The following is a 113036-nucleotide window of genomic DNA, read 5'->3' on the forward strand; positions in this document are numbered from 1 at the left end:
TGAGGCCTTGACTTCTAGTTCATCTCAGAATATTGTTCTCAATTGACTGCCCCAGGAATGAGTGAGCATATTTGCACTCATGGTCCCCTTGTCTTGAAATCAATGGGGGTTTTGAATGGGTTTTTTTGGTTAGACGCCTGAAATAAGATCTGTTGTTAACACAAGCTTAAGAAATTTACACCTTTCCTTCTATGACATAAAACATGTCGGTAAATAAACCACTCATGAACTTTGAAGCTTTGATATGTCTTAAAAAAGAACAGGGGCTTACAGTCTTGTTATGGTTGTGACGTTAGGCCATGCGACCATGGTGTAGTTTGTTTATAGCCTAAGATTAGCTTTTTACTTCTGGCGATTGCATTTAGACTTCAGTAATCATGAAAGTGGTATTAATTTGTGAAGATTATCTTGCTGAACAAAACTTGTATCATACTTGTTTCTTTGCCACAGAACTTATTTTCGGCACTAATCCAAAATCTGATGGAAAAATCCCATTGGCTTTTTGACGAGGGAGCCAGTGTGATGCTAATTTTCTTGTCAGCCTACAGAAAAATGTCCTCCCTGGTGCACTCTTTGGTTTTGAACAAAATCACATTAGCAATTCACCATACAGATAAACATACACCAACGACACTAAGAGCCTACAACTATGCTAGCAGCTCTGTGAGGCCAAACTTAAGCCTGGTAATGCCAATACAAGTACGCTCACATACTCACACTTTAGAGTGTTGGCATGCTAACATTTGCTAATTAGCTCTAAAAACAAAGTACAGCTGAGGCTGATGAGAATGTCAAGAAACCAAATTATTGGACAGTATGATTATTGACCTGATGATGGCTCTAGAGGTTAAATCTAGGAATCACCAAAATCAATAGGTTTTAACCTATGAGAGTGTCATAGGATAAATAAATTCATAACAATCAATCCAGTGGTTTTTGAGATATTTTAGTCTGGACCAAACATACTGCTAATGTGGCTAAAATTAAAAAAAAAAAAAAAAATCAGTGTCTTCAAATTGATATTTGATATCTAGCTGACTACGACTTTGGTATTTGGTTGTGTCAATTTGACTGATAACAAAGTGTCATGAAGTCACTCTGAAAGTCTGCAGGAAGTGAGGCTTCTTGCAGACTTGCAGATGAAATGTGGATTTAAACATCCCTCAGCACAGAGTCTTCATGGGCAGATACCCGCAAGGTCTGTAAGTCTGAAAGTGTGTGTGGAAAATACAGACATTTGGATTCAGCCTGTGTTTCATGGCCACGCATGTTATGTAATTAGGTCTTCAAACCAAATGTCATAATTGATGGCCAGTACAAAGAACATGCTATTCCTTTGCCAACTTTAACTTGACTTTGCATGCCTTCACTGTATTGTCCCATCAAATAATATTCACCTTGGCCGCAGCAATAAAACATACAAGAGGCATGGCACATATATGCAGATGCTAAAGCCAGCAAACAAGCCAAACAGCTGGAGGTGGGAGACCAGACAGGAACAACTGTGCAAATAAACTGTGCTGTTCCTGGAAAGACACTTTACCTGATCTGTGTTGCTGTTAATAATACACTGTTTACTTGTGACTGGCACATTTCCCTGTCAATGGACCACCAGTGTCCTGCAGCTGCTTGTGATGTAAATATCCACAGCAGGAAAGCCTTGGAGTGAGGTACAGGTAGTGGTCGAATGAGTGTGTGTATGCATGTTTGTGTGTGTGTGCAATGTGAGGGGGTCTGTGTGGGGTTGTGAGTGTGTGTGTTTGCATGAATGTGCATTAGAAAGAGGGAGAAAGAAACAAAGGCGAAGAGAGGAGCAGAACTGTCACATCAGGCCAGGTCAGAGTTCACTGAGCAGCATGCTCACTACAACCTCTGATGATGTTTGAAAGTGTTTGTTTGCTCAGCCTGAAAGATTATGGATGGGTTTGTTTGTTGTTTGACAGATGTCCTTCAAATAAGTGATCATTCATTCAACATGTAACTGTGGCATGTTTAAAATACTGTGGTATTCAGTTTGATTACCAGGTAATCTTATAATTTACCAAATCCACGATATTCCTATATCTAACATAATTTGCTGCCAATATTTAAAAAATTTATGTTGATATGATTTTAGCCGCACTAGCAGCAGGGTCCTATACAGTGGTGCAGTGGTAGGTGTACTGGGTAGGTTACTGAGGAAATGGGTATGCTCTCTTATATAATCCAATGGCTTTTTGACTGATAGTTGGTTATACTGTAAAAAGCCAGAAAAAGAGGTGGGTAGACCTTGTAAAGCTGAATATACCCTTCACTACACCGCTGGTTCTAGAGGATAATGTCAGCCACAACTTTGGTCCAGACTGAAATAACTTATTAGATGGGTTGGAGAATAAAAATAATTTCTGATGATCCCAAGAATCTTACTCTAGATCCACCATGAGGTGAACATTTTTAGTTTTGTGCGTACAGTGTCATCAATTATTGGATAGAGTGCAATGGAATTTGCAAAACTGTAAAACATCATAGAGTATTTAGTTGAATAAAGTCCAAAAATAAATACAAGCTCACGTTGTGTCATTCATGTTTACAGGTTTGATTTTCTGCATTTTTTAAAATTTAAAGAGTTGTTTGATCACAGAGCAGTGAAGAAAATGTGGCAGCAGGACACATCTGCAACAGTGGGTCACATAGTATAATAACTAATACTAATATAATTCATAACTCAGATGGCCTACTTTTAACAGGTCAGATAGTGATATTCAGGTGGATGATAAGAGTAAAAGTGTGGAGATAGAGAGGGAGGTAAGCAAGGGAGCAACCGTGTCTTTACATTTTGTCTCCTACTGTGAATTTTTGTAACGAACATAACAGTGAATTAGGGTTTGGTGTGGATAACGATTTTTTCTGATGATGGCCAAAAAATAAATAAAACAGACTCAGTCTGCCAAGGCCTTAAAGGGAAATTTTGGTTTATTTCAACCCGTCTCCTATCGTCCTAAATTTGCTTCAAGTGACTAGTGACATAAAAATAATAGTTAGCATGTTAGCCGTTAGCCTAGATACAGCCGGAGCGCATAGTAGCGTCAGACCTGTTAAAACGTAAGTGAACAGGCATACTTCAAGTTTAAAGTTAGTCCACTAACAAGCTTTTTTCCACAAAGACTGCCTCATATCGTTAGGATAAATGTCAGAGAACATATAGAAAACAACATGTAAACGTGTTGTCTTACCTTACCGGTGTGCTGCCATGTTTGTTTACCATTTAGCTCTGCTTTCCAAAGCGCAGCCGAAATATATCTCGCGAGCTCTAGATAAAGCCCAGCTGGATACTAACGTTACTCCAGGTGGAGGTGTCTCGTCCTCGGTCACATCCAAACCTTGAAAATAAGGCTGCAACCGGTCCCATTCCTTGCAACAGAGGCATTCCTCTTCTGTGGGCATTGGGGCACAGCATTCACAGGTACACCACCAATCTCCAGAGCTACGCAGCCTTGCAGCAGCCATTCCTCCTCTGTCATCCTCTACCTGTTGCGCCTCTCTCTCTCTCCTCCTCCGTTCTTCAATTTCACGAAGCTCTTCGTCAGTGTATTCTGGCTCAAATAAATAAGGGCAGCCATCAAACTCTAAAAATAAATGAATGAACTTTTCAGGCTACTGTCCGGTTCTGCCTTCCAGCTGTTGCTGCTTGTTCTCGCGAGATTTCGGGCACGGTATGAGATCGCTGCTTTGGAAAGCAGAGCTAAATGGTAAACAAACATGGCAGCACACCGGTAAGGTAAGACAACACGTTTACATGTCGTTTTCTATATGTTCTCTGACATATCTAACAATATGAGGCAGTCTTTGTGGAAAAAAAGCTTGTTTAGTGGACTAACTTTGCACTTGAAGGTAACCCGTTCACTTACGTTTTAACAGGTCTGACGCTACTATGTGCCCCGGCTGTATCTAGGCTAACGGCTAACATGCTAACTATTATTTTTATGTCACTAGTCACTTGAAACAAATTTAGGACGATAGGAGACAGGTTGAAATAAACCGAAATTTCCCTTTAACTTTGGTCCAAACTGTCTCCAATAGGAGCAACAACAGATCTTTGTGTCAAGATGATGAAGAGTGAAAAGTACATCTGGGGGTGCCATTTAGCTCACCTGCTAGAGTGGGCACCCTCATGTACAAAGGTCGATTCCAACCCTGGTCCTTTGCTGCATGTCATCTCATCTCTCCCCCTTTATTAGATAGGAAAGGTGTAGTGTAAAAGGGGGAGAGATGAGATGACATGCAACCCTGGTCCTTTGCTGTATGTCATCTCATCTCTCCCCCTTTCACACTACACCTTTCCTATCTAATAAAGGGGCCGAGCAAAGCATTCCAGACCACAATGCTTTCCAGCTCCTCATGGGGGACCCCAGGGCGTTCCCAGGCCAGACAAGCTATGTAATCCCTCCAGCTAGTCTGGGTCTGCCCTGAGGTCTCCTACCAGTAGGACATGCCTGGAACACCTCTAACGGGAGGCGCGCAAGAGGCATCCTGATCAGATGCCCAAACCACCTCAAATGACCCCTTTCGACATGAAGGAGCAGCGGCTCTACTCCGAGCTCCCTCTGGATGTCCGAGCTCCTTACCCTATCCGTGCTCTCTCTTCACCATGACTGTCCATTCTTTTTTTTTTTTTTTTTTGCTAACACTAGCATTACAAAGCACAGCAATGCCTCAGTCCAGAATCTCAGAGATGCTTGTATGGTTGTAGACTCTTAGTTTTGTATTAGTCTATGCATTCATAAGCTAATAAATGATCATACCCAGTTTATTGAAATATATGGACTATTATAGGTTTCAGTTGGCTATACCAAATACAGTAATTTAATTGGAGTTTTTTTCATGTTAAAACCAGTAAGATTTAGTTTGAACATGCTGACTGACACACTAATCACGCACTGATACCAACTGTGCAGTTATTTCTAAATAAAAATAAAAACACAAAGTGATGTAGTCTTGCCAAAATACATCCATCTCTTCCACCTATTTTGTTGAGAGACATTAATCTTCTCAACGTCTATCTCTCTTCTCTCATCGCTGAGCTGTGTGTCAGTATCCAGACCTCCATCAGAGAGGTGCTTGCTAATACTTGAGTGCACTGGCTGCGGGCTGCATGCTGGGATAGGGGGATTATCTGATCACCTGTTCCACGCTGCATTCCCTCACTCTCTCTCTGGGAGAGCTGTAGGTTTTAGTTACAGGTGGTGTTTTTCTCTTCAGCCCTCCCTCTGTTATATATTCCCTCATTACCTTTTCTCACCTGCTAAGTAGCGACAGTCCTACAATTACTCACCATTTAAGGGTCACTTTTGACACCATAAATTTGCATGCATCCCTGCAGGTATTTCTCACGAGAAAACTCCTGATGCCAAGGTAAGGAGTCCCTCCATGGCCAGAATTGTTACCTCAGAGCCCAACAAAAGATCCTTTCATCCTTTCTTATTCATGAGGGAAATTGTCTGTGTGCCCTGGAGTTGTTTGCAAACACGTTCCTGTAGTGGGTCATTTCCTACTTGAGTACTTCCAATAAAGACGAGCTATTGGTATTGACATTTAAGCCAGATGGCAAACTGTTACACTGGAGCAATAACAATAGCACTGTCCTCTATTTCTGAGTCAAATATCTCAAAGTGATGATGCAGTCCAAGCTGGGACAGATCTTTTAAACACGCACCCCAAGACATGCAAACAGTGATCCCCCCCTTCAATGACAACCAGGCCAACATGCTTAACCATTGGCTCCAGTCTGTGCTGTTGTGAGCTGCTCATCAATCATGTAACAATTTAAACACAGGATCAGGATGGTTTCTGCGCACAGCGGATTCATTTTTTCCTTTTTTGTTTTGCTTTTAATGGAGCCTATGCCTATGAAGAGAGCTTTGCTTGTCATCAGGATCGCCTGCAGAGAACTAACAGCAACAGATCCACCCTTGGAAATAAGGAGTGTTTTTGAGTGTGTTCCATCTGTGGCCTGTTTTAATGACCTGGCACTGGCCCGACTGGGTGACACGCTTACATTGTCCCTGAACTCCCCTCACACTATATACCATAATTAGACATAAACTCCTGAGGCAGTTGCACAAATATGTTTTCCTTATGCATAACCAAAGAGGCTGCTTTGAAGTAAAATATTTTCAAACTGCGGGTGAAAGGGTGTTTTCCGAATGTGAGTCATACTTAAAGTCTTTGTGTCTTTTGTGCATCGGGCTAATGTTTGATGCCAGGGAGCAGATCCGTGCTGGAACACCCTCTCGAGGTGACACTGCCAATAGGTCGTATAAGGAGAGCACAAAGGGTTTCAGGTAGGGACAGAAATCTAGCCAAGCCTAGAAACCAAAACAGTTTGCGGTTCAAAAGGTTCATGCAGAGTGCTGTTTGATGAAGTCTCCTGCTCTTGTTTTGAAAGAAATGAAAGCCAGTGTCATTTCAAACAGCATGTTACTGCCAGGATTGCTGTGTTATTGCTAAATTGAAAACTATTAAAGGACATGACAGATGGTGTTTAGGAGAGTACGGGGGGCCTTTTTAGCACAGGCCTACACGTATCCTCCTCATATATCATCCTAGCAGAGGATGATCCACTGTGGCACTCATCACCATCAATAATTAGAAGTGCATAATGACTTTGTCACCTGGAGCCCTGGGTAAAACATCTGTAGCATATGAGCATGGGAGGACATCTGATCTTGATGCCTTTTCCAGATGTCTGCTTAGTTGTCCACTCACATCTGAACTAACCTTCAGTGACTCATATTATTGTTGTAATGGAAAACAGTAATTTAACCAAATTAGAAACAAAAAGAAAAAACATTTTTTTCAACTGTAGTGGTGTCTGTCCATGTAGTTGGTTTTATTTGAAGAGGTATTAATATTTCTGTTTCCACAGCAATACAATAGAGGTGAAGTGTATTTTGTCTGTGGGGCAGACCTTGAAAAATGACATTAAAAAGATTTAACAACAGAATCAGTGTCCACAGAGCATACTGTCAACAGCTGAGGACTGTTTTTTGGGGGGTAGAAAGCAGAGGTTTGGACTCGAGTCACATGACTTGAACTCGCATCTGACTCCAGTCACAAGTTTGATGACTTCAGACTCGACTTGACAGCATTTTAAAAAAGACTTGCAACTTGACTTGGACTTTAAAGTGATAGTTCAGGTTCACTATTTTCTGGCCAGTATCACTCCGCCGTGCAGGCCCGCAAGACAGCACGGCAAAAGAAATCAATAAGACAGTTCATCAGCACGCCGTGCAGGTGCGCAGGATAGCAACGGCTAACGAGAACTTCATTGGCTGTTTCCAACAGAGAACCAGTAGGCTATTACTAGTGAGGAAAAGATGTACTAGCCCTATATATACCTACTACTACAGCACAAACACCGGCTCAGGCTCACGACACACCCTCGTCAGCTGCTGTAGGTAAACAGAGGAATACCAAAATGGTGCGAATAGCTGTGGGAATAAAAACATCGACGGCTCCCAATTCCATCGGTTTCCTGTTACAGATGTAACCCGTAGGCAACTTTGGCTTGTGTCAATTGGGATGAACATCGCTACCAAGCCAGCGAGGGTGAAGCAACTGCACGTATGCCAGGCTCACTTCAGCTGCCCACAGATCCCGACGGACAGAGAAAACGCAATTTCCGCACTGCTGTGCCCAAAGAGAGATATATTACCTAATACCAGTCTATATAACGATGTCTGTAACTGATTGTCTGTAAAACAAAATGTTTGATTGAACTAATAGCCTGTTGTGTTGTGGAGAGCACGGCCTCGTTTTACCATCAGCATTTAGTTTATTATATTAGGCTAACTGCTAAATCCATGACATGAGTAATCAATCACATAGAAATGTGAATTCATATGTGATTATGACCAGTCTCAGCAGCTGACGAGGGTGTGTCGTGAGCCTGAGCCGGTGTTTGCGCTGTAGTAGTAGGTATATATAGGGCTAGTACATCTTTTTCCTCACTAATAATAGCCTACTGGTTCTCTGTTGGAAACAGCCGATGAAGTTTTCGTTAGCTGTTGCTATCCTGCGCACCTGCACGGTGTGGTGATGAACTGTCTTATTGATTTCTTTTGCCGTGCTGTCTTGCGGGCCTGCACGGCGGAGTGATACTGGCCAGAAAATAGTCCCAATTGATAGCAAGGTCTGACGTAATGCGGGGATGTTTTAAAATTATTGTCTAACAAAACACATGCATAATTTTTTGTAGCTTAAAACCTTTTGGTTACGTGTCCCCCTTATATCTTCAGAACTACTTTTTCTCCGGTAAGCTACGGGCCATTTCTCAGAGCAGGAGGCTCGTTGAGAGTAGTGACACCATCACATCAGAGCTAAAGATGGTCAGCGTTTCACACAACTTCATGTCCAAAAACCTGAACTATCACTTTAAGAGCAATGACTTGTGACTTGACTTGGACTTGAGCCTTTTGACTTGAAAATACTTGATGCATTGTCCCCAAAGCCAAAAATTAAAATTTATGTTATTTAAAAAGTGTGCCAGAGTGATCTGGGAGAGGGAACTGGGGGTTGTGATAACTGAGGAGATGTGGGAGGACATCTGGGATAATGAAAGGAAAATAACAGTTTGTAACCAGACAAGAGCGATGCAACTTAAGATACTGCATAGAGCACATGTTGCTCCAAACCATCTCTCCAAATACAGAAAGGATGTCTGTCCATTTTGTCTTAAATGTAAGGCACGAACTGGTGATCTTGTTCACTGTTTCTGGTCTTGTGTAAAAATGCAAAAATATTGGAATGATGTGTTATTTGAAATACGAAAGGTTCTGAAGAAAGAACATGAACTCGACCCGGTCTCCCTTCTTCTGGGTCTTCCCAGTGGCCGTGTAACTGATATACATCAGAAAAAAACTGTATAATGTCATGACATTTTGTGCCAGGAAAAATATTCTTCAGCACTGGACTTCAGATAAAGCCCCCTCAGTCGTGGGATGGCATAGGACTATAATGGAATATATACCTCTGGACTTTCTGACCTGTCTCCTGCACTACAAAACTGATGCCTGAACGGAAAGAATGTGGAAACCGTTTCTTGATTATATCAATGTAAATATTTCTGCTATAATGACAAAGGCCTTTGTATAAAGAACTGTATTAATTTTCTTTATTTAGCTCCCATTATATTTCACCCTATACTGTATAATGTAGGCCTACACGTCACATTTACTTGGAACTGATCTTTCTGTTTGCGGTTTTGGTTTTTATGTTGTTACTCCCAGCTTGTTTTTAGTTTTGTTTGGTCCTGTCTTGTGTATGTTTGTTTATTGACGAAAATTTATAAACGCATATTAAAAAAAAGGAAAAAAAAGTGTGCCAGAGATCAAGTTAATTCCCTTTTTCTCCTGATTCATCCAACATTAACACTATTCATTCCCTGCAAGTCAAAACTTAATTCTTCAGATCCAGTTTGTTTTTAATCAATCCAACAGCATAAAATCAAGTTGCAGGAAAGAAACATAAAGAACTACGGTTACGTTACTGGACACTAGTTGAAAAAAAAAAAATTTATACCAAATACAAATTTCCTTAGTGTACAAAAACTAATCTGTGGCCAAGAAAAAAAAAATTGCATTATGCAAAATGTGCAGGTCAAAAATTACAGGCGGAGATGCAACAACTTCCAACTTTGTTAAACATTTAAAGCACAAGGAACTGTAAGTCAAGGCCAACAGTAATGTGGTTAATAAGCTAATTCTTGGCTAGCATTGGTGAAGACTGCATGATACCTTGTTTGGCAATTGTAACTCAAAGTTTAAGACAAAGGGCTCTAGTTTCCTGGCGCAGCGCAGGGTGACGCAGGATGGCGAACCCCGTGCAGAGCTAGTTTCGAGCAGCGCAACCCGAGGCGCGCTCAGTTTGGTAGTTTGGCAGACCGAGGTGCGCTGAGATGGGTGTGGCAGCGCAGCAGGGGGAGGTGTCGACAGATCCAGCTTGGCGCAGTGACAGTTTCGTGCCAAAAGGCTTCGTCGAAGGTGCGCTAAAAGCTCGCCAGCTGAAACCAGGTCTACTGTCAGCGCAGGGGGAGCGCAGCCGGTGTAAGTGGAAGTTTGGCTGACCGGCGGACAGTGCGCACACGTCACCAAAACCTCACAGGCAGGTTTCCAGAATGTCAGGCACATTAACAATGCAATAAATACCCAAAAAAACACTATTCAATGCAACTATCTGCAATCAGCACATAAATGTATCTCTGTATCGACTGTCCCATCACATCTGATGTCAGATCAAAGGGGATTGGCACCGTTTGGCACGCGTAATGGAAACCCAACCTGATTCGATTAACACAGCTGCAAACTAATAAGTTCACATCCCTCTCAGCCAACCACAAACAGCCACAGCATCAGATAGGGAGTATATATTCAGCATCTGTCATGAAACAGAGTGAGACTGTGAGAGAGAAAGAGAAAGCACGCGCGCACGAAAGAAACGCAACATTGATTTACAATTGTGGTGACCTCTTCCCAGGCTACCTTTGCATCATCAGCCCGAGGTCTGCTCGCAGTTCTGTATATTCGGACACTGCGAGCAGACCTTTTGTCCGTGACGCTGCTGCTCTCTTCTGCCATGGCGAATTGAGTAAACTCTCATTACGCCTTCGTGCGGCGCATTTAAGGGCGAGGAGAGGGGCTCATTTGATTGGTGTAATGTGTGTAAAACCCCCTCCACGCCTTCTCTCCTCCCTCTTTCTGACTTGCGCAGGTAGGAGGGACTGAGGTGGGATAGAGGAGTAGCTGCACCAGGCGCACGGTGTGCCAAACTTACAAAATCCACCTGGCCCTCGCCTCGCTCGGTCTGTGAAACTAGAGCCCTAAGGACTTAACTTGGGACAAGTAAGTCTTGACTTGACTCTGGACTTATCCATCTTGATTTTCCAGCTGGCCATCAACATTGTTAGATGCTGATATTTACTGGAATTTAGGTTGTGATGTCAGGTGACCACAATTCAATGTCAGGACAATGTCTAATGCTAAGATAATTTTCATGTATAGAACTGACGACAGATGACACTGATATTTAGTTGGTTTTAAGTTGTGTTGTGAAATATCCAAAATCCAATGTTTTACAAATGTCTCATGCGAATATCATCTTGATGTAGAATAATGATATTCAGTAATAAGGTATGAAGAACGAAACCCAATGTCTGCAAAATGTCATGATGTAAACATCCACACAACGTGAAATTCTAAAGTCTTTAGACATTTCAAATATCACCAATGCGATTTTCATTCCAACCAAAATTTAGTTTTACTGATGTAAGAGTCCAACATCTTCCTGACGTCATATTGACAGCTGGTGCCAGCTGTGATGGGACTTGAATGCAAAGACTTAATTGTGACTTGCGAAACAATGACTTGGTCCCACCTCTGGCAGAACATGGTTCTAATGAAAACTGCTCCCAGTCAGCACAGTGTAGTGTCCAGAACTTTTTTACTGGGTTGAACCCAATGGGTCACTGACTTATGCAGGGGTACCTGTGTGATTATATGATTATAATATTTCAGAGTCTTGCCTCTACCTGAAGCAACACACCCACACCAACACAGCCTGTTAGGTTTTTTTTTAACATGGTGCTATTTTTGGTCTGAATGCTTGACAATTTCTTGGCACCTGTCACTTATCTTTTGTTTTGTTTAGAATAGCAAGGAAAGGTTACTGAAGACATCCAGAAGCACAAAATGTTCAGCCCATCAGTCACTCCCATGACATCATTCAACCCTAGCAGGTTTAGTTCACACCCAAACACAATTAAGCATTAATGCATTAAAAAGGATTGATCATGTTTGTGTTAAGTCCACAAAAGTAGTATTGCAGTGATTAAGGATAAATCCAAACTTGAAACTGTTAAAGTATATGTATCGTTTAGTGATGTTGACAGTGTTAGTCAGTTCCCAAAGAAACTAATTCAATCCAGGCTTTGGCCTTTAGTGCTGCTGGCGCTGTGTAGTCTACAAACTGAGAAGCAGAGCGGCCCAGACATGCAGCGCCCACAGCCCCTCCAGCAGTTTTCACTGTACTTAAAACACAATGTTACTAAGTCTCCCATCACCCTCAGAACTCCCGTGCAGGCATGCTGTCCTGTACACTTTTGACAATGTGGGATTAATGTACTCAGACTGAAGGACATCCAATTGTACGGACACCATGCGGACACTACGGTCAGAGATGGTTGAGATCATTTCAAAGATAGCTATACAAATCCTTCCTCCTGCCAGTCTTCATTAGAGTCTTGCTGAGAGATTTATGGTTGATACTGAAGTGCTAGTATGTGTTTTTATTTCCTCAGGCTCACACCTACTTTATCTCAGTCACAGTAGCACAGCAACAGAGAGATAACATGAGTCAGCATACTTGGATTTGGCAGAGGACAGAACAATTGGTTTCAGGATGCCATGTCGTAACAGCTTATCCTCCTGTAACAAGAAGTGAGTTTCTATCACTACTGGGCGGTGTACATGCAAGTCACCCACTGATGTGTGTAAGACACACCCTTGAATATTAGAACTGTAACCATGGTACTGGTATCCTGTGAGCTGGTAAAGAGGAAAGAGGCCAACGTCAGCAGGGAAGGGGAAACAAGGAGGGTACTTCAGCATCTTTCCTTTATGGGTTCACTGAGTACGATTACTTGATTCATCAAAACTTGGCAAAGTCCTATAATTCATCCAGCAGAATCTTCTTCTATATGCCAATCCGACAAAGCAGAGGACTCTGGTGAGAAAACGGAAGGAGGTGTGTGCTCTATGGTGAATAAGAACCTGTGGGACAATGGGAATGTGAGGTACTATCCCACTCCTGCTCACCCTACACCACAAAGGGAATAAACACCCTGGACCACTGCTTCACGCCAGTCAGGGGCAGCTGCAGGGCTGTGCTGCCCATGTTTGGGAGGAGTGACCATGTAGCCATTTTGTTGAGGTCAAGAAATGTAAACAGTCTATGACGCATCCCTCCAATGACATGAGAGATGGAGCCAATCAGAGTGTAGAGCACGTTCCAGGACACCACCATCAACGTCACTGGTGACATTAATGAACTGACTGAGTCTATGGTGGCTTTAATTTGTAAAAAGAAAACAGTGGCAACTGTACCCAAAACTAACAGCCTGTCAACTGATCCATCTGAAATCATGGACAATTATAAAGCAGCAGCCTACAATGTAAGAAGAGGAAAAAAAATAAAAAATAATAAAAATAGAAAAAAATAAAAGATGAAATTGCAGTGTACAAACTGAAGGAGCTGACAGCATTATATTTCACTGGAGTTGTACCTGGTATGATATAATGTGACAAATAAATGACTGCTTGATTGATATTTGGTGAAGAGCGCATTATGACTTGTTTAGGACTTGAAACTAAATGTTTAGGACTTGGTACTTGACTTGGGACTTGGGTGCGAAGACTTGAGCCTTACCTGTGATTTGAAAAACATTGACTTGGTCCCACCTCTGAGAATCACACTGTATTGCTCAGAGATGCTTATAAATATCCAGCTTGCTGTCTACATTAAGGGTTGGGTCAGATTACTTATAAATTTCAGTTACTAAATACAAATTACATCGTAACTTTTGTTACCCACAGTTGCCAGCCAGTTGCCAGTTAGAGTTAAATTTCTGCCATCACCTTGAGGCGTCCTGTTCTACATATCGACTATCGACGAAGTTCAGTAAAAATCGATATGGCGGTTAGGCCTAGATAAGAAATTAGCTCTCTAGCGCCCCCATTTTGTTTGATCGGGTCAATAATGGAGGGGTCCCCTCAGATTATGTGTGGTCATATGCCTACAAAGTTGCGTGGTGATTGGTGAAACCCTTGAGATGTTATACACCTTTATGTGATGAGCCACGCCCTCCACAATATTCATTGCCTTATAGAAGCTCAGTTTTAGTAAGTTTTCCAACTTTTGCCAAGAGGGAACTTTAGATAGTGGTCCCTAGATTATGTTCACCGAGTTTCATGTAGATCGGTCAAACTTCCTAGGAAGAGATCGATTTTAAATGTTTTTCAAAAAATTCAAAATGGCGGAAAATCTTTAAACCAGAACTTATGGGTTCTTGAGGCAAATTTGTTCCTCATGAGGAGAGGCATCTCTGTGCAAAGTTTTATGTCTCTACGACATACGAGGCATGAGATATGCCCATTCAAAGTTTGCAATTTCAGTCGGTTGCTATAGCGCCCCCCTTTGACCGATTTATGTAATATTGCTTCATTTGCATCCTCCCATGATCCTCTACCACTGTGCCAAATTTCACATGGATTGACCAAGTCAGTGAGGAGAAAAACGTGGAACAGACACACAGACAGAGTTTTTGCCATTATATAGTAAGATATAGTAAGATTGATGCAGCAACAAAAATTGGATTTCTACAAATATTCTCTTTTCTTTTTAAACATTTGCACTGACAAAATCAGATAATAATAATAATAATAATAATAATAATAATAATAATGATACATTTTATTTGAAGTTGCCTTTCTTGTCACTCAAGGACACCGTACAGATACACAAATGACATTAAAAAGACATTAAAAAGAAACAACAATTTAAAAACAAAACTACAACAACAACAACAACAAAAAAAAAATAGAAAGTGACAGAGCAATTGGCATCAGACGGAATAGGCAGTTTTAAACAGATGTGTTTTGAGTTGTGATTTGAAATGCGGGAGTGAATCGACGTTTACCCTTACAAAACAGCACTGGCACAAACTACAGGTGTACTGTGTGTATTTCCTGACATGTTGGTACTGTTTCTTTTGTATAAGTTTTTGTTGCTGCTGTTTTGTAATCAAAGGCCACATGGGGGAATTTACTTTTATAACACAACAGGAGTACTGACTCAGAATGTTTATCTTCCATTTTTAATGTGAATAAAAAGGAATAAAAACTCCATTATTCATAAATCACCATAAAACCCCCCAAAAATACTCCATGTAAAAAAAAAAAAAAGTGCGAGTGCACAGCAATGAGCAGAGATTTGCCTGATCAGCCCTTTGTTTGAGGAATTCTGGTTTATTGTGCTTGATGTATAGAAGTAAAGAAGGGAGTAACTCTGCCCTTTTGATGATTATCTATCAGATTTATTTATTCATTCATTTTGCATAATGTTGGCTGCAGTAAAAAGATGTCCAAAAGTAAACTCAAAAATGTTTATAATAATAATAAAAGTGATTTTTTTTTTGAGTTACAGTTACATGACTTGGGCTCGTCTACTGGGCTCAAATCAAGTCAATTTAATTAGTTTGAGATTCTGGGGGGGATTGTGACTTCATGTTGGGTTGGGTGAGGGTGTGGGAGAGGAAGGGAGTATCCTGTCTCTGCAGAAACAATAGTTGTACAGGCCAGTATGGAGAGTTTGCAGGATTAGTTCCCATAGAGAGTTTAAGATAACCTTTCAGCTCAGGCAGTGGCAACTCCCAACACTTCAACCAGGCTGTACATGGTTGGCATGGAAACAGAGAAAACAAAAGTGGCACCACAGTTGTGGTTTTGCGGGTTGGGTTCATGCCACCGTTTTACCTTCACTTCCTTGAGGAAAGTGCTGATAGACATTAACCTGAAGCGCAGAAACTTAGATGATGTAAAGATGTTTCAATGTTATATTTAATTACACATTTAATTAATGTCAATGGTTTACTGAATGCTGAGTAATGTCAAAGAACAAAAAATTGGAGCTGGAATTAATGGGGAAAATGTCAAAATTCAGAGCTGAAATATGAGCAACATTCAGGTTTATGTCTTCCCTCTCCAGTCAGACACTGCAATTATGCATGCCTAATCAGGCGTTTTAACAGTAAACCGTTATTTGCTATGCAAAGACATACTGCAGAAATGGAATACTGAGTAGTGAATGAAGTCACACCCCCTTTATAGGTGTGTTGTAATCTGAGTTTCTCTGTTCTCTGTTTTGGTAGCTAGGCCGGCCATGCATGCCTGTTAATGCATGTTAGTCCCTCCTTTCATGTTCCACTGGCTAGCTAATTGCCACTGCTCTGCACTGTGTTTATTTGGCAGTTATCACTGAGCACTGAGTCACTGTTGTGGGACACCCACCCTCCGGTTCCTGCCTCGGGTTAACATTGTCAGCTCTGTCAGCATTGTTGCTGTTGTTAGCAATGTTAGTGGCCCAGACTCTGAATGTTGTAAAAAGCTCCTTTAACATTAAAGTGTTAAAAGATTTCAAAGGTTGTACTGTGCTAACCATGCTGACATTCGTTTGAGCTCACCTGTTTTTGCTAATAATGTGTACAATCAAATCACGACATAAGAACTAGCCAAGCAGCTTACACTGTATTTAACTGTAATGCAATGCAGGAGCTCAGTCAGATTAGCATAACCAGAATTTGGGTTCACTTGAAGGGGTCGTGACCTCAGAGTCCTATCGAAAGGCAGGAAGTGAAAGAGAGCCTAGAGGAAGTATTGCACTCTTACCCACTAGAAATTCCATGACATCCTCAGGAAGCATCCATGGAGCTGAGCAGTGCCAAGTCAACAGCACAATAGATAACAAGCCAACTGGAGAGCGTGCACAGATTGTTCTTCATTTCCCCGGTCTCCACCTCTGTGAGGCTGCTTTCACACTCCACTTTCTTTCCAAACTAGCTGGAAAGCCACTCTGCTTGTCAACCTATAGGTAGAGCACAGGGAAGCTGAACTTTGTAGAGGGGAGTTTGCGACGTGGACTCACTGCTTTTCTGTGAGTCAGACTGTCAACCTGAAGAGGACGCACAGTACATGGCTGCTGACAGGGGCAGAATGACTGGTGGTGGTTATTAGTGTGGTGGTTGTGTAATGGGTTTCTGGTTAATGTTTGAGAATTATAGTAGCAGCTACTACAGCAGCTGCGGGCACAAAGTGGGTATCAATGTGGCCAGATATATAATATGAACACAAGATGAAGGAGCTTCATCTCAGCAACACGGAGTAAAACAATCATGTTCTGAATCTGCCAATTAAACAACCTAAACAAGATTATTAGAAATAAATATGAAAGATCCATGTATAAATCGTAGCCTACAAAACTATTCATTTCAATTAGTCTAATAATTTTTGTCATTTATGTCTGTATTTGGAATATGAAGCTGGAACCAACAGACAGTTATCTTAGCATAACGACTTGAAACAGAGGGAGACAGCTAGCCTGGCTGTGTCCAGAGGGAACAAATCAGCCTACCAACAACTCTTAAGTTCAGTTTCCAGTTGGAAATTTGAACTGGAATGCCCCTGAAGTCACATTTCCAACTCGAAAAGTTGGAGGAACCTCACCAAACCCGGCCTCAAATTCCAAGATGGCTGCTCCATACATCGACAGCAGTAAAAGCTGTAGGAACATACTGTTTATTGGCACCTCTGTTTTATTTGTGTCACGTTAAAACAGTCATACACACAGTACTGTCCAACCTCTATCTTTGAACAAAGTTTGTGTGTGCAAAATACAGTGTAATGCATTGTTATCAATTGGTTAATAATAATGGCTAACCTGGCTAGAACTGGTAGGCTATTGCTAACAACATCTTGGTTTTCTGACTTGTACTGGAATATGGTCTACTAGGGTGGGACGTCATTCATTAGCTCTGACTTTGACCTCCCAGGTAAATGGGAAGCAGCATTAATTAGTGTGTCAGAGTTTCTGGCAGGGCCTTCAGACAGAGCCAGGCTAACGAACTCCCTGTTTCCAGTTCTTATGTTATTGTACAGATATGAGAGTGGTATCGACCTTCTCATCTAACTGTCATTATTAAAGTGAATAAATGTACAGTATATCCCAAAGTGCCAAACTATTTATTTTAACAAACAACATTTAGTAATTTGATAGCTGAACAATTGATTTATTTAAAGAGTTAACAAATAATTGAATGACTTGATCTTGAGCCACATTCAAAGTTGAAATTGTCGACATCAGATAGAACAGAGAAACTCTGTGGGCAGAAACAGTGCTGTTGGTGAAATACTCCTACAGTCTGACAAAGTATAGAGTCATGCAGCATCAGGTATTATTTAGCAGCTAATCGGTTTGGGAAAATAGCTCTTGTCACAGCCCTTCCCATTTTTCTGTGAATTTTATGGTTATATTGTCCTGGGATGGTAGCAGGACCTCCCAGATAACTAGTTTTACAGATTCTGATACATAATCATTGTACGTGTGAAAAATGATTTCTCCTACATGCAGATCTAAACACTTCAGTGGCTCAGTGATGTAATCCAGTTTTTACCTCTCCCAGGACTCCTAGCAGCACAACATAAACTCTGTCCCAGTTCAGTACCTCCCAGAAAGTTGGTGCGAAAAGGAAGTATGACGCATACTAAGTATGAATCATATATGACCCACCTAGAGGACTTGGTTGTGTTTCTTTTTTTATATATAATCAGACCCAGTCCTCTGCTGAATGAAATCACCATTCAAACTTGGGTAGATGGATTATTTGTTCAAATTTTGCCACTCAACTTTACAGTGACAGCCAAAAAAAAAGACCCCAGACAGACGGCCTCGGAAAACAGAGGTGTATTGAGAATCTCAAAGTGGGCTGGCTATTTCTCCCCAGGCCGATGTCTCGGTTTGTGATTTTATTCAATTACACAGTATTTACCTTTCACATAATGTCAACACTGATGCAGAGCAGCGGTGGGTAGAAATTAACTCACCTGTTCCTCAACACACACATTATATTGTGTCCAACATTACACAATTTAAACGACACAGAAATACATTTGCGCACAAACACACATACACACACACACACACACACACACACACACACACACACAGACTGTGGCATGAGTTTGTTTATCCAGCTCGGTCAAGACCAGCGTACGGTCCTTGTTCCCTTCCCCATTTGATGTGTGAAAAGTGGAAGGAAATCAAAGCCATTTCCTTCATTCTGGCCGCTGTGGCTTGTGGTTCCCTGGGGCAGGGGGGCGAGACTGGCAGTAAAGTATCGTTGAGCCTGAGTCTGGGAAGTGTATGGAGCACCACGTGTTGCCAAAAACAACACAGGAGAAACTGTTGCTCAAAGGCACCAACCGCAGGTAGAGGAAAAGAAAGGTGGTCCAAGCACTGAATTGTAATCTCAGAGTTGCATACTTTCATTCAGTGTGATCAGAGAGCCTGCAATCCCCCTCGTCCCTCCTCTCCTACCTAATTTGTTCATTTGCTTCTTTGACTGAGTCACTAACTCACTCACATTCTCCTCAGGAGATGAGAAAAGTTTGTTCCAAACACTCGAGTTGTCAAACAAGTTTTATATTGTTGAGAGTTTCCCTGCGATTTCTAGATATGATGCTTTTCTTTTCTCATTTAAATGCTAATAACTTTGAGGACATCATCACAGAAAGTGCTGGGAGCAAAGCTTTTCTCCTATCTGGTGGCAGCACAAGGTGAGCACCTGCCTGCTGAATTTGAAATATCCCTAAGTCTTGTTGATGGCGCAACAAGGCAGTTTTTAGCTTTGTTTGAAGGCTTTGTACATATGTGTGTTTGTGCATGAGAGTGAGTGTATTAGCCACAGACATAATACTTTCAAGAATAAGAATTATGATCAGATGCCTGGCAATGAGGTTGTTCCAGCCAATGTGAAACAAAGAACACATTGTGATGTAAATTCACGTCTTTTGAAAGAGGGCCAAAGTCTGTGCTTTAAACAGCACCTCAGGTTGTGATCAGAAAAGCATTATTTACACCTTGTTTCCTTCTTTCGACTTGACTCCACTCAACTGTTTTTAAGACTTTACTTGAATTTGTTTCATAGTGACAATACCCTGTCAGCACGTGAGATTCTTAGCTGATCATCATAGCGACACTGCATAAAAGTGCTGTAACTTCATCTTCAACGCATCTGCAACAAAACGTTGCAACCTTAGCACTTCGTCCATTGATCATGGTCTGGTTTGTGGCGTGCAATTTTTGTAGCTTAACTTACTTAACGAAACGTAGCTTAGTGCATCACTGATGATAGTCAATGACTGAAACATTTGCTGCTGTTTTCATTCACTGTTATTATTTTTTGCACTTTGAGCACTCTTTTTGTGCATGGATGTTCTAAATAAATCTACTTTTTTTGCATTGATCTCAGCCTGTGAACCGTTTTTGTGGCTCTCCAGCACAGTTGCATTGGTGTGCAGGTATCTCCTCTGCCGTCCTTTCTTGGTTGTCCATTGTACCGACGCACCCAAGATAAACTTCTTTGTTGCCCTAAGTAGGTGCAGTTTCACAGCAGCCCTAAGACTTTGCAGCTCAGCCATTTAAAAATGGCAGGCTTATGTAGGATGTACAGTGTCGCAAAAGTGACAATTCTAGTGACAGTTCTGGCCAATCAATGGTCTGCAGTGTTTTAACTCCACCACCTAGTATCAACTCAGCTTGCAATGGATCTCAACTAAGGTGGTACCACAAAAAGTACCAGGTACTATTCACAACTTTTGTCACGGTTACAAGCCAAGCCCACAAGAACAGCACCCGGCTTTGAAACCAATTTTACATAGTGGCCAAAACATGGAATTAAAACTTTCGGGTCTGTCACACCATTGCGCCCAAAAATACTTTTCCCCTCACACTTAGGTTGAGAAAGAGACATCTGTAAATCACTGGATACATTTTTTTGATAATTCCATCCCCATTCAAGGTAAGTGCAAAACTGGAAGTTAGCTTGTCAGTAGGCAGAAGTCCGTAGATCCAGGTATTTTCATACCACGGAGCTCAAAATGTTCTGACTTTATGAGCTACAAGAGCAGCTTTCATAGGACTGAATGAGGCCCAGCGTCCAACGCTGTGTCTAGTTCTCTTTATACATGCATGCTCGAAGCAAGTTGAGCCATGCCGTACCATGCAGTGGTGATGAGGCATTAGTAACGCAGCAAATTGCGACTGCCTTTTTTCTAGTTTCTAGTTGCTTTGCTCAGATTTTTCATCCAAAACATATGATTTATTCAATCCATTTATTCAATTAATTTCTGCATAATGAGTACTTTAACATCTTAAACCTTAGGTAGACCACACTTACCTGCTAATACTTTTACTGAAGTTTACTTGGAATAGAGTATTGTTACATAATTGTATTGCTACTTTTAAAAAAAGTAAAAGACCTGAATACTTCTTCCACCACTGCTTTTTTATTTTTGTTTTACATACAGCAGATGTGACATGTGAAGGCTTTGGAATTGTTGATGGAGTTAAGGTTAAAAACAAAATAACAAGTAATGTAACTACTTACTTTTCCTATGAGTAATGTATTGAGTAATTGATTGATTTTTAACTAACTTTCCCAACACTGGTTATTGAGCAACAGAGTAACAGCAATAGAAAAATCTCGTCACCACATTTTCGCCCCGCCTGCCAAGGATAGAAGGTGAAACCTTACATGGTTCAGCACAACACAAACACACAAGATGGTGTCTACAGAGCATGAAACAGAGTGTCACGTCTCTCCACACACACTGAAACTGAGATTGAGATAAGGATGATCTTTTGAACTGTGTAAGAATCACAAATGCTGATATAACACCTGGCATCCGTTGATGCCCTGCAGGCAGCGCCCCACAGAAAGCACTGTCACACCTCAGCTGGAATGCAGGCTCTTCTACAGAACATTAAAACAACTTCATACACCACTTAGATAGATGTCAACGGCAGCTTGGAATCATGCACTGCCAAGATTTTATCACAAATATTACAGTTAAAGCCTACTCAGGAGCAAGAAGTCCTTCTGAGTAATGTACATAACTCACCTTGGATTCCCATCGAGCAGAAAAGATCCGCTATAGGCAATCAGGGCCGACAGCTGATGCTTTTTTGTTTCTTTCAGAAAACCCGACTGGATGAGGAATGTGTAACGATGTTGCTTTGAAGAAGCTGAAGTCCCTGCTTCTCACAGAATCTGCCGTGTCCTCACTGAATAGATAAGTTGTCATGAGGAGGAAGAAGTCTACTTGGACTCATCAAACAGATCCTTTTCTATTTGACCTCTGCCAAGTCACTTTAAAAAAGAACCTTTATGTTGGACCAGACTGCAGAGTGAAAGCTACAGTACAGAGCCAACGCCATGGCTTCATATGGAAGAAAAGTTGAGCAGGACAGGTCCTTTTGACCCCATTGAGCCGAAACCTGAACACCTTACAAACTTTCTCTCCAACTCCCAGATGGGCTTCATGGTGAATCGAGTACATGCAATTTCAAGCTGCAGATTGAATGAGGGCCAGATAATGCAGGTGTGAAAGGACACTGAATGGAATATGATTAAAAATGGGAAAATGTTTAATTTTCTCAATGAGCTTTAGAAAACCTTCACAGGCGGTAACTCAGTGGCTTTGAAGCGTCCAATCAGTGTTTGAATAGAGGAGCAAATTAAGCATTTTAATCGACTTTTGAGTGTACCATCAAATGAATTACATTGCTCGCCCTATTTTTTCAAATCAATGGGTACATAACCAAGATAAGACTTTTAATTTCTGATAAGTTGGACCTGGCAATCATTACATTGTCTGTCCTATAAGTATCTAAAATGGGCAAGGGAGGTCAAATATTCAATGGAATAAAATGAATGTAACGCTGTAATAAACTTGTATAATGAAACTTTTACCCAGGGAATGGTAAAGTTAATATAAGTTATTTTATCTTTATAATAATACAGACTTTTTAAAGTATAACTCAGGTAAGTAGAAGTGAACTTGTGAGTATGTAAAGAGGGATTTATTTTAAAGCCACTCACTTGTTGATTGAGAGAAAAGAACACATGTAGGCATCCTTTAAGCCAAATCCTGTTGAACAGTTTCCTTCCACACCTCGTGTGTGGGTGGCAGATGGTAGCTCGCTGGTTGTCACAGCGATAGAAGATGGAAATACAGGCGACTGATTTCAAAGCAAGCAAGCAAACACCCCCTTTTGTGAAAGACACTGCCTACTATAGCAGCTGTAGAAGGAAGAGGAGACCTACCTATACATTCAGACAGGAGCTGATTTCTCTCATTACTTTAAATCAAAGGACAGGTTGCTCATGTCCTGATAATTCATATACATAATAATAACAATAGCAGTGGCATAAAAACTATGTTACTTCATGCTGCATACTAATAGCATAGTGATAACTATGTATTCCCCTTTGTGATACTCCTACTAAACATTTCTGTCCTCAGGTCTCAGCCATATGAGCTGTATTTCTTTAGCCGTCAACAGATCCAAAATGCTGGATTCATAATAAAGCTTCTCTTCTTCTTCCACTCAACAGTTTACTGGTATTGTTATGTGACATATGGATTGTGATAATATATTTATGCTCTTACAAGTTTGCATATCAGTGCTCATTGTTTTTGTAGCTTAACACTATTCAGCCATTAAAGGGATAGTGCACAACCCAAACCAGTTATCATAGTCCATTTTTAAATTTACTTTTAGGAGGGGAGTTATGTAAAGTATACCTCAGTTACTCTGTTTTAGCACAAATTAGATAAGCCCAAACTACGGTTTTAATAAGGCAAAAATGATTTCTGCCAAGTGTTTTGGAACACTTAAAATGATATGTGGCCAGAAAAACTCCAGATGAAGGTGTTTATAGCTCAATGTTTTGTGGCCCAAAAATAATTTAATGCAGTATTCAATGTTATATTCACAACTACTGCATCAGCTCAGTAAATCCCATATACACCTGCATCTGAACAAAGGATTTTAATATGTGCTCATATAGATAGTATTTAGGCAAATTGTAATTTGTTATTTGTATGTTTTAATTACCTCTCTCATAATGGTTATTAAATGATTTACTAATGCTTTATAGATCATAAAACAACTTTTTGGCTGCCAGGTTGTGAAAACTCACTTTTACTGGTTCATAAAGGTTTGAACAATTATTTCAAGATATGAACTGCAGCCTGTCATTAACTACAGACTTGATGATTAAAGCCTTTATTAATTAACAATAAGATTTATAACTTTAGGGTTGGAAGCTTATCATGTGACAAACCCATGACCATTATGATTACCAACATTTATAACTGCATTATTACCAATTAGAAAGGACCAAGTCATTGTTTTGCAGGTCACAAGTAAGTCTGCCCTCAAGTCCCAAGTTAAGATGGGCAAGTCCTCAGTCAAGTCCCAAGTCAAGGCAGGAAAGTCCACAGTAAAATCCCACGTTAAGACAGGCAAGTCTCAAGTCAAGTCCTAAGACGAGACAGGAAAGTCTTCAGTCACGTCCCAAGTCAAGACAGGCAAGTCCCAAGTCAAGCAAGGCAAGTCTTGAATCAAGTCTCAAGTCAGTACAGCCAAGTCCCAAGTCAAGACTTGGGACTTCATCTTGAGTCAGGTCCCAAGTCAAGGCAGGCAAATCCTGAGACAAGTCCCAAGTCACGACAGGAAAGACCAGACTCAAGCAAGGCAAGCCCCGAATCAAATCTCAAGTCACGACAGGCAAGTCCCAAGTCAAGTCTCAAGTCAAGACAGGCAAGTCCCAAGTCAAGACAGGAAAGTCCAGAGTCAAGTCCCTAGTCAAGCAAGTCAAATCCTATGTCTAGTCCTAAGTTAAGACAGGCACATTGGGTCAAGTTCCAAGTTAAGACAGGCAAGTCTCAAGTCAAGTCTCAAGTCAAGACAGGCAAGTCCTGACTCGAGTCCCAATTCCAGACTGAAAAGTCTCAAGTCAAGTCCCAAATCCTTAACGTTGAGTTTTGTGTCCTAAACAAGTCATAATGTATTCCCTACCAAATTTAATGCCATTTTAACATCAGAATAATAATATCTTGAATTTACAAAAATCCCGATTGCTTTTCAAACATTTTTGTTGTTGTTGTTGTTGTTACAAACAAGTTTGTTAATAATGACTGAACTTAATCAGAAAAAAAGTAGTGCTGATATTGCACTTTCATATAGCGCTGTGAACCAGCATCACAACAGAATTAAATGTGAATGACTGCATCCTGACTTCTTGTGTAACTCATCACATATTAATAAAAAATGTCTTCAACTTTATCTTTCCAAAATGGCTCGCACGGTATCAAGTATTTTCAAGTCAAAAGATTCCAAGTCATTGTGAAGTCACAGGTCATTGGTATTTAAGTCTAGGTCGAGGTGCAAGTCCTTTTTGTGAAGTGGAGTCTGAAGTCATCAAACTTGTGACTGGAGTCTGACTCAGTCCAAGTCATATGACAAAAGTCCTCACCTCTGATAATTACAAAGCAATGGATTGTTATTAACAACGTGGCAACCTGTCCTTATCAGTGTTTTATAACCGATATATAAAACAAATGAATTATTAACCATTAATTAAGTTACACCTTATAACCCTGTAAAGGGCGCCTTACCACTTTTTGCACGTGTCACAATAAAGTCAAAGTACTACTAATAAAGATTATTTAGTGTATAAAAAATAATGACAGTAATAAAACCTAAGTATATGGAAGAGCAGCGTCCATTCTTCCCCTCTCTTTCTTCTCTGACAGTAGACAGTGGTACGGCAGTAAATCACGTCTCCCCCCGGCCGGCCGGCTGATGGGCGGCTCGGCTCAGCGCTGCCCGCCCTGTGGGTGTGTTTAAGGCAAATGGGCCTCTGCATCCACCTGCTCGCGCCCTGCCTCCCTACAGTCAGGAGCGCCCAACTTTCCTGAGGAGCACACGCTGCGTGCCTGGACCTCTCTACACCACAGGGACTTTGTTTCCAACTGCTTTTTTTCCCACGAGATGTCGATTGTGGTCTTGCGCCGACAGTATCTCCTCGCCTCGCGGTCTCGCACAAGATTGAATTAGAGAAACATTTCTCTCCCTTTATTAAAAAAAAGGACTGTCATTTTCTTATTGTGCGCTGACAACTCCGGGGCCAATAACCACGCAGTGTGCACACAGGTACAGACTGCCCTCCTGAGCAGGGACCGTCCAGCAGCAGCAGCAGCAGCAGCAGCACGGGGATTTTCTATTGTTATTGATTTCAACTTGGAGACGAAAGTGACCGATCTGTTGGAATTGATTTGTTCAATGACTTGGAAGGTTGGATCTGAAGTTATATTCGGAGAGCTGCAACAATAAGGTGAGCCTTTTCGTGCTGTTGCTTTTTGCTTATTATTTTCTATTTAACCTGCTTTACTATTGATGGTAACAAATAAATTAAAAAGCTTACCTGTCCGCAGATGCGCGCTTTTTTTAATTTCTAAATGTGTTATTTGCTCCAATGACTGTTTTCTCCTATAAACATAAATAATCAGAAATAATGATTTAAAATCCCGATAGATCCCAACCTTAATTCTGACATGAATCATTATTACTATTTATTGAACTGCTCTTCAGTTTACCGTGCGCTCTAATACCACACCAGACTGTTTACAGTTCTGTCGTCCATGTGTAGCCAAGGCTGCCAGTCTGTTACACACAGATTTCAGTCTATATCATTCAGCAACACTGAACATTTTTTTGGCATACATTTTGTATTCTTCATTATTGAAGAAAATTGTGATTTTTTTTCTTTTAAATAAAGTTTGATATTGTTTTTATTGCCACATTTTTAGCATCCATATTGTTTATTACTGTTTATTGTCCACTGAATACAGCAGCAGGATTCAGGAGGAGGGGTGTGTTGCCACTGACCTGACTTGTGGTTAATAGCTTTTGTCTTTTACTGTCTTTATAAGTTGTAATGGTTGCAGTACATTTGTCCAACATGTGGCATTTAATAGCTTGTAGACACAGTGAAAAGAGAATCAGTGCATGGGATATTTTCTGTAGGTCTGAAGCACTTTGGATGATTGATGGTTTTAAAATGATTATATGTTTCCACAAACGGTCCATTTGTAAACGTATGTATTCATTTTACGACTGAAAATGACTGCAGGAGAGTAGATGTATTTATCTTTATGGTATATGAGTGGACTCTCAGTCTCCATAGTGTCATTTGTGAGCAGTGCCTTGTTTGATTTCAACTGCTTGTGTGAAGGACTTGGCCTGTGTCTCAGAATAAACAGCTGTATGGTTAACAAATTGTCAGTAAACAGCCGAGGTTTAAACAGCTGGGTTATACTCATAAATCCACTTTAGCCAACCGGTCTGAGGACTCTTTGGCTCTGCTCGCGTCTCCGAAGGTGTGTTTGATATGGAGCCCATTTCCAAATGTTCAGTTGGGGAAAAGCGCTTTGTGTCCAACCAGTGAGGTCAGGTTGCTGTTTTAGGAACAGAGCGTGGTGAAAAAAAGTTTCATCCAACCTCATGAAAAGGCAAGTGGCAACATGGTAGAGATGATTAAATGGACCAAGAGTGGATTTGATGGAGAATGGCCAAGGGCAAGAGGTAGCCTGTTCTACGAGTCTTTCTGGTGATTTGTGACAGATGTGTGGAACATTGTGTTTGCTCCCTGGTGTCTATCAGTCATTAACCGGAGACTTAATTGTAGATCACCACTGCATTGTTTGGAAGACTTGTTAAATTGTTGCAGTTAGTGTTTGAGCCTGTCATCATTTGTAACCCCTTCAGCAAGCCTTTTAGCAGGAAGTTAAAGGAAAACTTAAGTATTTTTCAACCTGCACCCTATTTTCTTGCGTTTTTGTGTCTGATTTTTGAAATTGGTCCAGTATTGTGTGGCCACTCCAGCCACAGCAGCTAAACAAGCTGCAATGTAATTCCTGCAGGCAATTGTGCACCGTCAATTTATGTCCATTAAAGAGCTTGTTTTTGCTACTGACAGGCTCAGCTTGTTGTAAGTGTCTGACAACATTATGGAAAGGATCCCTACCAGAGTTGCAGCAGTGTACCAGTTTTAAGGTGCTATGAAAATTGATGGTTATCATACAGTGTAAATTTGCTTATCTGTGGTACTGAAAAAAGTGCAACTGTATACGGAGACTCATCTTTATTATAGTTATGTTAAGGAGGGAGACTGCTTACACATGCTTCCATCAAAATAATTGTTTTGAAGTTTCAATTATAGTAATAAAATGTTTGTTCAATCAAACAAAAAACCTACTTTGATTGCTTTAGGGGTCATTGTAACTGATGATAATTATAATTCTGAAATACTGTTTACTGTGAAACTGCTATATTTTCTGATATGGTTAGTGTACTGTAAAAATCTCATACTGTTGAAACTCTAATCCCTACAGAGAAATGAAATGTTTTTCTTTATCTTTTACTAATCTGATACTGTTTACTGATCTGATACTGTTTGTTATTGTGACCAAGTTTTGATCTGTTGTGAGAGATAACTTTTTGCAGGACAAACAATGCTGGAAATGTGAGTTTTATCAGAGGTGGTGTATTGAGGTTATGTGTCTGTAGTGCACATCATGTGCCAGCAGAGGTCAGTCTCTACTGGTGGAACAGGTAGCTGCGTTGAAAAACATAGCGAGTGGTGGGGATAACAACACAGGACTGCAAACAGCAAGCCTGTAACATCAGAGAGAGGGTATGGGGAAAACAGCACATTTGTGAATCTACCTTGGTAATTTAAGGACTTACTTCAAACAAACCAGTGTTGGTGATTGTTTTAACAGTATACTACGTAACTAAATGACTAACGAGACTAACTAAGACGATATCGGTGAGATTTATTTTGTTACTGTGGAGTTTCAATGAAGTGTGTTTAATGATGAGTTAACAGGGCAATTAAGCTAGTCTTGGTTTGAGAAAGAAACTTGGTTTCAGAATGTGTACAGTTGTGTTTCTCTGTTTAATAAGAAAAATAGGTGGAGTAGGTTAGAACAATATCTTTCTTGACATTTTATGAGTTTATGTTGTTTATTCATTAGAAATGAAAAGCTACAAAAGCTCCTGGAAGATAACAAACTCGTTGATTAAGGTGTAGGTGGTAAATAGCGCAAAATACCATCATATAGCGTATACCCGGGTGAAATTTCAGGAAGGTATGAAAAAATTGATACCACCCAAGCTTAACAGAAAGTGTGTCTTACTCTTAAGTAACTAAAAAATTTCATTGTCATGGCTGAATATTTAGGTGATTTTGACGATGTAGATCAGTCAGTGAGATTTCAGAATGACACTTCTCCTTAAGTAAGACTTGGTTACACACTTACAAACAGGCTGAGTAGAGCAGTGTTAGGTAAGGAAAAACATTTAATTTCTTTGCAAGGTTTTTTTCTGAAATATTTCCTTACAACAACCTGAGCCTATCAGTGGCAAAAACAAGTATTATGTTGCAGCCTGTTCCGCAGTGGCTAGAATGGTCTCTCTCAGCACTGGACCAATTTCAAAAATTGTCTTGACACAAAGACATGGGAAAATAGGGTCCAGGTTCAAAATTCCCCTTTAAGTATTTTATTTTAGATTGCACCAATCACAACTTTGTTTTGCGTCTTTCTTCAGTAAGCGTGGGGACGTGGTATAACCTGGCATTAGGTGAAGCTGTAATTACAGACCAGCGTGCACGTGTGGTGTCATGACGTAGGAATGTGTTTTGGGTGCGTGGAGAGGAGCAGAAGAAAAGCTTCTCTCACTAGAGTCAGCAGGATCTTTCCATCAGTTTGTCACACAGACACACACACTCTGAAAAACAAACATAATTCTTCCCAAATGGAAGTGTGTACACATCTCTAAAAGCTCTGGCTCCTCTCCATCAGGACTAATCAGTTCTGTGAAGCTCCCAGAGATCTGGGTGTAATCCCCACACCTCAGTGCTGCATCGCCAAAACTCGCAGGGATCATGGGGCCCTTGGGAGCAATTGACTTGACATGTCACATAAATTAATAAAGCAGACTTATTGTGGCAAACCTTCTTTTGCAGCGTAGAGTTGAGAAAGCAGCTTCTCTTCTCACGTGTTTGTTTTTTGTCCCTGCAGAGATTTTTTTGGAAAACACTCTGTGTGTGCTGCAGGAGGTTGGTCCACCATGCAGCTGGACGGTCTGTGGACGGTCCACGCGCTCCTGGCACTGTCCGGCTTCGCTCTCGGGAACCTGGTGAGCAATGACCCAATGGCCGCACCCCGCGTCTTTATCTCCTTCAAAGGTAGGACCCTGAACTCATCCTCAACTCTTACTCCCACCTGCCTCTCAAATGCCCTGGTTTGCAACGACTCTTCTAATTCCATGTTGGTTTCTTTAAGTCTGTCCATGTGTTTGCTCATCGTATGACTGATGACTTGACAGTTGTGTAATCGGGGCGATTGTGGCTTTGATAAGTGCTGAGGGTTTTAGCAGAGGAAGAACTTACAGCATCACCAGACTCTCATGTTGCACCGCAAAGCACACCGCAAACAAATCATGCAGTTTGAATTTGCTGCCCCCTCCTCAGACCTCCAGGCGTTGTAATAACCACCAGATGCTTCCACCGGCTTGCTGTGTACAAACAATTAAAAATGCAAACAACGGCTGAGCAGATGCACGTACTGAAGATATTGTGTTTGTACTCATTTTGAAACAATATACATGATTATTGTTTTAGATAATCAAACTCAGCGTCTTTATCTTCAATCATTTTTATTGTGGAATCCCTAAAGTGGAGGCACAAAGAGAGATGGGATAATAAGGAGCATGTAATAACTCTACGGCCATTATGTGATTATTCCCTGGTGAGGCAGACTTTAGGGGGGGGTGTTTGTGCGTTCCAGCGGCCGTACAGATTAGGTGAGATGGGGTTGCCAGGTTGTGAGGGGTGCAGAGTGAGAGAGAGGGTATTATCAAGAGCAAATTGCCAGGATCAGCCGAGCAGAGCGACGTCCCTGAGGCCTGTCCTGCCCGGAGATCAAGCCTTTGATTAGCATCCAGAAAGAAGCCGAGGGAGCGAGCAGCGCCCCTGTTTGCTTTGCTTTCCATTTCCCAGCGCTCCCCCTTGTACAAGTTGACTTAATTAAGTGGACTGGCACAGTTCATTGTCGAAGGCGTTTTTCCTGCTTTAATCAAGTAGGATTTACCACATCAGTGCACGCACATCCATAGCTCAGCAGTTTTTTTCATTTTCCAAATATCATTTAAGTCACTTCTTTGCACAAACGCTGTGTTGTCCTTCAGAGAGCTGTGTAAATTGTGTTTTGCTCTATAGGATTTTCTGTGAGCAGACTCGTCGGCTGCTTTTGTATAGATGCATCTTTGGATGGCTGAACTCACCAGAAAATATATCTGAAAGCAGCGGACTATTCTTTGGCTGACAAGCAAAGTGGAAAAAGCTCGGCTCTCCTGCTTACCTGCGTGTGTTTGCCTCTCCAGTCAATACGAATTTCACAGTCTACTGCTGCTGCCTCTCTCGGAGGAATGCACCCCCCACTCTATTCAATATTATGACTCTCTCTTCCTTAATTGCTTTTTGAGAGGCCCATGTAGTCCTTACCTTGGCAAGCTGGCTGCACTTCCCCTGATGCATCATGATGTGTTAAGTTTTTTGTCGAGCTGTTTGCCTCTGAGCAGCAACTTTAATGGAACGCAGCATGATGACAAGTGTGGACGATATGCAGGTTTTTTTAATGTGAGACTGAGGGAAAGAATGTGTTAATTATCAGTCCCCCTGTTTATAATTATTGATCATTATGGCAGCGTGTCACACTGTGAAGAAAAACTTAAATTGCACCCATAAAGCTGAGTGTTTCTCTCAGCATGGAGCTAACCACATGTTTCAAACTGATTAACTCGGTAGCTAAGGAGTGAGGTTCAGAACCATAACCTCCATCTGGGAGGCCCTAACTTCCCCATTAAAGCAGGTAGAGTAAATCATGGCACCTAATTGCTTTGCTGTGGCTTCATGTAGTGTGCACAGCTTTTATGACACGGAGAACACCCTCTGTGGTATTGAGTCCTAAAGTATTCGGAAGATATAAGGTGAAAAATGCATCTACTGATACACATTTCAATGAGATTGTTTGTAGAGTCTTTGAGGGATAAACCTTGGAAGTAGACTTTGTTCAGGCTTATCATGTTTTCTGCGCTGGTAGTCTGAGTGAGCAAAAAGAAAGAAGTCTGCGTCAGTTCAGACAGCAAATGAATGTAATCAATGTCAGATGAGAACTGAGTGTTGCGTTAGAATGGGAAGAGGGAGCAAAGCAAATCCGCCGTGCATAATCAGTTGAGATTTTAAGGTTAGCTGAGACAAGACTGCTGTCGCCAGAAACCCCCAAGAGACGAATCATGTCAAATGGTCGACCTAGAACTGCTGAGAATCTGCTAGTTGGAGTTAAGGATATATAAAGATATATTGGAGGGTATAAGCAGGTATACCTACCTGTTAGCCAAAAGCCATTAGAATATATGAATATATCGTAGCATTTACCAGCTTCCTCCTAAATAACCTACTCATCTACCTTGAAGTACACTCACCTCATGAACCACCACTACACCACTGGTTAACACACATCCAAAGGGACTCCTGGCATGAAGTTTAAGAATACTTTGGGCTAGTTGGAAAGTGAGGGGTGATCTTAAGGTGTTTGGATGTATAGTCCAGTGTTTGGGGACACAGTCATAACTTTTTTCATAAATGTACTTCATTTATGGCTGGAACTAAGGATTTTTAGACTTTTTATGCCTTTTTTTTTAATAACTGGTTAGTTAGCTAGTCCAACAGCTCAAGGTGATATATTCAGACTGCATTTTTGCCTTTAACCATTAGGTCAAAATCTAAATATATTCAATTTACTGTAATGTATTACAAACAAAGCATAAAATTCTTGTTTGGCAAGTTTGCTTGAAAAATTACTAAGATGACTAATCCATTATCAAAAAACTTTTCTGACGCTGACTAAACGACTAATTGATTAATCGATTAGTCGTTGTAGTAGCATTTTTTTGCCAACCGGCAACATTTAATACAAAAATGTGATTTTTTTTGGGCGGAAATGATCACAATCTGACATATGAAATTTTACTCAGTTATGAGAGTTCTCTGGAGGTGTTGAAATATGTGTGCTTTATTGTTCTTTGCGTGCAGGAGTGGAGTGGTAGTATAGTAAAGTAAAGCCATCCCGGATTTAATTCTGTTCAAAATTAGTGCCGCCAAATCAGCCCATGTTTTCAAGCTGTCCATCACTGAGGTGAAATACTGAATTAACATGTGAAAGGACTGAGTGAGAGCATCGCCTCTCTGTGACACTCCTAAGTCATGCAAGTGCCTTTGTAGTGTAAGTCCATTAAGAGGTTGACTGATTTATACGTGCAGTTTTTTATAGATTCTTGCTTTTGTATCACACTGTGAGGTACAGAAAAGACAGCAGTTTGTGAATGGACAGAGCTCTCCTGAGGGAAGTTTTGCTATGCCATGTTTTGCAAAGAGTGTTACATTACTGCTGTTGGCCCACATTCCCCCAATGACATATTTGAGTTCATGCATTAAGAAGATCCCAATCTAAATCCATGCTTATGGCTGCGCTATTTCAGGCCTTATACCACACTTAACCTCTGCCTCTCTGGGCTGCCACAACTTCACTCACTCACAAAACATTATTTACTACAGTCCATAGAACTGGATCAGGGTGCTGTCCCTGCTTTATATGCAGTTGTTTACATGAAAGATGTAACTGGCAACTAAAAGCCTTTAGTGACATTTTAGAGATCTCTAAACAAGGCTTTTTTTCAGTGTGCTTAGATAAACAGACAGCAGGTAAACATTGGTTCAGAATAAACAGAGACACATGGTCAAGTATCCCTGCGATTGTAAATTTTTCCTTTGAAAAGCCACGCAGACGTAATCTACAGCTGAGGGCGGAGCCATGTCTTGCAACACAAAGACCATGTGAGAATTAACATCTCTCACATTTTCTCAGTTGGTGTTAATGAAATTTGAAACGGCTGCTTTGACAACTATAGCAATGGAATTATGGTCTGTCAGTACAAAGGACCTTTAATACCATAACATCATAAGGATTACAGCCCACACACTCCCCCTCCTCTTCCAACTGAAGGCCAAATCAACACGGACGACACCAGAATGTGGGTCAACTTTGCCACAACCGCTGCCGGGCCAGGTGGCAGTAAAAGGAAGCCGCTCTGGCTCGTCATTATTCCAGATATTTCTCATCTGCACGCCCTCCTGCGAAGGGCTAACACCAGGCTCCTATTTTTACTCCTCAGCAGAGTCTTTAGACTATATTGGGTGCGAGTGTGTGTGAGTGCATTTGTGTGAGTGGGTGGCAGCATAGAGGGTTAGAAACCTCCACTTGGGGTTAAACGCCAAGCATTCTGGTATGTGTCAGCCCTTGTTATGCAGGACCTACGACTTTTTGCCTTTTAATGCCCAGGAATAACAACAGATGAGGATTAAATCTGAAAGTGTGAGCTAAAAAGCAGCTTAAGAGTATATTCATACAGTGAGGTAGTTGTTTTGATAAGTCAACTGTTTGCTATCAGTTCATCTCTGGGCTTGCCCCATTACTGCCGCCCTGTCACTTCTACTAGTAAATGTTTAAACTGTTATTACTGCTGTTCACATACTTCATTCCAGTGGTCACTTTCTTCTCTGCGCTCCAGAGGTACACATTAGTGGTCAGAATTCTATGACCCTGTTATCAGTGCTGACCTGATTGGCTCTGACAGGATGCAGTTTTGAGTGTTTGCTCAATATTGAGTGTTTGAATGAAAACTACAATGTGGTGTCTTTGGCATATTTGCATCCAGATCCAGGCCCCCTGTTTGCTAAAGTAAATGCAACATGACTTGTATATTTGCTCAAGGTGATCGTCACTCATAGCTTCCTGTTTAGCCACCGTCCAATTTGCAGGATACCTCAAGCACGTTGGCAAGCCTTCACCCTAACTGTAATATTGCAGTATTGTTGAACCACATGCAGAAGCCACGAAACCACTGCCCCAGTAGTCTGGCACCACTGCTGATGTTCGGCTGTGATCTCTAATTACTGTTTGCGAGGCCTGAGTCCATATATCCCCACGGCAGTGTAGTAATGACTGACAAAGCATTGAAAACCACTATTACTCTGGCCATGTCCCAGACCTCAGCTTCTCTCAGCAGCAGCTAAGCCAGGTTATATTTAGTGTAAAACTCTCTTCTCCCTCAGCAGGCACACAGCAGTCATTTGTAGCACCGTGGTTAACCATTGAACACAGTCGGCAGGGTGGTGACGGCGGTTTAAGTGCAAACGCAGCTTGCTCCGGCACAACTTGCACTCTGCTGCGATCCAGCTGTCAAGAGTGTCACTTTATTGTTAGGTGGTTGGCTAGAAGCCATCCTTAACTGTGTGAAACATTTGAAATTTGATAAAGTTGTTGCAGAGAAGACAGTGCATGTTGAAGCAAAAGGAGGCTATGGCGTGAGGTCTTGTCTGAGCCCAGCGTTCCAGAAGCAGTGTTAATCCTTCACTGTGGTGCACATGACTTAAGACTTGCTATCCCTTCTTCCTAATGTGTGTAGAGGTGTGTGTGTTTGTATCTGGGAGAACCCAACAGCAGCCCCACAAACTTTATGGAATTTGTGTCACATTTAATCCATGCATCACTGTGGAACAATTTCACACGACCTTTACTTGTTTATTAGTTTCTTAGTCCAGAAAATCCAATTTCAGGGGATTTGTTTTCAAAGAATAAGATGCTGAAGTCATGTCAGGACTGAAGCCTTGAAATGCATTTATCTCCTTGACAAAGCTAACTGCTGAGCACATGGTTGTAGAACTCAAGCTGTCTATTCTTCATTGCATTTTAAGGAAAATCATGCAACAGTCATGATAAAATGAAATGTCATTGCTGACCAGCTGCTGGTCCTATCACGATAATTGTGGAGGTACGACATATGACCTTGATCATTTTGCTGACCTCCATATTAACGGTTGTGTTTATGTGTCTGTTTACATAAACAAGTTAACAACTGTTTAGCCGACATTACGCCAGAATATACACCTACTTGCGCCAGTCTGAAGAAAAACAACAACTCCCAAGATAACACTGGTAGCCTGCAGCTGCACTTTTGGAATGGAGGAAGCACAGTCCTGGTAGTTGTTAGCTTGCTAACCCCTGGCGACGAGCCAAAAATTGCATCGTTTGTAGTTTCACCCTCCACTAACTTCATCCTCCACTCCGTAAATCCACCAGCAAACCGTCCAGCTCCCAAGCCGACTGCAGCACACTGACCGGATTGTGGAGGTAATGGCGGTGCTCCAGGTGCTTTGCTAAGCATGTCCATTTGTCACAGGAGGCATCTCACAAATTTTGTATAAAGTCTCAAACTGAGTAACTTTGGGCTACTATTGTATATATTAAAATATGTTTATGACTTTAAAAAAAAAAATTGGGTTATGTAAATTTTCTTTTCATATTCCAATTCCAATGTCTGAATATTCTTCCTGTGTCTGTTATGGTATTATATTATCATTATATCAGCAGCATCAAATGGTTTCAAAATGACAATAGTATTCTTTAGCAAAATTATTTCTGGTACAATAAATTGTCAAACATAAGTAGTCATTGTGACAGGCCTACTGACTGCAGTCTTTGTCCAAGCTCAAGGCATGGATGATTATCTAGTCAGAGGTAATCGTTAAACACGTATATGTCCAATAGTCTCAGGTTGACAGGTATGGATTAGCTATCTGCGTGTGAGCCTGTGACATAAACTATGTCCCCTATTTTGTGGATGAATGATGGGACCATGATTGCATTTTATTTCCAGACCAATCGGTACATTGTTTGCATTGGAATGCAATGAAGATGAGAGTGACAGCGGTGCACTTTGGTGTGTGGTCACATTTAAAGCAAGACACCATTGGAATTCAATACATTTGTTTGGATGGTGTTTCAATGTGAGTTTCAGACAGTTCTGACACAAATTCTGCACGGATTGCTTTTGAAAGCAAACCTCCACTCTGCTTTTTGGTACAGAGAATAATCAACATACATTTTTTTGCAGTTCATATGAGCGTGCTTTATACACAACAATGATTAAAAGCAATGTTATGTGTGAAGTGCATGAATGTAATTGAATGTGGTACAAATTCGTCTCCATAAAGCTTTGCAATTTACCTAAACTGTAAAATCTGTCAGCCGTGTGCCTCATTATTATAGACGGCAGCACTGCTCCTATTCTCACCCCTCTCCTTGTCAGGTGTATGTGTGGGATAGACGTGTGATATTCCTCAAAAAAAGGATGAGTATGTTGGCACCTTTCAGCACATTGCCCCTGAATCCAGCAGTAATCTCGTGTCTGTCTCTGATGGTGCCAGCTTCCCTCTGCAAATGAAATCGCGGTCACAGTGTCATCTCATAGCTGTGTCAGCCAACCATTAACACTGTCTGCGCCTCCCACCCAGCACTGATGGAATATCTGTTTTATTCTCTCCTTCCCATGGTTGTTAAACACACACAACTCTTTCTTTATGATGGCCGATGAATCAAGTCATTGTGTTTGAGTGTTATAGAATATAGGCACTTGACACCTTGCTCTACTTGATTCTCATTCCATATGGCCACAAGGTTGTAAAGTGTATCACAGGCAGTTTGGGTGGTCCTAATGTCTGATAAAAGAGAAACTAGCATCTGTGCTTTTCTCCTAATTCTCCAACATCTGGCCAATAGCTGCTGGATGGATTGCATGTGTGCAGGTGCAGAAGTGTTTGCAGGTAACAAGGCTCTTCTGCATCTCCAGGGGATTGTTGTGGGCAGGGGAAACTGAAGGTGACAGAGTGGCGTCTAAATATAGTCTAACTCATCTTTGAATGCTCGGTTTCCTGCTGCAGTTCTGTCTGTCTTCCCTCTCCCACTCATTCCTCTTCCCCTGGCATGGGAAAGGCAGTAAATGCAGGGGCCTGGGGTGTTTGGGATTCCTGGCATGAAAGACCTGCTCTCTTTTAGCATCTGCAGAAAGAGGGATATGTTTTGTTGAGAGCGTGGTGTTCCCTCTTTGGTCAGGGTTTCACCTGTGGAACAACCTCCTGAGTCAGGTTACGGGCTCTGTCAGTGCCTCGCCTCCGATGAAACCAAGATCGTCTCTCGAAAAGACTGAGGACCCAGTGTTGTCTGTCCGTCTTGACTTTCACAGGCATGTTGTTGCATCTGTTACCCCCGCCCCCCCACCTTCTCCTCACCAGACTGGAAAATGCCAGCCAAATTGTCCAGATTCTGTGAATCACCTTCTCCGCACCGCTGCAACATCTCCTCCCATGTGTTTTTATTTCTAGACCTACAATTGCCCTTTTTTCCCTAACTTGACATTATGGCCAACATTACAGAAATACAGCAACAGTTACAAACAAAGTGGAGCTGGTGCAGTTATTATGTTTTTAATGTTATGACTTGAAATACCATCTGCATATATGCAGCAGTGTACGTTAAATTTGAGCCGTTCACATAGTTCCCAACTGTACATGCTCCGGTGCACCTGATTGGGTACAGTTACCGATTGTCATGGGTGCAGATCTGATGACAAGTTTGGGGGGGGACACAATCAGTTGTGATTTTTTTTAATTGCACGCGTGCAAATCATGCCCACAGAGCGCTTGAGATTGCCAGCATATTTCACGATTTCATAGAGGCTCATCACCATCACCAAGTCATTCAAAAAGCACTACAAAGAGAATCATATGCTTACCTTTACTGTTTATTTCTCTTAAACAGCCAGTAGTACATGGAACCAGCCATCACCCTCCTTTTCACTGCTTCGCTGTTAGTTAATGCTACTTCTAGTTTCAGGGTCTCAGGCATGTTATGTCCACTCACGTTCTCATCTCTCGCCTCTCACGGATTCCCATTTCTCCTCATCATCTTCCCTTTCTCCCAGTATATAGGAATACTGTATACATTTGTTCAATTTCAATCATTTAAGCTATTTAGAATTGGGGGGACAATTTGTGTTTTTCAGAATTTGGGGGGGACATGTCCCCCCCATCCCCCCCGGGATCTGCACCCATGCCGACTGTCACACATTGAATGTAGGATTCACGCAACTGACAGTTTTCATAAGCTCTGAGGCTACACGTCTGTTTTATAGACAGTCATCCTTCAGTAAAAAACAGATTTATAATTGATAATGTCTCAGTGTAAAAAAGATACTGACAGGACAGAGCAGCACAGTGCCACTGTGAAGTTAGTTTTAAGGTAGATATTCAACCGACACTCCAATGGCATCTTCTTACACAGTTTCACACAGTGTTGGCAGTAGGAGGACGATTAGCTCATCTTGTCCTGCATGGGTCTGATTTTCAAGACCCAAAACTGCACCGCGACATGCAATACTGCACCCACCTGGCCACCGGCACATATGATCAATTAGTTCCACAACAAGACCGGACCCATTGACTAAGGATCCACGGCCAAACCTGAAACTCAAAAATCCTGTAATAACCATGCAGTTTTTTAAATAATTCGGTTGGGCAGCACAACTAAGTGATAATTTTGAGCCACCGAATACATGTGGAAATAATATATTTTAAACCAAAGGTAACTCAGGTAATACAATTCAAGTGAATATTTTTTTGCTTATTCTTGTAATACTGAGCAGCACATATCCACAGTTAATGTGCCTGTTAGTAACACACCTGATTGAAGAGGCTCTCATATTATATGTGGCGCAGAGGACAGAGCCAACACATAAAGTCAGCAGTCAGAGCATTTAATGGTAAAACATTAAATTATTATTATTATTATTATTTACATTTATTTATCATCCAACACCTGTGATCTGACCTGCATGTTAGCTGTTTGACTCAAACAACCAAATCAAAAAAAAAAAACACCAAAGGAGTCCTAATGTGATTAAAAAAATAGTTTCCATACCACATTTGCTGAGAAGCTGCTCTCAAAATGCTCCTATGACAATATAAAAAGCTTTGGCCAAGGCAAAGGACAAATACACAAAAAACAAAGTGTAAAAAAAATTGATGCAGGTGTATGCACCAGAGTATGTACACAGAAAAAAGTATTTTGAACTTTGTATGTCCGTACAGAATATAGGCAAACATATTGAAGCTGTGATTGATTCCACATGAGGCTATAAGACAGTACTTGGTTATTTCCAACACATTCTCACTCTGACCTTGTCACATATCAACGTTTGGTCATGGACTTTCCACGTCAAGATACGACATGCAAGGTACCCTGGATGTGTTGGTCATTGATGTCCTGGGGCACCGTGTCAAGTTCTGCCTGTTACATGCACTGCCTGTTTTTAAAGTACACTTCAGTTTCACAGGAAATGTACAGTTTGCATACAGTCTCTTTCAAAATAAATGCACTACGTTGATACAACACTATCAATTGATGTTTTTTTCCTTCAACAACAAACGCATATGGTTAAGTTTAGCCAACACATGCATGTGCTCAAGTTGAGGAAAAAAGGACAGAGTTTGGCTTCATATGGGAAAGTCGTGGTTGTTGGACCCATCCATCAACCCTCCCGCCTACTCCATTTGGACTTTCAGCCCCTTAACTTACGATGATGTGTGGCTATGTTTCAACCTGATGCTGCCGGGTGCCGTTATAGAATATCAGCGATAGGCCGTATCATGCTGACGTGAAAGGATGGCTTTTTTTTTGTTGGTGTCTGACGCCGGAAGTCACTGCCCAAGCACCAGTATTTGACGACTTCAGAGTGAGACCGATTCGATATTTCCTGTAATCACAAAAACTGCCAGGGCAAAGTTTGACTGTCACTGTAGTAGCTGGAAAGCATGGCAGTCACCATGGGAGCCCTGTCAGGTGGGATTAAACTTAATGAAACTTTTCAGCCATGTAGAGAAAACTGTCACTCACCATCTTTTGTTATTATACTACCCCTTTGTTTAGGAAACTGGTAACAGATACTGATGTAGCATTCTCAGGCTTGACATATTGCTCCATCTGAGCCTGTGACTTGGTATCTGGCACACCTGCCAAGCTTCAAGGTTGGTCCTTTTTCTAGGTGGCATAATTAAGACTTCCTGTGGGATTTTGTGTCTTTTCCCACCTGTGAAAACAGGGCATTAGTGGAGACTGGATAAACAGGTTGAGGACTCAGACTGGCTTTGTCTCTGTATCGCCGCTGGGGCTGAACACTGTATATTCTTAGCACTAGTGTTTCTCTTGTGGCAGATTAAGGTGTCAGGTAGAATAATGGTCCAGGCGGATTAGACACGTTTGTGGATCCAGCTCAAACCTGCGCTCAAGTTTCATAAAAGGTTTACGCTCTAGAATGTGATCTACTGTGATATCTTCTCTAACGGTGTTGGAAAAAAACGCAGCAGAAAAGAAGGGAAGGAGCCAGTGGAGGGAAGAATACTATGAAGTCTTGTCTTGACCCCCATTGTCATTGAACTGCTCATAGACAACGTGTGTTACCTTAGATCAACAGACAAGCAAATGCACTTAATATTTGGTGTATGAAAATGTATGATATTCAAGTTTTAGTCATTTTCTGTCTGGGCTTCAGCCACTCTGTCAAAGTATTCCCTTCAGCCCCTGTCGACTCATTCAGACCAGACCAAAATGCCTGGCTGTCTGTAGCCTGCTCATATCATATTCAAAGCCCAGAGCTGGCATACCAGCTTTTGAAGGGATCTGCACCCCCGTACTTCCAGGCCTGTTGCTCCAGCCCTTCACAACACACCACCCCCACCCTGCTCTGCATTAAAGTACAAGCTTTGCTACAAAAAGCCAAGTCATCACTTGTTCGCTCTTGTTCCTTCCTTCCAGCTCCCAAATGGTTACAGCGCTCTGATCCGAACAGCAGAGTCACTCCCTTTCTGTGGTTGTAAGCTTTTAAATCATCTCCTCAAGAAGCACCTCATATCACCCTCATATATCTAAATCATATCTTTTGCTCACACTAGTTGCTCTGGAAAGACTTTCTTACTTTTAGATCTGATTTTATTCTTTTGTTATCATGCATCACATTTTTTACATGGACATCCTATGGTCATTTGTCAATCCCGGAATAAAACTGAAAACACACTGCTGCAGAAAACCATGCACATAACCTCACTGCATGGATTAAACACTTTTCAAGTTACTAATCAAAAATAGACAATGATGATAGGTTACTCCCCCATGACATTACATTGTCTTTTGACTGTTAGTAATACAGTTAAGGAAAAAAAACAACATTTTGTTGTCCTGCATTGTGTGGGGTCTTCTGTTGTACTTTTATTTAAGTGTCAGAGAAGAAGAGCTGCCATGGGTGGTGGGATGTACAACAGGTAGCCAGTGGGGAAAAAAGTTTATTTTTCCAGGGGCAGCAAGGCTGGAAATCAGACAGTGGCATTAAGTGATGTGGGGGTTGTACATAGAAAATAATGCAGGCAGATATTCTGATGCACCATTCAGAATGTGTTTTGGCCTTAAAATTATGATTGTACTGTTGCACATAATGTATGTCTCTCTGATAAGCATGTTAACAGATCATTAAAGACTGATGTTGATCTACAGTGGCTTGGACTGCACTTGGATGTTTGTGGCTGTGTCATTATTACATAGGCCTATCATATACGGAAGGTGTACTTCCTGGCCAATAGGAGTGGAGGTGGAGCTTTGCTTAAAGCCTGTATCCATGCATGTGTAGATCCCTGAAGATGTTAAGTATATAGGAGTTTTTCCCAAAGGTCAAGTGGGAGGGCATGACCCTGACTGAGGAGGTCAAGGCCACTGCCCCCCCTCTGATCTACAACCTCAACATAATTTCTCACCCTCTGTCAGTGGGGGATTAAGTTTCAGATGTGTCTCGCTGCCTCAGTGACTCGGACCTACTAATGTGACCTCTCTACTTTGAGGTCTACAGTAAGTACACCATGACTGAGACGGTGCACTGCAGTGTGACCTGAATGAGGCAGAAAAGCCATTGCATTTTGCAAGTGTCGGTAAATGTTGTGCGGGAAAATCTTTTTTTCTCTCATTTTTTTCCACCTGTGGCAGAAATATTGCACATATTCATGAATGGTGCATTAGTTCCTGCAAAAATGGAGTATTCACAATGTGTTTGTGTTGTGTGAGTGTGTAAATCAGATAAATATAGAATTTAATAGGTTGCTTTTATACATGAGGTAGGTGGATATGACAGTATATACAGTGTATACAACTTGCTTGAATTATGTTTGGCAGATATTTACATGCTTACATTGCATATTTAAACTGTAAAAATATATAATTTGCTGGTCAAGTGGATACTTTGTGTTACAGGGTTATGCCACAGAGATTGTTGCGAACACTATGAACTGGTGAAGGGTTCATCATAGTGATGGCCTGTGGAAAGAAGCTGTTCCCGTTTTTGGCGTACAGTGTTCCGTAGCACCTACCATAGGCGAGAGGTTGGAAAGATTTAGTCCAGGGCATGAAGGGTCTGCAGTGATGTTGCCTGTCCGTTTCCTGTCTCTTGAGGTGTATGAGTCCTGGATGAAGTGCAGGTTGGCCCCAGTGATTCTTGCTGTAGCCCCGACTGTGCCCTGTGGTCAGTTCCTGGCCTGTTTGGTGGCTGATCCAAACTTGTAATATGTACACTGTGGCACTCTGTAACATATAAATACATCATATCAGAGGTAGATGGAGGGCCTGAAAAGAAAGAAGCATGTTTGGATATGCTGCAGTGTTAGGGAACCAAAGTTAGTCACTGAATAAATAGCTAATGAGTTATTTACAGTTCACTGGCGCCAAATCTTTGTTTCATAAAAGTTACATAAACATGAGGTCATGCCAATGATAGTGAAGTCATTTGCTGATGTGTCGATCAAGTAACTTTTAAAACAGCTCAGCATGTTCAAAAGACAGCTATAAATGATTAGTATGCAAGAAAAGAAGCCATGCATCTGCAACATGTTCTGTGCGTGTCTGGTTGATCAGTAGTTCATCTGTGCAGTTTGCTGAACAGATGAAGTTTATGTTAAAACATCAAGACATGAGACTTATGACATCATTTGAAACTGAGATTGACTGAAGCCAGACCTGGTGTAGTTTGGGTTTACGTGACATATTAAGAAAATTTTAACCTACATGATAAAATACAGACTCAGTGCAGCATTTTACCTTTTCTAATCAGTATTTTAGACTGACATGTACTCAGTATTAAGCCATACTCTCATGGTTTTGTTAGAAAGTCAGAGGAGAAGTAGTTTTCTGTTACAGTTTAGGCCTCATTTCGACTAAGCAGTCTGGTTCAGTCCTGTTCGTTACACATTAGAAAAGTATTTTTGTGTCGACATGTTTAAAGGTAGTGGATGGTATCAATAGAACTGATCCTTTCCGTACCATTTTTCCATCACCACTCTGTTAAGGTACCTAGCACATTGATTTTTTACTTAAAGGTGTAGTCTGTTGATTGGTCAAGGAAGAATCTATACTCTTGCACAGCGAGGACTCAATACACAAACCGCAGACCTGCTATTTTTAAATATCCCATTGATTGCAACAGTGACTCAAAACACTTCAGCGTGTTCTGTTTTAGTCTGAAAATATTGGAGCGCAACCCCTTTCAGTGGCAATCAACGAGGTGCAGACGTTTCTCTGCATCGTCAGTGAAGAGGACATACGTTGAGAGCTGGACACAGCACTGACACAGCTATTACCATTGCATAACAACCCAGATCTACAGTTTAGGTGCATGTCCTTACTGGTTAAGTACTTGCTCTAAAGTAAATGGTAAATGGACCTGCATTTGTATAGCGCCCTTCTAGTCTACGAGTCACATTCACCCATTCAAACACTAGTGGCCGAGGCCACCACACAAGGTGTCACCTGCTACTCAGTCTTAACACACACACACTGATGGAACAGCCATCGGGAACAATTTGGGGTTCAGTATCTTGCTCAAGGATGCTTCGACATGCAGCCTGGAGGAGCCCGGCATTGAACCGCTGATCTTTTGATTGGTGGACGTCCCGCTCTACCCCTGAGCCACAGCCGCCCAATATAGGCACTAAAGGTGCTATACCAAAAGTGTTTGGTGGAAACACAGCTCTAAATCACAGAAACTATACTGATTATTGTTTCAGAGTTCACTGAGGCATGTTAAGTGTGATGAGGTGATGAGGTCATATACTATTTCACTTTTGTAAGGGGAAATGAGGCTGTTTGGAAGACACACTGAAGAGTTTAGGCCATAAGAGCACTCAGGCATATTACAATGCATGCACTTTGATGCCTTTGTAGTGGCGCGGTTTTGAAATGCTGATTTGAAGATTTCCCTATTGCTGCCTCCTGCCTGTTGGTGGAGTAGGTGTTAATTGCAATGTGTGGGGATGGACTCTCATTTACATCCATTGAGGCCGGGCCAGGGCCAGCGGTGACCCCCCGACAGGCTGTTTTTGTCAACGACCCATCCTTTCAGGCCCCCTCCTGTGGCGGTGCCTCCTCTTGATTGGTGAAGGAGTGAAAAAGAGGAACCCTGGCATGCAGTTCCCCTTGTTGTTGTTGTTGTTTGGCGTCGCCCACACACTCTTCCCCCTGTGAAGGTCCTATAGCTGCAGGGGTGTTTGTGTAGGTTTGCCTCTTATTCACAGAAGTTCATTCACATTCTGGGAGACCTGGGGGTGGGCGTCAAACTGGCATCAGGCTTTTTTTTTTGTCAATGAATGCAGCACACAGCGCCCCGCAGGCCTTTCTCCCTGCTGCCTATAGATTTCTCAGTCCAGGTCCAAGGAGCACCGCTGTGGAGCTGCAAAGGGAGGACAGCGGTGTAGAATGGAGGTGAAAAATGAGGTCCTCGGATGGAGGGAAAATGAAAGTCAAGAGGAGCAGAGGGGATTGTTTACATCCTCCACTCCAGCCTGGCACGTTGCCAAACCAGTAGTGGGCGATGTGTTGCAATATGAAAGCTCAAGGATTATGAGTATTAGGGGTAATGTTGGTGAAACTATTTGGTAATGCCCTAACGTTGCTCACTTTGTTCAGTCACTCACCCCCGTCTTTGATTCTCTGATCTTGCAGCTTGTCTGAGTGGGATGTGCATGCTCTTAAGCTCTGCGAGTCCTTTCGTCGTTTTGTAAATCTTCAGATGAGAGGGAGGTGGTGTTACTATGTGCACTAAGTCCCTGTTTGACTTATCAACTCAGTTGCTTGTTTTCCTGCTTAGCCCTTCAATGGAGGGTTAATGAATACTTTATTGCCACTTTACTGTGTGGATCTTAGTGAAGGTATTTAATTCCCCCCTGGGGACGTCCTGTGGCGTTTCCCAGAGTTTCGGAGCAGCCTACTTTGCATTTCCTTTCTTAGAGAAGACAAACGGACCTAGAGTCCAAGATGAACCGCTCTGACAGAGGGAGGGTGAGACAGAGAAAGAGGGGAACAGAGAGAGGTGGAGAAGCAGGCAGAGTGCAGACTAGGATTTCACTCCTACTTCTTTCCCTCCGAGCTCTGAATCGGTCCAAAGTCTCTCTCATGGGCTGCAGTGTGGATCAGGTTATACCCCCACTTGTCCTATCCCACCTTCCCAGTTTTGACATGCTTATGTTTTATCTTCCAGGGTGGAAATAGAAGACAGACAGCAAGGGTGTTTGCTGAGGAATGGAGTTACAGAAAGTGTAAAAGAAGTTTGTTTCCAGGGTAGAAAGTTGAAAACACAGCAGGTCCTGTCAGTAACAGCACACTGTTGGAAATGTCCACTTTCTGTGTACGAGTTTAGCTCCACTTCTGTGTAATCAGGCAGCTTCCATACATTTGCCACCATTCTGGTTGTATTCCTGCTGCGTTCACTGCAAGAACAAACTTCCCAACTCCACCTGAGGTGGGTAATGACTAGGGATGTCAACAGTCAATTGGTTAACTGCTGAGAATACTTTTGACCAGTTATGCGTGTTGGTCTTTATGTTAATTTTGCTACTCTCCGGTTTACTGCACTGTGCGTCACCCAGGTCTGGTGAGAGCTAGGTAACGGCACTGCTCATTTGGCAAATACCACCAGTAATGCTGTCCCAACCCAACAGTGTTGTTGTAGAAACATTGTGCCAGACCCTCTGGTCTCCCTCCAGCTCGCCCCGGTGAGTAAGCGGCTAAATTTTGTGAGTAGGTATAGCTGTAGCTGGAGCAGCGATGCCACCCACCCACTAGCTACATGACTCACTCACTATAATCTCCATGTCAGTCCACGATCGGCTCCCTTTGCCCCTTGCAGACACACCAACAAAAATGCTAAGTTAGCAATTAGCTAGCCATGAAGCATTAGGTTAAAAGAGTGGCAGATAAGGTTAGAGGAAGGTTAATGTGAAGGGTTACATGTCATTACTTACAAAGTGAATCAGGTCCTCATGTATAATAAAGTATAAAGTGGGTTAATGCTACCTCATATTTATATAATACAGTGTTGCATTGTATAGGTTTAGATAACCATGATAGTGGTGGGTTTGTCCTCTACTAGTGGTGGGCGGGGTTTGTAGGGGCATGTCGTGTATGCTACAAATGGAATGTGTATATAGCGAACCCTCTTTAGCATATCTAATTATGTTAACACTGTTAGCTTTGTTAGCATCGTTAGCAGTGTCAGTAAGGGGCCCTACACATGCTGTGTCTTTAACTGCCTGGAAAACGTGAGATCAGGCACTGGGTGCTACTCTTGTGCCTTTACTGTGCCAGCTTGCTAGAGCACAGTGGCAGGTTTCATCTGAGGTTGCTAAGCAACCTTAACAAACACCCTATCATAGCCTATTTACTTAAAATCCTGGGTGCAGACTTGATTTTCTTCCAGGTGTTGTTTGTGTGTAGGCCTGTTGTCCATGGGAACGATGCAAAGCTCTGGCACCCCTGTACTAAAATGATCAACTTCTTCTACGTATTTATCACTGACTGGTAAGTATGGAAGAAAGGAAAAACGTCTGTCGTCTGTGATTGGTTGGTCCCAGTCACATGACATGCAGTGCACGCTGCTGCTGCTTCCAAAAGTTGAACTCTGTTTATCCGCGTGTGCCCTGAAAAATAGGTGCTTGGGAATGCGTGCCTGCCGCTCTGGTGTCAATCTGGTGTTGCTCTGGCGTTTGAGCGTGTCCGCTGCATGTCTATATTAAATTTGAGGGCACAAAAAATGCAGCATGTGTACGGCCCTTAAGGCTAACTATTCCAAAGAGGTTTTGTGGCTCAGGATGAAGTTGCTTACTCACCAGGGCTACCTGTTGGAAGACCAGAGGGTGACCACCATGTTTCCAAAGCAGTGGTAATTTCTGAATGAGTGGCACTACTAGCTAGCTCTCACCTGACTCAAATGGTGCACAGTGCAGAGCAGACAAGGCTAGTTAACTAGTGGAGACCGCACAGTGGGCAGTGGGCACTATGTTTTTATGTGTTAAGGTGCCTAGCCGGCTGTCTGTCAGTAGAGCCAACAGTTAGTAAAATAAAGGCAAGACATTTAGATCACAAAACATTGAAATGTCACCACCTTTAAGTGGATAACGCTTTGATATGTGGCGCTAAAGCTCACTGAGTCAATGGAGCATTGGATTAAAAGGCCTCTTGCATTTCATGTTATTTTACATGTCGGGTGATCGAAAGCAAATTTAACCGAAACTGACATCCCTTGTAAGGACTGATATCATCACCCAATTTTGCAGTGTTTCCCCTCTTCTGCTCATAACTCTGTCAGACAGAGCTCAGTAAAGCAGCTCAACTGTGACGAGTGTTTACTATTTAAAAGCCTGTAATTAAGCCAGTTAACCTCCCCTTTTTCCATCACAGTGCACGACCAGAGAGGGGTTCCAGGGGGTCCCAGCGCCCACCTCTGTCACATGTTGGACCCCGTGGTGAGCGATGGCTTTTTAATGGAGGCCTCTCTCTGCAGAAAAAAAAAAAGGCCTGTGCTAGTGAAACCAACCCGAGGGAATATTTAAAAGGCCGGCAAAAGAGCAGTAATGAATAAGCAGCTCTTCCTGTTTTCTTAAATGTGGAAGCAGCATTGAGTAAAGGTAATTGATCGGAACTAATTAGCGATGGAGAGATAAATGATGGTTAGGTGAGATGCGGCGCTTTTAATGACACGCTGTGGGGATGGAATGCACTGTGGAGTTAACTCTTCAGTGAGTGTTGTAGGCAGCGAGCCCACGGTAAAGCTCAGTCATGTGTTTGTGTTTGTGGGTTAATCTCCAAGGCACCTTAGGACTCTTTGGCTGCGCTGGAGCGTGTGGAAATATATCAAGTGAATTTTCCGACGTGGCTTTTGAGCTGTTTTTGAGTTACGATTAGTTTCCGAAAGAATGTTTTGCATTGGAAATAAAAATTACTGTAGTGGCTGTTTTGCTTGCAGGAACACGGCAGGTGCTTTCAGTTTGAATTCAGACACTTGTTGCATATGATAGTGTATGTTTATGCATGTTGTGGTCATCGGCTTTGACAGTAACAAAGCAACTTTGGTGGGAGTTGTCCATGGCTTCTCACCAGCAAGATGTTTCGTTTCAAGATGTGCACGAACAATACAAAAAAACCCCCCTACCATAACTCAGATGTAATTTTATGATGACTCCATTTATGATGACTCACGTGGTTGAAGGAAAAACAGGAGTGTCTTCTGGCTGTAGCTAAAGCAACAGAACAAGAAAGCTCTCTGAAATTAAATCAACAGAGGAGCATAAACCATGGGATTTTTCTAAATGATGTGCTGTTTGAGTTGCGTAACATGAGCTTGCTATTTTCACCTTGTCAAAACACGGCAGGAAGAAAAACCTCTTCCAAGATCCAAGTTGCGTCAAGTTCTAAAATAACTCGCAGACAGCAGAATTGCTGATAGATGCGCCGATGACTCTTCTCACAGCTGGGGCCGACCTCTGCCTCTTCATATTTCTTAGCTCAACACGTCCCCAGTTCTCTCTCTCTTAGCAACATGCTTCCGCTGCTTGGCGATGTTTGTCTCTGGAGATGTCAAGAAAATTCACTTTCATGCGTTAACCAGAGGGGAAGCTCTGAAAAGAGCTGTCATGACCTGATAGTTTACCTGTCAAACAGTTTCCTCTCCTTTTTAATCCTCTTTTATAACTTCTTGTGATGGATGCTTTCATGTGATATTAAATGTGTGTTGATAAGCCTGTGGACGTTATGGTTCTTTTGTCAGTGGTTTGTGTGTCTCATGTAAGGTCTGCTGTGAAAAATCTCAAAGCAAACCTATTTGATTAAATGCCGTTTTCACTGCAGATGAAAGATGCAACGTCATGCCAGTATACCATTAAGTCTTTATCCCCTCTAATGTTGCACACAGATGATTTAATCAGACATTTAGGACTGGCAGGAAATAAATGTTATGAAGAGAAGTGCTACTGTTAAATGCTCCATTTCAGCAGAACTTAAAACCACAGCCTTGGTTCAGACTTACTTCCCGTGCTTGTTAGAAAAAGGGAAAGGCCTTGAGGTTGATTGTGATAAATATCATCTGAAAAAAGGAGTCCTTGCCGACAATACATCATTGTTAACCTCACTGGGCTGTGGAGTGAGCAGATATTTATGACTTATCTCTCCTTCGCGTCAGGAAAACTACTTGGAAAAAGTGCTGCCATAAAAGCTGTGTATAATTTATCTTATAATATAGAGTAGAATGAATATATAATAATGTGCACACATAGAAATGTCTTTAAACTCATAGTCTGTAACATAATATTACAATGAGACTTCCCAGATCTTTTTTCCTGTGGTGCAGAGCAGCTCACCCACATTATGTTGCTGCCAAACCAAATGTGGTTTATACAAACATTGAAATGGATAATACTGCATGGCTATAAAGGATCACTCCAGTATTGCATGTCTTACTCACTTAACTACAAATTGCACGTACTTTACAGCTGACCATAGGAGGGCTGCAGTCAGCCAAAGAAAATCTTGGTCGACTGAAATTCCACTTACTCTTCAACCAATCAATTTGTGCTGTTGTTCTCAGCTAGCCATACGGGGACCCTCAGGGGACCTTGATGGAGTTCTAGGTGGTCCTAAACTGGGGATTAGTTTATTTTCACTATTAATTCACTGTTGAAATGAGCCTAGTGTAAGAGTCAAACGAGTAACTGTTCTGATCACAGGTTATACTTCCTCCACGGTTATCTCCTCAACTGTAATTGACAACTCTAAAATTTTGGTCTTCATCTGATATGAGACTATATATTGTATTCAATTTTAGATATTATGATGTCGTATAAGTGTTCTTTTCCTGATTTTAAAGGCTGCATTACAGTAAATTGATGTATTTCTCTGAACCTACCAGAGTGTTCTAGCTATTTTATTATCTGGCTTTGAGAATGGGGTTGGACAGGACCACAGTGACAGAGCGCATCTATGTCCCGCCCCCACTGGAGGGGAAAACAATTCACTGCTCTCCAGGTGCCTGCTTGACATTCACGTCTGATGGCAAACAACCAAAAAATGCCAAAAAGCTGCTTTGTGATGGGATTTACTAAAAATGTAAGGCCCGGTTTTGATTGTTGCTAGCTTAATGATGATCCTACCCTGTGATTCAATCAAATAGCTGAAAATGTCAAAGTATGTTGCTAGTCCATTCAGTGGGATCATACTGCAGGTAAGTAAGGTAAGGAGAAGAGGACACTGAAATAGATAGACAGTGTTGAGTTTGTTAAATATCATTTTTCCCATCTCGTAGGCATGAGGTGCTACGGGCATTTTGTTATTGTTTCAGCCCTTACTTGCATATTACGGCGCAGATAGTTTTCCCCCCGATGGGCGTTGTTTTCAGAGTATGACACATTGTGCTCTGTCTCTGTATTGACCTACTGACCAGGAGGTGTCAACCCTAGACCATAGTCCAAACTATGATGTAGTTCTTTTTAATTTTTTAATGTGTTTGTCATATTGTACCTGTCTAACATCCACCAACATCCGTACTGTGTGAAATAAACTGGTCTGTGATCATGTCAGCTTTGATTTTAGCCCAAATGACTTGAATGTAAACATAGATGAGAATTATGACTTAGCTTCTAGATTGCAAATTACAAGAAGCTGTCCAATGCTCAACTCAAAGTCTGTGTTGCCGACTAAAAGTTGGATGTTTTATAAAAATAGAACTAAGTGTTATCTTTACTGTAACTGTTCCAAGAAGTTTCAAGCCTGTGCAATAATATTTTCATACAGATATTAATGAAACCAGCTTGAAAGCAGACAAAGCCCATAAAAATCTAACAACCTGTTTAACCTGCCTGTTTTGGAAAAGAAAAAAAAGGAGGTCGGCAGTTATCTAACACATACGTGATTGGCTAAAATATGTAAGGGCACTGGGATGACCCTTTAATGGTGATCCACACCAATTAATCTCCCACTGTTCCCAATGGTGATACACCGCACTCAATCACACGTTATTCCCAAACATTTTCTTTGCAGTGAACTCTGTCTGGCTGAGATACAAGCAATACATATCTGACGAATGGTCGACATTCTCAAGATAAACTTGCCTGGGGAGGCAGATTACTCTCTCCTCACACAGAGGTTCCACAAGAGCTCTGTTTTGACTTGTCTTGCTTAATTGCTGCGTCAATTAAAATGTTTTTCTGAAACATCATGTGGGCAGGGCCGAGGCCGGGAGGATCGCAAGAGGCTCCGTTTTGTTCACAGCTGTGGATTGCCTGCAGTGTTGATGCAGAGAGAGAGTGAGAGACAGTAAGGTTGGGTTGCTGGGGAGCTAAAGTGGTGAGCAGCCAAACACAAGCATTAGGTGTCTTTTCCTGTCCAAATCAGATTACCATATTCTTCTGAGAAAGCAGTAACCGAGAGGCACCTTTATCAAGATGTAAATGTGGGGTGAGATAAAGCTTAGCAGGAGGTGCTGTTGATGGAAGGAGGGTAGATCTACTGTTAAGTAAGTAGTTTACTAAGTAAGATGGACTTTTTGGAAAATGTAAAAGATTTTAAGGAAATTAATAGTGAAATGAATGGATGAAGTCACTTACACTCAGTCACCTTTGCAATCCAACTTTAAGCCTTCTTATTGAAAATGATGGGAAATGATGTGAAAGTTATCACCATGACTTTCTTACTATGCATCAATGGGGCCAAGGATAACATGCCATATTAACTGCTTACACATTGGAGTCCAGTTTTGTTCTGTTTGGCAAAGTGTAAAAAAAAAAAAAATCTATTATTGTTTTCTTATGGGACAAGAATGATTTGACCCGTGCTGAGTTTCATTCCAAATTGACAGTTAATTGCGGAGTGCTGCAGGGCAATGAAATAGTGTGAGAACGAGGCACTGGATGATTCTTGTTTTTATTCATTCATTTTCTGTAACCGTTTGTCCTGTTAGGGGTCGCTGGAGCCTATCCCAACTTACACTGGGCAAGAGGTGGGTACACCCTAGACAGGTTGCCGGACTATCACAGGGTTGACACTCACCAGGGACAACCAATACAACCATACAATATTTGCCGATATTACAAAGTCTGCCAGGATACGATGTCAATTTGATGCGATTCAGGGGCCTGCGATTGATATGAAACAGTATTACATGCCCATTTAACACAATCTGTCAATCTGTCACAGAAGAAGCTGCCACCCATTCCTTTTTCACTTTTGGCCATAAAAGATAAAAGCTGCACATAAATAATAAGTAATTGTAACCGCTTAAGTGCAGTAAAATTTACTTTAAAGTAAATCCACAAACAAAAAGCCCTGAAGGTTGACTTATCTCATGTGCTATTTCATGCACATGGGATAAGTCCTTTCTGAAAGAAATCTTTTCATTTGAACCCAAACCATTATCTTTTTCCAAAAACAGGACTATCTGACTTAAAGCCCTGACGGCAAACTTCTCCAAACAACCATAAAACATGGATTAATAACATCATTTAACAAAAATTCAGCTCAGTAATAACTGTCAAAGTTCATTGACAAAACAATTGTTTTTTGGTAGTTACTCATTATTAGCTAAAGCATGTTTACATTGTATAAATTAGCCTAGTGGCTAGTGGACTTTCCTCTATTCATAGCTAAACAAACTATATGTAGAGACAGAGGAGCTCCCCCATTCTGGGATTCAAATCCTCCACCCCGGGTTTGAACCAGGCACCCTCTTGATGTGAGACAACAAAGCTAACCACTGCACAACCATGCCTCCTCCTTGTTATTATTTAGGAGATTGTTAAGAAAAAGTTCTTTGTTTTTATTATTTTGGTTGTTGATGCCTGTTTGCCTAGATGTTTTTAGAACCTTGGTATGTTGTCACATTTATTATAACCTTTGTGTGTATGTTGTTTGTATATAGAATATTGTCTTTTATGGCTGCTGCAAGGGTGAGAACCCCTTGAGAAACTTCCCAGTCTGTGGGACATGAAGTTAATCTTGATCTTGACATTGCCCCATCCTCCAGCTATAGACATTGTGTTTGCCAGTTAAATACGTACAAGCACACATTCCTGGCATATTCTACCATTAACCTCATGACAGCTAAGAAGGAGGATAATATGAACACCACTTATGCAGACAACTTATTATAAACCACTGTGCAGTGTTTTGGTGACTGATAAACCTTCAAACTCATGGATCTATCATTGACACTAAACTAGATTATATTTAACATTATCCACACCTGTAGCAACACACCTCCATGAACACAGGCCCTTGTTTTTTTGTGACATTAAGCTGTTTTTGGTCTGATCACCCACTAAGGTCTTAGTTCCAAAGAGGAGCCCTCAAGGTCCATCAAAGCAGAACATTGCCTCAAACTGGGATAAAGCAGAGATAAGTGCAATTATCTGTTACACTTTCCTCTGACTGAAAAAACTTTTGGGTCTGGGATTCCTCCTCCCCATGGTTTCTTGTCTTTACCATCTAGGAATTCACTCTGAACAAAAGCTGGATTTTAGCCACTTTGCAATCTATACTTCCGACCTCTCCTGTAGCTCATTACCTACTGCCAGAACTGCTCAAGAGGAGGGCTGAAGGGTCACATAGTAGGATATCCTGCCTGTCAGTCAAATGTCAGGGCTGTCAGGTGTGTCTCGCTGTTGCAGTTTTAAACCGAAGTGGGGGAAGACGGACTAGTCATTAAAATTTTGCAGGGAGGCCGAGTTTTGATTTTTGCCAAAGCTCAGTATATTTCCACAGCTGTCAAGCTGTCTTTATGTCTGCTGCCATGTGTGGATGTCACCTCAGGCACGACTGAGTCCAGAGAGACAGGTTTCCTCTGGGTTAATGAGGAAGAGGGATGAAGGTGGGGGGACAGAGATGAGGAGTTGTGGGGGAGATCTTCTATTCTATGTGGACCCATGCTGACCTGAGGCCATATCCAATTAATAATGTGACCAGTGGGTGGATGCAGAGTATTCTCAAAAAACACTTTAATTTCATAGGATTTAAAGTGTTTTTTAAGGAAATGCACACTGGGGCGATGCTACTCTTCCTCTCAGCGCAGTGAACCTGAAGGAATATGGTACTGAATACACATATCATAAAAAAATTAAACACACATTTTTTTAAAGAAAGTAACACCTGTTAATACATGTAATAAATGATATATGATGTTTGAGTACTTTCCTAGAAGTATCCCAAAATTACTCAGTTTGAGACTTAATACAAAATTTGGCTGACAAAAAATAAACCAAGTGGCGCATCTTGCGAAGCACCAGGAACAAGTGATAGAGGTCTAGGAGCTGCATAGTTTGCTGGTGGATTTACAGAGTGGCGGAAGTTGTTGGAGGGTAAAACTACAAATGAGGGACTTTGCGAGGGGTTGGCAAGCTAACGTCTATCAGGGCTGTGCCTCTTCTACTCCAAAAGTGCAGCTGCAGGCTACTGGTAAGCTACACTGTGTCATTTCTGAAGTGCTGACTTATTTTTCTTTGGATTTGCGCAAATCAGTTGGGTGGAGAGAAAACAATATTTGTGCACCCAAGTGTTAAAATGGTCAGGAAAACCTACAGTTTATTCTGTCATCATGTTGGCTTAAATGTTGCTGATATTCTCATGTAAACAAACATGCATGTAAACATAATGGGCAAGGTCAAGACCAGCAAAACGTAACCGTTGTTAAATAATGTACGTATGTTAGCCCCACTAGCTGTGCTGACACTGCTAATGGGGTTTGCAACTCAAAATTGAGCTGCCTAGGCCTACTCTCTGGGGCGATCTGGAGGGAGACTGGAGGGTGGGCACAATGTTTTCACACCAATGCTGTTGGGTTGGGATGAGCAGCCAAATGAGCAGCGCCATTAGTCAGCTCCCACCAGACCTGGTTGGTGCCAGTGAAGTAAAGTGGCATCATGTTGACTAAAATGTTGGTAACATTCCTATGTAAACATGCATGTAAACACAATGGTCAATATCGAGGTCAGCAAAATGATCGAGGTCAAGTCGACAACTTAATGACAGGCCTAGTCTACAGTGTGTGTAGTTACTGTTCTCTGACAAAAAAGACTTCTACCTGTAATCTCAGTAGCTCTGGTCACTGGGGAAACAGGCAGGGACATGTGTTGTAGCACAGTGAACTTGTTTGCTCCATTTAAACTTTCCATTTACTCTTCTCCTTTCGTCTGCCCTCTCCTCAACTCCCACTTGCTGCGTTCTGCTGTCATGCCAGCTTCAGAAGTTATAAATGACTGTGGATTTGGGAGCCTTTCATGGGTTTGTGTAGGAGAGTCCCTTTGTTAGCTTCAAATGTTTGGGGTCAAAGCAAGGCTATCATACACCCAGAAGAATTATGGATGTGTGAAGTGCGAGTTTGTTATTGAAATGATAAAAGGAAGTCCTAGAGGGATAGTATATCATACCACTCCACAAAACAAAAGAATGGTTGTTAGAGGGAGTGTGGATGTGTCAAATAAGGAGGGTGAGTGTTCAGAAAGATACATAAAGGTTTTTTTTTTCCACCTGGTTGTAGTGTAACACTGCTGGAAAGCAGCAGCGCTGACCTCTAAGTGCACTCAGTCTCTCGGAGAGATTGCAGCTTGTGACAGACCATGATGCCGTCCCATTAGCTGAGATAAGGCAGGCAGGGATTGAGAAGCTCAGATCAATGAGTCATTACGAGTAGTGCAGAGTTCTGGCCGCAAGCGCTGCCAGAGCGGGATGCTTATAGTCGTGGCTTAGCGGCAGCGCAGCCCAGCAATCTCTCAGCCGCTTCCCACCAACCTACAGTGAGGCCATCCTGGGAGAAAAAAACCAAGCAGGATTTTCTCCGGATTAACGGTTGATTCCATGTCAAATATGCTATCCAGGAATGATGAGACAGGGCATTTACCTTTCACCTGACACATTTCAGATTGCCAGAGCAGCCAGTAGGTTTCTTACCTTGACATGGTTTACTCTAATTCCAATCTATGGACTCTGCTCTCCTTTGGAATGCAGTACTCGTAAGGCTCGGCTCTTTTCTCAAGTGTTCTTTCGAGTGAAAAGATATTTTAGCTTCTACTGAAAACAAAACTGGCTGATGAAAGAAAGATACTTTCTCACTTTTAAAAGGTAAAAGTGAGGGCGAGCCCATCAAGAATATTGGTAATTATCTCTTATTGCACACTGTGACCCAGCTCAGGTCAGGCAAGAGGTTGGTCTATAAACTATAACGCATGTTTACAATGGACAGTTGCCCTTTGCTCACACCTTCCCTTGAACTCCTTTTGAGCTGCACTTCCAGATTACAGCAATTGAATTTAGGCCAAGACTACAGACATGAGACCCTTTATTTGTAATGAGAATCCTTTATAATGTTTACAGATTCTTTTATCAGGCTGTACCTCTGGCACAGTTTGTGGTGGTAAGAAGCTTTTCATCACAGCTACGTCAGTGTTGACCTTTTGAGTCTAAAAATTTGTTTAGTTCATTATAAATATGAAGTATAGGATGCGCCCTAAACAGCGACAGTGCCAAGTGAGCAACCAACATTATCCCTACATGCTGTTGTATCCCTGCATTGGCAGACGACAACAAGATAGATGCAGGAAACACTTAGACCAAGTGTGTCTTTATTTTAGAAATGTGTCGGTGCAGTTTGATGGGTTGTGCACTGAGACTAGGGCTGTGACAGTTTTCGTATTTGTACCGAACTAACATGATCTGGTAGACACAGCCACATGCAAATTACATTGTATTTTGACTGATGCACATAATGTGGAACCAAAGTTCACAAGCACAAGTTCTGCCTGGAAATTAGCCGTATGTTGTTAACAACATATGATGAAGTTTGCACAACAAAGACATTGGCATGAAAATCAGTCACACTACTGCGAGCACAAATGAAATGCGTGGACTGGAAGTCCTGCCTGCAGGTTCCTTGTCAGCTTCAACAGCAACGTGGAGAGAGATTTTAATCATAAGACAAAGGCACATACAATATTCTAGTGCATATCTGCATAGGGCTGGGCAATTTATTGATCCTATACAAATATTGACATCAAAAATGTCACTGTGTAAATATTTTGTGAAAGCACCGATAGTCAACACTACAGTCTTGTCGCAACATTGAAATTGAGATATTTGGTCTACAAAAATATTGTGGTATTTTATTTTCTCCATATTGTCCAGCCCAAGTTTGCCAGTGTCACCCAGATGTGCTGATCACCTGGATGATAATTGTTTGGGTGCTTTGACTGTTTAAATATAGCCCTGATTAAACTGTTTGAAACAGACCTATTGACAAGTTTTTATAAGTATTATCCCATGTATTATGGTAATGTAAGTTTCATATCATCAGAGTTGCTTTTCAGTGTTATAGCCTGTTGTGACCTGTTGCCTTTTGGGAAAGTGTTTGTTCAGTGTAATGTACAAGGAAATGTTCCTTATTTTTTATAATGAAAATAGTTGACCGAAGTTGCCAGTGGGCAAAATGTTACTTCAGTTCCCAGCAAGAGGATTTTGTCTGTTCTTGACACTTACACTACTGTCTGTTCACAAAAAAATGAAAAGAAACATGTCTTTATGCATTTGCATTTTTTCCCCACTGCACCAAACTCATAAAAACTCTGACTCCTAACCCAGCATATCAACCAAACCATGACTTTTGTGTACTCTTAACTCCTAAACTCCTAACTGAGACCCCTCCCTCATCCCATCCTCCTGCATAGGGTGCCCATTTAAAATCTTCCCTGAGGCTCAGTGTCTGTTAATAGCCACTCCACTGTGTTACTCTCTGACTACATTTTGGCTGATATTGATCAAACTTGAAAGGGGAGCCCTTAAGTGAATGTGTAAAAAGTCCTGCTAATCAATGATTGACAGTTGGTATTTCGTTCATCAAGGTCACTTTGCCAATTTCAGTGTGTAGAAGAGCTGCAGGGCAGTCAAGTGATGAGTGAGAGGGTTTGTTTTGTCTCTTCAGATTTTGCTGTACCAGAGGGAGGTCGAACTGAGAGAACGACTTTCAATCACAGTAGTACTTCAGCTTCAAGAGCAGGACAGAGCACGGCTGAAAGGAGAAACGGGGAAAATCGATCTTTGTGCCACTAGCATAACTGCACCAAGCTACACATAACACTGCTGGGATAATGCTGTTTCACTCAGCCATTACAGATACAGCTAATTCAACTGGGACACAACCGCTGTGCTGTTTTTTTAGCAATTCAGAATGAGTAAGTCACATTTTGGAGTGTATTATTTCTTAGCCATTTGATTCCTGTAATACATACAGAGTGCTGAAAAGAAGATGTATGGCCTGGTAGTTAGCGCGCAGCCAAGACAACCTGTGGAGTGACATTTCACCCCCAAAAAGTTATTGCACATTACTGTTTAACCTGGTTGCAAAGACACTAAATACATTTTGACAAGCACATTTCCTCATAATGTGTTGAAATAAAAGCTAGTGACTAAATAAGGTCCTGCAGAGAAAAGTAAGACCCATCGAGTTTAGCACTTTGGGGCTCCAGCCTTGCTGCAGGCAGGCAGCAGAGTTTTGTTGATAAAGGTCCCACCTCTTCAGATTGATTCTGTCTGGCTGCAGCCTAGTCAGGAAATGCGGCATTGTATGTTTCTGCAAACCACAGATACGTTACATTTGTTACATTTTATACTTACTATACCAACAGTTATAAAGTGACGTAGTATAAGCTGACTTTGTCACTGGGAAGTGGAGGATGGTGGATGGCATGTCACATAGGCCAGACGCCTGCCAAGGTGCAGACCACTGTTCACCAGCCAACACCAAACTGGTTGTGATTTAGCAAGTCACTGCTGTGTTTCCAGCGGATTTTCAGGCACTTAATGTGGGTGTTTTACAGTGACACGTCACTGTTTTTCTAGCAGGGATAGTGCCCAGAGAAGCAGCTTATTTTTTACAGAGACTTATTTTTTACTGCATTTCCTGCTGGGATTGTGCCCCCAAAGTCAGATATTTTAAACCAAAACATTATCTTTTCTTAACCATAACCAAGTGGTTTTTGTGCTAGTTCAAGGCCAACAAACAGCAAAACTGGTTGCAATTTAGTGAGTCATTGCTGTGTCTCCAGAGGCTTTCTGGGCACTAAACATGGATGCTTTGTAGTGACCCATCATTGTTTTTCCAGCAAGGGCTAGTGGCACAAAAAGCAGTTGTTTTTTCTGAGACATTGCTGCATTTGCAGCCAGGCATGTGCCCCCAAAACTGGTTATTTGATGTCAAAACAAGATCTTTTCCTAGCAAGTGGTTTTTGTGCCTAGACCTAACCACACATTAACCACAGTAGTGAAACCTAAAGTTTCAACATATTGGGGTGTTAGCTGGGAGTGTGAGAAAACAGGAAAAGCCTTCACTGATTTAGAAAGCATATTGCCCAAGTTTGGAAAGAAATGAGGAGTTTATGGTTCGGGGTTAAAGGGGCCATATTGAGGGGGTTTGAAGGAAGAGAGCGGGGATGCTTGGCTGTATGTCTCTCCTTTTCTCTCCAAGGGCCAAGATTTTGGCCAACATTGCCAAAGCAAACACCTCAATGTTCCACCTCAGAGGAACCAATATGATCCTTTCACATGCTTCTTGCTTTCTGTGCCTTCCATCTGGATTTACCTCATTTCTACTTGCTGGTTTTTGCATGTGTAGAGGAACTAGACACTTTCAATTTGTATCCATTATGGTATTGCTGCATCTCATGATTACATTGTGTCTCCAGATGCCTGCATGTCTAAACCATCACGAGTCACACTTGTTGTGTGCCAGGTGCTTAACTTACGTGTGTACATGTGCATGCTATGCGTATTATCTTTACGTGAGTGTGTGAGAAACAGAGGGATGAGGTCTCTCTCTCTGTCACCCACTCTGTCTGCTTCTCCCTATCCATCTCCTGCAGTTATCGGGCTGATTGTATCACCCTGTTAGCTGCAGGGAGATTACCAGTGACAAACTGGGATGGCTAAATCGGCTTGGTAAACTCACTGACCTGCAAACCACCACTACCCCCCGCCTCACTATCTCCTTAACACCACCTTACATGGGCATAGAGCATGGACTGCCAAAATAACAGTCTTAACACAGATAATGCTGAGAGGAATTATCGAGGTGAAGACAGAATTTCAATGACGAAGGCCCAAAACCCAGCCGATGTAATACACTCATTGTGCAAATTACTTTGTTGAATAGAGGAAATGAAATGGACTTTGGATGATCTAGGGTTAGAATTATGGACAACCTGCAGGTATGAATATGTAAATGTTCCAAAACTCTGGATTATCCTGTTAATGTCTTTACATTAGCCATAATAGAACTGCTAAAAAGACTCAGAAACATTAATTGGTCAATTGGGGACAACCTCTCCCAGCAGATTGATTCCTCACGTCTTAAGGGAACCTATTATCTCGTTCTGACTCCAAAAGAGGATAAGAGTGCCGAGCCTTAGAAGGCCCTTTAAAACGACCGTGGTTTACGAACAGCAGGCTTATAGCAGAGAGAGCATGATGGAATCAGTGACTTTTGCTCTTTACTGAGAGGTAGTGTCTCAACTGGTCTCCTGTAGTGGCTTCAGAAGTGTGCTGGTTCAGGAGGGGTCAGGAAAGGATTACAGAGCTAGTTTGGATATTGTTTTAGAGGTCTGACATGTTTATTGCTGTTCCAAACAGCCACATTGGAGAGTAGAGTCACAGGCTCTCCTTTAAGTAGTGCTGTGTTGTACCCTTTTCCCAACAAAATCAGTGGGAACAGCATATGAAGGTCTTTTAAATGTGGGAAAATCCACCAAGAAAGTAGATAGTCTCCTTTCCATTGCCAGTAGAAGAGTATTTTTTTTACTGGTGCATCACAGGGCTAGTAAGCAGCAGAAAGCAGACTGGGGGTCAGTGAAAATGTTATAGTAGTAGCTTATTTTTTTCATATCTGTTACTTACATAGTTTCGCTTTCAAACTCAGTGCCAGCTAATTTAGGAACAATGTTCTTGTGCTTCTTGAACAGAGATGGATAGAATTTGTAGCAGCGAGTCATTGCATCGTGCCACAACAGAGGCGAAAATTTTGCATCCACCCGTGACATGTTTCCATCACTGCCAGTCAGAGCCAATTGGAGCTGGAGCCCATAAATGCCCTTGACTACTGCAGAGTCTTGTGTCCCAGGATTTAGATTATGCTCAAATAACATATTTCACTTCCTGATGCTGACTGTGATGCCTGAACTGTTGACCAATTAGTAGTGATCCTACACCAGTGTGGATGTGAATTGGTTCCTATCATTGTTGTATGGCTCGGGTTATGCCCTTTGTAAAACATCTGTAAATACATACAGAGAATGAATGGCATAGAAATGTTAAAATTGTTAACGCCTATCAACACAATATTTAACAGAAATCAATCAGTCAAAGACAAAAGCCAGATTTTAGTGGATGTAGTGGGTTTTTTGTCCAGTGGGAAAGGGGCTTAACAGATGCAGACCATTTTGGGCCTCCTCTGGCTGACAGACCCAGTGAAGCTGAAAACACAAGGCTGTTTATAAAAGACTAATCTCCTTAATTTCAGATGAATGCCCTTTGAATAGATAAAGTAATTGATGAGGCAAAATATGATGACGCTGCTGACATGTGCATGGAAACATGGGATTTGTCTACTAATCCCACTTCCTGTCCCCAGGGCCTGGGAATCAGGGGCGCATCGGAACTCAACTGATCGCCTGCCTATGTTCAAACAAGCAATGAATGAGAGGGACGTCCCATTAGCCTCCCACTTCTGTCAGCATCACCACATGACTGATAATAGGCCAGAGAAACATGGCAAATAAACTGGTAAAGGCTTCATGGCCCAACCCAGAACTTCTCCTTCACTCTGCAACCTCCCAAGGAACAGGAAGATAAGTGCTGAGGTAGCACCACATGCACTTACACAGGACTGAAGGAGCAGCAGGAGCCTGGTGGGAGGAAGAAACCTGGAGCAGAGCCACAATGGCTGCTGTCACAATCTGTCCTGCCTTCCTGTCATTCTCAGGAAGGGGTTAGAACAACTGGCCTCCCACACTGTGACCCCACACTGCTTCAACAAATAAGGCATTCATAACCACAGGGCATGATAGTGGGTCACCGGTGTCACATACATTAGGTGGCTATATCCTGTGTCTCTTCAATTGTAAATCTCCCACTGGCCTGTCAGGACACACCTGAGAGACAGAAATGTCTTGTCGCATTGAGACAGTTTTCTTACTTGTGGATGGGCGGATTAAAGCCAAGAAAGCCTTTCACTTTAAATTCATTCTTGCTCCATTGTTACAAATAAAACCTTTTTTGGATGGAAACTACTTGAATTGCAGAGGACGCAGACTTTCCTCACCAGAACACAGCGTGGAAAACAGTCAACATGAAATTAATAACATGAAAGAAAACTGAAAACCTCAGCTGGAAGTCAGCCTGTGGCAGCTCAAACCTGCCTTTTTGATTCCTTTTGATACAATTTGTTGTTTGTAGCAGTTGGCATTAACATAAAATATTCTCTGTCAAAGCAGAAATATCACAAAGATCAACATTTAATCATATTTATGAGAGACAGTGTCATTCATTGTGAAAAGTGAATATTTTCCATGGAAACCCCCTGAGCAGATTCTCCCAAAAATGACAGATCTACTTTAGATTCAGCTATTGAAAAAATACTTTGTTGCTGACATTTGACAACAGCTTTTGGAAGTTTGGATACAACTGAACTTAGAGGATGGATGTGTGGTATTAAGAGCTGGAGATGCACCATTTTATTGGCTGAACATTGGTTTTGGCCCATATTTGCCTCTGCAATTGGCCTATCTGCAAATAAGATGAAATTCATTGATGGCAGTGGCTGATGTTTTTCTGTTGCGTCACATCACTTTTGCACAGGCTAAAAAGCAAGGCCTGAGACACCAACGGCGTCCCGTCGTTCTGCCATCCCATGCACAATAGAAAAAAGTGTTGACCAGAGAGCTTACTCAGGATGGGGACAAAGGACACAGGAAACTCACTATCGCCTATTTTGTCCTTAATTATGCTGTGTTGTCAAAAACCAACCTGTGTTGAAATCGGCAGAAGAGCTAGTTGACATTGGCTGTTAGCTGTTAGCAGCCAGTGGCTGGAACTAACAGCTAACAAGGTCACATTGAGTTACGTTATGATGCATTCAAGCTCTATTCAGTAACAAATTGAGCTCGGTATTGAGCAAAGGTAAATTACAATATTATCATGATGTGTTCAAATTTAATCTTGTAAAGTTTAGTTTTTGGCAAGATGTTTAAATCAATACAGAAATTTGTCATTTTCACAGCAATACAAAAAAGATATAAGAGAGTGAGAAAAACCAAACAAAAAAAACATAGGTATCAGTATCGACCCAATATTTATTAGCGCATCCCTACTGACAGCTGTGAAACAGTAAATCCATTCAGCTCTTATGGGCCACTGTCCTTAAATTTTTTTTCAGTTTGTTTCCTGAATCTATTCTAGTTCTGTTTTTGGTACAGCATAGCATAGACTTTAAGACCTCTCCATCTTCACTAGCTTTAACATTTTACAGAGAGAGATCCGTCTTTATTACAACGAGGCTGTTCTGGTCTGACTGTTTCTCACAGCTGCACACATCCTCTGGAACCAGACAGCAGGAACAGACATGGTAGAGGGTGTCTCTGCTTCTGAGTGTGTCCACTATGTGGGGATTACAGTCTGACATGAAGCTGAGACATGCCAGGTTAAGATAAGGGAGGCTAAAGGTAACAGAGCTCTCTCAGTCAGGGCTTTATGTTTCGTCTTTGTGGCTGCTAAGTTCTTCCACTAATTCTGCAGTGCTGTTCCTTTGTTCTTCTGATACAAACACTTGAATGCATGCTTGCCTGCTACCTCCTCTGGCTTCTGTACTAAATCAGCATTAAAATGGATTTACCATGCTAAATGGACTCAGGAAACCAGGAGGTATGCACGTACTGTAACTGTGGCTGGACAGATACCATATACCAGTGATTCATTGGTTCATAGGGTGTAGTAATTCACATGTGGATCTCCACTGAGCTGGAACTTAGGGCTGGGAAGTGTTAGAGTGATGGCAGAGAGGTTGCAACCTGGACCCCAGTGAGTCATGCTCGACATACACTTTCTCTCTCCTTTTTCTTCCCTTCACCCCTGTTGAACACAGGCTCATTGCCATTCTGGACAGGCCATCTAGTAATGCCACTTTACCCCCAGGCAATCCCTGTTTCCTGATTCCACTCAGGCTGAGAAGAGATAACCCTGACCCTGAGCTAATCCCAGATTAAACCAGAACATAAAGCACTGCCACTGCTGCCCAGCGACCTCTGGCCTCCTCACGTCTCCTGGCCCAGGCTGTGAAAGACCAGCGCTTGCAAAAGCAGGTTTTATCCATGTGCAGGTTAGAGCATTTTCACCATTTGAATTAGCGAAAGAGCTCAGATTGCTTTAGGTGGGGGCACCCACCAGTAACATTTCGGTAGAGTCTCATGTGCCTGAAAAAAGCAATTGATCAGGTTGTTCTCATGCATATACCCATGAAAAGTAATGCACCACAATAGGTATATATCCCATGCAATCATGAGCCAGTTATCTGTATATAAGTCACGTAATCAGTAAGGCTACAATCAATGCGCAGATTTGAGTAAAGAAGGTAGCAGTCCCCATAGAACACTGGACTTTGCAATACAGGACTTTCCCCCAGGAAACCGATGTTCGGAACCTTAGGAAAGCAAGTGAATGTTGAGTTACTTAAAGGTACGTTGTCGCCATATTGCTTTTCCTAAACCTAACCAACGTGACTTAACTTGCCTAAACCTAAAGATGACCAACCATGTTTCTTTTCCTAAATCTAACCTGCGTAACTTAAAGTTAAGTATGTAACTTTATATGGGATACGCAACATCATTTGTGGGTTACAAATTTGCAGGATGTCATATAAACCATTGTATGAGATGAATTGAATTGATTCACAACAACACTTGGCATACAGAGGTTGCAAAAGGATTGCAGGAATTGACATGTGGGATGGGAACAGTGCAAGATGTGTCACTGCTGAGCTGGAGACTGTTAATGAAACACATGTCAGTTAAAACAGAGCCATGTTTGTGCAGATGTGTGCGATTAGATCAAGACTCTCATGGGAGGATCTCCTTCCTTACTCTTTCTCCATATTTCACATCCTCCTCAGCTGGATCTCCACCTTCATACATTTTTGCTAGATGAAGGGAGAAAGGTGTTCATTTGTTTGGAGAGAAGTCCAACAGTGCACATTATTGGTTTTTATAAGATTTAAAAGAAGAGACAGCTATGGTGTGTGTGATTAAAGTTTTGGTCATAGATTCGTCATCACCTCTTGTTCAACTGATTTTGTACTAGAGCACATCTGTCTGCTGTTACAAGAGTTTACATGAAAATGGAGACAAACGTGTACCTCCAAACCAACCCCACCCCCTCACCCTCTCTGCCTGTCCATCAGCGTGCTGGGCTTGGCAGACAGAAGGAGAGAGGCTTAGGTGATGGGAGCCAGAGGCCCTGTGATAAGGCCATTTATTCGCATGAGAGCTCATCAGAGCTGACAGTGAATACAAATTGGTGCCATTAGCGAGGGGGGGGAGGGTTGGACAGAGGAGGGGCGGGGCACTACAGTGGCTCCTAATTATAGAGTGGGTAAGCCCCCCAGGTCAGCAGGGGAGTGGTGGGTACAGTGGTAACGAGGTGGTGACGGTGGTAAACAGTGAGGTGTTATGTCTCACAGAGCATCATGGTGCAACTTCTGGATAATGTGAGGTCAGGAGTGGTGGTTAATGATGTGTGATATGGCAGTGCTTTTAGTGCATGTCCATTATGACGGATCACATTTAGCATGTGTTGAGACAAGAGAGGGTCACACCTTTTCCCTGGTGAAAGTGCTCACAGCAACAGGACACAAACAACATGCCATGAATAGTCAAGTAGCTTCACTTTATTGTGGTTTAATAGCCGGTAAAGCCAAGCAGGGAGTCAAATCACTGATCATGTTTGATCATTATTTGGGATTCATTTTGTGCTGTCAAGGTACCTGGGCTTTGAAACACCCTGCCCAGACAACATGGGATCTGGGGCTGCATTGCATAATTTTAACTTTCCAAAAATTGAAATCATGACATACATGCCTACCACATGCAGCAATTGACCAGGTGTGCGGAAGTGAAAAAGCATGCATGATTTGAATGCATCTTTTAATCGCTCTTCTTTCAAATGTTTTACTTATTAATTTCATACTTTTTGTATGTACAAATGATGGATGCATAAAATAATGGACATAGTCACATTGGTTTGTAGACTCATGTTTAGCATTTGGCATCTTGGATTTTGGAGCCAGATGTGACCATATTTAGATGGGAGGGTGGAGCTAACCCTAACGCTAGCTGCTAGCTTGGTTTGCACAATGTATTTACAGCTATGATTAACTGTGCTAATGCTAATGCTAATTATTTTTGTTAGCCAAAAAAGGGAAAAAAATCCTTCAAACAAAATATATTCACCAAAAAATGGAATATGTGACTCCTAAAAGCCTTTCATACAACCAAATGCTGAACAAGACTATTAGGTGACCAAAATGTTACAGTTAACCTCCATGAACTGAAAACACACTGAAATAATGACAGCCTCAGCTTCACATATACTCTGTGAATATGGGGTTATGCTGGGCCTCCAAGAACACTGCTCAGCCTTGCTTCTAATTATTTTTCCAGCTACTGAAAGGCTACTTAAAAATCTGTGAAGTCTGTGAGCCAGCAGGACTAACATTACTGCGCATATTCAGTGGGCCGCGTCACATGGAGGTAAACCCGGAAGCTAGACATTTTTGTTGTTGCGGTAGGCGCCATCTACCACCATCCAGCATGTAGTTATTACACCTGTGGGTTACTTAGAAGTTGTGTGGCCAGTTTCGCCGTGGTAGTGACTTCTAAATGGATGGCACCCACCAGTCACTCAAAGTGGTCATGCCTTTATGCATTACTTCAAGCCTTTCAGCTTTTGAGCCTCCAAAATAGTTTATTGAGTAAATTTGAAAAAAGGTGACATTAGTAACATTTTAGTGGAAAATTCTGCTTTCAACTGAGACATATGATCAGGAGTAATAAAGATGATCACTGTGACTGTTGTAATACCCTTCGTGGTGTCATGTCTTGTTAATTTCACTGAGTCTGAAGTAATATGACAGCGAGCAAAGGTGCTTGTGTTGATGCTTTGTGTGTGTGTGGGGCAGGTGTTTGTACAGGCATGCTGTTATGTCTGTGTTTTCTCTCCTAGCAGCAAGCTGCAGAGCCTGCCTCTCCACCAAGATGCAGACATGCACACACGCACACATGCACACACACACACACACACACACACACACATAGGAGTCAGTGAAGCTTGGCCACGTCGCTGAGAGCACATCACAAAACATTACCATTCCTTTGTGTTCCAGGCTCTTTGACATTACCAGTGGGTCAGATCATATCTCCGGATCCCGTGCCCTTGCATATTTGTTATCTGCTGAATGATGCGTCCTATCTGATGTGACACAGTGGCCGAGCCTCTGACCGCTTTTATTATCCTCTGTCCCACAGAGTGACTAAGCTGAGGCGAGCAGCTGCTGCGTTCACATGCTGTTATCGTTCCTTTTCATTTAGCAGCACAGCTAACCTCATGCCCACTCTCCAGTAATCACACATGCATTCTTTAACAACTGTGTCACTTCTCTACTGGCTTTGAAGCGTGCAGCTTACACAAACCCAAATAACTCATGTAAATGTTTGACATGAGGACAAGTTGTGTTGAAAGGAGCTGTTGAGGGAGAGTGAAGGAAGGCACTGTGGGCCCAGAGAGCTGCTGATTGGAAGTGACTCTGCTAACAAGATAGCAGCACAGGTGCCAGTTCAGCGGCCACACACTCGTCCATATGTAGAAGAGGGCTCTTTAATCTCCATCTTCATGTTTGTGAGCTCAGTGATTGCCCCTATATCAGGCACTTCCTTATCCTGCAGATACAGGAAATCACTGTGAGAAAGTTTTGCTAGATTAAGATAAGAGAGAGAACGACAGCCGCTCTATGATACAGGCATCTGGATATAAGCCAATTCTCGTGTTGTGTAAATTCAGTAAAACCTCAACTTTTTTTAATAAACAGACTTAAAGAACTGATCTAAAATGCACTGTCATATTTTGTGAATAGATAACACATAGCTGCCGGTCTACCAGAAAATGCTTGCTTACAGTTTTGACAGTTTTGTTTTAACTCTTTGTATGAAGGTACAAATTCATTCATACCTAACAGTAAAATACCAGACAGGAACTACTTACTTTCTACCAAACTACACTCGCACAATGGTATCACCACTTAGAAAGAAGTGTGGATCTACTCATGGATGAAAGGCTCATGCTGCTATAGAGTGAAATTCAGACATTTATGGCATCCTCCTGGGCCGAGCTGTAACGTTAGCAAGCTCAGTGGTGCTAAGTAAGCTGGCAGTAGATGCACACTTCCTTCTGTGTGGCGATTCGGTTGTCAATATTTTTACACGGTATAGAAAATGGTAGTGAATATTGATATTTTTCAAGGTACTGTTTCAAAGCTAGAAAATCCAGTATTGTGACTACATGAAACTGCTCACAACTGTGGATTATCTTCAGTAACCAGGTCATGATTTCTGGAAAGAGACGTTTCTGTTGAGTTTTACAAATTTATTTTTTGGTGCTTTGAGCACCACACACAACGAGTGTCAACTAGTTCCATTATACTGGAGACAAGCCAGACATCTCTACATCTGACATCTCCGAAACTCGGCAACTCACTCCAAAACAATGCAGACTGATAAATAGCACTACAGGTAAACAGGAAAACGTGTATTTTTGATTTTGGAGCAAACTATCCATTTAAATTGCAGCTAACAATTGCTCAAATCAAATTTCCTTCACCCACAGGGAAGCCAAAAATATTCTCTGACTGAAAACGATTGGCATGTTTTCAATAAAGTTGAAAAGGAAACCTGCTGAAACAACATCAGAGGGCAATGTTACAGCGGGATGAACGCCCATGACCCAGTCTTCCATGATCGCATAACAGATAACAGCCACCTGTGCACTCATCTTCACTTTTTTTGGCAAACATAACAATCAGCCTAGACTTTGCCTGGGAGAACAAATGCACCATTATACAGGTAAAAAGGCAGGAGACATTTCTTGAATATTTCACTGACTAAGACTCAAATTAATGACAAACTCTTCCATAAAGTAATGCATGTCATGTCCAGCAAGTCTCTTAAACCTGTGGCAGTGTCACCTGTGGAGTCTCAACTCATTACTACTCCTTGTTAAAAACTCTCCCAACTGCCAACAAACCAACCTTGCAATTTTCCTCAAAAATGTGTCTCTAAAGCAATTTTGTTCAGAACTCCATCACTGCTGTTGAACTGAAGCGCGCCTTCTGAAGAGTAATAAGACTGTCTAAACTGGAGCTTTCCTCTTCTGCATTGACAGCATTCAAAATATTTGGCCAGGATTCCTGACAAGTGCTGCCTTTGATGTGTGAGAGCACGCCGCCTCTCCCACCCCCTCTTAAACACCCTAATTATCACTCCTGTCACTCCAGTGCGTGTGAACGAACACACTTCTTGCCGGCGGGTTGGAAAGTGCCTCAGGTAGCGCAGCTTGTTTATGATGCGCCGGGGGATAACTGGGTATTTCTGTCACTTTGTTCCACAATCTGAGAAGACTGAACAAAAACATATTCAACACAATAATTTTCACTGTAGTGTTATTTCAGGGGAACAGACCATAGCAAATGGGTTCCAGCTTTAGTGCTTCATTGTGGTCTTCTTGCTGTGATCTTTGGACAGAAGCTGCAGTTTCTAATTATCGACCACACGTTCCACAAGGGAAAACCACAGACCCGTGAATTGAGCAGGTGATTGCTCCACACCTCGCTCCACATTGCTCATCGCTCTCTTCCTGTTTAGTGTCAAAGCAGCAGACCGCAAACTTTTGTGTCTTCCCATCACCATCCCCCATCTGCTTTACCTTCAGTAGCTCTCTGCAGGGAGAAGTGCGGGCTTCAAGCAGCAACACGCTCTGCACTGTCATTGGCAGCGGCCCGCACTTTTAATTTACCCAATTTGAAACCAGAGAAATATGCAGTGGGGTGGAACACCCATATCAGTGTCATGTAGCGAGTGTGCGCTGCGCTGTCGAGTGCCAGGTTGTGTATTTCCTCCCTCTTTATTTTCTCTCTCTCTTATGTTTTGTTTCAACGCACAGTCCAGAGTTTTCCATGATCCAATCACTTACCCGATGCTTCTTGTGAATGTGCCAGGAAAGTTATGAGTGGGGTGGGCTGTGTACTGTTAAGTCATGCTGGATGCAGTAATCGTTCCTTAATGAGAGGAAGTTCTGATGTTACCGGCGGGGTAGGATGCATTAACGGCTGAATATGATCCATAAAATCCAGCCTCCTCTTTCCCTTGTGTGACAGCGTGGTGGGAAATCATGTCATATAAGACAGCATTAACCAGTGTGCCTTCTTATTTCTTTGAGATGTGATCTTGAGAGTGCAGCGCATGCCAGTGAACTTTTCCTGTCCAAACATATTTCCAAAGTAAACTGGGGCCGTTGGCTATTAATTTAAGATGGAGAGATATGCCGTAACATGCAGGCCTGCAGCCCTGGAGATCGCCGTCAGCAGCCAAGTATTCTCTCAGGAGGAGGAGGGCTGGCTCAGGCTGACAGTGAGCCATGTCTCTCCTCTGTGTTTCTATACCTCATTTAACCAGGCAAGCTGACAAAAATACGAGTCTTATTTATAATGGTCTGAGGAAGGGGCTGCAATAGGATGGTGGGACAGATCCAGTGCTTCCCATTACAACCACTGTATTGTACTATCAGCCTCTGACCAGCTCCACTGCTGCAGCTGAGGGTTTAGCAAGAAACACGCTCGCACAAGTCTTTAAACATTTACACAGGAAGACAGTGTTGCATCTACCAAAGCAGAATTTACAGTAAATGAAGAACTCATTGCAACCTGTTTTCAATCTCAGAAAATAATTCTAATGAATGCAATAAAAATATATTGGCCAATAAATGATATAAACCATCTGTGTACTTTTTGCTATTTGGCTCCTCTTTTTAGTGTTGGCCCAGCTTCAGTGCTACTAGATTGACTTCCCTGCTCAACAAGCAATCATTTGCTTTCCATGCAAAGACCATATTTGTCGTTGAGATTTTGCAGTTGTTCATACAGGCATAAAGATAACACAAGTTACTTCCGAACCTCAGACTGGCAAGCAGGCAGTGATGGTGTGTGTCAGACTTTAGGCATGGTGTGTGAAAAGACACATGGCCTTTTTAAAGGCCTTAGGTGCATAGAGGGTCTTATGAGTATTCCTCGGGCAGCTGTGGCTCAGGAGGTCACTTACTAGGGCTGGGCTTTGGTACTTAATACCATCTAGGTATCAACCAGAATAACCCAGTGCTAAGTATTATCTGAACTTCTCCAATCAAGTGATATCTGCATTCGATCCTTTTGGTACCCAGCTCTGGAAGAAAGTTACTATGCGTGTGGTTTTGCTCGCACCCAATCACCACGAGCGTTTTTAGATTTAATGCATGGTGTGATCGGCTCACTAGTAGCAGCTACAGCCCATACAGTCTGTGGTACGGCAGCATTTCATGCACTTGAATTCTTCCATCACTTGAAGGGTACTTGTGTTACTGGTATCTTAAAAACAATACCCAGCCATACTGGCCAGCAGTTGGAAGGTTTGTGGTTCAATTCCTGGCCCTTGCAGTCTGCATGTGCTTGGGCAAGATACTGAACCCCAAATTTCTCACAATAATTGTGCCATCAGTGTATGAGTGTGTGTGAATGCTCTGATGAGCAGGTGGCACCTTGTATGGTAGCCTCGACCACCAGTGTATGAATGTGCCTGTGAATAGGTGAATGCGTGATAGAATTTGAATGGTCGTTTAGACTAGAGTAGCGCCATATAAATGCGGTCCATTTACCATTTATATGTACATGTACATGCCAAAGGCCATGGAAAGGCCCTCAAGCTATTAGCATTGAAGTTGGTGCAGAGAATCAATGTTTCTAGACATAAACATTAGAGTTAGTTGCAAGCAGTAAATTTGACTTTGACAGTGAATGAGCTGGGATTGACTCCAGCCAACCATGATCCTACAAATGATGAGTGGATAAAGATAATGGAAGGATACATCCTATCATTAATGAACTCAATAACCATAACTTATAAAAAGAATTATGCTTGTCAGTTGTACAAATGCATTTGTTGCAGGAGAACTAAACCCCCACATTTGCTTTTGGCTAAATTCCCCTTGGCAATTTTTTTCAGAATTTTAATTGTCTTATTGATAAATGGCTCTGCAAATGAATCAGCAGATTTTATTTGTGTATTTTATTTCTACAGGGAAGGTCATGCTGGTGTCAAACAGTCAAGTAAAAAGTACAATATTTCCTTCTGAACTTTTTTAAGGTAGAGGAGTGTTATCATAAAGCAGGAAAAAAAGTAGGAATTCTCTAGTAAAGTACAAGAAACTTCAGTGTGCCCTTAGCTGTACTCAAGTGCATTACTTCAGTGAAAGTAAACTTTCCACAACTGATTGTTGTCAATAGCACACAAGAGGAGCCTTAGGAGGTCTCACAACACGTTTGATGTGAAGCTGTCTACATAAGTTGGATTTGATGCTGACATTTTACCAAAATGTGCTCAGGATTCATCTTACTCAGCTTCCTGTTCTCAAACACCGGCGCAAACCTTTCTGGCTGCCAGAGAAGAGTGTTGAGTTGTGGGAACCGGCAGTGGGCTGTGTCAGCCAGCAGCACCTTGAGATGCTGGGAGAGAGGAAAGGATTGTCTCTGTTCAGCAGACTGAAGAGAGCGGACCTGATCGCCTCTCACATGTAGACTTAGAGCCCACTTCTGCGTAATCATTTAACTTTCTGTATACTACTACATGTGGACTACTTGTGTTCATGAGAGACTGAAAATGAGGAAAATAATGAGAGTCTTAGAGGGTCTTATAAACTTACCTTTTCTGCATGTGTAAAAAAGGAGGTGAATGAGTAAAGGGAAGGACACTGAGTGCTGGGATCAGTTTCCCTCACCGGCTTACTTTCACCTCTAATAGAGCCATTGCCTTTCCACAGGGGGAAGCAGTGCGTTCCTGAAACAAAGCCACCCCTGTGTGTGTATGTGCAGACCCCCCAGAGTGAGCCTAAACCGTAAACGCAGTAATGGGCTACTTGAAGAGTTTATCTGGCTCTAATAGACACACTTGTACACTGCTCCTGGCCTCTAAATCTCCAGGATAAGTCTGTGTGTATGGAAAATGCTGTCATGCCCTAATGTGGCTGACAAAGAGCACCGTAGTTCAGCCTCTCTGAGCATTTTCTGTTCAAAATTGTAATCTTCTAGTGCAAGTATGTAGTTGTGTGCAAGTTGAATGTATCTGTGACTGGTTTAATAGATAAGGGATCTTTTTTGCTAATTTAACTTACCTGTTTTTGGTCATTTGAAATGTAGCCTTGGGCCAGCAACCTAATTCGCTATTATTGTAGCAAAGACATTTCTGCTATCTTCTGGAGATGACCACACTTTTAATCCTTTCTGTGTAGGCACAACAAGAGCCACCCCTCTGCGGAATTCTTGCTCTGGCACATAGCAGCACTGTCTCTCTGCATGTCTCAGTTGTTGCTGGGTGTTTGCCTGGCACCAGTCTCAGTCCAGAGACCTGCTGGTCTTGTTTTCACAGGCAGTCTGAGCCTCAGAGCAGTCGACTGCCATTATACGTCCTCGATCTACATTTTTGGAGCTGTTGTCTGAGGCAAGGGATGACTTTTGGATTGAGCTGAGAAGAAGGCTGACAGAATAGGGAATGAAGCCCAATAGCTAGAATGACTTATTTTTATGGTATCAGAAGGTCCAATGGATTTATACTGAGTTAGTGATACTGATACTAATATAGTGCTTCATTTGATACCTTGTTTTTTTTTAACTTCATCTGATACCCATCATGTGAATGGAAGCATTCAGTTGCATAAAATGCCACCAGAAGCCACAGGCGTGTAGTGAAGCCATACTTATGGTGGCATCTTGGCACACTGAACTCCCAGCTAGAGCTACGTACAACAGTAAGTTGATAAATCAATTAGTTGATCCAAAGCAAAAATCACTAGCTTTTTTATATTTGTTTTAGTAGTAACATTTGCTGGTTCCATCTTTTGAAATATGAGAATTTGCTGCTTTTCTTTGGAATTTATGATAGTAAATGAAGAGGGGGGGCTGTGGGAACTTCAAGGCTGTGATTTCATTTTTAAAATTATTTTTGACATCTTCTGAACTAAACAATTAATCAATTAATAATGATAACAATCAGAAGATTAAGTGATGATGAAAATAATCATGAATTTCAGCCTTACTGCCACCTCCATCAGAAACACTGGATTTCACCACACCTCAGACTGTATAGGCTGTCACTTCTGCAGTAGTGGGTCACTTAAGCTGCATTAAATCACAGAAGGCATATGCTTTTTGGCTGTAAGCAAAACTATATAAATCTGTTTTTTTCCAGACCTGGGTACAAAAAGGATCAAATGCAGGTGCTGTTTGACTGGAGAAGTCTCAATACCACCTCGTACTGGGTTATTTGGTCGACACCTTAAAGGGTGCCAATACCGAGCCCTACCCTTACATAGCCTGCTGTAAAATTTAAGTTTCACAGCTGAAGAAGCAATCCCAAAACAAAAGCTCAGCGTCCTTGTTTTGCCAGTGACTTAGTCAACTCTATGCCATATGTGCGCTAAAAGTGTAGGCAGAAGAAGATATGTTCCACAGCACTTCCACTCTGGGAACAGTCCGCATCTGTTACGCTGGAATTCCACTGGATGTGTGTCCGTTGTGGAACGGCTGCGCTGGTTATCTGCTGCACGCTCCACCGTCCGTCAACACCCACTGGCTGCGTTTGCTGTGCGGTGCGGTGCAGCTCATGAATTCACGCATAATCGCGATATAACAAGATGTAGTTTCTATAAACAGAACCACAAAACCAGAGGAGTAGTAGGAAGACATCTCGGTGCACCTCCATGATTAACATCTCCTCGTCCATGGCGTCAACGGGGTGAAATGACGTCTGAAAACCTCTGACCTGTTGACTTCAGGCCTGCCTCCACCCATTTTGACGTTTTCAAGGTGTAGTGCAGGGAAATATGATCCGAACACTGTGTATTTTATTTTGAAAATTAACCAGATGTTTTATTTTGTTTCTGTGCACAACTTCCTGCCCCGCACGATCTGCTCTGTGCTGAATTGCTGCGTTGTGCTCCGGCATCCAGCAAAAATAGAAGTCCTGCGTATCCGTTGCGGAGGGCTCTGGAGCGCTGCAGCTGTGACGGAGCCGGAACGCAGCACAGCCGCAGCCGGTGGAACCACACACATTGAGTAGAATTGAAACGTATTGGCTCCGCTGCTGTTCCGGAGCATAGACGCAACCCACACGCATCTGGTGGAATTTGGGGGTTAGGCCTTCAGCGCAGCCAAAATATAAGATAAGTTGACTAGATCTAGCTCACAACAATGTTTATTGGTTTTGATGCTTGGACTAGGGCTGTAGGATTATGGCCAGAATGATAATCATGATTATTTGATTAATATAGCGGTGACAATTATTTCTTATGATTATTCGTTGTTTTTAAGGACAAAATATTTTTATCGCACTTTCACATTTAAATCAACACAGCACTGCTTTCGCTTCTATGTCCTACAGTCCTGCTTTTTTTTTGCATCAAAATAAGACTTAAAATAAGATTTGTCACCAGAATTAAGTGTGTCTCCTTTGGATACGTATCTGCTACTGTTTTTTTTTTTTTGTTGTCGTTGTTGGGTTTTTTTTACAAAAATGGGGATTAATGGAAATGTTATGGTAACGTTATTCTTTTTGGCCTTCATGCATTCATTGTACTGCGGATTGTCGGGTTTTTTCAAGTGACTCAACAAATTAGTTGTGCTGCTATGCGGCACAGACACAAGTCTCATGCACTCTTTTGCATGTGATTTCTTCTCTCCTATGTCCAAAATACATCTAAACAACAGATGATGAGGGAAGATATTGCTTTACCTGTCTGTGCTCACAACAATCAGGAAAGTCTCTCATAGGTTGCTGCTGCAGGGTGCACACGTACAGTGGCAGTATGACAGCTCTATAAAAGTGGAGGCTGGCTTTAAAGGAAGTGCTTCATTTTAATAGCAGAGGAGATTTCTATGAGCGAAGCATGCGTTTTAAACATCAATATTGCAATCAATCATGTTCATTTAATTGTGGGAAGCCAAAGTCATGATCACAATTAATATTCAAATACTGTGCAGCCCTAGCTCAGACACAAAGCTCGGAGAAAAACATATGACCCACAGCTTTTACTGTAGTCATATGTCATCTTACCCTTTTAGCAACAGCCTTCTTGTTTTGTTAACTTTGAGCACAAAATTAAGTTATTTGTCTATAAATTTAGTGAATAGTGTGACTAATTGATATTGTCAAGCAATGACCCAAAAAAATGTGCCATATCATAAAAATGCCAAAATGCATTTACTGGAGTTGTACCTTGTATTATTTCCATGTGACTAATAAATGGTTGTTTGATTTAAAAAGACACATTGGAGCGGGGCTTTAAACACTTAAAGATACTTCAGCTATGAGTCATCCCTTCATAATGAATGACCAAGAAAAGACTGCAGGGTTTGATTTCTGCAACAACACCATCATCTAATAGGCATAGCTCTGTATGATGTAGTCTACTTTACAATTAGACATGGAGAATAAGGTGTGAGGAAAGATATTTTATTACAGTGTTGAGGTTTTGCTGTGACGCAGAGTTCGGACATGCTGTAAAGTACGCTCAGGCCGTACTATCTGTGCGTTTTCGTCTGATTATGAGATTACATTATATGTGTGTTTCTGAATGTGCGGCTCCCTATAGGGTGTGTTGTTGCTATGCACTGTTCACATTCCCTCGTCAGCTGACAGATGGTCCCATCCAGCTACTCTCTGACAACAAACACACACTGAAGAGTTGCTGACAACCTGCTTCAGGAAGGGCTTTGCCTGGCCCTCGGAATGTGTGTGTGTGTGTGTGTGTGTGTGTGTGTGTGTGTGTGTGTGTGTGTTTGTGTGTGTGTGTACAATGCGCGCTTATCTGGTGTGTTTCACTCTATCCGCACACACACATAAACATAGCTAGAGTGTATGGGGACTCATCATTCAACTTAAGTCTCCAAGACAAATAATCACAGGGTCAGACCACATGTTGCATCTCCTCCGCCGTGGGCTCTGACAGCTGTCAATCACTCTGTAAACATTCCTTTGGTGGGCAAAGTTATTAAATCAAACTGTACAAATATAGCAAATCTAATTCTATTAATCTTTGCTTATTGATGTAACCCAGTGTTAAATTTAGATCTGGCAGGAAAGGCCGGTAATATCAGATTCCATAGGGAGTCTGTTTAAAAAAGGTCTCTAGATGGTGTTTATTTTAAGGCCCAATGGTGGACATGTTGATGGCTTTGCATGCGTCTGTGTCCAGACCTCTTCCGCAGAACCATCTAACAACCTCGCAGGAATGTCTGTCAGTAACTTCAAACATACCGAACATGACTGCACATACAGAGCTTGCAAAAAGTATGCGGTTATTCATCAACTAACTGAAACATTTTCAAATCTTAAATCATTTATACAAGTCTAGTGTGTTGCTTTTAATGGCTGACACCCTGCATTGACTACATTTCACACTTCCTTCATTTTATGATACGCTGGCACACCTCTGTTGTGATGTATCATTTTTTTAAACAGTCTAACAAAGCTAACTGTATCTGTCAGTTTATCCTTTGGTTTCCTATCACTGCATTTTTAGCTGCTAAATCAACATAAAAGAACTTAGGTTAACCTCAAAGTGCGATTCCCTGTTTCAGCTTTCTGTGGTCTGTTGGTTGTAGAATAAAGCTAAACAGTGAAACAGGACTTTCCTGCTGTTTAAGTGAAACCTCCATGTTTGTCCAACAATATGTGAGGGCCACCCTCTAATGCCGCTCCCCTATAGATTGTGGAGGAGTGTGTTTGTCTATGGTGTGGCATGGGGCCTTTGCTGTCTTAGCAGTGGCCTCTTTGCCCTGCCTGTACATGGTTGCTGAACCAAGACCAACATATCAAACAAACACTCCAACACAGAGCTATAGGAGGATTAGGTTACTCTGGACATGAGAGGACTAGTTGACTGCATTATGTTACCACAAGACGCACACTTCTCTGACCAGAGAGCTGTGTCCAACCAGGGATGGAGTAGTTTACAGCTGCATCCACACGAATATGTTTGCATTTTAAAACACACAACTATAGCTGTGTTTATGCTTTGCGTACACATTACTCTGGCGTTCTCACACCCCTAAAAGGAGGGCTCTGAAAACACATTTTAGTTTAGTTTAGTTTACTTTTGGAAACGATGACAAAGACACCCACGTTTCTTCCTGATTGGGTCTTATAAGTCACCACATGTCAAGTTGAAGCATTATAGCGAGGTCTACATACCTTTTTTGACTTTATCTGTCTCTAGGTATTCCTTTCCCATTGCCATGGCTTCCTCCAGCTATGGCTAATGCTCCCAGTATTGCTCTAAAGGCCCTGATACACCAAGCCAACAGTTGAACGTCGGTCAATGTTGGGCCGTTGCTAAACGCCCGTTGCCCTAGTTTATGTGGTGAGACCCACACAGTTGGCAGTAGTCAGCTTTTTTTTGGCCGACAAGGACTAGTGAACTACTGATTCAGCATGTCGATTGGTGTCGGAGCCAGCAGAGCCCATCCGTGATTAAAATCCCTCTGACTGTCAGTTTAGCTCAGTGCACAAGAGAAACGGAAATGAGGAAAGCAAACAAAGCATGTGAGATTGAAACAATAATGTAATACTTTGTAAAATTGTTTTTTTTAACCATTGAGCTCTTAAGCAGAAATTGGTTGCAATTGTGATATGGTTCACTAGTAAATATCCTTTTTCCTTTAACATCGGGCTGTGTTGAATCCATCCTGTTTCCTTTTGGACGACAGAATACAGACGACAGCAGCTTGCTGGTATGGAGAGTTATTTCCTCAAGGACATGTGCACATATGTATGTGCTTGTTGGCAGTTGGCTGTGGTCTTTGTGGTGTGCTCAAGTGCAACTTTTTGGACAAGATCAGGTGACGTAAGGCAACGCAACAGTCAGCCTTCCTCGCCACTTTGATGTTGGTTTAGCATGTCTGGGCCTTAATATGTTGACGTATGTGCTTTGCAATGACCACCGATCTGTTTTCCGTCACTTGAACTGCTTTATTCTCATGTGCTACTTTTAGTAACAGTTTCACTTTTTCAGCGGTCCAGGCAAAGACATCTCTGGCCCTTCTTTTCGCCATCTCTGTCGTATTTTCTGTATCTAAGCAACCAACTGCAGAAAACATAATAGTGTGGAAGTGGCCTAAAACCAAACTTATAATATCATCTTTCCCTGCTTGATATATGGTATGACTTTGTTGCAAATATCATATCCATCTGTCAGACTACTGTGACTGTTTTCTGACTGGAAGTCACAGACAGCCAGTGAATGATAAGAGACTTTCAAGATCCTCTGATCCACTCAGGCGGTATTAAGCCATCAACACAGTGTGACAGACACTCAGTAGCACTTGTCTCTAATGTGTGGGGTTAAGTTACAACAGTGTTGGTGGAAAACCATCAGATAACTCCACACGGGTATGCAGGAGTGGCATGAGGAATGTGTCAGTTGTGCATGCATGTGTGTGTGAAAATGTGCATGTGCACCACAGCTGTCATTAACAAGCATATTTCTGTCTCTATACAGAGCTGAGATCCACCGGTACTGCTCATCACTTCGCCTACCTCCTAAACACATCTGACTACCGGATCCTCCGTATGGATGAGGACCATGACCGCATGTACGTTGGCAGCAAGGACCACATCCTGTCTCTGGACCTCCATGACATCAACAAGGACCCACATATCGTAAGACTATTTAATTCCCATGCCCGCGAACTCAGGCTTCTTAAATGGGCTGTTAAACTGCAATGAGGCAAACACCTTTACCTCAGCGCTACAACAGCTCTCCCCAGGGCAAAACGTTCCCTTCTTTAGCCCCAGCAGCAGCCATTTTGGTTAGCTCACACTCTAGTTTTTGTTGAAGTGCACTTTTTCTGGTGCTGGGTCATTTAAACACTGTAATTGGGTTATGACAATCCCAACAGGACTAATATTAGCCTGGGTGGATATCCCTTTTGGAGTTTAAGCCCAAAAATCTCATAAATGCCAGTGATGTATAGCAGGGTTGGATTGTACCTATAAAATGTCTTCTGTTCCCCCGTCGCAGATCCACTGGCCAGTGTCCGAACGAAGACGGATGGAGTGCCTTGTGAGCGGGAAAGACGCCAATGTAAGTATGCCTGTTGACAGCACTCGTAAGCTCAGCAGGGTTGTTCGGCTGAGGTGATTTCCATCAACTTGATGGGCAAAAAAGAGAAAATAATGTCGTTTTTCAAATGCAAAGCCTGAAAAGCATACAGCTCTGTCCATTGTGCACATTGGTATTAATGTGAGGAACCTGTAAAAATCACCTGTGAGGCTCGGAGTTGGCCCAGTAAAAGCGCTGGTTCCCTTCTGTCTAGCCAGGGAGACAGGAATGGATTGGAGCAGAGTCAATCTCACCATCCTCACACACCACAGCACCCCTGGCAGATAATTTGATAGGCTATGTTGTCCAAATAGAGAAGCACGGTATTACTGGTAAATATTTGGTCATTTGCGCTTGAGCGTTCAGTAAATCCGCAGGAGGTGCACCAGTAAAATATGGCTGTGAATGGCTTTTCATTCAGATATTTATTACAGTTTAATTGACTCTGGTCTTTGTGTCCACAGGAGGAGTGTGCAAACTTCATCCGTCTGATCGAGCCATGGAACCGTACTCAGCTGTACGTCTGTGGGACAGGAGCTTACAATCCAGTCTGCACTTTTGTCAACCGCGGACGCAAACCTCAGGTTAGGATTAAAGACTTGGAAAATGTACAAGCCAAGAAGGTGATCTCTCGGTACATTAACTCAACAAGCATAAACAGCTTTCTCCACCTGCATCATGAATGGCATAGCTTGGCCTCTTCTCTTTTTTCTTTTACCCCAGTTCTCCGTCCACCTTACGCTAGGTTCCCTTTATGATTTCCCTCCATCATTAAGCCTGCTCGTGGTACCATGTCTCCGCGTCTGGCAAAGCAGCTAGCAAAGCTTTACCAGCACACAGCTGTCATCCCCAGTGAGCTGTTAAAGCTACTCTGTTTAGTCTCAGCCTTTAATGGGACCTCTTGAATTTCCTAAACCAAGCCAGGCATCGCTACCTCGCGTTTAACACCTCACTCTTCCTTAAATATCACACTTGTTCCCTAATGATGACCAGGGGACTTTTTTAAAAGGGGATAAATAAAAAGTAAATTTCCCATTGGACTCTCCCTGGAGACATACAGTACTGTGCAGAGAAGTTGAAACAGCAAGCGTGGCTTGCATGAGTCCCTTGTTGCATACAGTTTCTACATGACCCTTTACTAATGAAGGGCTTCCATCCATTCACTCACCTATCCATCCACCCCTTCATGCATCCAGTCCACCCGCCAGCCTCCACCATGTGAGACATTGGGTAATTGGAAGTGGGAGCTCCCATTATGGGGTGCCAGTGGAATGTTCCAGTTCTAGTCCATTAATGAGAGGGCTGTTTTTTTCTCCGTCACATTGAGCAGACAGGTCCGAGTCGTCCCCCCGTGACCGACTTTCTCAGCTGGGCTGGGGAGTTACCTATGATTGCAAAAACATGAAATGTTACACTTTACACAGATGCATGCACACACATACCCTGACACAGTTTTTAATTGTTCAAAAATAAAACGTCTACAGAGCTTTTAGACAGGTGCAAAACAAAAGTATTGCTTTTCCTTAGTAGCTTAGTGGTTAGAGCAGACGTCCTATGTACAAAGGCAGTGTCCTTGCTGCAGCAGTCATGGGTTTGATTCCAGCCTGTGGCCCTTTACTGCATGTCATCCCCTCTCTCTACCCCTTTCATGCTTGAGACTGTCCTTTCCAATAAAGAAAAAAATCCTCAAAACAATGTTAAAAAAACGAAATTGTGAATTAATCATTTAAAAAAATTTGATGGGTCCAAAATTAGTGTTTAGTTTACCTCTGTGTAAAATGTGTGACATTTGATTACCACTTCTAACAAGGCCTGTGAGCCAGTCTTGCTGTGTTGGTATCATTTATTATCTCAGTGTCGTAAGCAATCAAGATTCTTAGTAGTGGCCACTTTGTGTGGGAAAAAAAAGAAAAAATGGCTGAGTCTAACAATACGCGCTTAGAGTCAGCTGAAGGAGTCTTACTTTCTTCTTGACCAGTAAAAGCTATGGTTTAAAACCTGGTGGTGGGCAGTGCTGTGAATGGTCGGCTCAATGTTTGCCTGGTTAGCATGAGCTTAACGCAAAAGCAGCCGCTAAAATCCAAGCCATTCAAACTTTCACAACAAACCCACACCAACACTGAAAAGGCTCGTTTCTCTCATTATTTTTTTTAACTCTTAGGTCATGTTAGCTGTATGATGCTAATAGTTAGCTCTGTGATTGTGTGTGTGCGCGACAGGCAGACTCTCAACTGTCCCTGGTGCAGAGCTCACACTTCCGCAGCAGTAGTCTACTAGCGGAGGACTGTCTCCAGAGCTGCTCTCCTCCCAGTGAACAGTCAGTTCAACATCTGCCTGGTTAGCATGAGCTCACACAGCAGCAGCAGCTAACATCTGAAACTGAGCCACTGAACAGTCCTAACGAACTCATGTCGACACAGAAAAGGCTTGTCTTTGACGTTAAACCTGTTAATAACCCTTTAATAACATTAGCCATGTGATGCTAACAGTTAGCCCTGTTATTGTGCATGTACACAGTGAACAGACTCTCACCAACTGTGCCTGGCGCAGAGCTCACACTCCCACAGCAGTAGTCTTTTAGTGGGACTGCAAGGTCTTATGATGAATAGAGAGAGAGCGAGAGCATGGCAAGTCATGACAGTAACGTTACTATGGGCTGGTACCAAAACTCGGGAGTAAAAAGAAAAGGACTGTAGCCTGTTGATATAAAACAACAAAAATGATGAGACATAAACCAATAAGGGTGGAACTTTTTTGTCATGGCACAGTGTTACCCAAGGCTAGCTAATGGTAGCCATATCCTAAGATTAGGCCTATGTCACATGAATCTTGAAACATCCTTGTACAAAGTAACCTAAATCTAAAGCTATTATATAGCTACATGTTCCAAAATGAATTAGTCAATCTAATAAGGAAGATTCACCATCTGACATGACTGAATCAGTCTGTCCACTCGACCATGAAATATCTACAGGTTGTAGGCTGCAAGGAACTAGCAACCTCTTGTGCTTCGAGCAACAGCTGTGTGGTGATGTGAATGTAATGGAAGGGGGGAGGGAGAGTGTGACATCTAGTGCCTAATGTTTAAACAGCACCTTCAGGGAAGCGTTCATGTCACTTTGAATTAAAGATCCAGAAAGACCATTTGATTACACCAATGCAGTGTATATTCTTTAGTTCTCCAGTGCTTTAAGTCGGAGTCTTGTAGCTTTTGTAAATGGTAATAGCCAAATGTTTTGCTTTGGCAAAGCTTTGAGAGGAATGTATGTAGCATACTGTGAGAGCCTTTATTGACTCAACCACATGATTGGGAACCATCTGGTCAAATAAAGCAACACACATTCCTTGTGTAATGGTGCACGCACATACACACACACACACACACACACACACACACACACACACACACAGTATTTTCCTTATACACTTACATTATATTAATTTCAGTAGTATTGGTTTGGGGAGTTTTCTCACCGTGTCTTGAAGTCAGGACAGATTCAAGAGATGCAAGTGGAGCTCAGGAGGGTCCTTGATCCTTCCTCATCAGTGGCGTAACATCCAGACTGTGTTGCTGTTTCCTGTTTTAGACATCCCTGTATCTGCAGATGGCCCAGGCCAGAGGAAGGGCTAGCCGCGCAGCTGAACCCAGCGCGGTGCACGACACACTTGGACTAAAGGTGCGATGTGGGCTCCTGTCTGCACCGCAGCCCTGCAAACCACCTGGGCTCGTGGTCACCAGCAGCATGCTCCCTCTGTTTTGTGACTGAGCACATTTTGTCAACCCCATCTTTAACTTGGCCATCACTTGTTCATCTCCGTAACATTTGGCATGCATCTTTTATGATCCGTGCACAATCTTAAAGTTTTGTCTAATGTGGAACTGCATTTAATGTCACCTCATTTTGTTTCACCCGTGTTTCACTCACATTTTCTTTGTGTAAGCCTCATTGTCTGAGCACCCTTTCATCTCCGTCATTGTCCATTTGTGCTTTGCATTTGTGCTAAATGTCATATTTTGCATGGAAGCTGGGTTATCAAGGGGAAATAGCTTCTCAGGCTGCTAAAGAATTCTGTTGACTTTTGCTAGGCTTAAATTCAATCAAAGAGGCTTCCACCGCTGTTCAGTGCATGGCATATTCATATTGCATATATTTAGCAGCGCCTATGAACAACAGATAACCGAATCATTCATCTGGCTTATCTGAGGCGACGCAGGATGTCCCACCCATCAGCCCTTCACCGCACCGAGCCCTCCACCTTCTGTAGGAATGTGGTGCAGTCTCTCCCACAGAGGCGGCGGGACTAGTCAGCATCTGACCCACTCCCACAGCAGGCTCTGTTAGCCCAGAGCAAACACCAGCCATCTGTAGCCAACTAGCTGTGAAGCAAAGGAAATAAAAAAGCCACATACTTGAACATGTCTCCACTGTTTGAGCTCTCCAAGCACTTTAAAACACAGAGAGGGACTCTTGTAGGACATAAAGGCTCTAGGTGAAGTGGGACACTTTGAAAATGTTGCAAGTTTTTCTAGTCATTTTTTTATCTGCTGCAACTTTTGTGAAGGGTCATATTTTACAGCGGGGTTGTAAAAACATGTTCAGGGTAGTTTCCCTCTGGTACACATAAATGTTTGTGACCTTTTTTTTTTTCAACATCTGGCATGGCTGGGAGTGAGCTGCCAGCACCTCCTCATTTGCACAAGTGGTGATTTTAATCAAAGATGAGTAGGGAATTGCACAAGGGTGATCCAGTGAAGTGAGTTTGGCACAGTGCCGTATTCTCTGCCCTGCTTTAGCGCTGATGCACAATGACAGAGATGTCTCCATCTCTGCACCCGTTGGGAGTGAACAAATGGGGATTGGACATGCTCTGGTCCGTGAGGCGGGGCTGCAGGACATGTCATCACATGCCACCGATTCATTTCCCCCCACTCTCATACGCAAATTCCTGCCAATCACCTCTCAGTGTTTGCGTGCAGGGATGCCACGAGCGGTGAGCATCAGTCATCCAGCCTCCATCCCAGGTTTGTTTTCACTGTGCTGGATTACAGGTGTCAGCAGTAGGCCTGCACAGCCACAGGCACCGAGAAGCTGAGAGATATTTGGCATGCAGCTTATTATGTCGAGAGAAGCAGCCCACGACACATTGTTTTCCACAGTAAAGTGGCATAGAGGTGGATTAGAAATTCCTTGCTTTCCCCGCATGTATTTTTCTGTATGAACGCACGCTCATTATTCTAATACTTCATCCCCCATCAGGCCGTGTAGGTCCCACAGGAGTCAGTGGGAGCACATTCTCTGCCTCATTTTCCCTGCACAAGGGATTCACAGTGACAAGATGAAGAGCACTGAATTTATTGCTGTCTCTGTATGATTTTTCCATTCTAGGAAGAAATCTTCCATTTGGAGCCGGGTAAAGTGGAATCTGGGAAAGGAAAGTGCTCCTACGACCCGAAGCTCAACAGCGTGTCAGCTTTGATCAGTGAGTATCATCTGGGTTTGGTCACATGAGGGCGTAGGCGCGGGCACAGTCCGGCCCAGTGGTCTTTATAGCAACGGCAGTGTCATCCCATATGGATTCTTCATCTTTTGTCTCCTGTTTCTTTATATGGCCATCCCTCCGCTCACAATTTATGTTTATGGCAATGTTTTTTAACAGAAAATATTTATCGTCTGCCATTGAAGAGGAAGTCAAGAAGTCAGGCCGAGTGTCCTTTATATTCTGTGCCTCTTTCCCACAGTGAGCTGCTGGGTTTAATCAGCCTAATCATTGTATGCTCGAGAATATTTCCTTGTTAGGGTAGAGATGGGCTCAATAATATGTGTCTATTAATATGTGAACCTCTCACTGGGGAATTAGTGGTCTCTAATCAAAACACTAAGGACATGTTGGGAAAGCTATTTAGTGCTTTTATCACCATTTGAAAATGATCTTTATTCCCATATGAACCAGGGCTCACACAGTCTTACTTCCCACTGAGCCTGTCCAAGTCCAGTCACCAGAAGAAAATGTACATTTCTGCAAACCACAAATACGTCACATTTGCACATCTCATATGTCTCACACCAGTGTTTCTAAAGTATCGTATTATATGAACTGACTTTGTCATTGGGAGGTGGAGGGGATGGCAGATGGCGTGACACATAGGTGAGACCTTTGCAAAGCTGTAGACCACTGTTTCAGACCAACAATGAGTTTCCAGTTAATTTTTAAGTGTCAAATAAGGTTGTTTTGTTGCTGTTTTTCCAACAAGGATACTGCATTTTCTGCTGGGATAGTGCTACGAAAAGCCTATGTTTGTTTTTTACCGAGACATTGCTGCATTGCCTGCTGGAATAGTGCCCCTAAAACCTTTTTTTTTAAAAGCCAAAACATGACCATTCCTAACTATAACAAAAACAGATGGTTTTTGTGCCCTAACCTAACCATAAAATTCACCGCAGCATTTTTTTGCCAATTTTTTTTCTGCCGATTTGGTTGGTATTTGCATGTTTTAGTCAAACAATAGATATAATGAATAAATACTGTACATTAATTAAATAATTAATTAATAATTTACACTTGGAGAATAAGTGCCAAGGAGTATTGAAGCAACTCTGGAGACTTATGGTGGTCCAACACCTTACAAAGTCATTGGACCAAAATATTGAAAACAAATGACATCTACTGGTCATCTAATTTTCTTAAGTGAAGAAGTGCACCCCACTTTTGAATTTGCTTTCTATCTGTGCTGATGCAGCAAATTCATATGTACCAAGGCTTATCATCTTAGCTTATCATCTGTTGTAGCATTCATGAAGGCAGTGTCCTCTGTCCCTTTACCCAAGGTCATGCAGTCAGGTCGAGATCACACAGTTGCCACCAGTGAAAGGCGATCTTCTGTGGGGTGAGACAGCGGGTGTAAATCACTTGCACTACTTTCCCACATTAGCACAGTGCCAGCTGACCAGTATGGAACCAGTACTGTCATCCAAGATGGATTTATCTCCCACTTCCACCAGTTAGCATCATACAAGGGACACTGTAGTTAGTGTTGATAAGGATTAAGAACCCTGCACCACAACAACAGATTTACCATTGCCCACTGGCTGCTCCACTCTCCACCACATTAGACATCCCGTCATCCGCGGACATTTTAATGATATATCATCAATCTCCATATAGGGCTGATGAGGACCATGACATTGGATATAATGGTGGTAGGACAGTGTGTTTGTTTCCTCTGCTCTACCCCCTGCTGTCTGCTCACTCCATCTCCAAGAGCTCTGACAGTCACACCTGCTCTCCAGTGGGGCCCTTACAGCAGCTGGAGGACCAACACCTTTCCTTCCTGTGGCTTAACAAGGCTGTTGTATACATTTGTCAGTCTGCACACATGGATGTGCTCATACTTTATGTCTTTATGGAGTGTGTGTGAAGGCTGTTTTAGAAAGTTTGGGCAATGTTTTCGGTAATGCTTCATTTTATGTGTCCCTTAACTTCTCAGTGGTTTCCTCTGAAGTAACTCTGAGACTACATAGGCCTGCATATATATTTATTTTTTTATTATACTTTTTAGCTTTTAAGGAAAAAAATAAAATAAATTATTATAAATAAATATAAATTTGCTACTCTTCCAATATATAGATACATAGATGTATTCGAAGAGGTGCGAAGACTAGTGGTAAGTCTGCCCCTTGAGTGCTGCAGGAATGGAGACACAGAAATGAGTTAGCATTTTTGCACTTACAGTTCCTTGTTTCAAACTCAATGGGTGTTTTTAATGTGTTTTGGGGTAGATGCCAGAAATAAGGTCTGTGGATTAACACAAGGTCAAGAGATTTTTTTGTTCTACAACATTGTTACTTACTTACTTAAGACCCCAGCCTGAATTTTAGGCTTCAACATGTCTTAAAAAGGTGATTGCTAGCAAGTGGCTAAATGAGACGTCATCAAGCCAGCACAGCTTCTTAACAGTCTTGTTGTGGTTACAACGCTGTAATGTCATGTGTCCACTGAGTAGTTCATTTACAGCCTAACATTAGCTTTTACCCCTAGCGACTGCATTTAGGCTTCAAAAATCATAAACGGAGGTGTTCATTTGTGAATATTTTCTTGCTGAACAAAATGTGTAAATATCATAAACATTTGCTTTCAACTGCTTCTGCAACAGTCCAAAATCCAATGAAAAAATCCCATAGGCTTTTTGACGCTGCAGCAAGGGCAACACTCCATGTCACCTCACAGAAAAACTCTATTGTAAACTACATTATGTACAATGCTAGAATATAAAGCTTAACAGGCATAACAAATAGCCCAAGGGTGACAAGGCTTGGCTAATAATCAATGGAATGCTGTTTTTTTTCTTCTTCTGTAAATTAGACTATTAAAAGTACATCATCCTTTGCAGAAAGCTTTCTAACAAATTACAGTTACGTCATCAGTTCCTTTCTCATAACTTTTTAGAAACTATTGGGGGGTTGACCACTAGCATCTTGAGTGGCAGTATCATCCTTATCACTGTATGTCGAAATGAGATAATTATGTAGATGATAACTTTGTTGAGCTGAGCATCTGTATTGTGGAATAAAGAGTCCTCAGATGGTGGCTTCTAAATATAAATTTTGAAATAAAAGCCTTGGTGTGTTGTGCCAAGGGCGGTGCTGGAATGTCAGAGTCAAGGAATTTCACTAAACTGAGCTGTTTTCTCTCTTTCTCAGATGGTGAACTGTACGCTGGGGTCTATGTTGACTTTATGGGAACAGACTCTGCCATTTTCCGTACTTTGGGAACAAAGACTGCCATGCGAACAGATCAGTACAACTCCAGATGGTTAAACGGTAAATGTCCTATTTAGCCTATAAATGATACATCAGGCTTTCATCCAGCTTGTGAAGCCTTCCTGCATGGTTTTTCAATATACGACGAAAAAACAGGGTTCCAAATGTATGGCTGAAATGAAAAGATTTTGGTGTTAACGTGTTTAGAGTCCCTCAACAAGTGATAAACAGGAAACGCTGATAGTTTCGAAAAGATTTCAGCCAGATGCTTTCCCAAATTCATTCTCTGCCTAAACATCTCACCACCTCTTCTCCCCACAGACCCCACTTTCATCCATGTACACCTCATCCCCGACAGCGCAGAGAGAAATGACGACAAGCTGTATTTCTTCTTTCGGGAGAAATCCTCCGAGATGGGCCAGAGTCCTGTGACCCAGTCGCGTATAGGACGCATCTGCCTGGTGTGTACACAGCGAGAAGCATGTTTGTTTTTGGGTGTAAACATAATGAAAAGAAAACCTGCATCGATATGGAAAACAGGCTGGAGGCTCCTGAGGCAATCCAGTATTTGGCCAACGCTGACGTGCTGGAATCCACATGTCTTTAACCTTCCTGTCTACAATGCTTCCTTCTGTCTGGGAGGTCGCCCTCTGACTTCTGACCCTGTGATCTTCTGACCTCTTCTCCCTGGTAGTCCTAAAACACTTGAAGCTTTTAGTGTACATGGCAGCAAAGAAAAAAACCTTTCTTTTAGAGTCCGTCTCACTTAAAGTAGACTTCCTCCACAAAAGCGTTTGTGCCCTAGAAATACAAAGTGAGCCAAGCAACAAAACAAATAACAACAAAAGTCTCTGGAGAGCTCATGAGGCAACTTTTGGTGTTTATGCAGTGTGAGTGTGAGTGTACACATTCCCTTATGGTTTTGCGTGCATATATAAGTGTTACAGTGGGGTGTGTGAGCACGGGTGTAAGTGAGAAAATGTGCCATACGTGTGCTCGTCGCCTCAGCTGTTCACCTTTTGTAATTATTTGAGGAGGTCAGGTGCTGACCCGGCACACAGCAGCCTCCAGAGACCCGGTCCCGTCATTCTTACTTGCCACACATCTGGATACTCTTACTGCCACTCTCTGCACCCTGCATACCACCAAAAATACACTCTGCCACATACTGTAGTCACACTGGAAATTAGAAAAACACTTCAACTCCCAAAATGGGATTCATCAGAAGTGCATAAGGAATCAGAAGCTTACATCCACCCTTTAAAATGAAATATTAAAATATACATGCTTTCTCATCAGCTTTCGCTAAAGATACTGATTATGGAGGAATTTAAAGCACATACTGGTCTCAGCTCTTTCTTAGTGGGATAGATCCTGGCCTCGCTCCACCACAGATGGAAGAGTCTAAATAGGAGGAGACAGTGTTTACCATCTCACCACTCCCCACCCCTTCCTTTTAGCTTCCTGGCTTTGCAAACCAACATGTACTGTATAGTGTGTGTGGGTGGCTCCACCTGGGTTTGTTTTCATTAGGAAGACAGAGGAGGATGTGAGTTTGAGCGAGTGATGGGGAAACTGTTTCCTGTCTCCACCCTCTCCAATACAGAACGATGATGGAGGCCACTGCTGTCTGGTTAACAAGTGGAGCACCTTCCTGAAGGCCAGGCTCATCTGCTCAGTGCCCGGCGCCGACGGCATGGAGACGCACTTTGATGAGCTGCGTAAGTACAAAAATCTTCGCACCTGCACATGGAGATAACGCTGTGGTCTCTTTCAATATTTTCAATTGGCCTGGTGATCTGTAGAATAATTGGTGTGGTTGGGGGGTGTTGTAGATATTTCGTTGTCAATCACATATGCTGTCAGCCCTGTGATGCCTTTTCCTTTTGCTTCACTGCTCTTTTGCCGGATTACATCTAACACATCTAGCCTTAAACCTACTGACTATTGTTATTACTAGATAATCTGCAGATTATTTTCTCTATTAACTGAGTAATCATTTGGTCTTTAAAATGTTAAATTGCTAGTTTTATCTGACCAACACCCACAATATTTAGGAAGGCATCATATTTTTGCAAGTAAAACATTTAAATAGATTTAAATAGAAGGTTTCTACTTGAATATTTTTACATGCTTTAATTGTTGAAAAACACTTTAGTTTCCTCATACTATCTGTGCTCCAACATCTGTGTTCACCCTTTGTTTGAGAAGACGATGTTTAGCACATTTCTGTTTATTTCTCTCTGGTCTCTGCATCGTTACTGGCAGCCGGGTAATGACAGTAATGAACAATAGCGGCGTTTATTTACTGTGAAAAATGAGCAATACAAGCTTCTGAACACAACTGGACATGTTCCAGCAGGAATATGATCCAAAATTGGGGAGCCCAGCTGAAATTGGGTGAGACAGGTCCCTGGACAGGTCGCCAGACCATCACAGGGCTGACACATAGAGATAGACACCTACGGCCAATTTAGAGTTCCCCTGGGAGAACATGGCAGCTCCACACAGAGGCGCTCCCCCACCCCAGGGTTTGAGCCGGGAACTCTCTTCCTGTGAGGCAACAATTCTAACCACTACACCACCGAGCAGCCCACTTTGGTTACTTACTGAAAGACAAAATACTGAAAAGCAGCAAGTCTCTTTTAAATATTAAAACATTTTGTCAATCTGTGACATGTTATGGCAAAATTTGTTTTAACACTGAAATACTACTTTTTGTAGTATAACACTACTTAGTTTTCATTTTATTTCATTATTAGTCAAGTACTTTTGTCACAGCCTGTTTGAAAGAAATCTCTTCTTTGGCAGTTAATCATTTTGACAGTAGGTATTGAATGGCAAAGAAAAAAATACAAAAAATGACATGGATTTATTTCAGACATATTCATTTTCAGGTTCTTGTCATGTATGATAACATATAAAATATTAAGTAGAGAACAGTCTACTGCAGGGTCTGTTTCCACTGCAGCACCTGCCAGGAGTGTGCTTGTGCAAACACGCGCACACACACACACACACACACACACACACACACACACCAGCTCTCAGTCCTTGGCCCATATAGCAGTCCACTCCCATCACCTGGCCCGTACTGCATACTGTAATGAAAATGACACTCATAATCCCACCACTGTAGTTGTCTTTCAAGATGTCTTAAACAAAAGTGTCTGTTTTTTGTGTGTGTAAAGGGGGTGGCCCGATGGTGGACAGATCAGATCACCAAGCAGGAATGTCTGTGAGTGTGAGACTATTAGCCTCTCCAGGGGAAGCTCTTTCCCTTTCTGTCTCACTGGTTTAAAATAGAGCCAAATAGTGATAGGGGACTGATGTGTGAGACAACTGTTGCTCTTGAACTAATCTCAAGAATGAAAAAAGCCATGCCTGTTGAATCTGATGATCGTTTTTTGTCTCTTTATCTCCCTGACACTCATTTTATCTCAACCTGCCTGCAGTTCTAAAAGCACTGCTTTGTTTTTACAGGTGACATTTATTTTATCCCTCTTTGAACAACTAAAAGAGTGACACACACTTGAAAACTCTGTGGCCTTTTCGTGTGTGCAGCCACTTCACCAGAATGATGTGAGAGCTGTTCTGAGTGTGAATGGGCCCACTTTAGCCTTTACAAATGAGGGTTCTGTCTTTACTGGTCAGGTCAGTGTTGACATGGGCGTGCAGCGTAGAGTGGTTCTGTGACAGAGTTGGAGAGTCGTCAGTGTTTGGCGCTGGTGATGATTTTACGGACATTGCTTGAGTATGGCTGTAAATGTGTAGTGGAACAGGCTAGTGAATGACCAAGAACAGGCATGACAGGGTAGACATGCCCATAGAGAAGACTACATGTCAGTTTGCAGAGCAGCCATCCCTGCCAAGGACTCCTAGAGGGGACAGTAAATTGGATATGACTGAGTTTCATGTTAATGGCTTCACATGTCTCGCTGGAGACTTTGTGTTTACAGCGGGAAGAGGAAGATTTTAGGATTTCTCAAGGGCAAATTTGTCTTTAACTATTACACATTAAATGCACATTGGATTTAGGTCATTAAAGGACTAGTTGAACATTTCGAGAACCACACATAGCAGTCTTCCCATTCTTGAAGAGAGTAAGATAAGAAGGTACCACTTTCATGACTGTACACTCAATATAAAGTACAGCCAGGAGACAATTATCCTATCTTAGCGTAGCTTACCTTAGCTTAAAAGAAAGACTGGAGCCAGAGGAAACACCTGGCCAGTCCAAATTAACAAGATCAACCTACCAGCATGTTTAAAGCTCAATAATTGCCATGTTATACTGTATAGCCTATGTTTAAAAATTACAAGAGTTGCCAGGATTCCAGTGCCAAGAAATATTCCTGCATATGAGCTCTCGCACTTGTTGAACTTTAAGGTGTTGAAAAGCAGATATATTGCCTTTGGACAGGGCAAAGTTAGCTATTTTACCCTGTTTCCAGTATGTTAAGCTAAGCTAACTGGCTGTCGACTGTAGCTTCCTATTACCGAACAGATATGGTGTCAAAAAGGACTAAGTAGACATTGAAAAATAAATAAATAAAATACGCTCAGCACTGTCTTACTGAGAGTTAGATAACAAGATTTATAGCACTGTCATGACTTTACAGACAATATGAAGCTACAGCCTACTCGCTGTCTTGCTGAAAGTTAGAAGATTCTGAAGTCTCTTGTGACTTTGTGTTCAGTATGGCCAAATTCAACAAAATCATCCTGCAGCACCCAGCAGTATTATGGTATACTGTAGCTAGGCTAGCTACAGTATTTTACCCTATTTCTAGTACTTATGCTAAGGTAAGCTAACTGGCCGCTGGCTGTAGCTTCATAATTGCCATACAGATTTTAAGGGAAATATCAACCTTCTCATCAAACTCTTGCCAAGAAAGCCTATATGCATGTTTCCCCAAAATGTTTAAAGCCAGGATAAGTTAGGAAAACGCAGTTAGCCATGCTTGAGTAAACAGATTCTTAAACTTTTCCCCTTTCTTTAAGAGTTTTAATAAAACCACTCTACAGGCACTGAGAAGTTTGTTGAAATATCAAGACCAGCTGTGTTCTTAGTGTAGTGGTCTTGTGTAGAAAGACATTATGGCAAAGCACGCCTGAGACCTGGGGAGTTTTTACAGTTGGAATATGCAGCATTTATTGGCTCTACCTGACATCTTGGACCTAAATGACCCACAGTGATTGAAAACACAGTGCTAAAATGATTTTTACTCAATAACATACAGAAATAGGAAGGAGCTCCTGCATCTTAGATGTGGAGCACTTTAAAACAAGTCTATACTAGAGATAAAATGGCTGAGCAACAGCAAAAGAGGGACAGAAGGGGAGACACTTCGAGGAATGGACAGCAGACTTTAAAAAAGACAAAACAATCCAAGTAGAAAATGAAATATTTTTTTAAGAAATGGGATGTACAGCGGCTGAGATTTTATTGCCATACAGTTACAGAAAAAGAGGTTGTGGGATATGGATCCTTTCAGAGCTGTTATTAACACATGATATCCCCTGGAGCTAAATCATCATTGCCCTGTCAGGATAGCTTTTATTGCAAATCATATAGTGCCTATTTTTCCATGATTTCCTTAAGGCGTGATCTGTTTTGAGCGACTGAATGCCGTCCATGATAGCCCTATCTTGGCCTCAGAGGCGTCTTGTCTGTATACGCACAGTGATGCGTTCTTGCGTGCAAAATGCTCTTTTCTGCAGCGCAACAGCTGTATGTCATGACAAGGATCATCTGTTGTGTGACACCCATGGCAGCCCGTCGTGCTGCGTCCATGCTAACCCATGACCGTTCCACTACTCCGGCTGTGGCAGCTGTGGAAGATGGCACGGTGGTGTGTGTGAGTGTGTGTGTATGGGTGTAACTTTGGGGGATTCGGTACTGAGAAATAAGGACAATGTGCCTGCTATCTCTCAGCTTTATCCTTTTCTCCAGGAATGAGCTCACGGCTGTAGACAGTCCCCAGAGGAAGGCTTGACTGTACAGACTTACTGGACAGGACCAGAGCACAGCAGTTCAGATTCAAACACAATGCTTACACCATCCATGTATCATTCTGTCTGCATAGCAGCCTGACAGCTAATTTCTCATGCTAGTCTATACGGGACTGGCAGTGCATAAATCTGAATTAGTATACTTTTTCTTTTTGCATCGATCAGTTCACCTTCTGTTTCCACACTTTCCAACCACTAATAGTCATATTTTTAGCTTGATCCTTCCATCTCTCGCTTGTTGACTCTCTCACTAATCACATCTTTAGTCCACGGTCATTCCCCTGCGTAACTAGGTTGGATGCACATTCCCCGTTTTGTGCCGAAGGCCCTTGTCCTATTGTTGGCAGTGTACTTACCTCCTGGGACTTGTATTTAGGTCAGGTACAGAACGGCTGTGAGACTTATCACCTATCACATGTTTAGCTCATCTTTATTTGTTGCTATGGACCTTTCAGATCAGCAAAAAGATTATGTGTATCAGGAAGTGTCCAATGTCAGAGCTCTGTAGGACAGAGTTTGTGAACGTTTGTGATTTAGAGACCTCCAGAATTGGCTTATGAGTACATGATGCAGTTCTCTTTCGGGAAAGAAGAGATATTTCCTTTCCCTCGAAATAGACGACATGAACTATGGACACAGGAAGAGGAGAATCCCTGCTCATTGTTTTCAAATGTCCTGTCTCCTTGGAGCAGTCTCAGGTGGTTCAGCAGTCACGTAGAACCAGACTGTTTGATTTCTCAGCTCTGCTGTTAAATAGCACTTCTCTGTGTCTGACTCTTGGATTTGATTGCTTTGTTGAGGTTAGGTGATAAAGCCTCTCAAGATTCAGTTATGATGTATTATCTTGTCAATAAAACCTTCACCTTCTGTGTCCTTCCTGAGGCCATCATTCAGTTTTCTGTTGCACAAAGTCGATTGCTGTGATTTTACACCTACTGTTTCCGTCGGCAGGATATGAGAATGGCAGGAGGGCTGTTTGGATGGAGGAGACTCACTTTTTTGCCTTTTGTTATTTCTATCAGACTGATAGTCTGTTAGTCTGTTTCTAGCAAAGAACGTATAAAAGAAGGATGTAACCTTTGGGTCTCAAAAGTGAAGCACCGTAACCCTGCATTCTTTCTAATAGCCAGCAGGGGGCAACTCCATTGATTACAGAAAGAGGTCTGATTGTACTTTTCCTAGTTAATGTCCCAACCACTAAATTCAAGTCTTCTTAAATAAGCAGAATTTTCATTTTAAAAATTTTCATTCCATTTAAAGTGAAATAGACAATAAACCAGGGAATGCTTTTGTGCGTGGCTACTTTGTGATTGACTAATGGCTATCAAAGAAAGGTATCTTCATACAACAGTTCTTATAAGACTTAACAAATCAGTGAATTAGCACCTTTAACATAAAGTCACGCACATTAAGTAATGTCACTTTGCTTAGGTTTAGGAAAGTAAAGTTAAATAGTTTAGGTTTAGGAAAAGAAACATTGTTGAATGTTACATACTTGACATAAAGTAATGTATTGTACTGTACATTACGTAACAACATACCTTAAATTAATTAAAAGTTCATTTGGTTTTACACGGGACACAAACACCGGTCTGCTGGGGAAGGTGTTTGATATTCACCACTCCAACCTTTCTCCTTACGCAGACTTTTGCTCTTTATGCTACTAACTCCTACATGCCTGTCAGCCATAGACTGTGAAGACTGTATAGACTGTAAGCACATTCTGTGCAGAGTTTGCATTTTCTCTCTGTGTCATTGTGGGTTTTCTCCAGGTACCCCAGCTTCATCCCACAATCCAAAGACATGGAGGTTAGGTTAACTGGTGACTCTTAAATTGGCTGTAGGTGTTAATGTGAGCTCGAATGGTTTTCGGTCTCTGTGTCAACCCTGTGATAGTCTGGCAACCTGTTCAGGGTGTACCCCACCTCTTGCCCAAAATCAGCTGGGATAGGCTCTAGCCCCCGCTCGGCCACCAACAGAATAAACAGTCATGGGAAAAAAATGAATGAATGTACTTTAGTTTCTAACCAAATACCTGCAAAATGAATGAAATTCCCATGAGCTTCAGCTGTGGTTAGTGCTAATTAACAAATATTAGTGTGGTAACACGCAAAATTAAAATGTTTAACACAGTAAACATTGTACTTTTTAAACAGCATAGTAACATTGCCATTATGAGCATGTTTTATTTTTTTTTTAAACTATGATTTGATAATGTTATAGGCTATGTATTGTAGTGACCCTGCAGTAAATGTTCTGTTATAATGTCAGTGTTCTGTGAGTTAATGGCACGTTTGGGATTGAATGGGGTGCGGGGTACGAGTGTGACGGGGATGAGGAGGGCTGTGTGAGTGCGCGTGCTGGTGTGTGTATGAGCGAGCTGGAGGAGAGAGCAGGAGTGCACAGATGGAGTTACAGCTAAGTTGTTGTTTGTTGGTTGTTTTGGCGTGGTTACGGCCAACAGTAACCTGTACTGTTGAGCAATAAACGGTGATTTAATTGCCGAATAACTGCGTCATCCTTTCCACACATCCTGGCGGACGCTACAGTATTATAAAAAATAAAATTAAACCACAGCGGCATGGTGGTGTGGTAGTTAGCACTCTCGCCTCACAGCAAGAGGGTTGCCGGTTCGATCCCGGGCGTGGGAGCCCTTCTGTGCAGAGTTTGCATGTTCTCCCCGTGTCAGCGTGGGTTCTCTCCGGGCACTCCGGCTTCCTCCCACAGTCCAAAGACATGCAGATTGGGGACTAGGTTCATTGAAAACTCTAAATTGTCCATAGGTGTGAATGTGAGCGTGAATGGTTGTTTGTCTCTATGTGTCAGCCCTGCGATAGTCTGGTGACCTGTCCAGGGTGTACCCTGCCTCTCGCCCGATGTCAGCTGGGATAGGCTCCAGCCCCCCCGCGACCCTCAAGAGGATGAAGCGGTTAGAAGATGAATGAATGAATGAAAATTAAACCACACTTTGTATGACATATAAAGTTACAACAAACTTAGTTACAATGTTGCAACATTGTGCGCGCACAGCCTTTCACCACCTGGATCCTAAAATAAACACCTGTTTTATTACATAATCATGCTTCCGTGTTGCGCCATTCATTAAGATCTTATATTTCTGTCATTCAAATAACAAGAATTGTGGTTTAATACTCTTAATTATAGCAGCCAACTTATTGAAAAATGTCAGGTTTAAATTGGGCTTGGGCCCATAATTACAGTTAATTGGACGGGCCGGGCCGGTCCCGGACATAACGTGCACAGGCTCAGGCCGGGCTGGGCTGGATTTTTTGGGCCCGATCTAAGCTCTACACTGTACTCAAGTATAGCCTAATAGAGTTAGATCTTGTCATGAACTATTGTGGCCAAGCTGAAGGCAATAAATAAACCACATTCACATTTAATAAGCAGCACAAAAATTCTCACATGAACCCTTGACCTTTTCTCCTTTGATTCAATTATGACTTCAAGGGACTCTCACAGAACATCAAGACACAACACAAGATCCCACTTTGCTCATTATCTAAATCCAATAGTGAGTTCCATGTGTTTTCAACAAAAATGAAGTTTCAGCTTCTTTGTAAGGGCATCACTCCTTTCAAGGGTTAGTAACCTAAATGTCCCTCTGGCTGAGAGAGGCTGGATTGACTAAGAAGCTGTGTAAATTTTAGTAAAGAAAAGTTTGTGCTGTGGAGCGTGATGTTTCCTTCAACCATTATGTTTGCACTGATGTGATTTATTTTTATTCTCTTACAGGAGACGTTTACATACAGCCAACACAAGACACAAAAAATCCTGTGATATATGGCGTCTTCTCCGTCTCTGGGTTAGTGCACGCTAACACCTGTAATAGGCTCTGTTTTAAGATAGATTTTCCAAGTTGTTGATATTTTCATTATTTTGCCAGATACATTTTCCTGACCCCTCTCTTTCTTTACTTTCTACTTAAAGCTCTGTCTTCAAAGGCTCAGCAGTGTGTGTCTACTCGATGGCTGACATCCGCATGGTCTTCAACGGACCCTTCGCCCACAAGGAGGGTCCCAATTACCAGTGGGTGGCCTACACTGGGAAGATCCCCTACCCTCGACCTGGCACGGTAAGTTTCAAATCCACACTGACCCCACACATGAATCCCACAGCAAGCTGGCATAACAGCTCCTCTCTGACTCAGACCTCAAATAGAAACCATGTGAACAAGATGCAGGCATCAGCATAACCAAACTCAGAATGCTACTGCAAGACAGGCTCCAAAATATGCTTCTTTTTATGTGATTATGTCAATTATATTTTATGGGTTTTGACCTGAGCTCAGAATGTTAATGCCTGTGTTTGTCTTTCAGTGCCCTGGAGGTACGTTCACCCCTAACATGAAGTCCACTAAGGACTATCCAGATGAAGTGATTAACTTCATGAGGAATCACCCTGCCATGTACAATGCTGTGTACCCGGTGCACAAGCGCCCCCTGGTGGTTCGGACCAATGTGGACTATGAGTTCACCACCATCACTGTGGACCAGGTGACAGCTGCAGACGGCAACTATGAGGTGCTCTTCTTAGGAACCGGTGAGTGTTTTGTAATGTGTTTGATTTAGTTTGATTGAAAGAGGGAAGGAGCCAAATCTCTGCTTTTTGTCTGCTTCTGAAATCATCATTACTTTTTAAGTGACTTAACATGTACATGATGTCAGTCTGAACCCATGAACCCCTTTAAACAGAGTCAGAATGGTGAATGACAGTGTCAGTGAGATGCTGAATAATGGAGAAAAAAAATCCCCCCATGGAAATAAATCCCATGTAAGTGGAGGGCTTGTCTCCCTGCAATCATTTATCATTAAGAGAAAAGCATTCTTGCCTTTTGTGCTTGAGTGGAAATTTAACCAATCAAAAGGTTTGTACCTCACTCTTTTCACATGAAGTAAACACCAGGAGATTTGTACCTGGAGGGCAGGGGTGGATCAACAGCAGGAGGCAGAGAAAATAAATAGTGGGTAGGAAGAAGAGAAGGAAGGGGGGTACAGTTAGGACATCCATCACCTTAATCTCGCCCACCAGTGTAAGACTGTCTGTCTGCATGCCTTGAACCTTTAATAAGGCCCCATGTATAACAGCAGCAGCCACCACACAGGACGCAGCCCTCACATATCGTATATGACGCCTCTTTACTGGCTTCTTTGTTCGACTAATGGGTTTGTGTGTGATGGCGGGCCACTGTGGAGGAATGTGTGTCTTTTCAGCTGCTGTCAGAGGCCGCCATTCAGCAATGCACTGGGGCTCAATGCAGAAGTCATAATAAATCTCAGGTATCCTGCTCACAGGAATGCCTAACTCTTAACAGAAATCAAACATGCCAGGGGAATGTCTTATATGGCATCTAGATGAATAGGTTAAGGCTACAGGGGAGCTAAGGATGACAGAGGAGGTTTGTCATGGTGGCAGCAGTGAGTACACTAAGTGAAACGGAGCTTCACGTCATTGAGGAGAGTTTAAGTGAAGAGAGCCACGAATCAGAGGTGAGGAGTACAGTGGAGCCTGTTGATATGAGGATTATCCCTGGTTGGAGGCTGCTGAGAGAATAAAATGGGAATCCCAAGGGACTGTTGACAGGCGGAGGGATGTAAGGTTGCAGGTATGACAGGTGTGTGTGTGTGTTGTGGTCCGCAGACAAGGGAACAGTTCAGAAGGTCATCGTTCTGCCCAGAGATGACCTGCAGACTGAGGAGCTGGTCCTTGAGGAGGTAGAGGTTTTCAAGGTGAGCTTTCATTTTCTCTTCTACTATATTCATCTAACTTTCTTTGTACTTTCATATTTGTTCTCCCACCCACACCTTGTCACGTTGTCATAAGTTTATTGTTCTTTGTTACTTGTTTTTTTTCTTCATTTTTTCCATCTGCTAGAGAGATAACAAACTGTATCTTCAATGTATTCTTTTCTCTATCAAGGTCCCTACTCCAATTACATCCATGAAGATCTCATCCAAAAGGGTAAGCAAGTCTGTGCAACTGATTTGTTTGATCTTTGCTCACATAAAGAGAAAAGAAACCATCTTACAAAGAAAGGGAATGAAATTAATGCAATTTCAAAGGTTATAAGCCACACATATACAGTTGTTCTTCACTGCTGCTTCCCTTCATAACTCATACGAAAGCTGTAAATCTAAGGAAGACATTGACGAGAGAAAAAAGGACACTAAAAGTTTAGAGTTGTCTTTCACTGTGAATAAAGTACTTGGCCTCTTCTAAATGCTATGACATCACTTCACAGAGAGTTTGTGTTACACACAGCCTGCCAGACTGACAAATTTTTAACAGCTGATCATAAAAAGATGATGGCAACCGGATAGACATGAGCTCAATATTCTCCCAGATCGTCCAGAGCCTGCTGCAGTTTTAGCACAGTGCAGGATTAGGTTTTACACTCATCGCATGACATCTGTCTGGGTTTGTAAGGCAAATAATGGCCAAGAAGATGTGCATCATATAAGCCACTGAAAACCTTTTAGGGTTCACAATAGGGGTGGGCATTATATTGATCATGCTCACTGTATTGCGGCTTATTCCCAGTGGGATGTATAAAGACACAATATAAAATATATACAGTCACAAAAAGAAAAATAAAGACTCACAAACATGAAGCATCACACACACTCCTCCTCCCATCCAGACCACTATTTCCAGGTTGAGGTGTGTTTTTCTATCTTCAGGACTCCAGACCACTACCATTTAGTCACATTTTGCAACCACGGAGCACCTGTAGGACTTGCAAACATTATTAATAAATGACCTGGAGAGCTGTTAGTCTGCTCACACTGAATAAATCCTCACCTTTAATGGTGCTGCTGTAATGGTGTAACTTTCCGCTAACAGCTAACAGCTAACCGCTAACCGCTAACGGTTGACCGGAAGCTTCAAATTTGCAGCAAAAGTATTAACACTTCCTGCCCAAGACGAACTGGGTTCTTCAGAATAAATGCACCAGTGGTTCTGCTTTGATTTATTTTATTATAACAATACTTTATTTAACTTCATTGTAGCAGTACTTTATTAAGTTTATTGTAATCTTTTTTTTCATTTAACTTGATTATAACAGTACTTAACTATACTGAAATTTATTAACTTAACATGTGCCTTTATTATTATGAGTAGTTTATTTAGTATTTTAGTAGTTTAGAAGAGATTTCAAAATATCGAGATAAATATCGTGTATTGCAATATAGCCTTAAAATATCGCAATATTTTTTTATAAACTATATTGCTCATCTCCAAATCACAATTTTGGATAGAAAATTCAGTTACCCAGGCTTGATTGCTCATTGCTGGTATCCCAAATGTTCAGGTCTGAATCTCATGTCTTGAATATTTGTGTCTGAATGTGATCAAGCCAACCAGATTTTTTATGTGGACTTACATTTTGAGATCAAAATTGAGCTTATTGAATTCAAGTTATTTGAAGCTTTTCAGTACTGGACACTTGAATTTGTTAACCCTAAAATTCATATGTAGAATTGAAATAAAGCTTTTCAACTTGAAATCGACTGTAGAAAGTTTTAATAATGTCCGTCATTGCCTTTGATTTGGCTCTGCTTGTTGCAGCTATCCTAAAAACCTCAGGATGTTTTCTCTTTCCCTTATTTTAAAATCAGTGTCCTCTAGCGTTATGTATAATACGATTTTCCATCCTCTTCTCTCTCAACAGCAACAGCTGTATGTGTCATCTGTGATAGGGCTGACCCAGTTGGCTCTTCACCGGTGCGACGTGTACGGTGAGGCCTGTGCTGACTGCTGTCTGGCCAGAGACCCTTACTGTGCCTGGGATGGCAAGTCCTGCTCCAGGTACTCTGCCTCGCAGAAGAGGTGAGCACCAAAAGCAGTGTTAGCATGCACTACACTAACTCCTAACTGACTCAGTTGGTGTGTTGGATAATGCTTTAGACTGCCTGAATGGCTGACTGGCTGTTTTAATGGCATTGTAATGTATTTTGATATTCTTCATAGTCTTTGGGTAAACTGTTGTTAACACTCTACTAATAAATCATATACTTGTGGTATTATTAGTGTAACCAGTAATTGATGTAAAGTCACATACTTGGGGTGATGGTTTGCGGTTAGATCCATTTGATTATGATATTTTAAAGGGTAGCTTTGATATTTTTCAATCTGGACCCTTTTTCCCCATGTTTTTGCATCTAAGAGACTAACAGGAACCGCTGTTTTGGAAATTGATCTGGTATTGCGTGAGAAGGCAGCAGCCATCAGAGGTGAAACAGGCTGCAATGTAAACACTCAGGGCAATATACATTGTCAATTTACATTCACTAAAAGTGCTTCTTTTGCCACTAATAGGCTCAGATTGTTATTCTAAGTGTCTGACAGCATTAGGGAAAGGACTCTACAGAGATAAATCTTTTAGTTAGTCCTTTTTATTTAATCAGTAATGGCCCCAAAATTGCCAACGTCAAACATGTCAGACCTCATTTAAATTAACGGTAGTTTTATCATTGTAAAAACACTTTTTTTAATGTTGACAGAAACAAAATAAAACTCACTAAAGCTGTTGGGGTTAGTCTATCTACTGTGCCAACAATTACCAAAACAAGTCTGGTTGAAATAAACCCTTAATTCAACTTTAATTAGATGTGAAAATATGCTGGTTCTGTACACGCTAATTAGCTGTTTTATAAAAGTGAGTCTGGTGGGTGTAGTTATGGCAAATTTGGGGCTGTTTCTGGTGAAACAAAAAGGATCTTACTCTTCAGTAGAAAGGTCTGTCTCTACAGGATTCCTTTCCTAATGTTGTTAAACATTTAGAATAGTAATGTGATCCTGTCAGCGGCAAAACAAGCACTAACAGTGGAAGGAAATTGACAGGGCACAAATGCTTGTGGTTACATTGCAGCCTCTGTCATCACTGCAGGCTGCAGCCATTTTGCTTAGCACTGGACCAGTTTCAAAAATGTTCATTTCCATTAGTCACTTTCACACACAAACATGTGAAAATAGGGTCCAAGTTGAAAAATACTTAAGTTACCCTTTAATGGCTTTATGTATTGTTGAATGGCTTTGAATGGCTTGCGGTTGCTTTATGATTTTTTTCTCTCCTTATTCGGCAATACTGGTCTGACCCCTTTAGACGTAGCCGGAGGCAGGACGTCAAGTACGGGAACCCCATTCGCCAGTGCCGAGGCTTCAACTCTAACGGTAAGACGCCTGTTCTTTACCTTCCTGAGTTTTATTTTCTGCTTCTATTTGGTTATTAAGGAACTCAGAAGGATGAAAACAATGACACATCTCATTATTGCTGCTCAAACAGTTCAAGGTTTCATAGCTATGGGCTGTATGACAGCATTGTGGCAGATTTATGGTAATCTGTGACAGCCATATTGCTAAAAGGACTTTGATTTGCCACAACTGAGATTTTGGTTGTAAGGAGTTTATGGTAATGAGTGTTTTGGTTGCCATGGAAATCCCCCTCTCTCTATGCCCTGCAGCCAATAAGAACACTCTGGAGATGGTGCAGTACGGGGTGGAGGGAAGCAGTACCTTCCTGGAGTGTCAGGCCCGCTCTCCCCATGCTGTTATCAAATGGCATCTGCAGAGAGATAACAGCGATCGCAGAAAAGAGGTGAGCCGCCACATCGTGTATTTCTCAAAGATGATGGTAATATAAGCATAATGGTACTTGTGGGTATTTTACTAACATTCATATTTATCCAATATAAAGCACAATACAAACTTCCTGACATATTGAATTGGCTAGAACTTTACTGACATGGGTTAGTTGTAGATGAGCATTTCCACAGATGAACATGAAAAATTTCTTTTGGACATATTCATATGGAGGTGGGCCCCTGTATTTCATTTCAGTTTGTTACTTTGTTGTCAAGGAGAGATGGAAATTTATATGCAGTATGACACATTTGAAAAATTACTCTGGCATAATTCTTTTTCCGATTATCTGTTAACACGATTAAATGATTCAGGCTCTGATTGAATGATGCCTGATTTCTCACACAGACCTCCGACTGTCCTCAGGCCCAAGGGAAAGACACATGAAGGGGAGCTGTGAAAAAGTCCTCTGCTATGATATATAACCCTGAGGCACTAGTTAAAGTTTTATTGTGGAGCTATGTAGTGTTGCTGTCTCTCTTTTATTGACTATTCTGTTGGATGGTCTCTATTCCCACAGGCAGAGCCGACTTTGCTGCTGCCTCGCACTTCTGACTCTGAACTAAAAATTAATAAATAAATGTGTTGTTATCACCTGATCAGATTCATGGGTGTGGAATCTGTTTAGGTGATGACACCTAAACAATAAGACTATTGGCTAAAAATATGGAGGTGTAGATCATTTAAATTAGATTCATTCAGCCAGGTTTATCCAAAATAACTTTGTTTTCACCTGATGTTGCACAGCTGTTATCTTTATCTCATGATTTGATAATAAAACCAGGCACTAGTCACCATGACAGTATTACCCCCTTTTCACCAAATTAGCTTGGATTCTTGAACCAGTTTTGTTCAGGATTCTTGGAACCATGGTGCTATTTAATGAACCAGCCTGCATTTCCACCAGTTTTGAGTTGAGCCATTGTAATCAAGCATGCGTCATTAATGAAGGGCATATGCGCAATGCACAATGGAAGTAAACAATAGGAAGCTAGAAGGCGGGTGGGATTGATTACCTGGGGGCTGATTACCTTTTTGTCCTGTTATTACAGATATTTGTTTGTATCCAAAAAACAAGCATGACACACCCACTGAGGTCAAGGAAAACCTGCTATTTTTGGTTTAAGCACAACTTTTCAGGTTCTGAACCAATTTACTTCTGGTCAAAATGCTCTATGCTTCTGGTTCAGGCACCTAGGGAGCCCAAGACAACTTCAATAGCTTTTTGATCTGCTAGCGCAGACATGTTCAGATCCTCCTCCCATTATTTACACAACCCCAAGAAAATCCTACACTATAACCCATTTCATTTGTGACTGGTATTTCCCCCCAAAGCCACTGCTCAGTTTTCACTATTGATTTCCACCCAGATTGTTAGCAGTAGGGATGTCAACAATTTATTGTTAACGGTTAACTGCTGAGAGTAATTTTGACCAGTTATGCATGAAAGTCTCTGAGTCAAATTTGCCACTCTTCGTTTTAGTAGTGATACTAGCACTATGCTGATTAACTGCCCATTGGTTGGGTTGAGCTAGCTAGCGGCACCGCTTCTTCAGTGATTACTGCTGGTAAGCATTGCTGTGGAAACATTGTGCCCACCCTCTGGTCTCCCCTACAGTCCAGTGAATAAGCAGCTTAATGTTGACCCACAAAACCCATTTAGCACGGTCAACTGTGTTACTGCTGTCAGCTCTTTTAACAGCATTAGCAGCACCAGAAGGGTTAGTGGTGCTAAAAATGCTTATTAAGGAGTTTTGTGGCTTAAAGTGAAGCTGCTTACTCACCGGTGCCACCTGGGGGGAGACAGGAGGATGCCCAGTATGTTTCCGCAGCAAAGCTGTCCCTGTGGGATGGTATTACCAGCTGTAACTGCCCAATGAGTGGTGCCGCTAGCTAGCTCCCATCCAACCTGGTTGGTGCGCAGTGCAGAGCGGCCAAGGCTAGCTAAACAGTAGAGACCAAATGTTTTCACATGATAACGCAGCTAGCCAGAAAATGAAATAAGGGCAAGAGATTAACTGATTTACTGTGGGTGCATCATTAAAATATTCAGTTATATATCACAGGTTTTTATGAGCTGTTTTTCTCTGCAGATGCGTTCTGATGGTCGGATTTTGAAGACAGAACAAGGTCTACTCCTGCGATCTCTGCAGCCCTCTGACTCCGGTATGTACCAATGTACGGCCACGGAGAAGAACTTCAAACACACGCTGGTCAAGTTGCAGTTGGTGGTGCTGTCAAGCCGCGCTGTCAACAACGTGCTGGTGGAGGGTGGCGGAGGGCTGACGCCGTCCTCTCTCCACTCCAGCAGCACCCAGTGGACCCCCAGCGCAGGCCAGTACAAAGACCTGCTGACCATCTTGAGCCAGCCAGAGATGAGCCTCATCAATCAGTACTGCCAGGACTACTGGCAGTTCGGAGACCCACTGCTGGGTGCCCTCAAGGCCAAAGACCTGAAGGAGCTCAAGGAGCAGAAGAAGCCCCGCAACCGCCGGCATCATGGGGAAGGGGATGAGAACGAGGAGCAGGAAGACATAGAGACATGAGGAGCCCAGCTTTGTGTCTGAAACACCCTCAACCACCCTTCCCCCCACCCTGTGAAAACTGGGAGAGACTCATTGAGAGTAGCAAACGTGAAAAAAAATCCACAAACCGAAAAAAGGCAAACTGAGAAAAAAAAGGCTTACAAACAAAACCCCACATACATCCTCTCAAACAGTAAGATATATGATACACAGTATTTATTGTAGGTTGTATATAGTATCATTCTGTGGATTTCTTTGTACTTATAGAAAAAACATGCTCTTTGTGTATAGGTACCTTTGGGGCAAATATTATTGTTATTATTGATGTTGTTAATTTTATTGTTGCTGTTACTGTCATTACAAAACTCATCTGTCAGCATCATATGACCTCGGCGACTGTTTGGAATGTGTTATCAGGCATGTAAGCTGTTAGCGAGCTGTGAGAAGTTTTGATGGGGAAATGAGTTGTCGATAAGGGGTGATGGGATCTCTGTTGTTTCTTGCTTGTTTTGACTCGATGCCAGGACTCTTTTCTTTGGACACTCCAGGAACGCCTGTGATGCAACCCCTTCATGGCTGCATGCGGACAGAGACTTAATATTGCAAAGGGACCATCGACACATGGTCCCAGTTATCATGGGGAAACGATCCTTTCTCCGTGGGAACCCAAGACGACTCCAAATATTCTCACTGGTGTAATTGGGCCTTTTGGTAGGAAACTGGTGCTTGCCCCCCTTCTGTTTCCTCCTTGGTTGGAGGATTGATTGTGAAATGATGCATCATCTTTGCTACTTTTCAGCCCAGATACGTATTAGAACTATTTCAATCTCAACTGTACTCTACTTTGAGTCACTCGCAGCTTCTTTTGGCAAGTTTCAGAAAGATTCATAGATAAAAGAAGCAAGCATCAGATCACTTTTTATTGAAGGTCTAGTGTGTAGGATACAGTGGCAGCCAACTGAAACTTCTACCATTTTCCAAAGGTGAACTATTAACTCCAAAATGAACAGACCAAGTGATTTAAAGTGCTAAAAACACTGAATAAAGCAGTTTCACATAAAAAAAAAAAAAAAAAAGTTTTTATATCTCTGCGGCTGATGTGAAAACGTACATGGCCCTATCTAGAGCCAGTGTTTGGTTTGTCCATTCTGGGCTACTTTAGAAACAATATGGCAGACTCCTTGGAAGAGGGTCTGCTTTGTACGTAGATATAAATGGCTCATTCTAAGGTAACAAAAAACCCCAACAAATCTTAGTTTTGAGTATACACAAATGAAAACATGGTTACGAATATAATATTCTATTTCTGCCAACATGTGCCCCTAAATCCTACACACTGAACCTATAAATCTATTAATGGTTCATCTTTTGAAATGAGACTGAGGTGCAATAAAGGGTCAAAGTTTGCACAAAGGGCATTATTCTTTTACTTTCAGGGGACATTGGCTGGGGCCAAATGCAACAAGCACACTCGGGCAAGTTATAGTTGACTTCTGTTTAAAAAAAAGAGGGAAAAAAAAACCCACCAAAAAAAAAAAAAACACAACAAAACAAATCCATCTCGAGCTGAAAGAGGTGTCCAGATCAGGCAGCACTCGAGACATAATTTCTTCTTTCTTCTTTTGACATTCATATGTGGTAAAAAAAAAATTGCCCATATACACAACAGAGCATTGTAACAATGTTGTGACACTAACCAAAATATTGGGAAGCTGGCTTTCATTGTGTGCATGAACCTGTATTTGTACTGTAATTCTGATAAGATACTGTGTGGTCATTTCTTTTCTGTTTTTCATCTCTAGGGGTGTACAGTATGGTCTCTGAGGGACATTCTCAGTAACAGGAAAATGGGGAAAACAAATGCTTTAAAGATTTCAATTATACCCTGTATAAAACATGATGCATCTTTTCATTGACATTAATATAGATTGTGTCAGAGCATCAAGTGAAACAATCTCACATATGCGTTTGGATAGCACAAAATTAGGGGAAATATCATACAATGGCATATTAATGATGTAAACAAAGGCAGTTTGAGTCAGAAAACATGAGTAATAGTTCTATTGATTAGAATGTTTACACTCTATTAAAAACACAAGTACATCAGTGAAAGTAATTTTCATGAATAAGAATATATGATCTTAAACATCCGGAACAATTCATTTTCCCCTCATGCTGACATTTCAAGGCTTTTAAAACACATTGTCTAGCTTGTATTCAGGCTGTCTTGAATGCCTCTGGGAAGATGCATCCATAATTCATACAGAGGTATCTGTATCCGCTCCTCAATTTGGGATGTCTGTCTGCATTCCCAGAATCAATCACAGCCTCTGATTGTCTCTTCCAAACGAGGCCAGGGGTTATACAGCAAAAAATTTAAAAAAATTAAAAAATGCAAAGAAAGGTTGTACAATTTGTTGGTATTTTTAAAAACGTGTCTGTAGTTTTTGAGTGTTTTTTTGTTTGTTTTGTATTTTTGCATCATCAGACCTTTATGGAAAAAAAAGAAAAAAAAACTACATGCACAAAGGTGATGTTATTGTAATGACTTGTGTAAATTACTCTATCTTCCCTTTCCATTGTTGTTGCTGACTAATAAATTAAAGCTCTATATTTTATAAGAATGGAATGCTCCCCCCCTTCATTGTGATTGGCTTGATACTGGATGTTTTCCATGTTCTGCCCAGAACCCTCTGGATCCTTGGAATAAAGTTGTACCTGTTAAAGAGATATGTATGCACATTTGTATAAGAAACACACATTGTATTGGTGTTTGTAATGAAGCTGTTGGAAGGTAAAACATCTTCAATGAGATTAGCTCTCTCTTTCTATCAGTGTCTTGTGGACCTAGTAGGTATTGATTATGCAAGCTCCTAATCCCCATCAGTTAATATGTTCAGATGAGGCTTGGTTAGTACTTAAAGGTTCATTTACTCAGATTAAGTATTCAATAGTGCTAGATGATCAGAATATACCTGTGGGAGATAGATAGGGTTGTAAATCAATAATAATTCCTCAACAAGTTTACTAGAGGCAGACTTTGAGGCTTTGAGAAATCACTCCAAACACACCATCTCCCACTTTTAACTGCCCAGTGATCAAGCACTACAACAAGCCATTAACAAAACAAAGTTTATTTTGAAATTTTAATTTATTTCTCTCCAGTACAGGGAATTTAAACTGAGTCAAATGCCACTCAATAGGCTGTTTTCATGGAGGACATTTTGACTTAAACCATGGTCTTGGTGAATTTTGAAAAATACATCAATGAATTCAAAATAAAAATAAGTGTAGAAAAAGTTTTTTCAGGTTAAATATAATTATGATTCACTCTGGCAGTTCATTTGAATAAATTAAATTACTAAATTACTTTCAGTTGCATGTTTTATATTTTCAGATTCAGATCTTATGTTTTACCTTTTTAAATCTTTTTTCACTTTCAGAACTTTTCTTTTCAGTTTCAGACTTTTGGCCCTGATCTAGCGTGGGGGCGTGGCATCAACTGAGAAGGGTGTGGAATCATGACAGACAGCTTAACAACAAGGCTAGGGACCGTCCCCTATCACGCTGCCTTCAGGGAACGTAGGAACTAAAATAATTCAACTCAACACTTTATGTAGGGTACACCACGTGATTGGCAGTGAAAAAACTGATGTCAGTGACAAACATCCATTTGCCCGGCATGCACGAATTTCCTGCATGGCTCAATCTGTTTTAATTTCCATTGTAAGGCTAAGGCTGTTAATATGTCACTTTATTAAGTTCTAATATTCTTCGTGGTACGTTTATCCGAATATCGCCTTTTTTGAAATTTACTCCGACGTTTTCGGTGATATGTGCTATTTAAGACAGCACTGAGGACCAATTGCAGAAGCGGAGCGATAAAGTATGCCAGATTGTGCACTTCAACAGCCACACTTTAAGTTCTGAAATTTCCGATTTCTACGTAGCACTATGAACGCAGCGCAGTGTCCGCTCGCAATGATGGCGTCCGGTTCAGCAGGCCCACCTGCTGGAGCCAGCACACAGGTGAGAAATGTTCAAAATGAGAGGTCGTTTTGTGACAACATACAATGTTTCTGACGTCTTTAAGTGGTGAATTGGCAAAGCTGGAAGTTAAGCATAGGGCTAACGTTAGCATGGAGTAGCTCAACGATATTTAGCAGACAGTAGTAGGTAGCCTACTGCGTGAAAAACACAGGTAATAAATAAACTGAATAAGGGTAGTGCTGTTTTGGCTGTGGGAATGCATGGGGTTCTGAAAAAAACTGCAGTAGCCTGTGGTGGAAAAGGTTGATCCACGCTACAATATGAATGTGGTCTGATGCTCAGCTAGTGTTTGTGAACTGTACTCCTTTCAGCAGTGGTCCCCAACCTTGGGTCAGGACCTCAAATGGGGTTGCCAGATACTTAAAGGAGCTATATGTAAGAAATCTAAAGCAAATAGTCGTAAAATCATC

General features: G+C 41.9%; 1 protein-coding gene across 5 annotated transcripts; it reads left to right on the plus strand.

Moving 5' to 3' along the window:
* Positions 1-25608: 25608 nt before the first annotated feature.
* On the plus strand, positions 25609-111306 carry LOC125891994 (semaphorin-3F-like). Of its 5 annotated transcripts, none has more exons than XM_049581692.1 (19): positions 25609-26047; positions 29799-29965; positions 81012-81172; positions 81534-81596; positions 82079-82198; positions 85202-85291; positions 87002-87095; positions 90314-90433; positions 90695-90834; positions 91980-92094; positions 100145-100214; positions 100340-100484; positions 100729-100951; positions 102050-102138; positions 102329-102370; positions 104082-104239; positions 105516-105583; positions 105874-106007; positions 108145-111306. In XM_049581692.1, the coding sequence occupies exons 2-19, from the start codon at positions 29848-29850 to the stop codon at positions 108595-108597; spliced, it is 2403 nt and encodes an 800-aa protein (XP_049437649.1). In that variant the 5' UTR covers positions 25609-26047; positions 29799-29847; the 3' UTR covers positions 108598-111306. The 5 variants fall into 5 exon arrangements, with proteins under 5 accessions (XP_049437649.1, XP_049437639.1, XP_049437666.1 ...); XM_049581682.1 differs by having other exon boundaries at positions 104082-104238; positions 105500-105583; XM_049581709.1 differs by lacking the exon at positions 85202-85291.
* Positions 111307-113036: the final 1730 nt, after the last annotated feature.

This window comes from Epinephelus fuscoguttatus, linkage group LG1 (assembly GCF_011397635.1).
Source record: "Epinephelus fuscoguttatus linkage group LG1, E.fuscoguttatus.final_Chr_v1".
In the NCBI taxonomy this organism is placed as follows: Eukaryota; Metazoa; Chordata; class Actinopteri; order Perciformes; family Serranidae; genus Epinephelus; species Epinephelus fuscoguttatus.

What these genes read in the sequence shown, in the direction of transcription:
- LOC125891994 (XM_049581682.1), top strand. Translation starts at nt 29,848, where the DNA reads ATGCAGCTGGACGGTCTGTGGACGGTCCACGCGCTCCTGGCACTGTCC. An exon ending in ACCGCGGACGCAAACCTCAG is followed by an intron (nt 82,199 to 85,201) that starts GTTAGGATTAAA and finishes TTCCTGTTTTAG; the next exon opens with ACATCCCTGTATCTGCAGAT. An exon ending in GACGCACTTTGATGAGCTGC is followed by an intron (nt 92,095 to 100,144) that starts GTAAGTACAAAA and finishes ATTCTCTTACAG; the next exon opens with GAGACGTTTACATACAGCCA.